Consider the following 101,717-nt stretch of genomic DNA (forward strand, 5'->3'; position numbering starts at 1 on the left):
ATAGGGAATTATACAATGGGTGGGTCTAATCCTGAATGCAGATTGGATAAAACCCCATTCCATCCGGTGTCTATTCCACAAGTTACCACCAGCTAAAGCTAGGATGTTAAAATGCCTATTTACTCTGTTCCATCTGACTGCGCAATCCACTGACTATATATTGTGTAGGGATGAAATAGTATGAATCAATTAATCAAAATAATGTTTTTAATAAAAATATAATTATTTTAATACGTTGGTAACCCGTTATATAAAAGTAATAATGCCCTCAAAGCCGTGTTTATAGGATATATTGGCACGGTATTATCACTTAGATAATGCACGCTCTAGAATGTCCTTCAAGACAATCAGAAACAACTATTCAAAAATGCCATGGTATAACTTGTTATATTATTATAACAACACTTATTAGTAAGCATATAATTGCTTGTTTAGAAACTGAAAACCGATATGGAGTGCAAATTCTCCCTGTACCTATAATTACTGTCAGTGCTCTGTAAAACTCATAAAGGAAAATAACAGTTTCTCTGTGCTTAGAATGTCCCGTCCAACATCCCCTCATGCTGCTGATCCCTGAAGAGGACTGGGTAACATTCCTGTCCTCACCTCCCCATTCGCCTCCCCCTAAGACACACATACACACACACAAAACCCCTCCTGCCGCCTAAGTACGCTCCTCCACAAGCCTTGTTTCACACTTGTTAGTAGGAGAGAAACTATACCTGCTGCAAGGTCAGTGGACACTGGATAGGCACATTGGGCGCCTAAAGTTTGCTCGGAGCAGAACAATGAGTGGAGACCCGCAGCCGTTGCAAACTAAATCACCACTGTTGACCCAAGACAGGCAGGCTGTCCTCAGACCGTGAGAAAAGCGCCTCTTTCCATGCCAGGAATGTGGGTGGCCGGCCTTGTTTCCCAGGAAGCCTATCTGAGGAGTGCGCTGCAGGACATAGCCCCACCACATGCAGTGGCGTGGCTTTGTTTTTGACTGCAGTCTTATTTTTTGGCATGAGCTGCACTTTTCCTCCCCTCTGTCCCCCTATCAAGTTGTCACTGTGATAATCTATGTGCTCGAAGACCAGTACAGCATGTGCATGAGAAGGAAGGGATTTGGTAACAGTGTAAAGCTCCTTATGACATTCTGTGAAATATTCTTCACCTTGACGCAAGGGAAGGCGATGTGGCCAGGGCGACAGCCAGGGAGTATGACCAGGGCCACCCCTTTCTCTCTTGATGTTTGGCTGGGAGGTGCCAATGCACCCTGTCCAGTGTCTACCTCTATCCCACACATGGCACTTGCAGAATGAGACAAAGCCACTTCATAAAATTCCTATCCAACATAGTGTTAAGTTATTGGACGTTTTTGGGAAGTTTAAAAATTACATATCTTTCGATGACTCATTGACTGCCCCTCCCCTTTGACATACACACGGAGTATCTCTGAGTCCTCACCTCCCATATGTATATCACGCAGATCACATTCTATGCAGATAGCAGGGGCCACAGTCTGTGTTTGTGTGTGTGTGTGCGTGCGTGTGTATGTGGCTCCCGGAGGAAGCAGCGGTCTAAGGCACTGCATCTCAGTGCTAGAGGCTTCACTACAGACCCTGGTTCAATCGCGGGCTATATCACAACCGGCCGTGATCGGGAGTCCCTTAGGGCGGCACACCATAGAGCGGCGCAGCATAGGGGAGGGTTTGGCCGGGGTAGGCAGTCATTGTAAAATAAGAATTTGTTCTTAACTGACTTGCCTAGTTAAACAAAGGTTAAAAAAGCAATGTCGATGTGTAAGACTGAGTGAGTGTGTGTGTGAGTCACTACATTACACAGACACACGAGATGCCATATGTTTCCACATAGTCCACTGAAGAACAAATGTGCCGTCCTTTTTCACGAGAAAACGTCTGTTTTTTCACTTATCCCATGTGTGGGTTAATGCAACCCAGTAAGAGACTCGGTCCACATCAATAAAACAACTTAAATGGGACACCTGTTTATGATGTCTTGACAGACACATTCAACCATCCAATTTAACCGTGAGGGCTGACTAAATGACAAAGAACAGCACATACAGAGCACCCAGAAAGTGTAAACAGTAGTTTCGCCCAGGAGGACCTGTCCTGTGTGTTTACAATCTCCTGGTAATGGAGGAGGGTGAACCCAGTGACACAGTGTATGATGATGTATTAAGTGTAACTCCCAGTCCTGTCATAGCTGGCCATCCATGATCCCCAACGGAGTGAGGGCCGTGTTGGAGAGCATGCCATCTGTGATGCATCGTGAGTAAATTGTGACTGACCACTAATAATGAGTAGTTATTTATGACGCATAGGGATTTGTAAATCAATCAGTTGGCAGTTGAAGTCGAACAAGCCCAATGTGTGAATGATGCCCTATAAACACTCCCCTACAAAGACTGGTTGTTTGTTGATTGCTCAGAGTGACCACTAATGAATGAGTCACACAACCCTATCCACTTCCTCCTCACTCCCACATGTCTTAATTAACCATGACAGGTACCAGGAATGTTAAATCCTCACTTCCACTTCCCAGTTCAATTGGGGGAGAGTTGGCATTTCATTAAAGTTGTTGTTAACAATGAATAGTTTTGTTCCATCTCTGTAGTGGGAATGCTCTCACTCCATAATATAATGTGATGGTGGTAAGGCTAATGAGGAATGGGATGGCGATCAATAAGTATAGAAATTCACACAAATACCTACAGAAAGAATAGACTTACAGTAGAGTAAGTTATTTTTGTACTATATCAATAACCTCTAAATCCTACAACGAACACAGGGACGCTAGAAACTGGTCGTTTTTTTTCTTGCTCTCCTGCAGGTCTCGCTCCCCCAGAACTCCTCTCTTCGTGGCAAACACACACAGTGACCACCCACATGACCATACTGACCTCCCACTGGCTCCCAGCTCTAGTATGGCAGTCCACCAGCTGTGTTATCATGGACATGCTGTTTTAAAAGAAAATCCAATCTGTTCTGTCTATTGGATACCTTTTTCTTGTTCATATTATGAGTGTATTATTATTAAGGTTGAGATATTGTTGTGGGTGTGTACTTACCAATTGACAGTATTGTAGCGAACAGCTTAGCAGGGAAGCGAACAACAGGTCGCAGACGTGAAAGGCAAACACCCTATGCATTACACCAATAGAACTAACCCACTTGGTAGGAATTGTAATTGTAATGGCTCATATAGCGAGGACCGCTACACTTACCACTCCGAACGGGAAGGAACGTCCAAATGCTTTGACTACTCAGCCCCCTCACACATGTCCCGGTCATGCTTTCCAATGGCCTCACGGCCGTCATCCCACTTCTTACACCAGTATCGAACAGCGGGGCACGGAAGCAAACTCAGGTCGCTGGCATGAAAGGCAAACTCTCTTTGTAGGGTTGTTCATGGGGGGGGTTCTAAACTGACCTATGGAATTGTTTTAAGATGGTCATACTATGGATTATTTAGCTATTTAATTTAGAATTTTAAGGTAGGCTCGCTCCCTCAGTTGCCTACGAACATCAACAACAGCAAGATCAACAATTAATGTTAGCCAGAGCATGATGAGCTAAAAATCTAACGAGGAAACAGTTGATAACGAGGGAAACCCTCTCAAACTCTTTCAGCTTGTAGTTGTCTTCAGAATTGCACTGATAAACGATAGTAGCTTCTTCTCCCTTCTACATCTTGCCTGCCAATGCATGCCTGTCCAACACACGTTTTAACTTGCCTTCCAGCCCATTTGATTGATGCCAAATCCATTTGATTGACAACTAAGAGATATGCTAACTCTGGTTAACAGACGTACAAGTTGAGCATAGCTAGCTAGCAAAGTGATTCACATTTCTTGTTAGCTAACCAAAGGACGCCTGCATCTTTAGCTGTAGACACAGAAAAACAATATGGGGGAAAAGTCGGCCACTCACCCACTCCTCCAATGACATAACATCACAGGAGGTTGGTGGCCTCTTCGTTCAAATATTTTTTATTGCACACACACAGGAATGGTGTATAGGTATAAAAGGCAGGTATACAATTTTTAACTAAACATAAAAGAGCAGACAGAAATAAAAAGACCCAGAGTTCTGGGTACAAAACAAATATTACAAAACAAGACATACAGAACAAGGACAGGTAGAAAGAAAGAGGGTGGGTGTCACCCCCCCCCTTATTCCCCCCCTTTATCCCTCCCCCCTTTATCCCTTCCCCTTATACCCCTCCCCGCTGCTCGGGTGGCGGTGCCAGCACATGCTGCCCAAAGGTGGATTAAAATATTACAATTGAGAGTGCGTTAAAAAGTACAAATTCACAGCGCCGAATGGTCCAAGTAAGAGAGGAAAGGCTGCCAGATCTGATCAAATGTTGATAATTTATTGTTCAGAATATATCTAATCCTTTCTAAGTGTACAGTGTTTGCAAATTCGCTGAGCCATAATTTGGTAGTGGGCGCTTCCTTCTTTTTCCAAAACAACAAGATTAGTTTTTTTGCCGAAATGAGACTGTAAGAGATGAGTTGTTTTTGGGGGTTGGTTAATCCGTTTAGGGAATCAGACACTCCCAGGATTATCAGAAGCGGGTCTGGGTCAATTGAAGTCTCCAGAACTTCAGAGAGGATCCTAAAAATTCCACACCAGTAACCATACAAGCTAGAGCATAGGGCAAAGCAGTGGAGTAGTGTACCCTGTGCAGCCTGACATTTATCACACATAGGGGATGTATCAGGAAATATTCTATGCAGTTTGGTTTTGGAATAGTGTAATCTGTGTAATACCTTGAATTGTATGAGACGATGTCTGGAGTTAATGGAGCAGGTGTGGATATACTCCAAGCTATCTTCCCAGTCTGCCACCGAAATGTCAGTCCCTAGTTCTTCTTCCCATTTTGCCTTAATGGCATCTGTAGAAGGTGTGCTAACCGATTGAAAAGCATCATATAAACGAGATATCAGTTTGTCTGAGGTGGGGGATGTTTTTATGCATCCGTGGTTGGTGGCATCTTAATTGGGGAGGACGGGCTCGTGGTAATGGCTGGAGCGGAATAGGTGGAATGGTGTCAAATACATAAAGCACATGGTTTCCATGTGTTTGATGCCATCCCATTTGCTCTGTTCCAGCCATTATTGTGAGCCGTCCTCCTCTCAACAGCCTCTATTGCATAACAACCTCCCAGCAGTTGGCTAGCTAGCTAAGGTTCTGTGTTTTTAGCATGCTAAATAAATAGCTACATAAATAGATAGGCTAGCATATTAGTCACGTTATGACTGACTTGTGATCATTGCTCTTACTAATTTGATTGTATTGACATTCCCAGCCTTAGTTAGCTACGTTCGTCCGTTTTTGTCCAAAATATTGAGTCATTGAAACTGAAACAGTGCATACTGAATGGCTAGAGAAAGCAAACAATATACCAGGCCAGCTGTGATTTACAACCTGATAGCAATATTTGTTGGACTACAAATACATTTATTGAACTGCATCCATCTATTCTGCCAACAATGCCTTACTCTACGTCATGAAATGTTTTGTCAAATATAACCTATTTTTAAAACCTCATAAAGTAGATTTTGTAGCATAAACTGGGAATTGTATATTTTTGACGGATATTATGGTTGTCTGTTTGTTTCATATCTGCAAAGTAGTTAAAACACTGTCAGTTCCACTTTAACTCAGAATCAACACTAGACATGTTACAACGAAAAAGTCAATACAGGTAAAACTGGCCAATTTGCTGTAAACCACACAATGCACTGCTGGCTCACTCATGTCCTTCTAATCTCCTACTCTCTGCTCAATAAAATCACAGAAATTCCTAATTTGAAAGTCAGAAATAATGGCAAATAAATCAACTATGTCAGTACTGTACTGTGTATGTAAAATGATTAAGGGAATACCAGATACATGCAGAAATATTCCCATAAAATGGGTAGTTTTAAACATTCTCACATCTTTTTAAATGTATCAGATTACTCAAACTCCTGATATTAAAGTTTAAACACTGAGGTAAACCCTAATGCTGAGGCACTATTTAAAATAAAGAAGAAAAATACAATAAAAAAGCTAACTCAGATTCAGAAGGGTTCTATCTAACCCTTCTTGCCTTCCAACTAATTATTCTTGTCTTCCAAAGAATTCTTCTTGCCTTACGAAGAATGATTCAAGAAACCTTTCTTCCAAAACGGTTCTTAGAACCCTTTGCCTTGCAAAGAACCCTTGTTTTCCAAAAAAAGGTTATTCAGATGAAAACAGTTCTTGGTAGAACCCTATCCCTCCGCAAATAACCCTTTTTTCTAAGAGTGTAGTCACCTTCAAAATAATTTGCACCCTTGATAAAGATGAGCAAAAAAAGAGTGTATAAAATAAATAGTTACAATACTGAGCTATATTGCATGCTCCAAATTAGATTATTTTATACTAATACAATTCCTCAGAGAAAGAGATTTTGCTTAACAACTAATACTTTTTTCTCCCAAAAGTATTGGCACCCCTGTTTTCAATACTATATGCACCCTTCCCTTGCAAGAATAACTGTCACGCCCTGGCCATAGAGAGGCTTTTATCCTCTATTTTGGTTAGGCCAGGGTGTGACTAGGGTGGGCATTCTAGTTTCTTTATTTCTATGTTTTCTATTTCTTTGTAGTTTGGCCAGGTGTGGTTCTCAATCAGAAGCAGCTGTCTATCGTTGTCTCTGATTGAGAATCATACTTAGGTAGCCTTTTTCCCACCCGGATTTGTGGGTAGTTGTTTTCTGTTTAGTTTAGTTACCTTACAGAACTGTTCGTTTGTCTCTTTGTTATTTTTGTTCTAGTGTTCAGTTTTAAATAAATATCATGAACACGTACCACGCTGCCCTTTGGTCCACTCCTTCTTCATCAGACGAGCGTGACAATAACGACATTGTTAGTTTTTCTATAATGTTTAATGAGATTGGAGAGCACATTGGGATGGATCTTAGAGCATTCCTCCATACACAATCTTTCCAGATCCTCCAGTCTGCGCTTTTGGACTGCCCTCTTCAAATCAAACCACAGTTTTTCAATGTTGCTCAAGTCCAGAGATTGAGATGGCCATTTCAAAATGTTGATTTTGTGCTTGGTCTCATTGTCTTGCTGGAAGATGCATTTGTGGCCAAGTTTCATCCTCCTGGCGGAGGCAACCAGGTTTTCGGCTAAAAAGTCTTGGTACTTGGTAGAGTTCATGATGCCGTTGACCTTAACAAGGGCCCTAGGATCAGTGGAAGCAAAACAGCCCCATAACGTTAAATATCCACCACCATATTTTACAGTAGGTGGGTCATTCCACAAGTCCCTTTTGTGTCCCTTTGATATTTTATGTAGAAATTGTGCACCAATATTGGATTTTAAAAGCATGTTATATTAATGGAAGTGCCCTTTAATATAGAACACATGGACAATTCAATACATCTGATTTTTAATATGAATTAAGACTTGCTAAAGTGCCAAAATTCTGCATTTTTACATGTTCCTCTGTGCAGTCTCTATGATTTCTCTGAAGATTTTAACCCACTTAACCCCAACATTTCTCAAAGTTTTGTATAGCCCTAGTTATTTTTGTTGCTTTGACAAAAATATAGAATGTTAATGCACATTGGTTTGGTGGCCATGGGGCCTTTTGTTGTTTTATTTTATCTATAAGAATATTTAGGGGTGCTGCTAGCCTACTAATATTCTTATATTGAGATGCATGGGGCTGCCAAATTATTCCATAACAGTGCCAATAACTTATTACTTGTGAAAAAAAATCTATTACTATGAGCAATTCTAATAATATAATATAATATAAAATAACATAATATTATTATTTTTTGCCTACAATATAGCTCAGTATTTGTATTATTTATTTTTGTCTTTTTTTCTTATCTTTATCAATGGTGCAGTCACCTGCAATAATTGTCAATCATTTTGTAGGTGACTGTAACTATTGTAACCTAACTTTCTCAGTAGTTGAGATTATTAGACATAGACCTAACAAGCACACTTTACCACCCCACCTGTATTTCTTCCACACGTCTGTTGACAGTTTCCTTTCAAATAATATTACCAGTTACCACAAACGTTTCATTCTGTCTGCGTCTGCTTCTTCAGAGCATTTAGCAATCACACTTCCTCTCCCCTAACAAAACTTTCCCCTAGGAAAAAAATAGTCTCGCGATAGGCGCTCGCTTATGCAGCCGCCATATTCTGTGACAGTATTTTGATTTGTATCTGTTGGACGTAAGAAAAGAAAAGAGAAAATAAGGTGGGAGTAAAGGAGGTAAAGAAGAAGAGCTGTCAAAATAATTCCCGTGTCTCTGAAACAGCGGGGGGCTGTAGTAACCCCCCACTCGAGTCAAAACAGAGAAGGCCTGAGTGCCGTAGAAACTTCGTTCACGAAGTCCCCCCCCCCCTCCGCTCTTCTTTCAGCACCACGGCCCTGTGGAGATTCGGTGGCTGTGTCTCGGGTGTTGAAGGTGGCCCGGGGAGCGGCGGCGGAGACGGTAAGCGAATGCCTCAGAATAGGCCCAGAAGTGGTTTGAAGTTGTAGTTTAGTTACTGTAGATGAAAATTCGGTCTAACTTTCCCGACTAACATGCTCGAAATACGTGTGCGACTCCACATCCCTCTGGTAAAAAGAAAACGAAGAAAAAACGTTCTGCTGTCGGCTTTTCAAGTGTGAAAAAGTGTTTGACTGCAACTGGTGTAGGCAATCTCGCGAGCTATTTAGTCTATGTGCGATTTGTTGTGTCCAGCATGAATGTGTTATTACGCATTTGTAATAACATTTAGCTGTGTACATTGCATTTATAGTCCCACCGTACATTTTAAAGCTGACGTGCATGTTTTGTAGCTATTAGGCTACACTAGCTAACGTTACATTTTTCCATTGAGGTTTCTTGAAAAACCTCGTCATCCATGGTGTTCTGAGTGCACAACTAAATTACTACGGAAATATGATTATATCATGTGTTGTAACTTCAAAGAACCTTGAAATAGTTTTACGCTTGTCAAAAAGTTAGTTAGCTTGGTAACTAACATAGCAGCTCGCAAGTCGCGATAGTTTTGCTGGTCATTTACGGTGACGTTCGATGCTTCGAAAAAGTAACACTTTGTGTTACAATTGGTCCCAGCATCTGAACGTGTTACACATAAAACACTGCTTTGCAATTATGATGGACTGTATTTCCTTTTGTTGCATTGATGTGCCTTCACCAAATATTGCCTAGAGACGTATTAACTAGGAGTACCGAATGGCATAGCACAGGCCCAACCTATAATAAGTAGGCTAATCGAAAGTCTCCTGTAGACTAGTCTACATGATATGAATTGTATTGATGCACGAATCTAATTACCTTGATGAGTCAAACGCAATTAAACTAAAAGTAGCCTGTCCTGTACTCTCACCTTCCCTTCTATAGAACGTATATGAAATATGGTTTTATACTTTCTTTCAATTTGGCTATATGTTAATGTGTATGTTTTTCTGTTGGATTTATATTTGTTTGTTTGCTTACTTATGTGATACAGATCATTTTAGTGAATGTTAGTTAGTTTGATCATCTGAGCAGACTTGACCTAGCTATACATCTAAATGGCCCTTCAGGTTGAAAGGTTTGACAGCTCTCATATGTATAGGTGCAGGGGAGCATGTGTAGGGGTGGGTTTGACACATTATTAACCTTGTCCGTACATTTTGATACAATTATAGGGTGATTCCATGCCAGGACAGCTTGCAAATATTTTGGGTATCTCAGGTTGTTCTGGCAATTCTCACATAGAATCTTAATTGGTATAATTTCTATCAGAAACAATTTTAGGCCCTTTTTAGACCTTTACATACCTCATGTAAGACCGTATGTTCTGTGAATCGTACATGATACAGACAACATCTTGGTGTCTTTATACTCCTTATAGTGTTCTCTCAAATTTGGAGTATGTCTAGATTCTGAAATACAATTAATTTATTCAACCCCAAAAATATATATTTTTTACCTTTATTTAACTAGGTAAGTCAGTTAAGAACAATTTCGTATTTACAATGACGGCCTACCGGGGAACAGTGGGAACTGCCTTGTTCAACTAATGTTCCATTATTAAAGTGACCAGTGATTCCATGTCTATGCATATAGGGCAGCAGCCTCTAAGGTGCAGGGTTGAGTAACCAGGTGGTAGCCGGCTAGTGATGGCTATTTAACTGTCTGATAGCCTTGAGATAGAAGCTGTTTTTCAGTCTCTCAGTCCCAGCTTTGATGCACCTGTATTGACATCGCTTCTGGATGGTAGCGGGGTGAACAGGCCATGGCTCGGGTGGTTGGTGTCTTTGATCTTTTGGGCCTTCCTGGGACATTGGGTGCTGTAGGTGTTTTGAAAGGCAGGTAGTTTGCCACCGGTGATGCGTTGAGTAGACCGCACCACCATCTGGAGAGCCCTGTGGTTGCGGGCCGGTGCAGTTGCCGTACCAGACGGTGATACAGCCCAACAGGATGCTCTCAATTGTGCATCTGTAAAAGTTTGTGGGGGTCTTAGGGGCCAAGCCAAATTTCTTCAGCCTCCTATGTGTTTACAGGAAGTTGCAACAGCGCGACTTTAAGTCATTAGGACGCATACACCAAAAGCCACAAAATACACCTGAAAGGATTTTTGCAAATGTGTAAATACCACGGGAGTCCTCTTACATTTGGGAACTATTGATCAAACAACCATGAAAAGGTAGGCTCTGTCTCCCTCAGTTATGCACATCAACAACAACAAGAACAATTAATGCTAGCCAGCACAAGATGAGCTAAAATATACTGAAGGAACAGGTTCTTGCAAACCAAATGACCAAATGACATCTGCATCTCTAGCTGTGTATAGCCACCAAAAAACAATATGAGGGGAAAAAGTCAGTCACTCAACCACTCCTCCAATGACATGACATCCTAGCGACTAGTTAGCTATCTAGCTAACGTTAGGCCCCGTGTTTTTTTCTGGCTGGTCCACTCAAGGACATTCAACAACTTGTCCCGAAGCCACTACTGCGTTTTCTTGGCTGTATCCTTAGGGTCGTTGTCCTGTTGAAAGGTAAACCTTTGCCCCAGTCTGAGGACCTGAGCACTCTGGAGCAAGTTTTCATCAAGGATCTCTCAGTACTTTGCTCCGTTCATCTTTCCCTCGATCCTGACTAGTTTCCCTGCCGCTGAAAAACATCCCCTTAGCATGATGCTGCCACCACCATGCTTCACTGTAGGGATGGTGCCAGGTTTCCTACAGACGTGACTCTTGGCATTCAGGACAAAGCATTCAATCTTGGTTTCATCAGACCAGAGAATATTTGTTTCTCATGATTTGAGAGTCTTTAAGTGCCTTTTTGCATACTCCAAGTAGGCTGTCATGTGCCTTTTACTGAGGAGTGGCTTCCGTTTGGCCACTCTCCCATAAAGACCTGATTGGTGGAGATGGTTGTCCTTCTGGAAGGTTTTCTCATCTCCACAGAGGAACTCTGGAGCTCTGTCAGTGTGACCATCAGGTTCTTGGTCACCTCCCTGACCAAGGCCCTTCTCCCCCAATTGCTCAGTTTGGCCAGGGGGGCCAGCTCTAGGAAGAGTCTTGGTGGTTCCAAACTTCTTCCATTTAAGAATGATGGAGGCCTTAAAGGTTCTGAATACTTATGTAAATAAGGTATTTCTGGTTTTTATTTTTAATACATGTGAAAAAAATTCTAAAACCTGTTTTCGCTTTGTCATTATGGGGTATTGTGTGTAGATTGATGAGGAAAATGTTTTATTTCATCAATTTTAGAATAAGGCTGTAACGTAACAAAATGTGGAAAATTGTCAAGGGGTCTGAATTCTTTCCGAATGCACTGTTGATACGCTAGCCTATTAGCCACATTATGACTTACTTGTGATCATTGCCCTTGCTAGTTTGATTGTGTTGACATTCCCAGCCTTAGTTACGTTCATCCGTTATTGTCCAACATATTGAGTCATTGAAACTGAAACAGTGCATCCCGAATGGAGGCAGCAAACAGTGTACCTGGCCAGCTGTGATTTACAACCTGATAGCAATATTTTTTGGACTACCAAGAAATGTATTGGTGAATAATATTAATCATGCATTGAACTGTATCCATCTATTCTGCCAACAATGCCTTTGTACCTCATTAGAATGTTGAGTCAAATAAAACCTATTTTTAAAACCTCTTATAAAGTTGGTTTTGTAGCATAAACTGGGAATTTGATCTTTGTGACTGATATTATGATTGTCTGTTTCATATCTGAAAAGTAGTTAAAACACTGTCAGTTCCACTTTAAGTGCTCTTTGTTCTTTGTGTCCATAGAGACAGTTCTCTTTTCCTTTACTCAACCCTCCAATCAGAAATTGTGAGAACACTAATTTAGAATGCCTGGCTGAATTAAGCTTTAACAGTGTGCGTGTGTGTTCGCGTGTGTGTGTGTGTGTGTGTGTGCCTGCGAGCAAGTGATACACTTCAAGAACATTGATAAGAGAGGGTTGGTCTGCCTAAACATTGGGATCATTTTGTTTCTGATACAGATTATTTTGTGTTTCCGTGCCTTACAATCAAAGCATACTATGTATGTAACTCAATGCTCAATGTTTCTTTTATTATATTTATTTTTTCTCCCGTTTTTCTCCCCAATTGGTAGTTACAGTCTTGTCCCATCGCTGCAACTCCCGTTTGAACTCGGGAGAGGCGAAGGTCGAGAGCCGCGTGTCCTCCAAAACACGACCCCGCCAAGCCACACTGCTTCCTGACACAATGCTTGCTTAACCCGGAAGCCAGCCGCACCAATGTGTTGGAGGAAACACCATACACCTGGCGACCGTGTCAGCGTGCATGCGCCCGGCGCGAACCAGGATCACTAGTGACGCAGCCACATGTTGCGATGCAGTGCCTTAGACCGCTGCGCCACTCATGAGGCCCAATGCACTGCTTTTTAAATTAAATCTTTCTTTAGGGCCAGATTTGAGAAAATTCAAAAATGTATTTAATCATGATTAACCACAGAAATTCATGCGATTGATCGCAATTAATTATTTTAATCCTTTGACAGCCCTACTTCAAACACACCACATTTCCAGAGTAGTCTCTCTGGTACTTTTAATGAGATGACCCATATTATGCATAGAAATTGACATTACAGGTGAAAAAGAGTGACCCAGCTAGGGGGGAATAAGGAGATGTACATGGGGATGGTTGTGTAATAGACATGAAAGGAATAATGAATATACACATGGAATGGAATGAATAAAGCAAAATGTATGTATGCATATCAAATGGACTACAACAGTGAATAGAAATGGAACAGAACTGCAATAGCACAATAGTTAAGGACTGTATCTAATAACTAGGTATTAGAGTAAGCGTACCTATTATGCACATGTACCAACTAAGCCCACTTCCATCTTTGGATTTAGAAAAATTACATTTTCTGCTGTTTAATGTTCAACTAATTTATCTGGTTGTTATATCCATAACTTATTTCATTCTAACTCAATCAGATGTTTTATTATTAAGTTATTGACAATTATGTGTAAGTTCCAACTAGTGGCCGATTTCAAAGCTGGAAAATTTTTTGGGTGTTGAGGTGACCCTCAGATGAACACATTTTCCAGATATTTTTAGTACCTCAGATAAGTGATCATACTCTATCTAATAGATTAATGTGCTGATTTATGCACATGATAGCATATTTCATGAGAATTCATTACTATTTCTTGCCAATTGAAAATATTTGTTTTTCATGCTAGCAGTTGTTCCTGCATGACACAGTCTTACAGTAGCAACATAACTTGGTGAACTACAATAAGATAATATTTTTTAAATGCATTTTATTTTATATTACTTTTAAATTAAACTTGCATTGTTATACATGGATCCATTTTTGAAAATGTTACATTTATCTCAGGTGGGCATAAAGCGTACAGTAGCACAAAAAGCACTCCCTCTATACAGAATGTAAATGACAATAAAGCAATATTGTTCAATATGATCTATACTAGTTAGCAGAGTGCGCGCTGATAGCGTTTCAATCGGTGACGTCATTCGCTCTGAGACCTTGAAGTAGTTGTTCCCCTTGCTCTGCAAGGGCAGTGGCTTTTGTGGAGCGATGGGTAACGATGCTTCGAGGTTGGCTGTTGTCTATGTGTGCAGAGGTTCCCTGGTTTGAGCCCAGGTTGGGGCGAGGAGAGGGATGGAAGCTAAACTGTTACATAAGTAAAGTAATTAAACCTCACATGAGAGATTAATCTTTCATTTCATAACCTCTTTTCTTACAAACATTAAGGGCAGTATATGTTAGAAATGTCTAAACTTAGATTTTGGTTGGCTTAATAGGTACACTTACCCTACATAGTAATACAGGCGTAACGACTAGCATGATTCCTAACAATAATAACAACAGCAGAGTATAAACATGTTACTTAATACCATACAATTAGGCTATACAATTGGTCAACATAAATAACAACTACACTATAGATACAAAGTATGTGGACACCCCTTCAAATGAGTGGTTTTCGCTTAAATGTTTTTGTATTTTACACTCTTTTTCTCCACAATTTCGATCTAGACTTATCGTTGCAATTCCCCAACAGGCTCGGGAGAGACGACGGTCGAGTCATGCGTCTTCCGAAACAAGACCCTCCAAAGTGTGCTTCTTAACACCCGCCCGCTTAAACCGGAAGCCAGCCGCACCAATGTGTCGGATGAAAAATCGTTCAACTGACGACCAGTGTCAGCTTGCAGGCGCCCGGCCTGCCACAAGGAGTTGCTAGAACGTGATGAGCCAAGTAAAGCCCCTACGGCCAAACCCTCCCCTAACCCGGACGACGCTGGGCCAATTGTGCGCCGCCCTATGAGACTCCTGGTCACGGCCGGTTGTGACACAGCCTGGGATCAAACCCGGGTCTATAGTGAAGCCTCAAGCACTGTGATACAGTGCATTAGACCATTGCGCCACTTGGGAGGCCGGATTTTGCTATTTTAGCCACACCCATTGCTGACAGGTGTATAAAAATCGAGCACACAGCCATAAAATCTCCGTAGATGAACATTGGCAATTGAATGGCCTTACTGAAGAGCTCAGTGACATTCAACGTGGCACCCTCATAGGATGTCACCTTTCCAACAAGTCAGTTTGTCAAATTTCTGCCCGGCTAGAGCTGCTCCGGTCAACTGTAAGTGCAGCTATTGTGAAGTGGAAATGTCTAGGAGCAACAAGGGCTCACCCGCGAAGTGGTAGGCCACACAAGCTCATGGAACGGGACTGCGTAGCGCAGATCGACTGTCCTCGGTTGCAACACTCACTACCGAGTTCCAAACTGCCTTGGAAGCAACGTCAGCACAAGGACTGTTCCTCGGGAGCTTCATGAAATGGGTTTCCATGGCCAAACAGCCGCACACACAAGCCTAAGATCACCATTCACAATGCCAAGCGTCGGCTGGAGTGGTGTAAAGCTCGCCGCTATTTGACTCTGGAGCAGTGGAAACGCATTCTCTGGAGTGATGAATCTCGCTTCCTCATCTGGCAGTCCGATGGACGAATCTGGGTTTGGCAGATGCCAGGAGAATGCTACCTGCCCCAATGCTTAGTGCCAACTGTACAGTTTGGTGGAGGGGGAATAATGGTCTGGGGCTGTTTTTCATGTTTTTGGCTAAGCCCCTTAGTTCCAGTTAAGGGAAATCTTAACGCTACAGCATACAATGACATTCTAGATGATTCTGTGCTTCCAACTTTGTGGCAACAGTTTGGGAAAGGCCCTTTCTTGTTTCAGCATGACAAGGCCCCTGTGCACAATGCAAGGTCCATACAGAAATGGTTTGTTGAGATCGGTGTGGAAGAACTTGACTGGCCTGCACAGAGCCCTGATCTCAACCCCATCAAACACTTTTGCGATGAATTGGAACGCCGACTACGAGCCAGGCCTAATCACCCAACGTCAGTGCCCAACCTCACTAATGCTCTTGTGGCTGAGTAGATGCAAATCCCCCCAGCAATGTTCCAACATCTAGTGGAAAACCTTCCCAGAAGAGTGGAGGCTATTATAACAGCAAAGGGGGGGACCAACTACATATTAATGCCTATGATTTTGGAATGAGATGTTACACATAGAAATTACGCTAGAGATAATAAATAACAGCCAATACTAATAACAACTTCAGCATATAACATAGCAATAGCTACATAGAGATATACAAAGGCAAGCTAAACAACAACAACTTACTTTGTAGTCCGGCTTCCCATGCACGTATGTCCACCCACACTCATGGAACGGAATTAAACCGTTCAGGCCCAGGCAATACTTATACGCTTGAGAGAGCATGCAACGGACCTGACTGGCCAGTGCTGGGCTAGCTAAGAGCATCTGATCAATGACAGGATACGTGATCAGTGGTCAGAGTGGGCAGAGTGTGGGGTGCATGGGGACAGTCTGATTGGCTGAATCCACAAGCTAGGTGATAGTTATCTCTCACGTGAAGGGGAGATGTTAACAAATAACACAAACAATGGAAAATAGTCCTACAGCGCCATCTAAACCACTGTCAAATATATTTTCAATAACCCAAAAATATTGTATTTTCAGCTGTTTGCAGCTGGTGTACAAAACCAAAAGTAAAAGACACAAAAACTAAACTTAAGAATGGGGAAGTATAGAAATAGCGCACATAGAACAGATCTTCCGCTTCTTAGACCGTGTCTAGACTTGACAGTTCTTGCAGATTTTGTATTATGATAATGGAGTTCTGATCATGGAATTCCGAACAAGTCACGCGTCTACATTTACATTTAAATGTGTCCACCATGTCCACATTGAGTCTGTTCCCGCGCTATATTCAAATGCCAGTATGCATTCTAAAAACTGGGGAATAGGCTAAATATGATAATAGCACAACAACAACAACTAATGGCAGTAGCTAACTACTGTAGCTAAGTAGCCAGCTATCCGCTGTAACTAGCCAGCAAGCAAAGCTAAAGGGGGCATAACTCTAGCCAAACAAAAAATGATTGCTCTAAATATTAACTGGCCGGCTAGCACTTATGAGGCCAGCAAACACCACAAACTAGGAGTGTATTTCCTCCAATGTTATAATGAAAAGGTCCCTCTCGGTCCCAGAACACACGTTTTCTGAAGACTTGTGGGAGGAGTGCCGATGACGTCGCCCACTGTACGCGATTTCGATAGCCTGAATGCGTCCAGACTGAGGAGAAATCCGCACACAATGCATCCCTGACCACCTGAATTGGTCAACCAGATTTGAACACAATCAGACCACAAAGCGACTTCTGTGCATCTAGAACCATCTTTTCATTGCGAGCTTCGTATTCTGATATCAGAAGTCGCATGTAAGTGTCAAGTGTAGACACAACCGTAGACTCGCTTTCAATTTGAATGACAGAACTATAACTCAGATTTCTATGTGATTTTGGTCAGGTCGCCCAAAAAGTTACATAATGCAGCTTTAAATCTATTCCAAATAATTTGGTGATATTCCAGATATTCCATGTATTAAACTCAATGTGTGACTGTTCGTTTGTGGTATTCCTGTTACTACAATGTTAAAATATTGAACTTTCAACAACCGTGATTTGTCAATACCCTGATTGTTAAGAGCCAAGTGCAGTCCATTTGAAGGACTACTAGGCTTTCTAGAATCACTTCTCTATTGGTCTTCAATGATTGTGTTGGTGTTGGGGGTAGAGTATCATTCGTTAGCAGCTTGTGCCTGTCTTGACTTGCAGTAAACATTGAACTTCCTGACCAATAAGCTGCCATGGCCAACTGTTTATAGGTGCAGACCCCTAACTGAAACCATGTGTGTCTTTAGCTGGGCAAATATGTTGCTTGCTGGGAAAGGCCTGCTGATTAGCCATTCTTTGGTGAGTGGGGTGAGGGTATTTCTTCAATGACTCTGTGTCACACAGGAGGTTGGTGGCACCTTAATTGTGGCGGACGGGCTCGTGGGAATGGCTGGCGCTCCATGTGTTCGAGCCGTCCTCACAAGCTGCTGAGTGTGAATGAAGGGAGAGTAAACATTTAGGCTATAGAGTGTTGAGTTAGTGAATTAGAATGAAGTGACTTGTTTGATATTGTTTGCAAGCTTGCAGTCAAAGTATTGTCTCCCTGCATAGTTGTGGTTTACAAATGTGCTGTTTGCAAACACACAAATTGGACAAGGTAAATAATCTTGCAGCATGAGGAAATGTGAATTATTGTGTCGATTATAATGAATGGACATTTATGATACATACAAATCAAGTCTGACATTTTCTATGTGGAAATTACAAACGTTAGAATCCCTTTTAAACCTCAAATACACAACACGTTTACATTTCCTGCTATGCAGGACATTTCCTGCAACATCAGGGTGATCAAATTAAGATCCTACATCTGTAGGTAGATGTTATGGAACCAAAGTGTGCTTTTTTATTTCATGCACTAATAGTCAGTTCCGATTATTGCCAAGACATGAATGCTCTCCCCTGAAAAACCTGTTTTGAGGTTAATCATTTGCACAGCAACCTCTTACTAGTCAGTGAGAGACAATGTCTTTCACTAGGTAGGTGGGAAGGATAACTGTATGAGTGTGTTGGCTTGAGTCGTGTTGTCATGAATTTAGACTTTGATACCGATAGCAGGTTTAATATCACAATACTCGATACCATCAAGTTACTCGATACCAAAATGATACTGCAGCAAAAAAAGAAGGCATTTTAGCCAAAGTCGCAGAATGGCACTTGATCCAGACATTTTGAGATTTTGAGCTCATTACATTTTAGATGTTTTTATGCGTGCATTAATGAATCAATATTTATATTTTTGAAATATTTTTTTAAAATTTAAAAAATACAACTTTTGTGAACTAACACTCGCACTTGACCATTGAGATATTGAGCTTGTTTTGGCTGATTTCAGGGTGCTACGTATGAAAAGCAATCTGTTTCCCGTCCATTTGGGACTTATTTTATTGTATTGATCAACAACATTTGCACAGAAGAAGCAATCTCTTATTTTATAGAAGTATGCGCTGTCTCTTTAAGACCCATGACATCATTCACACACAGACAGTTCAAGGCTCGAGCAAAGATGATCTTTGACTGCGGTCCAAACGTGAAGTAGACAGCCCTCGGCCCTAAACCCTCAGCCCATGAATGACGTTTTACATCGTCACATCCAAGTGAACCAAACGAGGGAGAGTGATGATCGGAGAGGCAACGTCCTTGATGGAAATCTTGAAGTTGAGCCTAAAAACAATCAACTTGAACCTGTTGATGTAACATACCTAGCATAGCTAGCACTCCTGTCAGGTAGCTAGCTACAGTTACCCATAGCCGACTAGCTAGTTTTATAGTTTGGTCATTTATTCCTATAAAATTTCAGAATTGCCAAAAATATGTTTATGACGCTAGCTAGCGAGCTATGTTTTATAGGATCCTCATTATGAGTCTGCCATTTTGAGCGTTTTATTTACATTTGCCACAGCTAAATCAATGTCATCTATGTATTTATTTTTATCTAGCCACCTAGCAAGCTAGCGTGGTCATTTTGTCTCAAATGCCCCAAAATACTGGGAGTTGATTAAATTTGACATTTGACTACAGTTTGCATTGAATTATGGGTAATATCAACCCTGCAAGTTATCAAAGTTGTTCACTCGCTCCTTTAAGCTAAATCATGGGCCGAGGGTGCTACTTTTGTTAAGTGGACCGCCACTTAAGATTGCAATCTCACTGCATCCGGTTTCAACAGGGATTCCCCCGAGGGAAAGTGGCTAGCGCGAGGGCCGAGGAGGTAAAAATAAACACGATTGGACCGCAGCCCTTGACTGGGAGAGACATGAGGCGGGGGACACGAAGTGAATTAGTTTTTGGTGACAATCAGTTTTGATATCAGCAATATTTTACATTATGGTTTGCATATTATCATAAACAAGGTACTAGGGTAATCAATTGATGTTAGCTTTAGCTGTAAACTAGCATGGTAAGCTAGCCTACAAAGCTGGAAGCTACTGGTATCTCTTGCATTGTAAAGTGTTCTAGCCTGTAATGGACATTGTTTTGCGAACGGTAATTAACAGTTTCAACATTTCTACATGCTGTGTTGCCTTATTCAAGTGTGTTAAAGGGATACTTAGGATTTTGGCAATGAAGCCCTTTATCTTCTTCCCCGGAGTCAGATGAACTCATCCATACCTTTTTTATGTCTCTGTGCGCAGTTTGAAAGAAGTTGCTAACTAGCTTTAGTGCAATTGTTAACTAGCGTTAGCACAATGACTGTAAGTCTATTGTAACTGCTAGCATGCTGGTAGATACCATTAACTTCCAGATACTACCTCTTAATCGCCTTCATACTGAATGCAGAGACATAAAAATGGTATCCATGAGTTCATCTGACTCTGGGCAAGTAGACTCGATTAAGGGCTTCATTGCCAAAATCCTGAAGTATCCCTTTAACTTCTGTGCAGCATAAGTGGTGATTCAGCCCAGACTCCGAGTGAGTGCAGTGGTTCCTCAGGACAGGCTAGAGCTAGCAATGAGTAAGTGGAGTAGTCACGGAGCAGGCACTCTTGTGCTATAAGGGTACATCGGCTGCGTTGATAGAAAGACTTGGTTCCTCTCACAATCAGTAGACGAGGTGAGACATTATTGACTGAAGTGCCGATAGTAACAAAAATTCTAGTACCGAACAGTTTTTCATGCTCTAGAATCAAAAAAGTACCGATGTTTCAGGATACCATGCAACACTAGGCTTGAGTACAAGTGCTTGTTGTTTGGGTCAACAGTACAGAGGCAATTAAACCTAGGAAGTCATGTTGGCTTACCTTCCTTTCTGTCAGTCACCACATTTTGTTAATTTTAGCACCAGAGCATGTTCATAGTTCGCTCAGTAATAGCTACACCGTAAAGTAGATGAAAGTAGGTGAAATATTACATCACAAATACCCTACCAGGTGGACACTACATTTTTATTGATTGGTTTGATATAGTTTGTTATAGTCATGTGGCCTTATCTCTATGAGAGTAGTAAGTAGACTATAAGGATGCATTACATTTTGCCCAGTGCAGCAGGTCTGCCTCAGGAAGAGAAAGAGCATCTGGATTTTACCCTCCCCCACCTTGGCCTGTGTGTGGCTGCCTGGCTGTCAGGAAGAGACTCAGTTGAACCCCGCCCCCCTTGGTAAAGCAGCTCTCCTATAACTCCTTAGCTTTCAATGCAATCCTTCATTTCACATGGTGGACTTTCCAGTTTAGGGGTTAAATTGCATGCATCGACTGAGTATGACGCTGCAAATGATATGTTGAATCCACCACCATTAGAGCTTTGTTTTAAGAGACACTTTGCATTACTGAATTATTATATGTTGATTAGGTTATTAACACATTGTTGGAATACCACTGTGGTAGATTTCGCACGGTCCACTGTATGTAATCTCTCAGTTCCAAAGATTCCAACCACTTGAGGTGGATTGTGGTTAGAGTTTTTTTTTATACTAACAAAACAAAGTTAAACACAAAATTGTAACCTGACATAAACCAGTAGAACCACCACACTTTTAAAAATGCTTCTTGATAAGAGAAGGACTATAACCAGGTTTCCATCCAACCTTTTTATGCAAGTAAAGTACATGTCGGATAAGAAATGTTATGACAGGCCTAATGGAGCAGCAAATTTGTCGGTAAACTTTCCAAATGTCGACGAAACCAAAAAACGCTGGACAAGGTGGGATCTTTTTGTGTCTGTAAAATGAATTATGCGAAAATTGGCGGTGGAAACGCTTTTATGCGCAAATATTTATATAATAAGTGAACTTGATATATTGTGTGGTCCTCCCACTATGACTCGGGAAAGCATGCAGTTTCTTAGGCTACAGGTGAAATAAGGTATGATGAACTTCACAGGGTGGTGAAAGTGCACTCTTTTTAGCTTGATGCTCTTTTCCAATAAATATCGAGGGTCTTTTTATGTGGTGACATGATGATCGATGATTGGGTGCAGTTTGACAAGTAAAAATAATCTCGCTCTTTTGTCCATAATAATTTCATCATCAGCTATACTCGCGTCAAGCTTTTGGCTAGAGCGTACGTGCCAATATCAGAGTGGGCACATTCGCTATATAACGCAACATTTCTTGTGACAAAACCATCAGTAGAGTTGAAAATGCAATGGAAATCCAATTAACTTTTTGTTCGGTACATGGGAATTGAATGGCAAAATTGTATTTGTATTTCCATCACGCACAGCCTTTTATCCACAGCAAGTCAATTTGATGGAAACACATCTCTGGTGGGAAAATGCACATATTTCATTTTATGCAGATTTGAGAATATTCTCATGAAAATCTGTCGCCAATTTGATGGAAATCTAGCTATTGCTAAAGAGTGAATCCATAACAAATGGGGTTAATTAACTAAGTCATGGAATTGGGGAGTAGGGTCTTTCTATAAACTAGGGTAACAGTGAGGATTTCCTACACTGGACAACTTGTTACAGCTGTTGATGTCATTGATAATAATCAGCTATTTCTTTTCATGTCATTACATTCAGATATAAGGGGGAAACATAGCTATATTCAATCAAATTCACAAGTTGATTTCAAACTTATTTTTTAAAAACTTTTACCCCTTTTTCTTCATAATTTTGTGGTATCCAAATGGGTAGTTGCAGTCTTGTCTCATCGTTGTAACTCCCGTACGGCCTCAGGAGAGGCGAAGGTCGAGAGACGTGCGTCCTCCGAAACACAACCCAACCAAGCCGCACTGCTTCTTGACACAATGCCCACTTAACCCGGAAGCCAGCCACATCAATATGTCAGAGGAAACATCGTACACAAGAACATCCCTGCCGGCCAAACCCTCCCCTAAACCGGCCAGCACTAGGCCAATTGTGCTCCGCCCCATGGGTCTCCCGGTCGTGGCCGGCTGCGACATAGCCTGGACTCGAACCAAGAATCTAGTGTCACAGCTAGCACACAAATCCAAAATGATGTATGCGATTGCAAAATCAAATGCTTCTAACCGAAGAGTCACCTTACGTTGATACTTAAAACCTAAATTGATACTGTCATTAACGTGGTTCTTCAATAGTTATGAATAATAGTTGTTGGGATGCGCATTTGGTGTCCAGCTGATTAGTTACGCCATGCTATTTTCACAAGATCATCTGATCCAAGGAATTTTCAGAATAATGGTCAAGTGATGAACAGCTGTTGTGATGGCGCATGCGATGCAACAACAGCCCAAGTGCTGGAAAAAAGGTGTTCGCAAGGAATGTGCAGAATATTTTGGTGTCTCATTTGTTACGTTCAACATGCTGTGTGTGCATTCAAAGGTATTATTATAGCCTAGCTACCTTTTTAGTATCTGTTGCTTCAGGAACTTGGAGAAGTATATCCTATAGTGAAACAATGTGCACTCTGTCCCCCCCTCTTCCCTTGACCTTGGGTAGTATTTTCCACTACTTAAATCAGTCTGTATTCTCCACCTCAAATCACTACTGTGTGTTTTCCCCTAAAATCAGTGTCATTATTCAATTCAAAGCATTTTCTCTTTTTCGAATTAGCCCACTATGACCTCATTTCAAATCAGCACACCTTCCCTTCAGTTTGTATTCGTTCAGCTGAGCCCCAAAATAGCCCTCAGCAACACCAGCAGTATATCAGCATAGAAAACAGCAGAATAATTAGAGAGCATGCTTTTCCTGCTAATGGAGTGGTTTTCAAGCATCCCTTCCCTTGCTGCAGCTTTGTCCCAAATGGCACCCTATTCCCTACATAGTGCACTACTTTTGACCAGAGCCCTATGGGCCCTATATAGGTTATAGGGTGCAATTTTAAACAGGGATATTTGGAAAGACAGCAGTGCAACTCTCGAGTCACGTTTATTTAGCATTGTTAGAGAAAGGCTATATTGTGCACTTAAATAATGATTGTCCTGTTTCCATTTATGAGCAAGCAGTACAGTAGGTCAATGGACTAGGAACATTAGTCATGTGGGTCTAGGAGAAAAGTGAAGACAGTTGTGCCTGGATCCACATTGGATCCAATATCACTAACGAATTGATGTTGACGTCATCTGTTGTTGCCTGATCGATTTACAGCATGGTCTCGTGAGAACTACTGTGCACAATTGTGTTGGATAGACTTAACTCTATTCTTATGAATTATTCTGAATATAGTGACAACAAATTACATAGTTTAGTGGGCTTCTTCACAACATGATCTGGTAATGAAATAACATGACAAATACATTTTGGTTTCCATGTTACACCTGCAATTTTAAACAATAAAAGGGGTTTGAAGTAGCCTACTTGAACTTGAAATTTGTATTTGTATTTATCATGGATCTCCATTAGCTGCTGCCAAAGCCGCAGCTGCTCCTCCTGGGGTCCAGCAGAATTAAGGCAGTTTATACCATTTTAAAAACATTGCAATACATTCACAGATTTCACAACACACTGTGTGTCCTCAGTTCCCTACTCCAGCACTACCACATATCTACAGTACTAAATCCATGTGTATGTATAGTGCGTATGTTATTGTGTGTGTGTGTGCGTGTGTGTATGCATGTGTCTGTAACAATGTTTGTGTTGCTTCACAGTCCCCGCTGTTCCATAAGGTGTTTTTTAAAATCTGTTTTTACAATCTAATTTTACTGCTCCATGTAGTCATGGCTCTATGTAGTACTGTGTGCCTCCCATAATAGTCTGTTCTGGACTTGGGGACTGTGAAGAGACCTCTTGTGGCATGTCTTGTGGGGTATGCATGGGTGTCCGAGCTGTGTGCCAGTAGTTTAGACAGACAGCTCGATGCATTCAACATGTCAATACCTCTCATAAAAAAAGTAGTGACGAAGTCAGTCTCTCCTCCACTTTCAGCCAGGAGAGATTAACATGCATGTTATTAATATTAGCTCTCTGTGTATATTCAAGGGCCAGCCGTGCTGCCCTGTTCTGAGCCAATTGCAATTTTCCTCTTCCCTATAAGCATGCTGAAATTCTGTTGTCAATTTGTTTACTGTGAAATTGCGTTGTACCATTTTTTCCATACGTTTTCTAAGGTTGGTAACAGGCTGATTGGTCGACTTTACTGTAGCTTCCCTCCAGGCCTGAGGGCACACGATCTCTAGTAGGCATAAATTGAAGATGTGGCAATATCGTCTGCTATTATCCTGAGTAATTTTCCATCCAGATTGTCAGAACCCGGTGGCTTGTCATCGTTGATAGACAACAATACTTTTTTCACATCTTCCACACTGCCTTGATGGAATTCAAAAGTACAATTCTTGTCTTTCATAAATTTGGTCTGATATACTTGAATGTGTAGTGTCAGCGTTTGTTGCTGGCATGTCATCCCTAAGTTTGCTTATCTTGCCAATGAAAAAGTCATTAAAGTAGTTTGCAAAATGAGTGCGTTTTTTGATGAATGAGCCATCTGATTCAATGAATGAAGGAGCCGAGTTGGCTTTTTTCCCAAAAATGTAATTTAAGGTGCCCCAAAGATTTTTACTATCATTCTTTATATAAATGATCTTAGTTTCTTCTTCTTTTTATTTTGTTTAGTCATATGATTTCTTAATTTGCAGTACGTTTGCCAATCAGTTGGGCTGCCAGACTTAATTGCCATACCTTTTGCCTCATCCCTCTCAACCATACATTTTTTTAATTCCTCATCAATCCAAGGGGATGTAACAGTTTTTACAAGTCATTTTCTTAATGGGTGTGTGCTTATTAGTAACTGAAATAAGTAGTTTCTTAAATGCGTCAGGTGCAGCGTCTGGTTGCTCATCATTACACACCACAGACCAGCAAATATTCTTTGCATCATCAACATATGAATCACTACAAAACTTATTGTATGACCTCTTATACACTATATTAGGCCCAGCCTTTGGAACTTTGGTTTTCCTAGATATGGCTATTATATTGTGATCACTACGTCCTATGGATTTGGATACTGCTTTAAAGCAAATATCTGCTGAATTAGTAAAGATGTGATCAATACATGTTGATGATTTAATTCCTGTGCTGTTTGTAACTACCCTGGTAGGTTGACTGACAACCTGATCCAGGTTGCAGGCACTGGTTACAGTTTGAAGTTTTTTCCTGAATGGGCAGCTTGATGATAGCCAGTCAATATTTAAATCACCCAGAAAATATACGTCTCTGTTGATATCACATACATTATCATGCATTTCACACATATTATCCAGATACTGACTGTTAGCACTTGGTTGTCTAAAGCAGCTTCCAACAAGAATGGGCTTTAGGTGAGGCAGATGAACCTGTAGGCATATTACTTCAGCAGTATTTAACATTAGATCATCTCTAAGCTTTACAGGAATGTGGTTCTGAATATAGACCGCAACACTGCCTCCGTTGGCATTTCTGTCTTTTCGGTAGATGTTATAACCATGTATTACTACCACTGTATCATCAAAGGTATTATCTAAGTGAGTTTCAGAGATAGTGAGAATATGAATGTCATCTGTTACAAGCAAGTTATTGACTTCACGGACCTTGTTTCTTAGGCTACATATGTTAATATGGGCTATTTCTAGCACTTTTCTGGGTTGCTTGATTGTTTTTAATGCTTTACTGGGAAGCTTATCAGAGCTAGACTTACTCATGTTATTTATATGGGAGCTGATAGTGCAGGGTGAGCTGCATAAAGTGGTCTTCCTGCTATTGCACACAACCTCAGTGCTAACAGTGTAGCTCTGGTTTATAGGCTCATGATTACTGCTTACAATAGCTGTAGGATAAACAGATGTATTCGGTTCAATTAGGGGTACATAAATTAAATTACTTACATTGTGTTTGCCAATGCCCCTATTATAATGTACATTTGATGCAGCATTATGACGACTCATTGTCAGTCATTGACCAGTCATTGTTTCAACGCAGCCTTGAAATGCTTGGATAGAGTCCAGTAGCCAGGATTATTTGGATGGACTCTGTCATTCCTGTAGAGTATCTTCTGTTTCCAGGTGTCAAAGTTATCAATAAAAGTGACTCCAGCAGAGCTAGTCTTTTAGCCAGATGGGTAATGCCAGCAGTCTGCTGAATCTTTCACACCCGCGGCCCAAATTATTGGCCGTTTTTTGGAGTCTTTTAATGCTAAAATCAGTTCTTTAAAATCCATTTTCAAATGTTCCGAGCTAGCCCTCCTGATGTCGTTTGACCCCACATGGACTACGACAGTGTCAGTTCCCAGCATTTGTGGTAGAACAGTCGGAAGCAGCCTTATTATGTCCTGTACTCATGCTCCTGGGTAGCACAGGGGTTTTGCCTTGGGGAACAAGATGTTTCTCACTATAGAGCTGCCTATGATGACAGCTGGTGATGTTGAATGGGCCAGTCTCTCAGGCAGGAGCTCCGAGGATCTGAACCCAAGGTACAAGGAACCGAGGACGAAGACGCAGGTACCTCCGGATCCGATCTTGATTGGGAAGCCACCAAGGACGAAGGCGCCGGAACCTCTGGATCCAGGGCGGCAAAGCTGTTTCTGGTCTGTGTCAGTTCCCGGGCTTAACTCCATGGAGACACCCATTGCCAGAGGATGCCTTCTTTGACTTCCACGGCGAGTGACGTACCTCCATGGCTGAGCAATGGCCAGTCGGCTGTAGAGAGCCGACACTACGGCGAAACTTCCACCAGACCAGAGCGGCGTCCGGCTACTGGGGTGGAAGAAAAATAAAAAGTAGGTGGGTGTGTGTTCCCCAGTAGTTTATGTAGGTTTGCCACTTGCTTGCTAAGAGTAGCTACTTCGGTCCTATAGTCATCCACAAGCAAGCAGTTGCTACATTGAAAGTCAGAGCGGTCCACATTGTCCCGGAACAAAGCAAAGTAAACACAGCTCTTGCAACGCTGGAAACGTTCAATAGCGTCCTCCATTTGAGACTGCGGAGGCAGCTAGGCTAGCTGGGCTGTCACGTCTCTCCCCCTGTACGGAAACTGGCAGGATCCCGGGACAGATAGCAGCGCTCACAGCAATTTAGCCCAACAGAGCCGCAGGATTCAAAATAAAATAAAAGTATATAAAAACACTGTCAGCTTTTAAACCGAGGTCTTTAGTTCAGGTTTCGGCGTTCAATATCGTTCAACAGCAACAAACATACATTGCATTCTGATGACGTAGTGATTGGATTTGGAGCTCACAAATTCAAGTACTGGAATAGGCCTACCTTGAAAATTAGACATTTCCTCAATTTGGTGCTTGAAAAGTCCTTGTAATCAGTGTTGCCAATTTATTAATTCTCCTGCTTCCTTATAATTATGACACTTTGTATCCGTTTTTGTGAGAGATGCAGCCACTTTAGTTTGTTTGGCGCTTTTCCAATTGAAGGGCGTTGCGCTACTCTGTTGCGATAAAACCATGTGCGGTTATTATAAGGAAGACAACATCTATTGGCTTCAACTTGGCTTTCCATACAAATCCTTCAGTTAAAAAAGGAACCTGGTTTTTGGTCACTTTCTCATTATATAAACAGCGATGGTGAGATTAAAGGGTGAGGTTAATGCTACCGCTATTCATGGCATTATTATGTATCCCTGTGTCGGCCACATGGGCTACATAAAATTTGTCATTAATGCATCCAATCTATTTAGTTAGGCAATGTCCACATCATTCTCACATATTTTACAATGTAATAACTATTTGAATATCAATGCATTGTCAAGGCCTAAATAATGTGTTATTCCTAGTGGTAATGGCCTACTTTTAGATTTTTAAAATAGTTTTTGCATGCTTTTTGAGCGGAGGGCAGGGGCTTCTATATTAGGCCTTATATGTACAATTATATTAATTATACAATGTATAACATTGAGGCCCTTGAAAATTACAATGAAGTGCTTGAAAAAGTCCCTGAAAATCCTTGAATTTGACTTGCCAATGTCTGTATGAACCCTACTTAATAAAGGATGTATAGTCCTCGGCTTTTATTCCTCTAAGGAAATATGTGGAAGTTGCATGTTTCAAACCATTTTGAAATATTTATCCCAATGTCACACATTAGCCCCATTATTTATAGAAAGACCCAGTAACAAAAGAGGTTGTGACTAAACAATCCTCAAAGCGGCAGTGGAAATAGTTCATCACAAGTGTGCCATTTAAAGCATGTAATCTAGTTGAACTCTCTGACTTAGCGAAATCAAAACATTTATAGAGCTTAATTTTGTCTCTCCTTCATTTGCTTGAATTGGAGGAGAAGAAAGACTTCTGTCATTATTAGTAATGGGCCAGCTCTGTTTTTGTGTGACTGGGCACATGGATGATGTCTCCAGGCTGTTCTACCAGAACACACTGAACAGGACCACAGGGCCTCTGTCTCTGGATTGTGTCCCAAATGGCTCTGGTCAAAAGTTGGGCTCTGGTCAAAAGTAGTGTACTATGTAGGGAACGTTTTCAGGAGCACAGTGTTCTGTCTCGCTCTCTTCTCAATTGTTGTCAGTTCTGGGATCTGTTTGATGTGAATATCACATCTTTATCTCTGTGCTCTGGTGCAGGAAACACACTGGTTCATTGCCTGTTGGTTTATTGTCCTCCCTCTGCATTCCCATTCATTATTGAATTGGACCAATTAAATGTGTCATATTAAAGTGATGATTTGACTTTCAAGGACAAGTTATAGCTTGAGTTGAGACTTAAGGTCTATTTCCCAACGATTTAGATGTGTTTATGTGAGTGAACTTGCTCCACCTCTCTGTGGATGTATTTGGTGCATAATGATGTGTGATATGCTGGTTACTTCACAGTTGCCAGCTGTTTTGATGAGAGTGAGTGGGTATTGTCTTTTTGCTCATTCACAGGTAGGAAGTAGGCCTAACCTTGGGTCATGATTTATTGCCTAGATCAGACAACCTCTCAAGCCAAGAAAATAAATAAACATTTCTATGCCATGATCAGGTGGAAACTTCACAATTAACCATTGTTCTGCCCCCAATCATTGTAAATTGGGGGCAGAAAGCTATTGTAAATGCTGTGAGAGATTCGGTTCCACTTTTGTTGGTTCCGTTTTCATGCCTCTGAATGCTCAACATGCTGTGTGTGGAGTCAAAGGTATTATTATAGCCTAGCTACCTTTTTAGTGTCTGTTGCTTCAGGAACTTGGAGAAGTGTCATAAGGTGAATGCACCAATTTGTAAGTCGCTCTGGATAAGAGCGTCTGCTAAATGACTTAAATGTAAATGTAAATGTAAGTATATCCTATAGTGAAACAATGTGCACTCTGTCCCCCCCTCTTCCCTTGACCTTGGGTAGTATTTTCCACTACTTAAATCAGTCTGTATTCTCCACATCAAATCACTACAGTGTCTTTTCCCCTAAAATCAGTGTCATTACTCAAATCAAAGCATCTTCTCTTTTTCAAGTTACCCTACTATGACCTCAACTGAAATCAGTACACCCTCCCTTCAGTTTGTATTCGTTCACCTGAGCCTCTAATTGAACATGTCGTATTTAAACCAGAACTTACAGTGCATTCGGGAAAGTATTCAGACCCCTTCTCTTTTTCCACATTTTGTTACGTTACAGCCTTATTCTAAAATGGATAAAATCTTTTTTACCCCATCAATCTACACACAATACCCCATAATGACAAAGCTAAAACAGGTTTTTAGAATTTTTTGCAAATGTATTCAAAAAAACAAAAACAATGAAATACCTTATTTACATAAGTATTCAGACCCTTTGCTATGAGACTCAAAATTGAGCTCAGGTGCATCATCCTTGAGATGTTTCTGAAACGTGATTAGAGTCCACCTGTGGTAAATTCAATTGATTGGACATGATTTGAAAAGGCACATACCTGTCTATACAATGTCCCACAGTTGACAGTGCATTTCAGAGCAAAAACCAAGCCAATAGCCCTCCTCAGCAACACCAGCAGTATATCAGCATAGAAAACAGAATAATTAGAGAGCATGCTTTTCCTGCTAATGGAGTGGTTTTCAAGCATCCCACCCCTTGCTGCAGTTGTGTCCCAAATGGCACCCTATTCCCTACACAGTGCACTACTTTTGACCAGAGTCCTATGGACCCAATTTAGGGTATAGGGTGCAATTTGGGACTGAGCCGCATGGGGAAATCTGCTATGAAATAGGATAGTAGCACAACCATCAATTGAAGAAATATAGGAGAGCGCCTCAGCCTGTTTTTTTTTAATGTAGAAGGTAAACTAATTAAAAACAGAGCAGCCTTGTGTGTTAAACAAGGATATTTGGAAAGACAGCACTGCAACTCTCGAGTCACGTTTATTTAGCATTGTTAGAGAAATGCTGTATTGTGCACTTAAGGAATGGTTTTCCTGTTTTCCATGTATTAGCAAGCAGTAGGTCAATGGACTTGGAACAGTAGTCCAGTGGGGTCTAGGAGAAAAGGGGGGGAGGGGGCTATGTTGTATGCTGTATCCAGTCATTCTGTTGCCATCTGCTATCTGAGGGTTTGAAGGACATGGTGCACACACAGGAAGACAGAGCAGCAGTGATCATAACATTGCACACCATGGGATTGAGGGGACTGCAGCCAGACACTGCGGAAGCATATGTGTATGTGACTTACAAACACTTCCTCATGTTAGGGACATTTCTGATAACCACCCCACCTCAATATTTATTCACACCGAATAAGACAGACACTCCTCATCTTCAATGCAGAAGGAATGCTAAAGGAATAATAGCATCATAGAAGATGCTAACTGGTAGCTTGCATTTCCTCGTGAATGGAAAGAGATGCGTCTGTCATTCATTTTGGTGCCAGTTTATCATAGTAGCATCAGTCTATCTGTACAGTTAATTTCGTTCCTCCCCCATGCAGCACATGGAGGCTGTGCACTACTCTCCCGAGTCTCCTCCCAGGTGTGTAATATTGGGGCCTGACAGCAGTCTGAGTGGGGTCTCTCATCCTGCACAAGTAGTGGTTGTGAGGTGGTGTCTGGATCTGTTGCCTCCCTCACTGTGTCTACTAGCTACTACTCTGTGACATGCTCTGCTGCACCCTCAGACAACCCTGCTAAAATTAAAGCCCCAAAACGCCAGTCAAGACAACATGGCGGTGGCGGATTCAGAGGAAATGGGGCGTTGAGCTTGTATTTATTAAGAGGAGAGGAAACCAGCAAAGTCTTAAGGGGAAGTGAGCCAGATAGTGTCGACCAAGATAGATAGGCTGGTGCTGGTGGAGTTGTCTATCTATGTGATATGACAGTGAATGGTTTAGAGGAGTGTAGCAACCACCTGATAGCGGACACGGATGATGGCTTCGCTCTGCAGGCAGCTGACTGCACACGTTTCTGGGTGGGAACCGGCCTCTCCCCCATTCTCCATGTACACACACACACACACACCTCCATGGTTTCTAATTATTGTCTGAACTGTCTGCATGCTGCGTAATTCAGTCTTGTTGACTGTGAGCATGAAGGAAATAAATACAATCAGTCAAATCATGTAGGTCTGCACCACTAGCACCCCCCCCCCCCCCCCCCCCCCCGCAAGCAAGCTACTGGTTCTCAGACAACACATCAGCCCTGATTTACTAATATTTTCCTCCGTTAATTGGTGCTGGCGGCCGTCCAAATCCACAGAAGAAGGCAAAACTGTGGAAACAACAAGTGGAAATGGAAAGACAATACATATTTGCTGCATCTCCCCTAGGACTGCAAATTGCCGCTGAAACGAGCTGCTGCAGTAATACATTACTAACTAAATGTTTTACCTACCCACATTACACTATTGAGTTTATAAGAAACAGTGTGTAAGAAACAAGTCTTTTTTGCTTAGTGCTACAATGCAAGAGTGACATTTCTGTTTTCACGTAATGAGTCAAGCAGATTGTGTTGACCTGCCTGTTGCTTGTTTTGAGAGGTCTAGATATCACATGACAGTCAGTTGTCTTATCATTGTTCTGCTTATCCTGTGGGCAGATGTCTGTCCTGTGTCCCTGCAAACTTCCCCTGGCTGCAGACAGACAAGACCATTGCTGTTCCAGTTGTGTTATTCTTTGTTGTTTTTTACTGCCATGCAGAGAGGACGAAGACTGCTCTGTCCTTCATCATTGCTCCCACAGTCTGCTGATGGTCTTTCATCTCTTGTCTCCTCGCTTAGGTTTTGACTCACTAATGATGTGAAAGGGCTTTGATCTGATGTCCCGTAGCCCTATCAGCAGAGGCTCTCACCCTCCAACTCTCTCTCTCTCTCTCTCGCACTCTCTCTCCCTCTCGTAAAACATATTGTCAGGGTGTGGTGGACAGTGAAGTTCACACAGTTGAAATGCTTTTGTTTGTCGTGGTTGAGTATGGCTTTACCAAGGGCAACAAATCTCTCTCTCTGTAATTCTAGCAGCAGTAGTGGTCCATTAAATTACATTTGCCGATGTTTAGCAACACTTGCATCTCAAACGCAACCTCATGAGCCCCGGAGAAGAAAACAAGCCGTACTTCCCATTGAGCTTGGAGACAATCTTTTTTTCCAACACACAGATTGCACAATAGTGCTGCAAACGTACACAAAACCTTCCCCCACGCCCTTGTTTTTTTCCCATAAAGATCAGAATTACTTTCATCAATGCTTAAGAAAAAAGTTTCCATAAGTGCCTACCGAGTTAGTTTAGTTTAGAGAGGAGCATGCTGAGTGCAGGCTTGTAAAGGTGTAAGTATGCCACAGTGCTGCTATTGAGTGAGAGTGTTTTTTTCAGTTTCTCCCAGCTGCCCTGAGCCTCCTTTGTTTGGGTCTTTTTTTGTCCATTTCCTTGTTCCTTGTCGCTGATCCATGGAAACTTCTCTTGACTTTGAAACTAATGACTAGAGAGGAGGGCAGCAGAGCTGGGGGCAGGGAGTACCTAATCCTACTCTAGGTAACTGGGTGCAACCTACCACCCCCTATACACCCCCCTACTACCTACCTAGGTGGCAGGGGGCCTAGTGGTTAGAGCGTTGAGCCAGTAACCGAAAGGTTGCTAGTTAGAATCAAGATGTAGCCAAGTCGTATTTACAATACACGTGAACGCATAGTCAGTTGGAGTGGGTGCATTGAGTTACTGCGCTTGTTTTGGCTGCTTTCTGTTTCTTTTCCATTTGAGACTTATTTTATTGTACTGATCAACAACATTTGCAGAGGAGTAGAGTAGCTTATTTGATTAAAGTGCGCGCTATCTTTCTATCCCGTAATGACGTCATTCACGAGGCAAGAGGGGTCGGCCTGTAGTAGCCCTATTCACAGACACAGTCAGTTCGCTGAGGCAATAGATCATCTTTGGGACAAACGTGAGAGAGACAGCAATTAAGTGAATAAATAAAGTTTTGGTGGCAATCAGCTTTGAAATCAGCATATTTTGCATTATGGTTATATTATCACGAACAAAGTACTAGGGTAGTGAATTGATGCTAGCTTCAGCTGTAAGCTAGCAAGAAAAGTTAGCCTACAAATAGGGTGTTAGGTTGACGTGACAAACAATGGACAGTATGCCAGAATTCTACTGAAAAACACATCAAACAAATCTATTTTCACTAAATGTCAATCATGTGGTCGTCAAAATGCATAATAAATAATTTGAAAACATTAATTAGGCAGTTATCCATGTCTGTACATCCCAATACTGTACGTTATGATGTTTACGCAAAATGAGCCCGTGCTAAGAACATTTAAATCTGTGGGACAGCCCTGCGTGTGTTCAAATTTGCTCTTTGTGATGGGTATTCCTCAGCCTATTAGAGTAAGAACGATGTGACATTGTATTGCCAAGAAGTATGGGAAAGTCCTGAGGGTGTTTCACAGTCATCAGACGTCTTTTGACCGAAACATAAGGTAAAACGTTTTTCCTTCGCTGCTGTCATTCAGATGTTTTCAGGGACATGAAAAAAACATAGCAGGTTACAAAGTAAAGCTTCGTAGCTACGTTTTGATGTATGGGTTGTCATGGATTGGTCCAAATGCATGTGTTGCCACCCCCATTTCCATGACGAGGGCTAGCTTGGGAGTGCCTGACACCATTCGCTGAGGCGGGCGAGAGGTTTTTATTTTTTTATTTAACCTTTATTTAACCAGGTAGGCTAGTTGAGAACAAGTTCTCATTTACAACTGCGACCTGGCCAAGATAAAGCAAAGCAGTGCGACACAAACAACAACACAGAGTTACACATGGAATAAACAAGCGTACAGTCAATAACCCAACAGAAAGAAAAAATAAAGTCTATATACAGTGTGTGCACATGGCGTGAGGAGGATAAGGCAAAAATTAGGCCATAGTAGCGAATTAATTACAATTTAGCAAATTGACACTGAAATGATAGACGTGCAGATGATGATGTGCAAGTAGAAATACTGGTGTGCAAAAGAGCAGGAAATTAAATAAAAACAATATGGGGATGAGGTAGGTAGATTGGATGGGCTATTTACAGATGGGCTATGTAAAGCTGCAGCGATCGGTTAGCTGCTCAGATAGCTGATGTTTAAAGTTAGTGAGGGAAATATAAGTCTCCAGCTTCAACAATTTTTGCAATTCGTTCCAGTCATTGGCAGCAGAGAACTGGAAGGAAAGGCGGCTGGGGATTTGGGGATGACCAGTGAGATATTCCTGCTGGAGCGCGTGATACGGGTGGGTGTTGTTATCGTGACCAGTGAGCTGAGATAAGGCGGAGCTTTACCTAGCAATGACTTATAGATGACCTGGAGCCAGTGTGTCTGGCGACGAATATGTAGCGAGGGCCAGCCAACGAGAGCATACAGGTCGCAGTGGTGGGTGGTATAAGGGGTTTTGGTGACAAAACGGATGGCACTGTGATAGACGGCATCCAGTTTGCTGAGTAGAGTGTTGGAGGCTATTTTGTAAATGACATTGCCGGGGTCGAGGATCGGTAGGATAGTCAGTTTTACGGGGGTATGTTTGGCGGCGTGAGTGAAAGGAGGCTTTGTTGGGAAATAGGAAGCCAATTCTAGATTTAATTTTGGATTGGAGATGCTCAATGTGAATCTAGAAGGAGAGTTTACAGTCTAACCAGACACCTAGGTATTTGTAGTTGTCCACATATTCTAAGACAGAACCGTCCAGAGTAGTGATGCTGTACAGGCGGGCAGGTGCGGGCAGTGATTGGTTGAAGAGCATGCATTTAGTTTTACTAGCATTTAACAGAAGTTGGAGGCCACGAAAGGAGAGTTGTATGGCATTGAAGCTCATCTGGAGATTAGTTAACACAGTGTCCAAAGAAGGGCCAGAGGTATACAGAATGGTGTCGTCTGCATAAAGGTGGATCAGGGAATCCCCCGCAGCAAGAGCGACATCGTTGATATATACAGAGAAAAGAGTCGGCCCGAGAATTGAACCCTGTGGCCCCCCCATTGAGACTCCCAGAGGTCTGGACAACAGGCCCTCCGATTTGACACACTAAACTCTGTCTGAGAAGTAGTTGGTGAACCAGGCGAGGCAGTCATTTGAGAAACTAAGGCTGTTGAGTCTGTCGATAAGAATACGGTGATTGACAGAGTCGAAAGCCTTGACCAGGTCGATGAAGACGGTTGCACAGTACTGTCTTTTATCGATGGCGGTTATGATATCGTTTAGTTCCTTGAGCGTGGCTGAGGTGCACCCGTGACCAGCTCGGAAACCGGATTGCACAGCGGAGAAGGTACGGTGGGATTTGAAATGGTCAGTGATCTGTTTATTAACTTGGCTTTCGAAGACTTTAGAAAAGCAGGACAGGATGGATATAGGTCTGTAACAGTTTGGGTCTAGAGTGTCACCCCCTTTGAAGAGGGGGATGACCGCGACAGCTGTCCAATCTTTAGGGATCTCAGACGATACAAAAGAAAGGTTGAACAGACTGGTAATAGGGGTTGCAACAATGGCAGCGGATAATTTTAGAAAGAGAGGGTCCAGATTGTCTAGCCCAGCTTTTTGTGGGTCCAGGTTCTGCAGCTCTTTCAGAACATCTGCTATCTGGATTTGGGTGAAGGAGAAGCTGGGGAGGCTTGGGCAAGTAGCTAGGGGGGTGCGGAGCTGTTGGCTGGGGTTGGGGTAGCCAGGAGGAAAGCATGGCCAGCCGGAAAGAAATGCTTATTGAAATTCACCATTATCATGGATTTATCGGTGGTGACAGTGTTACCTAGCCTCAGTGCAGTGGGCAGCTTGGTGGAGTTGCTCTTATTCTCCATGGACTTTACAGTGTCCCAAAACTTTTTGGAGTTAGAGCTACAGGATGCAAATTTCTGTTTGAAAAAGCTAGCCTTTGCTTTCCTGACTGACTGCATGTATTGGTTCCTGACTTCCCTGAAAAGTTGCATATTGCGGGGGCTCTTCGATGCTATCCGATGCAGGTGTCATGTAAAAAATGCTCACAGTTAGTGGTTATGATTGACTGTGAGCTTTTTCATGCTAATAAAACATGACGTAAATATCCTCACAGCGTGATCACGGGTCAATTGCTTGCGCTTCTGCTTAAATGTTGCTACCGGCTTGAGGCAGCGCTGCCCGGCATTGGCTGTGTTGTGCCAGCTGCGAATTTTGTGATTGATCGATTGTTTGTTTTATTCAAGTAAAAACTACCAGAATTCAATGGCTACAGCTCTAAAATCGATAAAAACATAGCTAAATACCAGTGAATTGAACATGTGTTCCGTTTATCTTTCTGTACAGCTAGCTAGCATGCAGCTCACTCTGTTTCTTCAGAGCCTACGCAAATTATTTGCTGGAAACGGTGCAGTTTATCCTCCCATCACCAGAGTGACTCATCAACACCAAAAATAACATGACAATAACTCAACTCAGGTGTAGGCCTACCTTAGAAGTAAGCTATCTTATTAGACAAGTAGGCTTCTGTGTTACAGTTCAGACTTAGTGAAAGTGTGTCTGTGTTTGGCTGTGTGTGTGTGTGTATGTGTTGGTGGGAGTTCTGTATGAGTGTGTGTCGATATGTGGTGTGTGTATGCAGGTGGCACAGGGACAGGGTTGGGTGTATTATTTGGCACTCTAGGCCTAATCAGTTGGGCTACCGAATAGGCTTGGGCGATATACCATTAATACGTATACTGGGGTATTTCAAAATACAGACGGTATGATTTTCAATACTGTATTTGGGGGTTGGGGGCACCCCCACCTCGAGGGGGCTGCGGGGGGGTGTGCTACGCCACTGCTTATAATTATAAGAAATCTAAGATGTGTCAAATAAATGATATGCAGCTTGGGGCTCCAGCTATGCATTTGGTTTGCTAACATGCTAGCTAAGTGGCTAGATGTTAAAGTCAAACTTCTTGGTAGGAGCAGAGATCCCTGCTGGATCAAGAGCCCTGTTGCCTAATTTACTTATTGATTTCCTTCTATGAACTGTAACTCAGTAAAATCTTTGAAATTATTATATATATTTTTGTTAAATATATATTTTGTCTCCAATGTTTATTGAAAACATAAATACATTTGCACTTTGAGCAGCTGTTGTCTCTCAAATATATAATTACATTTGTTGATACAGTGTCTTCGTAAAGTATTCAGACCCCTTGACTTTTTCCACATTTTGTTAGGTTACAGCCTTATTCTAAAATTGATTATATTGTTTTTTCCCCTCATTAATCTACACACAATACTCCATAATTGTAACGATACTCTAAATCCTCCTCCTCCTCAGACGAGGAGAGGAGAGAGGGATCTGAAGACCAATGTGCAGCGAGGTATGATGACATGATTTATTTAAGACACGACAAAACAACAAACACGACGTAGACAGAAAACGAACTATACTTGAATCAACTACAAAACAAATAAACGATGAAAACAGACCTGGACACGAACTTACATATATCGTGAAGAACGCACGAACAGGTACACGACTACAAACAAACGCTACAGTCCCGTGTGGCACGAACATACATACAGACACAGGAGACAACCACCCACAAACAAACAGTGTGAAAACACCTACCTTAATATGGCTCTCAATCAGAGGAAATGAAAACCACCTGCCTCTAATTGAGAGCCATATCAGGTCACCCTTAAACCAACATAGAAACAGAAAACATAGACTGCCCACCCAAACTCACGTCCTGACCAGCTAACACATACACAAACTAACAGAAAACAGGTCAGGAACGTGACATAACCCCCCCCCTCAAGGTGCGTACTCCGAACGCACCACCAAAAGTCTAGGGGAGGGTCTGGGTGGGCATCTGACCACGGTGGTGGCTCCGGCTCCGGACGCTGTCCCAATCCCACCATAATAAATCCCCGCTTCTGTGTCTTCCTCAAGGTGGCGACCCTCGCCACCGACCTTGGACTGGGAACCCTAGACATGGGTCCCGCTGGATTTAGGGGCCGCCCCGGACTGAGGGACGGCAGCTCCGGACTGAGGGACAACACCGGACTGGCTGGCGGATCCTGGCTGGCTGGCTCTGGCGGATCCTGGCTGGATGACGGCTCTGGCTGGTCATGGCTGGACGGCTCTGAAGGCTGGTCCTGGCTGGACGGCTCTGAAGGCTGGTCCTGGCTGGACGGCTCTGAAGGCTGGTCCTGGCTGGACGGCTCTGACAGATCCTGTCTGGTTGGCGGCTCTGGCAGATCCTGTCTGGTTGGCGGCTCTGGCAGATCCTGTCTGGTTGGCGGCTCTGGCAGATCCTGTCTGGTTGGCGGCTCTGGCAGATCCTGTCTGACGGACGGCTCTAGCGGCTCCTGTCTGGCTGGCGGCTCTAGCGGCTCCTGTCTGGCGGACGGCTCAGTAGGCTCATGGCAGACGGGCGGCTTTGCAGGCTCATGGCAGACGGGCGGCTTTGCAGGCTCATGGCAGACGGATGGCTCAGATGGCGCTGGGGAGACGGATGGCTCAGATGGCGCTGGGGAGACGGATGGCTCAGATGGCGCTGGGGAGACGGATGGCTCAGATGGCGCTTGGCAGACGGGCAGTTCAGTCACCGCTGGGCAGACGGGCACACCTGTAGGGAGGAGACGGAGAGACAGCCTGGTGCGTGGGGCTGCCACAGGACCCACCAGGCTGGAGAGACCTACAGGAGGCTTGATGTTAAAAGGCACCTGAAGGACCGGGCTGTGGGGGAGCACTGGAGCTCTGGTGCGCAGCCTTGGCACCACTCCCCCAGGCTGGCATACTACTCCAGCCCGTACCCTCCAGAGTGCAGGCACAGGTTGAACCGGGCTGTTGGTGAGCACTGGAGATCTAGTGCCTACTACGCGCACTTCTCCCTTAGGCTCCACTCCCACATTTGCCCGGTACGAGCGGAGCGTAGGCATAGGACGCACTGCACCCTCCCAGCGCCCCAGAGACACAGCACGCAGAGCCGGCGCAGGATACCCTGGACCGAAACTGCGTACCGGAGACCAGACGCGCTGAGCAGGCACAATACGCCCCGGCTGGATGCCCACACTCACTTGACACTTTCGGGGGGCTGCCCTATAGCGCACCAGGCTATGGGCACGCACTGGCGACACCGTGCGCTTAACCGCATAACACGGTGCCTGACCAGTGACGCGTTGCTTATAATAAGCACGAGGAGTGCGCTCAGGTCTGCTACCTGGCTTAGCCACACTCCTCTCTAGCCTCCCCCAAAAAAATTCTGGGGTTGCCTCTCGTACCTGTCCCGCTGCCGAGCTGCCTCCTCATATCGCCGCCGCTCAGCACTCGCTTCCTCCAGCTCAGCTTTGGGGCGGCGATACTCCCCAGCCTGTGTCCAGGGTCCTTCTCCATTCAAGATCTCCTCCCATGTCCATGAATCCTGGGATTTCTGCGGTTGCTTTCGCTGCCCTTTTCCCCGCTGCTTGGTTCTGGTAATTTGGTGGGTGGTTCTGTAACGATACTCTAAATCCTCCTCCTCCTCAGACGAGGAGAGGAGAGAGGGATCTGAAGACCAATGTGCAGCGAGGTATGATGACATGATTTATTTAAGACACGACAAAACAACAAACACGACGTAGACAGAAAACGAACTATACTTGAATCAACTACAAAACAAATAAACGATGAAAACAGACCTGGACACGAACTTACATATATCGTGAAGAACGCACGAACAGGTACACGACTACAAACAAACGCTACAGTCCCGTGTGGCACGAACATACATACAGACACAGGAGACAACCACCCACAAACAAACAGTGTGAAAACACCTACCTTAATATGGCTCTCAATCAGAGGAAATGAAAACCACCTGCCTCTAATTGAGAGCCATATCAGGTCACCCTTAAACCAACATAGAAACAGAAAACATAGACTGCCCACCCAAACTCACGTCCTGACCAGCTAACACATACACAAACTAACAGAAAACAGGTCAGGAACGTGACAATAATGACAAAGCAAAACAGGTTTTTAGAAATGTTTTCTAATTTATCAAATATAAAAACCTGAAATATTACATTTACATAAGTATTCAGACCCTTTCCTCAGTACTTTGTTGAAGGACCTTTGGCAGCGATTACAGCCTTGCGTGTGCGTGCCTTGCATCTTCTTGGGTATGACGCTACAAGCTTGGTACACCTTTATTTGTGGAGGTTCTCCCATTCTTCTCTGCAGATCCTATCAAGCTCTGTCAGGTTGGATGGGGAGTGTCGCTGCACAGCAACGCTCCCCATCCGGGCTCTGGCTGCGCCACTCAAGGACATGTGGACATCAAGAAACTTGAAGCTCTCGACCCATTCCGCTACAGGCCCGTCGATGTTAATGGGGGTGTGCTCGGCCCTCCTTTTCCTGTAGTCCATGATCATCTCCTTTGTCTTGCTCACATTGAGGGAGAGGTTGTTGTCCTGGCACCACACTGCCAGGTCTCTGACCTGCTCCCGATAGGCTGTCTCATCATTGTCAGTGATCAGGCCTACCACCGTTGTGTCGTCGGCAAACTTAATAATGGTGTTTGAGTCGTGCGTGGCCACGCAGTCGTAGGTGAACAGGGACTACAGGAGGGGACTGAGCACGCACCCCTGAGGGGCCCCCTGTGTTGAAGATTAGCGTGGCAGATGTGTTGTTGCCTACCCTTACCACCTGGGGGCGGCCCGTCGGGAAGTCCAGGATCCAGTTGCAGAGGGAGGTGTTTAGTCCCAGGGCCTTTAGCTTAGTGATGAGCTTTGAGGTCACTATGGTGCTGTAGTCAACGAACAGTATTCTCACGTAGGTGTTCCTTTTGTCTAGGTCAGAAATGGCAGTGTGGGGATTTTAATTATCTATTGACACTTTGCCTGTTTGATGGTTCATTGGAAGGCATAGCGGGATATGTTATTTCTTATTCCGTCTGGTTGCACATATGACATGCTAGTAGAAATGAGGTAAAACGGATTTAAGTTTTCCTGCATTAAAGTCCCCGGACACTAGGAGCACCACTTCTGGGTGAGCATTCTTTCGTTTGCTAATGGCCTTATACAGCTCGTTGAGTGCAGTCTAAGTGCATGTATCAGTTTGTGGTGGTAAATAGACAGCTACGAAAAATATAGATGAAATCTCTCTTGGTAAATGGTGTGGTCTACAGATTATCATGAGGTTCTCTACCTCAGGCGAGCAAAACCTCAAGACTTCCTTAATATTAGCGCCAGCTGTTATTGACAAATAGACACAGACCACCACCCCTTTTCGTGATGATGTCAGCTATCCCTTCTATTCAAGTGTGTTTAACTTCTGTGCAGCATCAGTGGTGAGCTAACATGATGCAGCCCAGACTCCCAGTGCAGGCTAAGTGGAGCAGGAAAAGTGTGTTTAATGCTTTAAGGGTGACATCGGCTGTGCTGATAGACAGACAGACTTGATCCGTGAGACACATTTGACAGAAGTACCGAAAGTAACAAAAATTCTAGTACCGAACTGTTTTTGATTATCTAGTATCGAAAAAGTACCAAAGTTTCGGTATACCGTGTGACACTAGTATGAAATAGGACAAATATAAGCACCCACCATATTATTATTATTTCTCCCTGCTCTCTGGCCTCTATGGCCCACCGCTTAATACCCCGTCCCTGCTCTAGGTTGAAGATGTCATAACAGCGTGGCTGTGGCTCTGCTGGGTTATTCCTCAGAGGAATGCACTGCCATGGGCCCTAGGTCCTGGTGCTGTGTTTGGTTTGGCTGCTGTCTGCGCTGCGGATCAGGCCTGGCTGCCGCTGGCACCCTCTCAGGCACACCTGTCAGTGCCAGTCTGTCCCTCCCGTCCTCTGTGGGCACCAGAAGAGCCACTCAGTAGAGCCTCCAGTCCACACCCCTCCACATGCAACACAGCCAGGCCTGCCCAGCACAAGTCTGTGGTGGGAAAGGAGGCCGAGAAATTCACATTTCATGATTGAAAAAACCTCCACGCAGCATCTCCGGGGTCACTGAGGTCCTTTGGGTCAGACTTAATGGACACACTGTAGACCTGGGGGAGCGGAGCCACTTATGGCATAAGTTCATACTGTCAACAGGGGTGACTGACTGTTGTGTTAATTAGTCATAGATAAGCAATCCTGTCAGTCTTGACTGGCCTGTTTTAAATGTAGCATAATAGTCATGACATTTATACTGTAGCTAGCAACCAGGTTACATCCCAACTCATTTACAGTGATGGGGTGAAAAAGTAGCACAGTGAGACAAGTATGACTAAAATGTGTAGAGAGGGATGGAATAGAACGTCTTTCCACCAATGCCATCTCACTGCGGACGAGCCATGTGACTTGGCTGCCATTTGTCTTTTGGTTGGCCTCAAGGTGGGGGAATAATACTCCTAGCAGCTGCGGAAAGCATTTCCGGCGGAGGGTTTTCTCCTTAGCGGAACACATGGAGGTCTGTCCTGCCTGCTGCAAAACACTGAAGTGCTGCCGTGGTAATATGAACTGACGAGATCCACCGGCTTGACAGAGGGCTTCTCTCTCAGTGTGCGAGGGCCTATTTACACCCCAGTGTGGTGGAGTAAGTTGATATAATGGGCCAAAGCCACAGAGAGAGATGGTACGAATAACCTGCTGTGCTTCTCTAAAGAGCGTGATGACACGCCGTAAGTGTATTTCCTAAGGCAGTAAAGAGGGAAGGTTTGCCCGTGCATACCTTGCATATCAGTGGTGAACGTACTGCATCAACCAGCTTCATTGTTCAATTACAGTAACACCGCATGGGACAAGATGACCACTGTATCGCAGCTTTCAACCCAGTGGGACGTTGAGGTCTTTTGCAATTGTTCAAACCTAACCTAACAATAACAAACCTATGCTCTGCAATACAAAAAGGTTGCTTGTGTTTAGTAGGAAATATAGTTTGTGATCTTGTCAGAGTGATTGGTTGCTTTCTGTGCATGCCTGCATTGTTGTGCCATTCAAAGAGGTGTGTGACTTTCTTTTGAAGGTGTGGCTGTGGTATGGTAACAGGGACGTTATGTCTGGTATTTATGGCTTGTGATTAGAGGTCCACCTATTATGATTTTTCAACGCTGATATGGATACCGATTATTGGAGGACCAAAAAAGGCCGATACCGATTAATCGACTGATTTTTAAAATGTATTTGTAATAATGACAATTACAACAATACTGAATGAACACTTATTTTAACTTAATATAATACATCAATAAAATCAATTTATCCTCAAATAAATAATGAAACATGTTCAATTTGGTTTAAATAATGCAAAAACAAAGTGTTGGAGAAGAAAGTAAAAGTGCAATATGTGCCATGTAAGAAAGCTAATGTTTAAGTTCCTTGCTCAGAACATGAGAACATATGAAAGCTGGTGGTTCCTTTTAACATGAGTCTTCAATATTCCCAGGTAAGAAGTTTTAGGTTGTAGTTATTATAAGACTATTTCTCTCTATACAATTTGTATTTCATATACCTTTGACTATTGGATGTTCTTATAGGCACTTTAGTATTGCCAGTGTAACAGTATAGCTTCCGTCCCTCTCCTCGCTCCTACCTGGGCTCAAAACAGGAACACATCGACAACAGCCACCCTCGAAGCCACGTTACCCATGCAGAACAAGGGGAACAACTACTCCAAGTCTCAGAGCGAGTGACGTTTGAAACGCAAATAGCGCGCACCCCGCTAACTAGCTAGCCATTTCACATCGGTTACACCAGCCTAATCTCGGGAGTTGATAGGCTTGAAGTCATAAACAACACAATGCTAGAAGCATTGCGAAGAGCTGTTGGCAAACGCACGAAAGTGCTGTTTGAATGAATGCTTACGAGCCTGCTGATGCCTACCATCGCTCAGTCAGACTGCTCTATCAAATCATAGACTTAATTATAACATAATAACACACAGAAATACGTGCCTTTGGTCATTAAAAAGGTAGAATCCGGAAACTATCATTTAGAAAACAAAACGTTTATTCTGATGGCATCCCTAAGTCTAAATATTGCTGTTAGATTGTACAACCTTCAATGTTAAGTCATAATTATGTACAATACTGGCAAATGAATTACGGCCTTTGTTAGGAATAAATGGACTTCACACAGTTCGCAATGAGCCAGGCGGCCCAAACTGCTGTATATACCCTGACTGCTTGCACGGAACGCAAGAGAAGTGACAATTTCCCTAGTTATAAGAAATCCATGTTAGCAGGCAATATTAACTAAATATCCAGGTTTAAAAATATATACTTGTGTATTGATTTTAAAGAAAGGCATTGATGTTTATGGTTAGGTACATTGGTGCACTTGTTAAATCATCACCCGTTTGTTGAAGTAGGCTGTGATTCAATGAGAAATGAACAGGCGTCGCATCGATTATATGCAACGCAGGACACGCTAGATAAACTAGTAATATCATCAACCATGTTTAGTTAACTAGTGATTATGTTATGATTGATTGTTTTTTATAAGATAATTTTAATGCTAGCTAGCAACTTACCTTGGCTTCTTGCTGCCCTCGCGTAACAGGTAGTCAGCCTGCCACACAGGCTCCTCGTGGAGTGCAATGTAAAGCAGGTGGTTAGAGCGTTGGACTAGTAACCGGAAGGTTGCAAAAACGAATCCCAGAGCTGACAAGGTAAAAATCTGTCGTTCTGCCCCTGAACAAGGCAGTTAACCCACCGTTCCTAGGCCGTCATTGAAAATAAGAATGTGTTCTTAACTGACTTGCCTAGTTAAATAATGTTGGAGGGAAAAAAACGATTACCAATTGTTATGAAAACTTGAAATCGGCCCTAATTAATCGGCCATTCCGATTAATCGGTCGACCTCTAGTCCGAACGGTTTAATATGACCCCTCTATGGAAAGGCGAACACGACGGTGTTCTCAGTTTCCCCCTACGACCTCCACAAGTGTCACGGGACTTGTCTGAATGTAACCCAGTACCGGGTCAAAACATTAATGGAAGTGAATAGGGCATTTCAACGTCAAAGGTATACAGGTAATTCAAAGAAAAAAAATATTATACTTTTTTTCCAGAGCTTTCTTATACTGAATCTCTCAGATATTGGACAGACACTTCCTTTTGACAAAATGTTTGACTATCTGTTTTTCCATGTATGAATCTGTTATTCAATACGTTTCTATGGGCAAATAGTAGTAAGGCCAAATTCAATGTTTCATCAAATAATGTTTTTATATATATATTTTTTGTACCTACAGGGTTCTAAAATTCTAATTCAAATAGCTAAATAATCCTTGGTATGACCATTTAAAACAATGACATATGTTAGCTTAGTAGTAGTCTCGCGTTGCCATACCTCCAAAATAACGTCGCTGTCAAGCATCCCTTGGAGGTCTGGAGAATTTTGTATTGCAAAAATGGTTTGAATGGTCCGCAAGATTTTGATTGGATGTTACATTTCAAGAACCCTCCCCCCACATGCCCGTTGGTGCTACATGTTATCTTTGTCACTGTTTTCAGACCGGGAAGGATACATTTTACAGAGAGTTGTTCATTTGCAACATTGCAGAAAATGGTAAGTAAGCCTGCAGGAAAAACGTAATTCTGCATTGCCAGAAGTGTGCTCTATACACAACATCGACATGCAGTACATCAACATATTTTGATGGTGTTTTAAATCGGCGATTTCCCTGCGATCCTCACCATAAACTGTAGAAAGATTACGTCACGCACTGCTGCACCTATGACACTAATCTAGGACTATTAGGACTATTAGAGGTCCGTCCTAGTGAGGCATTTGGCTGGTTTGACGTGTGGCGAAGCATCACTGATTTACACCAGGTCTCCACCAGGGTTTTCGTTATGAATATGTGGCGCCGGACATTTGACATGCAGAATTTTCATTTACTGGACATTTGAAGAAATTCACAGGACCCATATGCATTGGGTGGGTAATCGTATTAGGGTGTCCACCCATGGTGCTCAAAATGACAGAAATCACATAAGATTATGGTAATTCATATTAACAGAACATGGAAGTTGAGGATGCAACGATGTGCGGTCCTTCTTACCTAATTCTGATGCGCACTTTGAAGATGTTAGAACAACTGTCCACATTTACAGTCAGTCAACAAGATGAGTAACGAACAGCAAAATCTCTAGCCTATGTCTACAAACAGTAGGCCTAGGCTACATAAAAAAATATTAAAAAGCACTGAATCTGATGCAAAAGATGCGAAAATGCAGCTTAAAATGTTGATAAACTATTATTTCTTCTCATTATAAGTGCAGCGATGCGCACAAGGCAGCAGGCTACGCGCATAATGAAATTAGCGGGAAAACTCTGTTGTCAAAAGCACACCGTTTCATGTGACAGAAATGAAAATATTTGTTAGAAATTTTGAAAGAGGGGAGATCAAATATGCAACAACTAGCATGTGTTGGTAATATTATGACTCGTATTGTGCCTTTGGCTACTGGACAATGAAAGAAAGTTTGCCTCCGCGGATATGGTCTGATTTTGGGTAGGCTATTGTGAAGCAAAGTAAGACATGCCTCATAATATGTCGTAGAACTTTCAGGTTAAGTATGTTTTGAAAATGCGTACGGCCTCCATTGCAAAGTGGTGTGAGACAGGCTGATGAAGCCTGCCTTCCGTTGCCTATGCATTTGGTGCTTGTGCAGATTTTCCGCTCAAAGGCTCCGTATCTGTATGTGTACGCATGTGTTAAAAGAGATACATAATAAATATTCTGTACACACTCGTCTCAGTGCTAGAAGCGTCACTACAGACCCTGGTTCGATTCCAGGCTGTATCACAACCGGCCATGATTGGGAGTCCCATAGGGCGGCACACAATTGGCACAACGTCGTCCGGGTTAGGGTTTGGCCGGGGTAGGCCGTCATTTTAAATAAGTATTTGTTCTTAACTGACTTGCCTATTTAAATAAAGGTTCAATAAAAAATACTGATATTCAAAAAAATGTATCGTCCAAATGCCGGCTATTACCAGCTAACGTAAACCCTGATCTTCACCCCTATAAAGCTATGTTTTTTGCCATGAACTTCCCCGGGTTTACCCCTATTAGGGAAGCCTGGTTCTCGACGAGGCTAGCTTAGTAGAAACCAAGACGCGTGGCCTTTGACTCTAGGTCAGCGCTTCCCAAACTCGGTCCAGCTGATCAAAGCCGGATGATTATTTGAATCAGCTGTGTAGTGCTAGGGCAAAACCCAAAACGTGCACCCCTTGTGGTCCCGAGGTCTGAGTTTGGGAAACCCTGCCCTAGGTGGATACAATACACAGTTGTTTAGTAAAAAGACAGGTGCTGCTGAGGCAGAGGACATGCACAGTACATATAGTAATACAGAGAGGCGCCGTTTCGCTCGCTCAGATGCTTTCTCCGGTGAGATAGTTTCAGCCACTGGAGAATTGAAGGAAGGTTGGCTGGTGCACAGCGCATTGTTCAGATGCTGGAATTGTTTTGGATGAACGTGCGAAGGTAACCTACTTTTTGAAGTAATTTGTTTGACAATCAGATGAAAACTTCATGACTGGTTTTGTTCATGGCACATTAAAAGGTCCTACATTTTTTTTTATTAAAATAATTATACAGGTGAATTAGGTCTTTACTATAAAACCCATTAAAAAGATTTGCCTCTGCCTGGGGCCTCCAACTCCCTAAATCTGCCCCTCTTAGTAACAGGGGGTCGTCTCCATGGCCCCCAGCCAGCAAATAATCTGTAATTGTGAATCATGTAGCGGAGGAATCTGTTGCTAGGCAGAGGGCCAGTGAAGCTGAGCAGCCTTTGAAACTCCTGTCAGAAAATCTATCTGAACCAACGGTTTCTGAACTTTTTTTTATCCCCCTCCTTCTCTCCTTCTCCCTCCCACCCCTGTCCTGCTAAACCTCACAGCTATCATAGATCGGTTTTCACATACTTGTGTGCTTTCTTCAATTCACCACTGTCTTTCTTTGTAACATGACAGGCAGCCAGCCGCATTGTGTTCACACATTCCTGTCACCTTTTTGTGGGTATTCTCTCCAAAGACAAAGTTCATTTATGCTAAAGATTTATACAATGGGTTTGAGTGTTACACCAAAGGCTACTGTATAATATACTGTACCACTTACCACTTAATAACCTATTTGTTTCGTTACATTGCAGTCCTGTGTACTTAGAGGCATAGTAGCACTGACTGTCTGCTAGCCTACCACATAACTCTTCTTCATTGTATTTCAAAGCCATAAGTTTACTACACTGCACTTACTACACTGGCTGTTGTGGATGCCCCCAACCGCTTTGTAAGCTCTCCTTGGGGGTATGGGCCAGTATGTTAGAGCACCTCTGTATGGATTTCTCAGACCAGGCATGTCTCCAGAGGAGATTGGAGGATTGGGGGGAAAGACCTCTGTCTCCAGCTGCATCACTGGGCTCTGTCTAGAAGCCACCGGAAAACACTCCTATCCGTCTGGCGTCCTTCCTGAAGCTCAGCAAGACTCCAACTAGGCCCATCTCCTAGCTCAGAGCTCATTGTCTCAGACAGTCTGTGTTGTTCAACTCCTATTGTTCTGCCCTTGATGCACTAAAATGTTTGGAGTGGGACCAAATAGGATTTTCTCATGATAGAACCGCCATTGGTCTGAGACACTGTCCAAATATAGTCGGATCTGCATCGACTTGCCGTGGTGGGTATCATAAATAACAATACATGGAGCAGAAAGGGATTCGCTAAAAGAAGCTATTCAGCGTTTTTTCCCCCAGAAGGTTAAAATCCTCTTGCTGAGGTTACTATACTGTGACATAAAGCAACCAGGCATCAAACTGGTTGATGTGTAGGACTATGCAGTGTAGATTAGGATGTGTATTTCAACTTTGAGGCTTTGTTTTTGCACTTCACAAAACATTTGCTTTGGATTGGTTCAGTGAATTGAATTCCACACCAAGTTCTGCAGAAATACTGTACCGTTTTTAAGACGTATCAATATCACATTTTTGAGGGGCAATGTCATCAATTGATTGCCAACTATTTCTTAAGATCTTGCTCCAACCATCTTTGTAAGTATAGGCTACTATCCTAATAAGGTTTGAAAGAAAGTATAAGGACTTATGTTCAGTAAGTAGCTGCTAGCTCTCTATGCCCAAATGCTTTATAGTTTTTACTCTTAAAACCTAATCTTTCTCTAGTCTTAGTTTGTAAATTTAGGCTATACATTTTACCTGCTAAATGAGAGACTGTGTTGAGTCTTGTCAGCTGACAATTAATGTTGTTGCTAGGCTATATTTTCACATAATCAGTTTTACTCCAAAGATTATTCACACCCTCTTTTCTTAATTCAAATGTCCTTAACTTTTTGGCAGAAACAAAACAAAGAGATTAGTGGTTTAGGATTAAGATTTTTGTGTTTCTGAAGTTTCTATTTCAAGCTTAGCTTGTGGTCTTGACATATAATGCCTTTAAGAGGAGGGGGGGGGTCTTCAGAAATAAGGAGCATTCAGGCCACACAGCTGCAGAGGTGGAGGATGGTTGCACAATCTCTTACCAGAGCTCTGTACTCTGGTGCACACTACACTTCCCCATGCTTTTAAGGCTTGATGAAAGGGCATCACTCAGACTACATGGGACAGTAAATATTGCTGAATGCTGAAATCTAACGGTATGCAAATCTCCGTAATGGTCGGGCTGTGATGGTACCCGTATTGCAAAAAAAAATCCACAGCAAAAATGAAAACACAAAGCAGGCCAAACTCTTTGGTCCTTAAAAATACCTGCTGTATGTAACATATTGTGTAACATATTGTGTTTTATAGCTTACAAAATACATGTGACTGGATGACAACATAATGATGTTTGTTTCCAACATTAGGGCTGTTTTCCTAAAGAAGTTAAATCCACTTTGTGTTTAGTTTTTTTGCCACAATACTGGTATCATCCCGGCCCTATTAAGGATATCTGTACAATAGTTTCTGTTTGAAGGCAATTAATAGGGGTTTAAGCAGGGACGTTGAGTTGTAACCTTATTGTATTTGTTGGTGTTGATAATTATTATTCCGGTTAAGAAATGTTCACAAAAAATATTGTGAGATGGTAAGGCCTAGGAGGGTGCATCTTGGCATGAAGGTAAAGGGCCAAGCGCCATACCCTCTAATGCAATGTCTTGCCAATTGGCCACTTGGTAGCGTGACAACAACGATTTCAAATGCAAACTTTGAAAGCTCATGCCCTCACCCTGTGTAACGTAGTGTTGTGAAATTCGCTACATAGGTCCGTCTCCTCACAAGGAACAAATTTGCCTCAAGGACCCACAAGGTCTGCCGTGATGGATTTTACGCCATTTTGAATTTGGGGGAAAACACTAAAAACGCTACTACTCCTCTAGCACTGAATGACAGATTTACACCAAACTTGATATATGGCATCTATGGACCAAATGCCTCACAGCTTTCCAGACAGCCTATAGGGAGGAGGTCAGAGACCTGGCAGTGTGATGCCAGGAGAACAACTTGTCCCTCAATGTGATCAAGACGAAGGAGATGATCGTGACTACGGGGGGGGGGGGGGGGCTGTAGTGGAGCAGCTCGAGAGCTTCAAGTTCCATGGCGTCCACATCACCAACAAACTATCATGGTCCAAACACACCAAGACAGTCGTGAAGAGGGCCCGACAACGCTTATTCCCCGTCAGGAGACTGAAAAGATGGGTCCTCAGATCCTCAAAAGTTCTACAGCTGCACCATCAAGAGCATCCTGACTGGTTGCATCATCGCCTGGTATGGCAACTGCTCGGCATCCGAACGCAAGGCGCTACAGAGGATACTGCGTACGGCCCAGTACATCACTGGGGCCAAGCTTCCTGCCATCCAGGACCTCTATACCAGGCAGTGTCAGTGGAAGGCCCTAAAAATGGCCAAAGACTCCAGCCACACTAGTCATAGACTGTTGAACATCTAATCAAATGGCTTCCCGGACTATTTGCGTTGCCCCCCCCATTTTCTTACACTGCTGCTACTTTCTGTTTATTATCTATGCATAGTTACTTTACCCCTACCTACAGTACATGTACAGTTGAAGTCGGAAGTTTACATACACTTAGGTTGGAGTCATTGAAACTTGTTTTTCAACCAATCTACAAATTTCTTGATAACAAACTATTGTTTTGGCAAGTCGGTTAGGACATCTACTTTGTGCATGACACAAGTAATTTTTCAACAATTGTTTACAGACAGATTATTTCACTTATAATTCACTATATCACAATTCCACTGGTTCAGAAGCTTACATACACTAAGTTGACTGTGCCTTTAAACAGCTTGGAAAATTCCAGAAAATTATGTCATGGCTTTAGAAGCTTCTGATTGGCTAATTTACATCATTTGAGTCAATTGGAGGTGTACTTGTGGATGTATTTCAAGGCCTACCTTCAAGCTCAGTGCCTCTTTGCTTGACATCATGGGAAAATCAAAAGAAATCAGCCAAGACCTCAGAAAATAAATTGTAGACCTCCACAAGTCTGGTTCATCATTGGGAGCAATTTCCAAACGCCTGAAGGTACCACGTTCATCTGTACAAACAATAGTACGCAAGTATAAACACCATGGGACCACACAGCCGTCACACCGCTCAGGAAGGAGAAGCGTTCTTTCTCCTAGAGATGAATGTACTTTGGTGTGAAAAGTGCAAATCAATCCCAGAACAACAGCAAAAGACCTTGTGAAGATGCTGGAGGAAACAGGTACAAAAGTATCTATATCCACAGTGCAACAAGACCTATATCGACATAACCTGAAAGGCCGCTCAGCGAGGAAGAAGCCACTGCTCCAAAACCGCCATAAAAAAGCCAGACTACGGTTTGCAACTGCACAAAGATTGTACTTTTTGGAGAAATGTCCTCTGGTCTGATGAAACAAAAATAGAACTGTTTGGCCATAATGACCATCATTATGTTTGGAGGAAAAAGGGGGACGCTTGCAAGCCGAAGAATACCATCCCAACCGTGAAGCACGAGGTTTGCAACATCATGTTGTGGGGGTGCTTTGCTGCAGGAGGGACTGGTGCCCTTCACAAAATAGATGGCATCATGAGGGTGGAAAATTGTGTGGATATATTGAAGCAACATCTCAAGACATCAGTCAGGAAGTTAAAGCTTGGTCGCAAATGGGTCTTCCAAATGGACAATGACCCCAAGCATACTTCCAAAATTGTGGCGAAATGGCTTAAGGACACCAAAGTCAAGGTATTGGAGTGGCCATCACAAAGCCCTGACCTCAATCCTATAGAAAATATGTGGGCAGAACTGAAAAAGCGTGTGCAAGCAAGGAGGCCTACAAACCTGACTCAGTTACACCAGCTCTGTCAGGAGGAATGGGCCAAAATTCACCCAACTTATTGTGGGAAGCTTGTGGAAGGCTACCCAAAACGTTTGACCCAAGTTAAACAATTTAAAGGCAATGCTACCAAATACTAATTGAGTGTATGTAAACCTCTGACCCACTGGGAATGTGATGAAAGAAATAAAAGCTGAAATAAATAATTCTCTCTTCTATTATTCTGACATTTCACATTCTTAAAATAAAGTGGTGATCCTAACTGACCTAAAACAGGGAATTTTTACTAGGATTAAATGTCAGGAATTGTGAAAAACTGAGTTTAAATGTATTTGGCTGAGTTGTTTGTAAACTTCAGACTTCAACTGTACATATTATCTCAATTACCGCAACTAAACTGTACCCCCACACATTGTCTCTGTACCGGTTATTGTAATTTTATTGTGTTACTTTTTTAAACTTTAGTTTATTTAGTAAATATTTTCTTAACTCTTATTTTTCTCAAAACTGGGTTGTTGGTTAAGGGCTTGTAAGTAAGCGTTTAACAGTAGGTCTACCTGTTGTATTCATTGCATGTGACAAATAACATTTGATTTGATTAGTATGTCAAACAACATAATGACCAATAAACATTCATGTCAGAGACATAAATGCGTGTAAAACAGACAGATATTTGTACTGTAACAAAACATGGTACACATGTCAAGACTCAACATATGCAAGCACGTTCAGATCGACGACACGGTGGCGCTATAACAGGCATGTGCTTAAATCGCTGGATCTGTTTGTGATGAAATTTGGTACACATGGTCAGGGATATAAATCTAGCTAACTAAGAAAATATTTGTTTGGCTGCCTGGTGGCACTGTTGGACAGGAAAAAAACATGAATGAAAGCACATTGGATCATAGCGGCCATGTTTTTTGAGCTAGAGTCCTGGATATGAATACAGTCTACAGTATATTGGACACATCTTTTTATGGATATGGGGAATCCTCTGGTGCGTAGGCCTAGTCCTAACTGTTGTCTGATTGACATGGTCCTCTCAGAAATACACAAGCGATATCTGTCGGGTCTTAAATTAACTTCCAGTGTTGATTCAATTGGGGAGACGTTTGAACTGTGTTGCTGTTTGACAGCAGCTGGTGGGACTTTGGAAGGATAATGACATGGGTGGTAGAATTACAAATGTCAGTCTTTTTACTTGCTTTTGTGTCTCCTGAATTCCTCCCATCTCTCAGTTCCAGATTAGGCCTGCTTCTAGGTCTTTATCCATTCCACGCCTTCGGGAAAAAAATATTTGAAGAATAAAGCATTCTTGTTTTTACTGAAGTTATTATATAACAATAACAATTGTTTCTACTTTCAAACAGAGCATTTTAGTGAATGTTTTTGTCCCTAAAATAGATCCTAGATAGCCCTTTATTGGACGCTTTCTTTATGAGATTATGACTTTCTCTACTAAGAAGGGATGGAAATATACAAAGCAGCCTGAAGCATTGTCTCATAAATGTTTATTGCGGAAGCAAAAATATAAATTGAATGTCCCCTGTAAAATTATGTATATAAATTCAATTTGGCAAGGCTGGTTGTTTGGTGGCACGCTGAATACTGTCGTTTTTACTGGTGATCAGTGCCTGAAAGCTTCATTGTATCTGCCAGTCACATTCTGTTGAAGGTCCCCAAAGCACACACATCCCTGGGCCGCTCGTCTTTTCAGTTCGCTGCAGCTAGCGACTGGAACGAGCTGCAACAGACACTCAAACTGGACAGTTTTATCTCAATCTCTTCATTCAAAGACTCAGTCATGGACACTCTTACTGACAGTTGTGGCTGCTTTGTGTGATCTATTGTTGTCTCTACCTTTGTGCCCTTTGTGCTGTTGTCTGTGCCTAATAATATTTGTACCATGTTTTGTGCTGCTACCATGTTGTTGACTCCATGTTGTTGTTATGTTTTGTTGCTACCATGCTGTGTTGTCATGTGTTGCTGCCTTGCTATGTTGTTATCTTAGGTCTCTCTTTATGCAGTGTTGTGTTGTGCTCTTTTTGTGATGTGTGTTTTGTCCTATATTTATATTGTATTTTTTATTTATTTTTAATCCCAGCCCCCGTCCCTGCAGGAGGTCTTTTGCCTTTTTGTAGGCCGTCATTGCAAACAAGAATTTGTTCTTAACTGACTTGCCTAGTTAAATATAGGTTAAATAAAAAATAAAAAAATGCCTGTCAACATTTTTTCTTTATTCCTGTGATGGCACTGACAGGAGGATGAATGTTGTATTTTCTGAAGGGCAAGTAGCCTAGATTTAGTCTAGGTATTTTTTCCATGTCTTGGGATTTCTATGGCTGTTGGCTGAAAAAACATCCATGAAAATTGCTTACACCAGTCAGCGTATTAGTGATCGTGCCTTGCCCTGATTGGTGGGCATGTAAATCCAGTATGCGCAGTGTTCTCTTTAATTCAGAAGTAATGCAGAACATTTTCACCTCTCGGGTTCCTTGCCACAGCCACGGTGCTCATGCAGAGTCGAAACCACCCGATGATGCAGAGCAATGCCTTATTTACAACCTCCGTGGCAAAGATAATTGGAAATTACGCCGGTTGTGTTAAATGTTAATTTCATTTTTCTGTCAGTAAATCCATAAATGTAGACCAGATGTGTCCTGCATTCTTAGATTTACTTGAGTTTATTTATTTACTCTGAAATACATTTACATATTTTACTAGGTAGATATAATAGCTATCTAGGGGTGCTCTTTCTCTAATTATCGATAGTTGGTTTTTCATCTGTTTGCATATCAAATACAATTTTATTTGTCACATGAGCCGAATACAACAGGTGTATACTTACCCGTGAAACGCTTACATACGAGCCCTTACCCAATAATGGAGAGTTAAAAAGTAAATAAAATAAGCAAATAAAAATAGTAACATAATAAATAACAGAAACGAGGCTATATACCACTAAGTCAGTGTGCAGGGGTACGAGGTAGTTGAGGTAATATCTACAATGACTAGGCAATCAGGATAGATAATTAACAGAGTATCAGCAGCGTATGTGGAGAGTGTGAAGGTGTGTGTGTGTGCCGTCAATATTCATGTGTGTGTGTATGTTGGAGTGTAAATGTAAAGTATGTCTGAGTGTGTGGGTAGAATCCAGTGAAAGTGCTAGTATGTTGACTTGAGATTCATCACTTGTAGGCCAAGAGAAGTGTCTGATGAAAACTAAAAGACTGGGTTTGGCTGAATGAGTTGAATCCTCTACTGTTGTAATAGTGTTTGATAGATGCTTGCTTCATTTTACTGAGCCCATTTTACTGAGTTTTCTTCCTATTGGTTTTATTTAGGCCTATGCCGCAAGAAATACCCAGCATGTTCATCAGTGGTTTATTGACCACAAGGCCTGCAAGAGAGTAGCAATACAAGCCTAAAGTCATGAAGTAATCAGAGCCGTCTAGGTTATACTCATCTAGGTTGTCTCCATTTGACCTGAACCAAACTGTTTCTCCCAGCCTGGCTTGGTTGAGCAGTGAGATTAGCGCCACAGGCCATGCCGGGGGAACTATTGTTATTGCATAAACTGTGCCTGTAGACCGACATAATCACGCCCAGCTGTAGGTTGAACCCCTGACCTGCACATCTACAATCAGCTCATGTCAGGGCCCCAGACTAACAATTTCCCCTGGTGGCACTGGTGCCACTAAGATTTTCAGTTGGTGGCACCAGAACATGATTTGGTCGCACCAAATTTTTTGATCATCTTATAAAGTCATTCACAGTGCTTTATTAAAAAGGGTAATAAACTACTGAGATGGTATTCAAGAAGTAAGTAATTTCATGTTGTGATGAAAAATATTTGTATGTGCAACCTAATCCAGTGATTGTCATGCATTTTGGGTTGACAATTAGGCTATTGTATTTGCAGTACCCGTCAAAAGTTTGGACACCTACTAATTCCAGGATTTTTCTTTATCTTTACTATTTTCTACATTGTAGAATAATAGTGAAGACATCAAAACTATGAAATAACACATATGGAATCATGTAGTAACCAAAAAAGTGTTAAACAAATCAAAATATATTTTATATTTGAGATTCTTCAAAGTAGCCACCCTTTGCCTTGATGACAGCTTTGCACAATCTTGGCATTCTCTCAACCAGCTTCAACTGGAATTCTTGAAGGAGTTCCCACATATGCTGAGCACTTGGCTGCTTTTCCTTCACTCTGCGGTCCAACTCATCCCAAACCATCTCAATTGGGTTGAGGTTGGGTGATTGTGGAGGCCAGGTCATTACTGCATGCACAAAACAAATATTTGACAGCAAGGCTTTTGATCCAGGAGGGGATTCTCTGCTGTTACAATCAAAGCATGATTTTGGAAGATGCTAACTAAATGGTCGCAGTCTGGAGCCCTGCCTAATGGGCTGAGCAAAGAAAGGACACAAATATCTAGTTAAGACCGGTTTCTAGTTTTCCAACAACGTCTTGTCATAATATGTCTAAACATTATTATGCTCTGATATAGTATTGTTGGGTTTATTGTCCATAGGGATCAAGATTGTAGCTTATACAATGTTAAATGCAGGCAGTCACTAAGTCTGAGGTGCTCAAGGAGCTCCTTAAACTTGACCCCAAAAAAACATCTGGTTCAGATGGTTTAGATCCTTTCTTCTTTAAGGTTGCTGACCCTATCACCGCAAAGCCTATCTCTGACCTTTTTAACCTGTCTCCTCTCTGGGGAGGTTCCCATTGCTTGGAAGGCAGCCACGGTGTGTCCTTTATTTAAAGGGGAGATCAAGCTGATCCTAACTGTTATAAGCCCATTTCTATTTTGCCCTGTTTATCAAAGTGTTGGAAAAACTTGTCAATAATCAACTGACGGGCTTTCTTGATGTCTATAGTATTCTCTCTGGTATGCAGTCTGGTTTCCGCTCAGGTTATGGATGTGTCACTGCAACCTTAGAGGTCCTACATGATGTCACTATTGCTCTTGATTCTAAGCAATGTTCTGCTGCTATTTTTATTGACTTGGCCAAAGCTTTTGATACGGTAGATCTTTCCATTCTTGTGTGCCGGCTAAGGAGTATTGGTGTCTCCGAGGGGCCTTTGGCCTGATTTGCTAATTACCTCTCTCAAAGAGTGCAGTGTATAAAGTCAGAACATCTGCTGTCTCAGCCACTGCCATCTCAGCCACTGCCTGTCACCAAGGGAGTAGAGTACCCCAAAGCTCGATCCTAGGCCCCACGCTCTTCTCAATTTACAACAACAACATAGCTTAGGCAGTAGAAAGCTCTCTCATCCATTTATATGCAGATGTTACAGTCTTATACTCAGCTGGTCCCTCCCCGGATTTTGTGTTAAACGATCTACAACAAAGTTTTCATAGTGTCCAACAAGGTTTCTCTGCCCTTAAAGATATACTTCTCCTTAATGCAACCGCTGTGTCAGATTTCAAAAACGTTTTCATAGTGTCCAACAAGGTTTCTCTGCCTTTAAAGATATACTTCTCCTTAATGCAACCGCTGTGTCAGATTTCAAAAAAGCTTTATAGCAAAAGCACACCATGGAATAATCTGAGTACAGCGCTCAGAGACCAAAACAAGCCATACAGATACCCGCCATGTTGTGGAGTCAACAGAAGTCAGAAATAGCATTATAAATATTCACTTTCCTTAGATGATCTTCATCGGAATGCACTCCCAGGAATCCCAGTTCCACAATAAATGTTTGTTTTGTTCGATAAAGTTCATCATTTATGTCCAAATACCTCCTTTTTGTTTGCGCGTTTAGTTCACAAATCCAAATTCATAAGGTGCGAGCACTAGGTCCAGACGAAAAGTCAAAAAAGTTCTATTAACATTCGTAGAAACATGTCAAACAATGTATAGAATCAATCTTTAGGATGTTTTTATCATAAATCTTCAATAATGTTTCAACCGGACAATTCCTTTGTCTTTAGAAATTAAAAGGAACAGGGCTCACTCTCACGGCCGCGAGCCTGACTTAGCTCATGGCATTCTGCCAGACCCCTTAGTCAAACAGCTCTTATTCTCTCCCTCTTCACAGTAGAAGCCTGAAACAAGGTTCTAAAGACTGTTGACATCTAGTGGAAGCCGTAGGAAGTGCAATCGGACCAAATTTACACTGTATCTTGGATAGGCAAAGACTTGAAAACCTACAAACCTCAGATTTCCCACTTCCTGGTTGGATTTTTTCTCAGGTTTTTGCCTGCCAAATGAGTTCTGTTATACTCACATCATTCAAACAGTTTTAGAAACTTCAGAGTGTTTTCTATCCAAATCTACTAATAATATGCATATCTTAGCTTCTGGGCCTGAGTAACAGGCAGTTTACTCCGGGCACGCTTTTCATCCGAACGTGAAAATAGCGCCCCCAGCCATTCTTTACCATTCAGCCATCAGATTTGCCACCAATGCTCCTTATAGGACACATCACTGCACTCTATACTCCTCTGTAAACTGGTCATCTCTGTATACCCGTCGCAAGACCCACTGATTTATGTTTATTTCTAAAACCCTCTTAGGCCTCACTTCCCCCTATCTGAGATACCTACTGCAGCCCTCATCGTCCACATGCAACACCCGTTCTGCCAGTCACATTCTGTTAAAGGTCCCCAAAGCACACACATCCCTGGGTCGCTCCTCTTTTCAGTTCGCTGCAGCTAGTGACTGGAACGAGCTGCAAAAAACACTCAAACTGGACAGTTTTATCATTCAAAGACTCAATCATGGACACTCTTACTGATAGTCAAATCAAATTTTATTTGTCACCTGCGCCGAATACAACAGGTGTAGTGTGCAGAAGGTCCCTGGTTCGCGCCCGGTCGGGGCGAGGGGAGGACGTAAAGTTATACTGTTACATTGATGCTGTTGACCCGGATCACTGGTTGCTGCGGAAAAGGAGGAGGTTGAAAGGGGGGTGAGTGTAACGGATGTGAAATGTCTAGCTAGTTAGCGGGTGCGCGCTAGTAGCATTTCAATCAGTTACGTCACTTGCTCTGAGACTGAAGTAGTGTTGCCCCTTGCTCTGCAAGGGCCGCGGAAATGGCTAGCTAGTTAGCGGGTGCGCGCTAGTAGCATTTCAATCCGTTACGTCACTTGCTCTGAGACTTAAGTAGTGTTGCCCCTTGCTTTGCAAGGGCCGCGGCCTTTGTGGAGCGATGGGTAGCGATGCTTCGTGGGCAACCGTTGTTGATGTGTGCAGAAGGTCCCTGGTTCGCGCCCGTGTCGGGGCGAGGGGACGACGTAAAGTTATAACTGTTACATTGATGCTGTTGACCCGGATCACTGGTTGCTGCGGAAAAGGAGGAGGTTGAAAGGGGGGTGAGTGTAACGGATGTGAAATGGCTAGCTAGTTAGCGGGTGCGCGCTAGTAGCATTTCAATCCGTTACGTCACTTGCTCTGAGACTTAAGTAGTGTTGCCCCTTGCTTTGCAAGGGCCGCGGCTTTTGTGGAGCGATGGGTAACGACCGTGCTTCGTGGGCGACCGTTGTTGATGTGTGCAGAAGGTCCCTGGTTCGCGCCCGGTCGGGGCGAGGGGACGACGTAAAGTTATACTGTTACAGTAGCAGTGAAATGCTTACTTACGAGCCCCTAACCAACAATGCAGTTTTAAAAAATACGGATAAGAATAAGAAATAAAAGTATCAAGTAATTAAAGAGCTGCAGTAAAATAACAATAGCAAGACTATATACAGGGGGGTACCGGTACAGAGTCAATGTGTGGGGGAACCGGTTAGACGAGGTAATATGTACATGTAGGTAGAGTTATTAAAGTGACTATGCATAGATGATAACAGCAGAGAGTAGCAGCGGTGTAAAAGAGGGGGAGAGGGGGTGGGGGGGGCAATGCAAATAGTCTGGGTTGTGGCTGCTTCGAGTGATGTATTATCGTCTCTACCTTCTTGCCTTTGTGCTGTTGTCTGTGCCCAATAATGTTTTTTACCATGTTTTGTGCTGCTACCATGTTGTGCTGCAGCCATGTTGTGTTGCTACTATGTTGTTGTCATGTGGTGTTGTTACCATGCTGTGTTGTCATGTGTTGCTGCCATGTTATGTGGTTGTCTTAGGTCTCTCCTTATGTGGTGTTGTGGTGTCTCTCGTCGTGATGTGTGTTTTGTCCTATATTTTTATTTTTAATACCAGCCCCCTTCCCCGCAGGATACCTTTTGCCTTTTGGGAGGCTGTCATTGTAAATAAGAATTTGTTCTTAACTGACTTGCCTAGTTAAATAAAGGCTAAATAAAAAAATAAAACATAAATAAAGATTACCCTGCCCACAAACCAGTTACCCCTTGTATCCAGATAACTGCAGGTAAACCCAGTTGTCATACTCATTGATGGAATGCAACAGCATTTCCACTTCCAAGTGGCTAGGTGAACTCAGCATTTTGTTGCACACAGACATGTTGTGTTAAAGAGGTGGGGGAGGAGCAGAGTAAGGGGAGGGAGGAGGTGGAGGAAGTGAACCAGTGATTGAGCCTGTTGTGTAAGAGACACACACACACACACTGAAAAGCAAGCTGCAGCAAGCGCCTGGAAGAGAGCTTCACCCACTTACCGCTTTTAAATCCCCCCTTCCCCTACTGCTAATTCCTTATACGGTCAGGAAAGACACAACCTGCCAGGCAGATTTTCCGTGTTATTTACATTGTTTATAGAGGAAAACAAACAGTGAAAATTGACAACTCCTTTGAATGCTCACTAAGACCAGAAGTGTAATGGAGGTTCAGGTTCATCTGTGTTTGTGAGACCTCACAGTTTCCCACGTTGCCCAGAGAGGGAGGGGTTGGTCGACCTGGGGAGCTGGTGCCCTTGCCTGCTTCCAATCAACCACCAGCTGCAGGCTGTGGTGCTGAATAATTTCTTTATTCAGTACCGTCTACCCCTGTTTGTGGGCAACTAAAAGATCAGTCTGTCTTCCAACGGAAGTGCCAAGCGGAGCTGATCCAACAGTTCTATGTGCAGCGTGAGGCCCCAGCTTCATGGCACGGTTGAGTATGGTATGTTTCTGTTTTGAAGACCTTGCTTGGAACAAAAGGTCTTCAGTTACTCGCGTGTATGTGAAATGGGAACATGTAGCCTACATGTAGGTCTAGTCTACATGTTGTTAATCAATTTGTTGGGTTATACAGTAGATTGGTTTTTATCCGTAATGACAGAGAGATTTAAAACGATATGCATTTGTGCACTGTGCATGTGTGCTAAAAAACGCTTACAGTTAAAGTGACAATATACATAGATGAAAAAACCCGCAGAATCATACTGTTGTGTAGATATATATTAGTTTTGCAAGAGATTCTAGATACAAATTCTATATGAGACAGTCTGGTTTTAGTTTTCATGTTAAAAATGTAGTCGTGTGATCGTACTTTCTATTAGGGCTGAGACACACCGGTAAGATTGCCAAACATTTTCTTGAGAAGAGTACTTAGCACCTCTGAACAGAGGGTTGGCAGTCAATCAGTTTGTGTTCACATAGCACAGACCTTGAAGCCGACAGCCTTGTTAAAATGCTCCAAACCAGAAGGTGGCAGTAGCGCTGCATTCTTAAGCTTAGTTTCCTTGTATGTGTTGCTTTGTAGGTAGCCAATGTTAGCTAACTAGCTTGCTGCGCTATTGTTGCTATCGTTGTAGAAAGCCCTTGTTGATTCTAGCCAGATAGCCATAGCTAGATAACTTATTAGCAAGATGACAAAGAAACAATTTAATTCCCTCTACATAATCCCATACTGCCAATGCCAGCCCATAGCCACATTTGTTGCTAGCTAAACGGTTAGCATGTAATTCGCTAGCTAGCACAACATAGCTATCTAGCCAAAGACACTGCAGTAACTCTTGGCAGTTAACACAGGCAGCTACTTCATGGAAACTAATCCATTGTGATTTAATTATAATGTCAATACTACAAGTAACTGCTAAAATAAAGGAAACACCGACAAAGTGTCTTAGGGCGTTGGGCCACCATGAGCCAGAACAGTTTCAATGCTCCTTCGGAGGGATGCAGCACCATTCTTCCACGAGAAATTCCATAATTTGGTGTTTTGTTGATGGTGGTGGAAAAGGCTGTCTCAGGTGCCACTCCAGAATCTCCCATAAGTGTTTGAGATCTGGTGACTGAAACGATCATGGCATATGGTTTACCTATGTTTTCATTCTCATCAAACCATTCAGTGACCACTCGTGCCCTGTGGATGGGGGCATTGTCATCCAATGGGGGCATAAGCCATGATCGTAGCCAAAATAATGGCATGCCCAGCATTTTTATACATGACCCTAAGCATGATGTTATTTGCTTAATTAGCTCAGGAACCACACATGTGGAAGCACCTGCTTTCAATATGCTTTGTATCCCTCATTTATTCAAGTGTTTCCATTATTTTGGCAGTTACCTGGAGCTACAGTGGCCAGTTAGCTAGCTTGGATGAATTATTTAGTGTTGTGGGCATTGTGCACTTAGCTAGCTACCACCCCATTGCCTACATTGCATATGAAGTGTGACTGGCTCATTTAGCAAGCTGCAAGGGGGTGGATGTCACTGGGAAAAGTAGCCTCTTTTTCTTCTTGTTGGCCGTCCTTTACGCTCCCCACTTGTGCTCTCTGATTGACTCAAAGTATCATTTTTTTGTCCCGACAGGGAAACCGTTTCTACGTGTAGAAACGCGAGCAAATGTCATCAGTCAGACGCTATCTGCAGGTGGTCCCAAAAACACACCACGCAGTCAGCAAGCCGAAACGAACGCCAGATAATCGGCACATCAACATTCAGTGCAGTGTGTTCTCTCTTAAAGTCTAGATGTTCATTCTGTTTAACAATATGACATTAATGTAGTGGTAAACCACTTTTATTTTCGAGAGGGGAGGCTCTGCGACGTCTTTGCTATATAAATACTTCTCTGTTAAGACCAGGCACCCCAATGAAGTTTCCATTCAGGCTTAAGCTTTCAAAATTCTTTCGTGAAGGTGAAAGTTCCTCACAGTGTTGTTGAATCAAAACAATATCTATGTTAAAGAATGGGTCAAGTTCCATGCTTCCAGAAGACGAAGTGTGTGCGTGTGTGTGTGCGTGTGTGTGAGCATGTGTGCGTGGGTGGGTGAATATGAACATGTGTGTGTTAGAGAGAGGGCGAGTTAGTCCCCTCGGTGTACCTGGCTTCAGCTTGTTGCCATCGTGGATGTAATCTGAGGTACACCAAGTTTTAAAGGGTAGGTAGCATAAACGTAACCACATGTAACTTATGGATTGGCATTAGTATACGCATCAAGTCCCAATGCAAAGTTACACCTCATGTCATGTCTGAAGTCATGCCGGAAAATATTTTTGTGGGGGTGTGACGTAATATGGAGGACCCGGCAAGCCAGCCTATTCTCTATAATGTTAACTCCTACAGAAATAACTTTAAATGTATAACCTCAAATATATAACCTGTATAACCTCGTTTCCACTCATGACTACTGGTTTCAATTACATTTTCAGCCAATTTACAAGCAAATACTTTATGAATTTACTGTTACAAATCAGCCTGCAAGGTTTCTAGCCAACTAGCCCGCTAACGGTAGCCCTACCAACATGCTAACATTACGTTAGCACTGCATGAGTAAAAGCTGATGAATAAAAGCTCATCTTTAAGATGAGCTGTTTCCATCCTGGCTGTAATCTGAGGTACACCAGCTGTTGAAGGTGGTCTGAACCACAGTACAACTAAATGGGACTCATTTGTAAATATTTTAAAGATTAACTAATATTTCTCAGATGATCTGCTGCTTAAATGGACTTATATACACTGAGTGTACAAAACATTAGGTACTAGAATTGTTGTTATGTTCAGTACTTCTGTCAAATGTATCTTGTGATTGAGAGGATCCAGTTTGTATTGACTCAGCCTCTACAAAGCTAAGAAAGGGCCTGCTCCATTACTCATTCATTGGTAGAGCTGTCTGGGCTGCTGTTAGCTCCCCACTCATGCTGCAAAGATGTTAACAGACTTGAATAATGCGACACAGCATGCAGAAATGTTGAAACAATGTCCATAAAGGCTAGAACGCTTCTACAATGCAAGACGACACCGGTAGCTTCCAGTATTAATTCTAGGCTAACTTTCCTTGCTAGCTTACGGCTGAATTCACTACCCTAGTACTTTGTTTGTGATAATATGCTAACCATAACACAAAATATACTGATTTCGAAGCTGATTGTCACCAAAAAACGTGATTAATTAATTTAGTCTCCCTCGCCACTAAAGCTCATTCACTTCCTCGTCTCCCTCGCCTTCCGTATGGTTTCCACTGGATTCCATAGCCACGAAGTCCACAGCCTGAGAGACAGCGCATACTTTTATAAAATAAAAGATTGCTTCGTCTATGCAAATGTTGTAGATCAGTACAATAAAATGATATGTTCTCCTAGCAGTTTCCAATCAAATAAGTCCTAAATGGAAAACATTGTTTGTCATCTGTAGCCCCATGAAATCAGATAAAACAAACTCAATGCATGCACATATTCCTAGTGAGTAATATGCATTCACCTGTATTGGGAATAGACCTAAGCTACATCTTGATTTACCAAGTTTATCAATAGAAATGTACGATTCAAATAAATTATTACCATTTATGTAGTTTTGTAGTTAGATTGGTAAAAAAAAAAGTCAAATTTATTGTATCATTGTATAATTTATTAATGAATGCATACATGGCTGTCTCCAAAAAATGGACTTACAAATGTTCTAATGTAATGATATTGAACTCAAAAGATGCTCCAACAGGTGAACAGAGCAGTAGCGAGAGTTTATCTGTCTGGATCAAGTGCCATTCTGTGACTTCGGGTAATACGTTTTTTATTTTTGTGGTATTGTTTTGATATCGAGTATCACGATGGTATAGAGTATCGTTACACTAAACTTGGTATCGGTATCGAAGTCAAAATTCTGGTTCCGTGACGACACTAATTGTGGGTAGTTTAGAAGATATCCGTAAATAAGTTAATAAATATGTTTGTAGTTATAGGTAACCAGATCATGACAACAACTAAGTTACTAAGTCTTTGACCACACTGTGTTGTTACCTTGGTGAGTAAATCTCATGATTCCTACCTACCCTTTAAGACCAGCTGTTTCCATCCTGGCTCTAATCTGAGGTACACCAGCTGTTGACGGTGGTCTGAACCACAGTGCATCAAATTTCGACTTATTTGTAAATATTTTAAACATGAACTAATATTTCTCAGATGAGCTGGTGCTTAAATGGACTTATATACACTGAGTGTACAAGACATTATGAATACCTTCCTAATATTGAGTTGCATCCCCTTTTCCCCTCAGAACAGCCTCAAATAGTTGTGGCATGGACTCTACAAGGTGTCAAGCATTCCACAGGGATGCTGGCCCATGTTGAGTCCAATGCTTCCCACAGTTGTCTCAAGTTGGCTGGATGTCCTTTCGGTGGTGGACCATTCTTGATACACACAGGAAACTGTTGAGCGTGAAAAACCCAGAAGCTTTGCAGTTCTTGACACACACTCAAACCAGTGTGCCTGGCACCTACTATACCCAGTTTAAAGGGACTTAAATATTTTGTCGTGCACCTTCTCTGAATGGCACACATACACAATCCATGTCTCAATTGTCTCAAGGCTTGAAAATCCTTCTTTAACCTGTCTCCTCCCCTTCATCTACAGTACACTGAAGTGGATTTAACAGGGGACATCAATAAGGGATCATAGCTTTCACCTGGATTCACCTGGTCAGTCTATGTCATGGAAAGAGTTCCTGATGTTTTGTACACTCAGTGTATTTTGAATAGGATTTCTTGTACTCCAATGTTAAAAATTTCCTTGAATAGTTAGAAATGTTGGGTTGTTGAATGAGGCCTTGAAGCTCTCAGGTGTAGCACTGATTTTGAGGATTTGACAACACTCTTTTGTTCACAATTGTGCTTGGCCCCAAATATTGAAGTGAATGATTCGGTCGTCGTACCTTGACCCACAGCAGATGTGTGTGTGTGTGTGTGTGTGTGTGTGTGTGTGTGTGTGTGTGTGTGTGTGTGTGTGTGTGTACCACGTGGCCACACTGGAGTACTGGGGCGCCTGCCAGCAGGCCTCAGAGCGTCCACTGCCAATTAGTCCCTTTATTTGTTTAAATTTCGCTGGACTGCGAGGTAGTTAGACATCCAATCCGTGTTGCTGCCTGACGCTGCAGAGGACTGCTCTGATTGAAGACTGGGATTTATAGGGTTTTTCACCGTGGTAATGGCCTTGGCGTATCGATGGCATAAACCAGAAGATGTACCAGCTGGTTTAACCCAGGGGACTGGCCGTGTTGAAAGGTGTGTTAGGCACGGGGCACTGATGGAGGGAAAGGCTGGCTGGCTGTGTAGTGGGCCTCTATTTTCTATCAATCAGAGTAAAATGTGCTGGCCATATATCATGATATCTGATCCCCACAAATAGGGTTACCTTGGACCTACAACCCTCCAGGTTCTCATTTATAGAAGCTGTGAACTCTACCTACTGCAGCTACACACCAGATCAGGAAAGTAACACACCGCAGGTTGTAACGAAGTTGCATTCATCATCTCCATATGAACATAAAATGACATAGATGAAGTAGGCTATAACTTGTTTGTTTAGAATACATTTTAGTTGACTTGGCTTTTTAATGTCAGGAATGCAGCAACAGCACTGTGTCCAGTTACAATCTCTCCACTTAAGTGCATTGATCGTTAATACCCATTACATTCTTTCTCTAATTGAAGCGGACATTTTTATGGTGCACCCACTCCTACTGAGTGAATGAGTCCATTGACAAGAGCGTGGCAGGGGCTGTTACCTCCAGAAATTAGCCTGGAGCTGTGGGTCAGTGCTCTGGCACTGGGAATAACAGCTCCGCAATGGGAGCTTTGTTTATTTATCTCCCTGGTTCCACAGTTCTCCTCTCAGGACCTATGACCCCCCCCCCTTGCACCCTCCCTCCGCCGGCCCAGGAGTGGCTGTGAGGCTGAGCCAAACCAGGGCCTTTTCTTTTTGAGCTGTAATTATGTGCAATAAGGAAGTGTGGACCTTTTTTTGTTTTTTGAAGGCTGGAAAAAAACTCTAACCACAATGTTGACCTGTAGCTGGGTCAGTTGCCAAGTAGTGAATTTCCTTTCCCACAGACAGACTAGTCCTGCAGCCCAGCCTACGAGAGGAGCCTGAATGGTGGATCATAAGAGTTCACCACTATGCCCTTTGGGCTGACCTATGCTCCTGTTTCTAAATCACACTAGGCAGATTTGTGTTAGTAGTGTTGAGGAGCCCAGCTTTGGCTCGGTGATTGAAACAACGAAGCCTTGTTTTCCATAGACCTTATTAGCTGGAGGCGGTTACATTTTCTCTAAACATATAATCTGTGATATGGCAAACTTATTTTCCTCTAGTTTTTATTTACAGAGAGCCTCTCCTTGCTGCTTACTCTTTTGCTCATCTTTTGATGCACTGAAATGAATTCTTCAGTCTGGTTGGTATGATTGCAAAACTTTCCATTTCCTTGTATTGCAAAGGACAAAAGAAGGCATTGACTGACAGTTTGAGTGCCTGGGCTGAAAGAAAATGATGTACCCAGCCTTTGTTATTCTGTGTCTCACTCTCTGAAACATGATTTACACGTTTCTCTCATGTAAGGACACATTGCAATAGTGTGTCACGATCGGGCTAGTTGTTTCATTGTATCATCCAATTCAATATCCTGCCAGTTTTCAGATGTTATCCCAGCCGGTCTCGTTTGAGTCAGTCTCAGGCTGTTCCAGAGCCCTGTTGCTGCTGGCTCCCTCTTCTGACAGTAGCCCTGTAGCTCCTCCCACTGTTATCATCAGCTCTGGTGAGATGTTTTGTCATCCAGATTGACATCTCCTCAGTTATGACATTACACATGCTCCCAGCTCAGATAAGACACCACTGCTACTTGCTATGTCATTTCCTTGGCACAACAGGAGTAATGTGCCTCAAAGCTGCAACGTCTCACTCCTCTTTATCAGACGGTCATACTTTGTGTTTAATATTTTTAAAGTCGCTTCTGGATTTCATTTGGCCCGACGTCCAATCTGATGGATTGGATTACCATCAAGGGACCTATAACTTTGAGAGAATTCAGGATGCTCGTCCTCCACCCACACTGGATTAATCTCTGCAGGTTTTTTCAGGGCCTAGAGCGCAATGTTTTGAATTGGCAAATTCTGAGCCTCCCACTAGAGGAAGTTTTGAATGAGTGCGGTTAGAAATAGCTCCAGATTGTGGGCATGTGCGAAAGATATTCACCAAGCTACACCGTGCTATTCTCACGAAAACCCACTATTCTCCTCGGCTCTGTATATCTAGGCTAAATATTCACCAGGGTCAAAAGACCCTCACTTCTGTGCTCTTGAGAAGGTCAGCATCATCCACACCATGTGGCCCTGTTGCTCAGTGTGAATGACGCTGGTCTGTCAGAGGTAAAGCGGTGTTTTTTGCTTGCCTCCAAGCTCCTCTGTAGCATTGACTTAACTGACGATCATGTGCAGATTGTTACAGTACTGGGAGCTACTGTTTGGTCCTGCTCTGTCCTTAATAAGACCATGTTGACGTTAAGATCGGTTGGAAAGGCTTTTGCTTCCTCAATAGTCCGAGGTGGTTTCCTGCTCTTTTATTAAGAGGCTTTTGGGGAGGGGAAGGGCTGTGAAATGAATGCCTTTCCTATTTTAAAAAGGATTTCTGAAATATTGTTTTGAAAGCTCCCCCACTGTGATGAAACAGGCGACCTCAAAATTTTTGACTGGTGTTTTTTCACCAGTATGAAGTTTGAATAGGCTGCTGTGTGCTCCCTCCTTCCCTGTCACTGCGTCACGCATAGGCCTACCTTGTCATTAACATCCTTTCAAAACACAGACTGGTACCGGTACAGTACACACTGTCTCTTTACTCTGTGTAGACCAAGAGAGGGTGTGTATGAGAATAGTAGGGAAACCGAGAAACTGCTATGTGTGTGTGTGTTAAGTTACAACTGTGGGTACTAACCTAAGCGTCTGTTTTCCAGAAGATGCTCAAGTTGTGGCTGAGGTGCTGCCACCACTGAGGCGTCCTCAGTGTGCTGAACGGAGCGAGCAGAGCAGTCCTGACCTGGCAGTACACGAATGGCCCAGGGAAGCCACCAGATTGACATTCGGGTTTTGCACGACCTGCGCCAGAAGTTCCCTGAAGTTCCAGAGGGTGTTGTGTCCCAGTGTGTTCTGCAGGTGAGTCTGGGGTATCCTCCTTTCCAATCCATAGGTTTTACCCAACAAAATATATTTAGCTGATATATCACAAATTACTGATTTTTAAGCTTCCCTTTTCCTCAGAACGACAACAATTTGGACGCCTGTTGTGAGTACCTGTCTCAGGTGAGCCCGGGGTACTTGTACAGCGAAGAAGGCAACCTCAGCAACACCGACGACCCCAGCTTCATCAGGCTCCGCAATCACATGACCCAGCTGAACCTGGGCCTGCAGTCTCAGTTTCAAAATGTGCATGCGGCCCCGGGACGGGACGGCCTGAGGATGAACGGCAGCAGGACTCTGTCCCACAGCCTGAGTGACGGGCCCCTCCAGACAGGACAGACCCCCAACAGTGACTTCTTCCAGCAGGAGCCCCAGTCAGCCCCCGTGCAGGCACCCTCCAGCCTCAATGTGTTTGCCGTGATGGAGCCCACGCGCAAGCCCCAGCCGCCCCAGCACCTGGGACTCTACCAGCTGGGGGGCAAAGGGCAGTCCATGGGCCATCATGGCCAGCAGATGCCCCGCTTCAACCCCATCACCGTCACCCTGGCCCCCAACATCCAGACGGGACGCAACACCCCCACCTCTTTGCACATACACGGTGGGCCCCATACACAGTCCGGACTGAGCAGTCCACAGGGTAACTCTATCTACATCAGACCTTATGTGACCCAGCCCGGCGGTACGACCCGGCAAAGCCATCAGCAGCAGGCGGGCAGGGCCCAATACAGCCCCACCTCCCAGCCCCAGCAGCAGATCTATCAGATCTCCCATCCCACCTCACTGCCTGGCTCCCGGACAGGCCCTTCCTCCCAGCAGCACCAGCACGGCTCCTCACATACCTCACAGCACCAGTCACAGGGCCACCAGACCTCCCATGTCTACATGCCCATCAGCTCCCCTACCAACCCACAGGCCCCCTCCTCTATCCTCCAGGCCCTCTCTGGAGGTCAGGCCTCCTCCTCTGGTGCCTCGTCCTCGGTCATGCCCTCTGGCATTTCCTCCTTTAGCCAGTACAACATCCAGAACATCTCCACCGGACCGCGCAAGAACCAGATAGAGATCAAACTTGAATCTCCTCAGAGGAGCAACTCCACCACGACCACGCTGCGCACTAGCAGCAGCCCCCGCTCCAACTCCTCCACCTCCTCCTCCTGCCCGTCATCCTCCTCCTCTGTCGGGGCAGCCCCTGGCCCCACCACTACCCCCCTGTCCATCGGAGGCCCGGGCCTAAGCCGCAGCCAGCCCACTGTTTACATCTCTGCCAGCCCGCCCACCGCTGCTACTACCACCCCCTCTGACGAGGCCGTCATGGTCCCAACCGGCTCTCGCTCCCAGCCCAAGTTTTACATTACTGCTAATAACGATGACGGTGGAGGCAGAAATCCTCCAACCGTCTACATCTCTGCTCAACCTCCTCCGCACGGGTCGCAGGGGGCCCGGAATATGGGGGGCCAGGTGAGCATGGGCCCCGCCTACATCCACCACCACCCACCCAAGTCCCGCGCGTCTATGGGAGGGGCAGGCACGGCCACCTCGCCCAGGGTGGTGGTCACCCAGCCCAACACCAAGTACACTTTCAAAATCACAGTGTCCCCCAACAAGCCCCCAGCAGTGTCCCCTGGCGTTGTTTCCCCTACCTTTGAGGCCACTAACCTCCTCAGCCTCCCGTCGGACCACCATTTTGTGGAGCCGGAGCCCCATCATCTCTCAGACCCGCTGTCTGCACACAGGGAGAGGCCCAGCGAGCCACGCAGACTCAGCATGGGTTCAGACGACGCTGCGTACACACAAGGTAAGACAGGATCAGGGTTACTAAAATCTCAGCCGTTAGCTGCTTTGCTTTGTCGACAGTCACGATCTGTCACTAGGAAGTATAGACACTCACCCACAAACACACATCCGGATACAGTTAGTTGTGCAATTGGTTAAGTTGAGCTATGGTATCCCTCAGTCACATGTGCAACAAAAGTCAAGTGCCCAAAGAGACATAACATCCACTTTTGAGAATAACTTTCCCTCACGACAGTAAGGAATAGAATGCATTTTTGTCCACCAGTAGTAAATGCCTTTTCCACTGCATTCTGCCAAGAAAGTAATTTGACTATTGCGTATCATTTATGCTTGCTTTTAACTTTGATTTCCGTAATATTGACACTAATGCATTTTTTAAGCCAAATTGTGTAGACGTTTGTCTCATTAAAAACCTCTTGGCCTTAAAACACTGCTTCATCTCAGCCTGATTTGAGGAAGCAGATGAATTGTTGAAGGTGACTCGCATAGGGAGGGGTGTGATTGGAGCATGAGTCGGCTGCAATAATGCTGGGTTTGCGCTCAGAGCCCTTGGACTGCGGCAGTGTGAGTCAAATGTGTTGGAGCGCAGCTTTTCCTTTTTTGGACTTTTGACTGGATTACGTGCGAGTCAGTGCCTGTGGCCTTTGCTAGACGCTTACTCGCTGCTGCGACTACTGTGGGGCTTCTCCTCTCTCTCCCCGGCCCTGAGGCTGTGCCTTCTGCTCCTTATCTATCACTGCAGCGGGGGGGGGGGGGGGGGGGGGGGGGGCTGCCTGGAAAAACACAAAGCCTACTTCTGAATGGTGGGGGATATTGTGTTTGTTGTTTACTTTGGTATTTCTGTGTAGGGAATGAATGAATTATAGCAGGGACGGCTAATTCCCGCATAGCATATAGCATGTTATGAATGCGTTATATGTAACACTTCTTAGGAAGCGTTTTGAGCAAGTTTTTCCCCGGGATCATTGTTCACTCCCCCAAAAGCCCTTTCTAAAATAGGCCATGAAATGAAGAACGTTTAAGCTACTGTATGATTCGTACTCAGCCCCACTGCACGTAGCGTTATTTCCAAAAGGGAAATGTATCTAGCTTTTGCGGTTCTTCAAACACACCATAAGCCTGTACTGTAAGCATGTACTTCAGCAGTCAGAGATAAGCCATCAGTCTGTCCCCATGTCACAGTGTTAATGTGTACTATGTATCTTGCAGCCCTGTTGGTTCACCAGAAGGCCCGTATGGACCGGCTGTGGCATGAGCTGGAGTTAAAAAAGAGGACGCTGGAGAAGCTAAAAGAGGAGGTCAACGAGATGGAGAACGACCTGACTAGGAGACGGCTAGAACGATCCAACTCCCAGTCCCAAATCCCCTCGGTAAGTCCCCACAGACACTGCTTTCCCACTACACACACTACTCTCCCACAGAGAGATACTACAATGACTAGAACATCAATGTTCCTTTCCTTGTGCAGCAGCTGTATTCAACTGTCTTAGTAGAGGTCTTTGGCAATTTGACTCGACAATACGCTCCTGAGTCGCATGGTGTATTTAATGTATTTTCTAAGGAAACAATTATTCTTTGGGGCAATTCAACAACAAAAAACACCCTCCCTTTGAATTTTTTCACCCAATGTCAGGTTTACGTTAAGCGTGCAGCTGTGGGTTTATTGAACTATATCAGACCGCAAATCAAATGGTGCTCGGAGTTTTCTGTTGAATCAGCTTTTTTTTGTGTGTCAACTATCACTGTGTGTTAGTCAGGCCAGCGAAAAGAGGACGTGGAAGGTTAAGGTTAAAAGCCTGGAGTTGGCCTCCCGGGTGGCGCAGTGGTCTAGGGCACTGCATCGCAGTGCTAGCTGCGCAACCAGAGTCTCTGGGTTCGCGCCCAGGCTCTGTCGCAGCCGGCCGCGACCAGGAGGTCCGTGGGGCGACGCACAATTGGCATAGCGTCGTCCGGGTTAGTGAGGGTTTGGCCGGTAGGGATATCCTTGTCTCATCGCGCTCCAGCGACTCCTGTGGCGGGCCGGGCGCAGTGCGCGCTAACCAAGGGGGCCAGGTACACGGTGTTTCCTCCGACACATTGGTGCGGCTGGCTTCCGGGTTGGAGGCACGCTGTGTTAAAGAAGCAGTGCGGCTTGGTTGGGTTGTGCTTCGGAGGACGCATGGCTTTCGACCTTCGTTTCTCCCGAGTCCGTACGGGAGTTGTAGCGATGAGACAAGATAGTAATTACTAGCGATTGGATACCACGAAAATTGGGGAGAAAATGGGATAAAAAATAAATATAAATAAATAAATAAAAAAGCCTGGAGTTGAACTCAGTAGCTCTTGTGTTTTCTGTGTATTCACTAGGCCAGGGAGACCTGGAGATAACTCTCTTCCTGACACTGTTAGCCCACTTGGCTCCGTGCACCTCCGATGACTTATGACAGGCCTGTGTTGTGAGTCAGTACCGAACAGCATGTGCCGAGGCTCTCAGTCTCTCTACTCATCCACGGTGGCTCATCAGCATACCGTGCTGCTGCCTGCCTGTAAATGGCGGTTTAGATGACCCTGTTTCCTTCTCTCTTATCAGATTGAGGAAATGCAGCAGTTACGATGCAAAAACAGGATACTGCAGATTGACATCGACCTTTTAACCAAAGAAATCGATCTTCAAACAAGAGGTAGGCGGCTCGGTTGGTTTCATGGGGTGTGCTTTGTCAGCGTGCTTGCCGGTGTTGGGATGAACGTGACACCAGCTCTCTGTGTGTGGTGTGCATGCATGTGCTGTACGTCCAGTGTGTTCATGGTGTTTTAACGTGCTGTCTTTGTTGCTTTAAGATCGGCTCCTTCGTGTAGCCCGGTCCTCATATTTCATTGTTTAGTCATATTTCTGTATGTTATAATGGGTAGCTCTGTAGAGAGAGAGAGAGAGAGTCAGAGAGGGGAAACTAATGTGGACTACAACAGAGCGAAGCAGAGAGGGGAAGCATGACTTGTGTTCAGTACAGCTGTACAGTAGTAGGTCTGTCTGCCTCTGCCAGGCCTGGTCTGGTCACATCCCCTCGGCACACGCAGTCAAGGTGCTGCCATTGTAATGTTAACTACCAGTTGTTTCCTGAATTGTATCCTGTTGCTGGTTGGTAACAAGGGATTTATAGCCCACCTGGCCGCTCTCCATGGTTGACAGGATTAATACACCAGCTAGCACAGTCACACAGGTGAATGGAGAATTAAAGGTGGCTCAGAATTGAATATGGCTTCTATTCAATAGATGGATTTGTGAAGAGTAAAGAGCCATGGCTTTGTTTTCTGAGTTCTTTATTTGTCTTTGTGTGTTAGACTGCAGTCTCTTGCTTTATTGGTACGTGACTCCTACACAGTTGCTGCTGTATGTGTGACTGTTGCATGTACAGTTGAAGTCAGAAGTTTAAATACACTTAGGTTGGAGTCATTAAAACACGTTTTTCAACCACTCCACACATTTCTTGTTAACAAACTATAGTTTTGGCAAGTCGGTTAGGACATCTACTTTGTGCATGACACACGTTATTCTTCTAACAATTGTTTACAGACAGATTATTTCACTTATAATTCACTGTATCACAATTCCAGTGGGTCAGAAGTTTACATACACTAAGTTGACTGTGCCTTTAAACAGCTTGGAAAATTCCAGAAAGGAGGTCATGGCTTTAGAAGCGTTTGATAGGCTAATTGACATCATTTGAGTTATTGGAGGTGTACCTGTGGATGTATTTCAAGGCCTACCTTCAAACTCAGTGCCTCTTTGCTTGACATCATGGGAAAATCAAAAGAAATCAGCCAAGACCTCAGAAAAAATATTGTAGACCTCCACAAGTCTGGTTCGTCCTTGGGAGCAATTTCCAAATGCCTGAAGGTACCACATTCATCTGTACAAACAATAGTACGCAAGTATAAACACCATGGGACAACGCAGCCGTCATACCACTCAGGAAGGAGACTTGTTTTGTCTACTAGAGCTGAATGTACTTTGGTACGAAAAATGCAAATCAATCCCAGAACAACAGCAAAGGACCTTGTGAAGATGCTGGAGGAAACTGGTACAAAAGTATCTATATCCACAGTTAAACGAGTCCTATATCGACATAACCTGAAAGGCCGCTCAGCAAGGAAGAAGCCACTGCTCCAAAACTGTCATTAAAAAGTCAGACTACGGTTTGCAACTGCACATGGGGACAAAGATCGTACTTTTTGGAGAAATAACCTCTGGTCTGATGAAACAAAAATAGAACTGTTTGGCCATAATGACAATCGTTATGTTTGGAGGAAAAAGGGTGAGGCTAGCAAACCGAAGAACACCATCCCAACCGTGAAGCACAGGGGTGGCAGCATCATGTTGTGGGGGTGCTTTGCTGCAGGAGGGTCTGGTGCACCTCACAAAATAGATGGCATCATGATAAAGGAAAATTATGTGGATATATTGAAGCAACATCTCAAGACATCAGTCAGGAAGTTAAAGCTTTGTTGCAAATGGGCCTTCCAAATGGACAATGACCCCAAGCATACTCCCAAAGTTGTGGCAAAATGGCTTAAGAACAACAAAGTCAAGGTATTGGAGTGGCCATCACAAAGCCCTGACCTCAATCCAATAGAACATGTGTAGGCAGAACTGAAAAAGCGTGTGCGAGCAAGGAGGCCTACAAACCTGACTCAGTTACACCAGCTCTATCAGGAGGAATGGGCCACAATTCACCCAACTTATTGTGGGAAGCTTGTGGAAGGCTACCTGAAACATTTGACCCAGGTTAAACAATTTAAAGGCAATGCTACCAAATACTAATTGAGTGTATGTAAACTTCTGTGATGAAATAAATAAATGCTGAAATAAATCATTCTCTCTACTATTATTCAGACATTCTTAAAATTAAGTGGTGATCCCAACTGACCGAAAACAGGGACTTTTTACTAGGATTAAATGTCAGGAATTGGGATGTATTTGGCTAAGATGTATGTAAACTTCCGACTTCAACCTGTATGTTCGTGTGCTATGTGTACTGATGCTTTCAGTTTAGCTTATGATGTCTCTGTCCTGTTTGTCGCAGGACCCCACTTTAATCCCAGTGCAATTCATAACTTCTATGACAACATTGGATTCCTAGGTCCTGTCCCACCCAAACCCAAAGGTACTTTACGTGTTGGTAAGTTTAGGAAAGGTTGCATGGTCGCCTCTGGACAACCTGACCCTCTTCCTCTTCCACTTTCCCTCTCTCCTTTCTTGGTGTTTTACTTAGTCATCAATGAATATATATTGATAATGGGGCTTGAGATCTGTACTGGTGATGTTTTCTATCAGGGGTTATTTCTGTCTATCTGGGTAAAGTCTGCATTGTTTAGATCATTCTCATCACATATGTAACCTTTCATCCTAAGTGTTTTCATTCAAGTATCTGTAAAACCTGGCGTCATTGGTGTTTTCATTCATACTTGCGGTGTTGTTTTCACCTCTGCATATGTCATCTTTGTTTTCATGCCATTCCTCTCCTCCGTCTCTTGCTTCATTCCTTCCCTCCATCCTGTGCTTGGGACCTGTCAGAGCCAGAGGGTCAGGGGACAGACAGAAGAATATTTAATGTCACCTCCACGCTAACCATGGAGCCCTCTTCTGCCCCTCCTCCTCCCGCTGCTCTCCCTCTGGGTTGGTACCTGTAGCTCTGTCCGTCTGTCCGTCTGTCCCTCTGTCTGTCCCAGTGGTCCAACCTCTCCCCTTTCCTCCTTCATACTGGGTCAGTCCTGTCCATCCAACCTGCACACCATAACAACCTTACAACAGATGACCTTTACATAACGTTTTGCCATTTCATATTTAGAAAGCATCATTGACCACTAGAAAATAACTTGAGTCATCCCTTCAGCACATTTGTTGATGAAAGGTTTTCCTGTTATTTGAAAATTTGACAGGATTCTCTTAGCACTCGGATACTTTCTTAGCATTAAAAGGGCAATATGCAGTTGCTACATCCATTTTTGGACTTATAAACTAATGATATATACCCATTGATTATTGAAGAATATAACTTAGAAAGGCCTCAGGAGCTTAGTTCAACTGTTGTACCCCATCAGAACCCAAAGAATAAGCTTGTTTTACTCCAATGTGAACAAAGTACATGTAAACAAACACTATAGTCTCAACATGGTTAAATCTATAATTTTAATACCATCAATGGTCAGTACTTGCATCCATAGCTCTGTCTATGAATTTGAGAGTGGTTGTATTTCTCCAGGCCCATCCCTCTGCTTTTTACTGAAAAGGGCGGGGGACGCTTTGTTATTGTTTCAACTGCGGTTTGCCCCTTTAATCATTTTCTTGTGCAAGACACATCCTGGAGGGTTAAAGAACCACAGTGATTCAGCAACTACCAACTGCCAATTCAAACCATCAGTGGTGCAGTGACAAAATACAATTTTTATTGCTGAAAAACAAACCAGCACATTGATTGACACATTGATTCACTCTTGACATTCTGAGCCCACATTGATTGATGTTCATTGCCTGCAGCTGTCTGTGTGTTTATCTCTGTAGTCTGTTGGGTGACTAACACCTCTTTCTCTCTCTCTTTCTCTCCCTCCCTCTATCCAGAGTCAGACCAGGAGGAAGACGAGGGGACGCAGTGGAGCTGCACGGCCTGCACCTTCCTCAACCACCCGGCCCTCAACCGCTGTGAACAGTGCGAGTTCCCACGGCACTTCTGAGCCACAAAGACGCCGACGATACCCAACACCCCGCTCCACTTTTCAATGAGAATCAAAGAAACTAGATTTGAAAAGTTTTTCTTTTGCTAGTGGTAAGAAAATGAATGGACAGGGTTTGTAGTTTTTTCCATTTTGGGCCTGCCCCCCCCCCCCCCCCCCCCCTCCTCCGAGGTTTGTAGAATGCTGAAGGCTTGACTGGATAGTGTTTACAGGTTGTGTTACTTTACTTAGCCAGCAGAGTTGGATGATACCTCACCTTGGAGTCTCTGCATGCGTGGGTCACCCCCCCTGCTCAACGCTCGACGGGCGACTTTACCCCTGGGGATGCCTCGCTGCTTCCTTATACAGTATTATCGGTGTCCTGCAGTGTGAGGGCACACACACACACGCACGAAAACCAACATGGGTGCCAACGTGCCTTTGCTGATTTGTGATGGCCTAATCAGGAATGGGAACTTTGGTCAGCTTTCACCTCACACCTGAAGGGAAAACTAACAGACTACTTGTGGACTATTTGTTTGGTTGCTGTTTTTATAGGATGGCTGGGGGAAACTCACAGTGTTATTACTGCCACCAAAACGTGCCTCTCGTTCTCCCCTGTAGTGTCCCTTATCAATCTCTTCAATCTACAGTAAAAAGAACGAAAAATAAATTGCATGCTTTTTGTGTACAGTACATAGAGGGAGGAAATACCCTTGAGCTTTTTACTGTACATAATTTTTGAATGTGCCTTAAAATGCTTTCTTCCTCACTCTATGAAACACATGTATTTCCTGTAAGTATAGCTTTATAGACTTTATTAACTTTGTTTTGTTTCCATTCTTTCAAACCAATAAGCACAGTGTCCCTTTTAAGCTCTTTACTTGATTTCTGTGAGAATTTAAGTATCGTGTAAAAAAGGGGAGCAGTTGTATGAGAACTCTGCAGTCCTGAAGCTTCGTTCACTCAGTCTGTTGTTCATCGCTTGTGTAAATGCAGAATTTCCTGTGTACGATCTGCAGATGCAGCAAAATCGAAAGATGGACGAGTTTTCTAGCATGCCAGAGCTCTTGGACTGGTGAAAAAAGCTCATAAGCAGAATGACATCTTATCTGACAACTGGAATGTAGGTTTAATATTTGGGGACTTTTACACCTCAGCGTCACGAGACCCATGAATTTTTAGTTCATCCTAAAACTTGCATCAAAATAGAAGCTTTCAAATCGGATGGAAGAAAAGACTTTGGTAATTGTATTAAGGTGTTGTCTATGTACAGCTTTGTGGAAGGCAACTGTTTCCTGAGGGCTTTCAGAATCAGAGTATTTTGCTATGCAGTTTAAATAGGGTTTTCTAGTGTTCCAAAGATCAGAATGAATATGTTTTAAAGTATTCCTGTTTCAAATCAGCAGATATTTATATAGGTATGTGCCTTACCATATCTCCTCCTGGCCAGAAGTTTAGAATATATCCTCCAAAAAAAGACGACAAGGACAGTGCCATCTTTACATTTCTAGTAAAGTGTGACAAAATGGTGACTGTCCTCTTTGTATCTTGTTTTTATTGGGTTTAATTTGTCCTGTGAAGCTTTTGTTTGATGAGGATGGTTTAAAAGTTTACCATTGTAATGATTTTACCTTAATTGTGGAATAGTTTATTATTCTTTGTGAAGGTTTTTTACATGTTGCCTTACATTAATGCCTTAGATTGGCATTTGTATTGATTATCTATGCAGTCACAAATCAAGTTTTTTTTTTTTTTTTTTACCAAAGCTTAGTATATTGTTAAAACGATTAGGTAGAAGCTAAATTCTTTGTTGTCTCTGTTAAGCACTTATGTCATATTTTTTCCCTCTAAAACCCCCAAAGAAACCCAGTTTTCAGCTTTATCTGCAAAGCTCGGTGTGAAGAGTCAGTTCATACTTGTTTTATTAATAAAATAAAATAAAATAATTTGGATATCTAAAGTGTGTTTGATTTTAGCTGGGAAAACTGTCTTTGTAACAGATAAGTTATTTGTAAAAAGAAAAAAAGAAGAAAAAAAAATCTATTCTGGATTTCTTACTGGATATTCTACTTGTTGATTCCATTCCATTGGTTGTTGGCTTGTGGTGACGTGATGACAATTGTCTTTGGATCATTTCTCCTCACTCCAATAGATGGCAGTAGAGACCTAAAATAGTTGGTATGGTAAAGTGCAGGGAGCATGGCAGTGTGTAAATGAGATGGATAATCAGACAATTGCCAATGACTTATGTTTAATATGGATAAGAAACATGACAAGGATCGCATTATTCTGCATTACATACAGGTCAACATCCATTTTGTATTATAGCTTCCCTCAGTTTGAGGCTACATGATAAAACAACACATGCTGCTTTGAATATATTTAAGTCAATGCTAGATTCAAAATGAACTAGCATCATTCAGGAGACAGTAGTGCATTGCACTTGACATACACATTCAGCACATTCAAACACATTCAGCTCAGATTGCTACATTTAAAGCTTTCCTCCTCTTGTCTGCTGAGGACTACTGTGTTTAATGCTTACAGAGAAATCATCACAGGTCTTGCGTGTTAGAAAGGAATGTGGCTGATTCGGAACCTCTGAATCAGAGGCACCAGCTCTGACATATTGAGGGTGTGTGGGTACAAACTCATCACATAGTCTACCATGCTGTGGGGGAAGAGGGTGCTGAGCTGGTTCTTCACACTCCTCCTCTGCTCACTCTCTGGAGCTTTACCTCCATTGGACCTGGTCATCCCCACTCTCTCGCCAGAGAGGCCCTGTCCCGGGCTGTGTTCTGGGAGGCTGTGCCTCTGCCTTTGTGGGGGAGGACTCTGGAGGTACTGCTGCTCTGTGAAATGGATATGGTTACTGTGAACAGCATAGGAGCACTCTCCTAGCCGTGGCTGGAGATGTTGGTGTCTGTACATGCACGGGCTGCACTCAAAGCTTTGTGAGTCGTCACAGCCACACTGTGGCAGTTTTTGGGGGGCATCCCAGGCTGAGGAGGGTCCACCCAGGCTGAGCCTCTGTTGGTTGCTGGTGTGGCTGTGACTGCTGGAAGTGCTGGAAGGGTAGAAGTCCCCACTGCGCTGGCTGCAGTTGGCCACCCCACTGCTGTAGGTGTAGGACACCACTGGCCCCTTGGTGTTGTTGGTCTGGTCCTGGCCATAGAGTCTGGACAGGGAGGCTTCCAGGGAGCTGAAGGCCTCGTCAGTGTCTGGGCTAGGGCAGAGGCGGAGGCTGGACCTGTGGTGTAGAGCTGGGCTGCCTGTTTTTCTCTGGCTGGTGAACTGATCGCTCGGCGAAGCCCTGTGGGAATGGGAATGCTCTTCTTTTATAAGGGGAGGCGGTGTGGATAGATGTCTGTATAGATGAGTAGTAGTTAGATCCAGCTCATAAGGGGAGTAAGTGTGGGCCTCCTGGCTGACTTCCTGGATCAGAGCAGGGCTGGGGCCTGAGGGAAGAAATGACCGCTCCCTGTCTGTTTGAGCAGTAGGTTTGCTCTTGGCTCTCAGCTCATCTGCCACAGACAGCTGTGATTGGTTGGAGCGCTCTGGGTGGTAGAACTTGCACTTCACTCCGTAAGTACACTTCTTTCCTGGAAAGAAACAAATAAGGAATATTTATGGGCTTTCAAAACACGGCTTGCAGATGTACCATGTATCTCTTTAAAGAGACTGTCAACAAGGATGTGTGTCCGTCTGAGTGTACTGTAAAGCCCTCTCCCCCCCTTCTTCAGTACTGTAAACACACTTAGCAAGGCAAACAAAAATAAGGTCTGGTCTCCAGCCTGTTTTTGATCCACTAGGTACATGGTGTAGTGCTATGAGGGAGCTTTGTACTCCCCTGACAGGAATAATCCCAGGCCTACCGTTTAATCTGAAGCTCTATTATTATGGGTGTCCTTTTGTTTGTGAGTGGTACTGTGCCTTGGAGTGGAGCTGCTCTCTTATGGCCAACAGACAACTGACAGGCAACCAAATAAAATCCCAAGACCCAACTGCTAATCACAAATTGGAAATCAAATCCTGCTCAGCTGGCTCATATTGGATGAGTTACAGTCAAACCCCCCCAGATAAATGAGAAAGGAAACTGAAAATAAAAGTGTGTATTGTAATAATATCTACCAACCATACGGGCAATGCTGCTGCTTGTTTTCTGGGGACTGCTTTTTCATCAGAAAGTTGTCAATCGTTGGGCCATTCCTTCCTAGAGGATCATCTGGAGGCATGAACCTCGAATATAAAGTCATAGAAAGACAAAGTAAGCATGACGCTCAAAACTCTTGGAAGTCATGCCTTTGTTACAGATATATCATATGTTTACAAGCTGGAGTGATTTTGTAGGTGGTGGAACCATCTCTCGTACTGTATCCCTGTCCCCAACCCCAATTTAAAATGGTTTATATCCTCCTTATAGGCCCTGCATCAGGTACCCTCATAGATGTTAAGGGCTTGTAAGTAAGCATTTCACAGCAAGGTCTACACCTGTTGTATTCGGCGCATGTGACAAATACAGTTTGATTTGATTTGATTTGACCTTTGCTGAGTGATTCAGTGTTGGGACTTACTTGTCATTGGCGAAGCTGTACATCAACAGCCTTTCCTCTATGAATGTCTTCCACTCTGGCTTCTCTATCTGCAGGTCTCTGTAGTTGTCATTGGACACAACGATGCCATCGGACTCGTAGGCCAGTTTGACGATGTAGCGGTCGTCGTAACACACCACTCTCTTCCCGTTGACGCAGCGTGACGGGGTGTACACCAGGATCGCCCTCTTCTCCAGCTCATGGAGGATGTGCTGATCTGCAGGGCCACGTGACGAGAGGTTAGGGTTTCACGGAGTTGATGGATCATATGTCAACCATTAACAAGACATGGTCTTTGTCCCAAATGGCACATTTTTCCCTATATAGTGCACTACTTTTGACCTGAGCCTTTTGACCAAAGCCCTATGGGCACTACATAGGGAAAAGGGTGCCATTTGGTCTGAAGACATGGTGTGAACAACAATTCTCAGTTATAAAAGACCATAAAGAAGATTGAAACCTGGACCATTAATGTCCCTTACGAAAAAAGATTGCAGTCAGAGTGCAATATAACAGCAATATGCTGCAAATACTGCGTCCATACTGCAGTCCTTTTGCAGTGTAACTGCAGCTACATTGCAGTATAACTGCAGTTCAACTGCTGTTATTCTGCAAAATACCACAGCACTTGTACTGCAGTTTCAAAACTAAGCTGTTTTGTAAGGGATTGTAGATTACTGTGTGTTGGTGACCTTTAGCTCCACAGTGCCATCTATCCCTGGTCAGACAGTATAACAGGTGTGTGTCCTACCTGTCATGGGGGCCTCGGGACTGGGCTGCTCCTTCCTCCACAGGGGCACGAACACAGTGATGTCACGAAGACCCCTCTCCAGAAACCACCTGACTGCCAGCAGCAGCCCCCGGCATGAAAACACTTGCTTGTTGCCATGGCTACAAAGACAGGGGCAGAGTATGAAAATTAGCTTCCTTTTTTCACTTCTAAACAGCTGTCACGTCTCTTTTCCCTTCTCAGAAAGCCTGTCAGCCATGTGACCCAACTACTCCAATTCATGTGAACTCTTTTGCAGAACCACAGCAAAGAGACAGTTGTGTGTCCTTCAATCCCAGAAACCAGTCTTAAGGGAAAACTATCTCCCCGAATGACTATAAACTGGAATAACAGGAAGTCTCAGAATCTCTGTGTGCCTCTTCAACAACACTACTCTTCTCTTCTTAGAAAAGCTTGGATAAGATATAATGTTACACTTATTTAACCTCGTATGACAGATGTGAGCTGCAGCATCCCGTATAGTAGTGGCGTGATGTCTCCAGCAGAACTTTAGATAGGTCTAAGACTTGTTGTGTGGAGGTCTCAAAGGGCCTGAATGACAGCAGCTCACTGAGAGAGGATGATTTGCCTACAGGCAGCAGTAAATAGAGCAATCAACAACCATCAGGAATTGGTAGGCAGCTTTGCACCAAACATAAGACCTCATTGCCTTTTTAAAACCACTGGGGCACCGAACCCATCAACAACACTAGCACAACAATGATGTTATAGAAAATACACAATGATTAGTAGAAAGATGTCCTTTGCTTAGAAAGTTGAGACAGTGTTTTGGGTAGAATTAATTTTTCTCTCCAGTCAGACAGAGACCTTTAGGGACAAGGAAACTCAGGACTTAAGTAATCAAAGGTGGCTTTGTAAGCAAACTGCACAGTCACTGAGATTTCTGACAACGGGGTGAGTATGAGAGGAGTGACTGTGCCTTAGAAGTAGAACCCTTCAAAGTTCAGCAACAGTCCCCACAAAAAGCAGATCTAATTCAAGACGAGTGATCTGTGTCAGAAAGAAGTTCTCCGATTTATGAGAAGTGAACATGTTGTTTTGTTCCTCTCGGTTTCTACTATAGTTTCATCTCCTCCCACCATCACCTGTTGATTATCTCAGAGTATTTTTAGCTTGTTTTTCCTCTCACTATTGTTATAGCATATCTGTTGCTATTGATCGATAGCCAATTGCCATTGCATCTGAATACGAGTTATTTATGTTGAAGGCAAAGGTCATCCTTTAATACACCTGTGGTCACCTGCCAGCCACCGCAGATTCTTCTGAAATTCACCTCAAAGCATCGCCCACTCTCGCTTCCCTCTCTATTAACGAGGAAGCGTGAGATGAGTTGGTCTGTGACGTGAAACTGGAGTGGATATAGTAGTCAGTTACTGGCACGCAACGGTAACACCGTTATTTATACCTCCATGGGTAACGTCTGCCAAGAATAGGACAAGTCAGGTAGCCGCATTAAGTAAAAATGAAAGGAACATTGATGTACTACTTCACATGCTCTCTATGGGGGCAATATACCGTGACAATACAGGTACTGTCTGTGACCAGATAAATCCCTATGTGCTGTTATGTTTTTCCCCCATTAGTACTTACATTACCTTCATTTGTGCCAGCATTTCATCCAGTACTCTGTCTTTATCCATCTAATGCTACAATCCCTATAGTCCTAAATGGAGGATCAGTACACTCACCTCATGGCCACATTGCTTCCATCAATGACCACTGGTCTGAATCCCCCAGTGGGATCCCTGTCTGTAGCTGAGCTGGGCCGCAGGGGCTGGCTGGGCTGGGGAGAGCTGCAGCCTCGGGGGATCAGCTGTGGGCTGGAGTAGGCTGAGCGGCTGGCTGGTATGGATGGGGTGGGGGTGATGGTAGTGGGGGTCTGGCAGGTCTTGATCAGCTCCTCCAGTATGTCGTTGGTCTGGGCGTCATGGCGCAGGCTCTCCAACACGCGCACAATATCACTGTGGGAGTAGCCCAGCTTGAGGAAGCGCTCCACTTTTCCATGCTGCTTGTCCATGCTGCTGGTCCTTAGCTCAGTTAGGCTTCCTCCCTCAGTTCTGTCAGTGTCTCTAAGTAGTCTAGGTGTCCTCCTTCCAGTCTCCTGGCAGGGCTCTGTCTGTTGGGGAATCCTCCTCGCCTCCCTTTTCTATCATTTCATCATGGTTTCCACAGCAACAGTGTCAGTTTTGGAAGATCTGACAGGTGCAGAAGAGACGAGGGTTGAGGTGAGGCATTCTCTGGTTCTGTAAACACAGGAAGTATCATGGTGGAGTCAGAGGGACTTTTAGACACTTTGAATGTGGTTAGACTGGCAGCGATAGAATTGGCTGCTTGCGCTGCCACAGCCTCATGATCACACACGCACGTCATAACAGGTCGAGAAAGCCCCTGTAGTCTCAGGCCAACTTAAATAAAGCCCTGCTCTAATGCTTTCATTTGGTGTCTGATACCAGTGGTGTCCGTTGTCATAACAAATATATCCCACTGGAATCGTTGAGGATGTTTGTCGTAAAACAGAAATGTTTTGTGATATTTGTTTTGCAAAAACTTAACACCAACCCAGTCAGACATCTTCTAAAAATAATCTGGAAAACCCTAACAATTATTTTACAAAGTGACTGCACTAATGACTGGGAGGGTGAAAAGTGACATACATACCATACAGGTTCACTCCACCCTTTACCTTCTATTCTGGTTCCGGGATGTGCTTAACTCTAAGAACAGCAAGAAGTTGTCAACCATATTAAGATAATGTGTATTTTACACAGATCGTAGACAGTGAACAGTGAACAAGCACTCAGTGAAACTCCTTATCTCTATTTTAGCATGTGAAGTTACACTTGTATGCACGCATACAATTGTTAGGCCTTATGTTTAAATACCATCCACCCCCATCATTTGTTCCTTCATAGCACCCTTTCATTCTGATTGCATTTGACTTTGAAAGGCAGTGGTGTAATCACTTTGATAAAATAGTTGTTTATTGCCTCTTGGATAAAGAGGAAGTCAGCGTCACGCTAAGACGAACAGTGCCATGTTTTAATATATATTCGAACAAAGAAGCATACCATGCCAGTTAGTCATCTACATGCACAAACCTTGAGATAACAAGTTGAAGATCACTTTACATTCAGGTGCCCTACACCCCCATGTTCACTTGCATGTGAGAAAGTGAGAACAGTGTTGATGATCTTATACCTCTTCACAGCTTGAATAATCTACATCTAACCACATCCCCTCACACCATTTAATCTCAAACCAGAATATTCATTCTGCACCAGACTAGACACATGCCAACTTTATTTGTATTTATTTATTTCACCTTTATTTAACCAGGTAGGCCAGTTGAGAACAAGTTCTCATTTACAACTGCGACCTGTCCAAGATAAAGCAAAGCAGTGCGACAAAAACAACAACACAGAGTTACACATAAACAAACGTACAGTCAATAACACGAAATAAATAAATAAATAAAATAAAAATTTAAAGACAAATCTATGTACAGTGTGCATAAATGTAGAAGAGTAGGGAGGTAAGGCAATAAATAGGCCCTAGAGGCGAAAATAATTACAATTTTGCATTAATACTGGAGTGATAGATGTGCAGATGATGATGTGCAAGTAGAGATACTGGGGCGCAAAAGAGCAAGAGGGTAAGTAATACTATGGGGATGAGGTAGTTGGGTGTGCTATTTACAGATGGGATGTGTACAGGAACAGTGATCGGTAAGCTGCTCAGACAGCTGATGCTTAAAATTAGAGAAGGAGATATAATTCTCCAGCTTCAGTGATTTTTGCAATTCGTTCCAGTCATTGGCAGCAGAGAACTGGAAGGAAAGGCGGCCAAATTCGGTTTTGGCTTTGGGGATGCCCAGTGAAATATGCCTGCTGGAGCGCGTGCTACGGGTGGGTGTTGGTATGGGTGACCAGTGAGCTGAGATAGGGCGGGGCTTTACCTAGCAAAGACTTATAGATGACCTGGAGCCAGTGCGTTTGACAATGAATATGTAGCTACAGCCAGCCAACGCGAGAATATAGGTCGCAGTGGTGGGTAGTATATGGGGGTCAAAAGTTTTAGAACGCCTACTCAATCAAGGGTTTTTCTTTATTTTTACTATTTTTTACATTGTAGAATAATAGTCAAGACATCAAAACAATGAAATAACACCTATGGAATCATGTAGTCACCAAAAAAGTGTTAAACAAATGAAAATATATTTTATATTTGAGATTCTTCAAATAGCCACCCTTTGCCTTGATGACAGCTTCACACACTCTTGGCATTCTCTCAAGCAGCTTCATGAGGTAGTCATCTGGAATGCATTTCAATTAACAGGTGTGCCTTGTTAAAAGTTCATTTGTGGAATTTCTTTCCTTCTTAATGTGTTTGAGCCAATCAGTTGTGTTGTGACACGGTAGGGGGGAATACAGAAGATAGCCCTATTTGGTAAAAGACCAAGCCCATATTGCATGGTCACTTTAACTCTACCTAAATGTACATATTACCTCAATGACTGTGACTAACCGATGCCCCACCGCACATTGACTCTGTACCGGTACCCCCTGTATATAGCCTCGCTATTGTTATTTTGCTGCTGCTGTTTAATTATTTTTTACTTTTAATTTAAAAAATGTACTTATCTATTTTTTACTTAACACTTATTTTTCTTAAAACTGCATGGTTGGTTAAGGGCTTGTAAGTAAGCATTTCACTGTAAGGTTGTATTCGGCGCATGTGACAAATAAATAACATTTGATTTGATGCATCATGGCGAGAACAGCTCAAATAAGCAAAGAGAAATGACAGTCCATCATTACTTTAAGACATGAAGGTCAGTCAATACAAAAAATTTCAAGAACTTTGAAAGTTTCTTCAAGTGCAGTGCAAACCATCAAGCGCTATGATGACACTGGCTCTCATGAGGACCACCACGGGAAAGGAAGACTCAGAGTTACCTCTGCTGCAGAGGATAAGTTCATTAGAGTTACCAGCCTCCGAAATTGCAGTCCAAATAAATGCTTCACAAAGTTCAAGTAACAGACACATCTCAACATCAACTGTTCAGAGGACAGTGCGTAAATCAGGCCTTCATGGTCGAATTGCTGAAGAAAAAAAAACACTACTAAAGGACACCAATAAGAAGAAGAGACTTGCTTAGGCCAAGAAACACGAGCAATGGGCATTAGACTGGAGGAAATCTGTCCATTGGTCTGATGAGTCCAAATTTGAGATTTTTGGTTCCATCTACAGTGTCTTTGTGAGGAACAAGTAGGTGAACGGATGATCTCTGCATGTGTGGTTCCCACCGTGAAGCATTGAGGAGGAGGTGTGATGGTGTTGGGGTGCTTTGCTGGTGATACTGTCTGTGATTTATTTAGAATTCAAGGCACACTTAACCAGCATGGCTACCACAGCATTCTGCAGCTAAACGCCATCCCAACTGTTTTGCGCTTAGTGGGACTATCATTTGTTTTTCAACAGGACAATGACCCAACACACCTCCAGGCTGTGTAAGGGCTATTTGACCAATAAGGAGAGTGATGGAGTGCTACATCAGATGACCTGGCCTCCACAATCCCCCAACCTCAACCAAATTGAGATGGTTTGGGATGAGTCGGACCGCAGAGTGAAAGGAAAGCAGCCAACAAGTGCTCAGCATAAGTTGGAACTCCTTCAAGATTGTTGGAAAAGCATTCCAGGTGAAGCTGGTTGAGAGAATGCCAAGCGTGTGCAAAGCTGTCATCAAGGCAAAGGGTTGCTTTTTGAAGAATCTCAAATATAAAATATATTTTGATTTGTTTAACACTTTTTTGGTTTCTACATGATTCCATATGTGTTATTTCAGAGTTTTATTCTACAATGTAGGTGTTTATAATACTCTTACATAATTTCCACGTGGGTGAAGATATTTATAACAGACAATTTCCGACATAACATAGGTACAGCAGATCCCCTTAATGTATGGGACACTTTTAAATGTGCCTTTAAAGGCCATGCAATTCTACGCTCATCTCTAAAACAAAAGCAATTTAGGTCAAAGAGTCCATATTAACAAAAGAAATAGAAGGACTAACAGTACAGATAGATAGCAATACAACTGTACCATAGAGACAGAATAAGTTAGAGGAACAACAAAAAGATATGGAGAGACTTATTCAAGAAAGATCAAATGTAAAATGAACTCAGCATAAAAAGAAACGTCCCTTTTTCAGGACCCTGTTTTTCAAAGATAATTTGTAAAAATCCAAATAACTTCACAGATCTTCATTGTAAAGGGTTTACACACTATTTCCCATGCTTGTTTAATGAGCCATAAACAATTAATGAACATGCACCTGTGGAACGGTCATTAAGACACTAACAGCTTACAGACAGTAGGCAATTAAGGTCAGAGTTATGAAAACTTAGGACACTAAAGAGGCCTTTCTACTGACTGAAAAACACCAAAAGAAAGATGCCCAGGGTCCATGCTCATCTGCGTGAATGTGCCTTAGGCATGCTGCAAGGAGGAATGAGGACTGCAGATGTGGCCAGGGCAATAAATTGCAATGTCCGTATTGTAAGAGGCCTAAGACAGCACTGCAGGGAGACAGGACGGACAGCTGATCGTCCTCGCAGTGGCAGACCACGTGTAACAACACCTGCACAGGATCAGGATGGCAACAACAACTGCCCGAGTTACTCCAGGAAGGCACAATCCCTCCATCAGTGCTCAGACTGTCCGCAATAGGCTGAGAGAGGCATGACTGAGGGCTTGTAGGCCTGTTGTAAGGCAGGTCCTCACCAGACATCACTGGCAACAACGTCGCCTATGGGCACAAAGCCACCGTCGCTGGACCAGACAGGACTGGCAAAAAGTGCTCTTCACTGACGAGTCGTCGTTTTGTCTCACCAGGGGTGATGGTCGGATTCACATTTATCATCGAAGGAATGATCGTTACACCGAAGCCTGCACACTGGAGTGGGATCGATTTGGAGGTGGTTGGTCCGTCATGGTCTGGGGCGGTGTGTCACAGCATCATTGGACTGAGCTTGTTGTCATTGCAGGCAATTTCAATGCTATGCGTTACAGGGAAGACATCCTTGTCCCTCATGTGGTACCCTTCCTGCAGGCTCATACTGACATGACCCTCTAGCATGACAATAACACCAGCCATACTGCTCATTCTGTGCGTGATTTCCTGTAAGACAGGAATGTCAGTGTTCTGCCATGGCCAGCGAAGAGCCCGAATCGCAATCACATTGAGCATGTCTGGGATCTGTTGGATCGGAGGGTGAGGGCTAGGGCCAATCGTCCCAGAAATGTCCGAGAACTTGCAGGTGCCTTGGTGGAAGAGTGGGGTAACATCTCACAGCGAGAACTGGCAAATCTGGTGCAGTCCATGAGGAGGAGATGCACTGCAGTACTTAATGCAGCTGGTGGCCACACCAGATACTGACTGTTACTTTTGATTTTGACCCCCCCCCCTTTGTTCAGGGACACATTATTCAATTTCTGTTAATCACATGTCTGTGGAACTTGTTCAGTTTATGTCTCAGTTGTTGAATCTTGTTATGTTCATACAAATATTTACACATGTTAAGTTTGCTGAAAATAAACGCAGTTGACAGTGAGAGGACGTTTCTATTTTTGCTGAGTTTATTATAAAAAAATAAAGCAAACTGGATGGAATATGGAGAAAAATGCCCCATATTATTTTTTATCTTCAACATAGAAATGCTACCAATTTTTTTTTTTACTGAAACTAATGACGGAATCACCCATGATTCACTAAAGAATATTTTGAAAGAGGAAGCAAGTACTTTGGCATATGTTTTCGTTTCAGTCTCCTCCATCTCCACTAACCAAAGTTAATTGTATGGATTTTTTTCTATGAATAATGTAAAATTAATAGCTGTAGACTCATGGCCAAATTACAGAGGAGGAACTTCTTGATGCAAGTAAAGCCTTTAAGTCCGGGAAAACTCTAGGGCTGGATGGCATACCAGTTGAGGTATACCTAACCTTTGTTGATGTATTCAGAGGACCATTATTAACATGTGTTAACATACTCAACAATAAGGTCTGATTTAATTATTTCTGAAACAGGAACCAAGTGGTAAATATAAAGATCCAGTTCATTTAAAAAATTGGAGGCCCCTTACACTTTAGTGTTTCTCGCAAAATGCATAGCGCAAAGAATTAAAAAGGTCTTGTCGGATATTATTCATCCTAATCAGACAGTTTTTTTGCCAAAAGGCACCTAAAGGACTCTCAGACTATGAGAAACAAGAGTCTCTGGTCAGATGAAACCAAGATTAAACACTTTGGCCTGAATGCCAAGTGTCACGTCTGGAGGAAACCTTGCACCATCCCTACGGTGAAGCATGGTGGTGGCAGCACCATGCTGTGTGGATGTTTTTCAGCTGCAGGGACTGGGAGACGAGTCAGGATCGAGGGAAAGATGAAGTGGAGCAGTACAGAGAGATCCTTGATGAAAACCTGCTCCAGAGCACTCATGATCTCAGACTGGGGTTAAGGTTCACCTTCCAACAGGACAATGACCCTAAGCACACAGCCAAGACAATGCAGGAGTGGCTTGTGTAGTGAGTAAAGGGTCTGAATACTTACAGTGGGGCAAAAAAGTATTTAGTCAGCCACCAATTGTGCAAGTTCTCCCACTTAAAAAGTCACCTACAAACAAGCAAGATTTCTGGCTCTCACAGACCTGTAACTTCTTCTTTAAGAGGCTCCTCTGTCCTCCACTCGTTGCCTGTATTAATGGCACCTGTTTGAACTTGTTATCAGTATAAAAGACACCTGTCCACAACCTCAAACAGTCACACTCCAAACTCCACTATGGCCAAGACCAAAGAGCTGTCAAAGGACACCAGAAACAAAATTGTAGACCTGCACCAGGCTGTGAAGACTGCATCTGCAATAGGTAAGCAGCTTGGTTTGAAGAAATCAACTGTGGGAGCAATTATTAGGAAATGGAAGACATACAAGACCACTGATAATCTCCCTCGATCTGGGGCTCCATGCAAGATCTCACCCCGTGGGGTCAAAATGATCACAAGAACGGTGAGCAAAAATCCCAGAACCACACGGGGGGACCTAGTGAATGACCTGCAGAGAGCTGGGACCAAAGTAACAAAGCCTACCATCAGTAACACACTACGCTGCCAGGGACTCAAATCCTGCAGTGCCAGACGTGTCCCCCTGCTTAAGCCAGTACATGTCCAGGCCCGTCTGAAGTTTGCTAGAGAGCATTTGCATGATCCAGAAGAAGATTGGGAGAATGTCATATGGTCAGATGAAACCAAAAATATAACTCATCGTGTTTGGAGGACAAAGAACGCTGAGTTGCATCCAAAGAACACCATACCTACTGTGAAGCATGGGGGTGGAAACATCATGCTTTGGGGCTGTTTTTCTGCAAAGGGACCAGGACGACTGATCATTGTAAAGGACAGAATGAATGGGGCCATGTATCGTGAGATTTTGAGTGAAAACCTCCTTCCATCAGCAAGGGTATTGAAGATGAAACGTGGCTGGGTCTTTCAGCATGACAATGATCCCAAACACACCGCCCGGGCAATGAAGGAGTGGCTTCGTAAGAAGCATTTCAAGGTCCTGGAGTGGCCTAGCCAGTCTCCAGATCTCAACCCCATAGAAAATCTTTGGAGGGAGTTGAAAGTCCGTGTTGCCCAGCAACAGCCCCAAAACATCACTGCTCTAGAGGAGATCTGTCACGATCTATCACAAGGATGACGCTGGAGAGACGAAGCAGGTACGGGGAGTAACATTTAATAAATAACGGACATGGAACGAGACATAAACAGCTTAGCAAACAGAAAAACAATCAATGCAGAAGCGGGGAACAGAGCTGGGGAACTGACACATATAGGGGAGGAAATGAACAGGTGATAAGAGAGTCCAGGTGAGTCCAATAACGCTGATGCGCGTGACGAGGAAAGGCAGGTGTACGTGATGGATGGCAGGAGTGAGTGATGCAAGGCATTCTGGCGCCCTCAAGCGCCAGGGGGAGGGGAAGAGCGGGAGCAGACGTGACAAGATCTGCATGGAGGAATGGGCCAAAATACCAGCAACAGTGTGTGAAAACCTTGTGAAGACTTACAGAAAACGTTTGACCTCTGTCATTGCCAACAAAGGGTATATAACAAAGTATTGAGATAAACTTTTGTTATTGACCAAATACTTATTTTGCACCATAATTTGCAAATAAATTCATTAAAAATCCTACAATGTGATTTTCTGGATTTTTTTTCTCATTTTGTCTGTCATAGTTGAAGTGTACCTATGATGAAAATACAGGCCTCTCTCATCTTTTTAAGTGGGAGAACTTGCACAATTGGTGGCTGACTAAATACTTTTTTGCCCCACTGTATGTAAATGTGATATTTCTGTTTTGCAAAAATTTTAAAACATGCTTTTGCTTTGTCATTATGGGGTATTGTGTGTAGATTGATGAGGGGGGAAACAATTTAATACATTTTTTAATAAGGCTGTAACTCAACGTGGAAAAGTCAAGGGGTCTGAATCCTTTCAAAATGCAATGTATATCTAGGTTATATTTTACTTTCTAACACTAGTATATGTCGTTTCTATTTTTAAGGACTTCAAATGTATCAATGGATGTTTTAGGTAGGCAATACATAGGCTACTGTAAAATGTATTAGAGTTTTTCTTGGTATAGAAACACCATAATATAAATTGATTGAATTAAGCTAAAATATCAGAAATATATCATAAACAAATGGCCAGTGTCAGCTTCTTTTCATAGATAAAAGGGAATAAATAATCTCGAACTGTAGTGGTCAAATAATTTGCGCACAGAAGCAAGCACCAACAAGCTTCAAATATGCATTAAGTGTGGGAAATGCGCCCTACAAATTAAATATTATTGTTATTATTATTAATATAAAGACAGAAAAATACACACTAAAAAGCTTTGTTACATAAAGGGATATTAGTGAGATTCCCGAATATAACCATAATACAAAAAAGAGAAAGGAGAATGGAATATGTTTGAAAAGTCTACATCTAGATTTGATTGGAGAAAGAAAATAAGTGGGCCCTCAGGTCATGACTCAATACTGCCATCTGCAGGAAGATAACAAGATTCCAACATACAATAATACTCCATTACACTTAACTAGGTACCTGCACAGAGTCCAGTAGGACAGTGTCACAAGGCTACATAGTCACAGGCCCACACTTCACCACTGTTTAAGGGAATACACAGCTGTCCTTGATTGTGAGCTAGATTAAATGTTGAATGAAATGTGTGCGACACAAGAGGTAAACAACGGTTTTCATCAACAGAATGAATGTAAGGAGGTAAGGTGATATCATAAGGGCATAGCCACAGGAAGTAGTTTGGGGGTGGAGGTGCTGCGTTTGTACGCTAATACAGGACTAGTTAAGGCCCAGTGCACTACATTTGTGAAATGTTTTTATTTGAGTGTTCACCAGCATTTGTAACTTGAGTCTGATAATTATCTGTACAAAACAGCTGATCTGATAATACTTGTGGAATGTAAAAATACTTGCTTGATATACACTACAATGTCCTTGTTTTTTAAAGAAAAGCACATTTTTTGTCCATTAAAATAACATCAAATTGACCAGAAATACAGTGTAGATATTGTTAATGTTGTAAATGACTATTGTAGCTGGAAACGGCTGATTTTTAATGGAATCTCTACATAGGCGTACAGAGGCCCATTATCAGCAACCGTCACTCTTGTGTTCCAATGGCGTTAGCTAATCCAAGTGTATCATTTTAAAAGGCTATGAACATTTGAACATCTTGGCCATGTTCTGTTTTAATCTCCACCCGGCACAGCCATAAGAGGACTGGCCACCCCTCATAGCCTGGTTCCTCTCTAGGTTTCTTCCTGGGTTTTGGCCTTTTAGGGAGTTTTTCCTAGCCACCGTGCTTCTACACCTGCATTGCTTGCTGTTTGGGGTTTTAGGCTGGGTTTCTGTACAGCACTTTGAGATATCAGCTGATGTAAGAAGGGCTATATGAATAAATTTGATTTGATGTGGACACCTGCTCGTCAAACATCTCATTCCAAAATCATAAGCATTAATATGGAGTTGGTCCCCCATTTGCTGCTATAATAGCCTTCACTCTTCTGGGAAGGCTTTCCACTAGATGTTGGAACATTGCTGTGGGGACTTTTGAGGTCAGGGCTCTGTGCAGGCCTGTCAAGTTCTTCCACACCAATCTCGACAAACCATTTCTGTATGGACCTTGCTTTGTGTGCGGGGGCATTGTCATGCTGAAACAGGAAAGGGCCTTCCTCAAACTGTTGCCACAAAGTTGGAAGCACAGAATCGTCTAGAATGTCATTGTATGCTGTAGTGTTAAGATTTCCTTTCACTGGAACTAAGGGGCCCAAAGCATGAAAAACAGCCTCAGACCAATATTCCTCCTCCACCGAATTTTACAGTTGGCACTATTCATTGGGGCAGGTAGCGTTCTCCTGGTATCCGCCAAACCCAGATTAGTCCGTCGGACTGCCAGATGGTGAAGCGTCATTCATCACTCCAGAGAACACGTTTCCACTGCTCCAGAGTCCAATGGCGCCGAGCTTTACACCACTACAGCCGACGCTTGGCATTGTGTGTGACTGCTCGACCATGGGAACCCATTTCATTAAGCTCCTGACGAACAGTTCTTGTGCTGACGTTGCTTTCAAGGCAGTTTGGAACTCGGTAGTGAGTGTTGCAACCGTGGACAGATGATGTATACATGCTACTCGCTTCAGCACTCGGCGGTCCCGTTCTGTTAGTTTGTGTGGCCTACAACTTCGCGGCTGAGCTGTTGTTGCTCCTAGATGTTTACACTTCACAATAACAGCACTTACAGTTGACCCGGGCAGCTCTAGCAGGGCAGAAATTTGACAAACTGACTTGTTGGAAAGGTGGATCCTGTGACAGTGCCACATTGAAAGTCACTGAGCTCTTCAGTATGGCCTTTCTAATGCAAACGTTTGTCTATGGAGTTTGCAATGCTGTGTGCTCGATTTTATACACCTATCAGCAGCAGTTTGGCTGAAACAGCCTAATCCACTAATTGAAAGGGGTGTCCCACGTACTTTTGTATATATTGTGTATGTCTTTATGCACCAGTCTGTAGTATGTGTCCACAGCTGGGTCAATAGGCCCACCCAGGTGGAATGAATGTAGATGGATCCCTAAACACACTTTTCGTGGGGACAGAGGAGTTGTAATCTCTAAAGAACAGTTTCACATGCAATGTGCATATTAATTAGTTGTTGAAATGCGTTTCAGTTGTGTGTCCTGATATTCAGGCTAATTTGCTCCTATTTCTATTATTTTGTATATACAGTTGAAGTAGGACGTTTACATACACTTAGGTTGCAGTCATTAAAACTCGTTTTTCAACCGCTCCACAAATTTCTTGTAAACAAACTATAGTTTTGGCAAGTCAGTTAGGACATCTACTTTGTGCATGACACAAGTCATTTTTCCAACAAATGTTACAGATTATTTCATTTATAATTCACTATATCACAATTCCAGTGGGTCAGAAGTTTACATACACTAAGTTGACTGTGCCTTTAAACAGCTTGGAAAATTCCAGAAAATGATGTCATGGCTTTAGAAGCTTCTGATAGGCTAATTTATATAATTTGAGTCAATTGGAGGTGTACCTGTGGATGTATTTCAAGGCCTACCTTCAAACTCAGTGCCTCTTTGCTTGACATCTTGAGAAAATCAAAATAAATCAGCCAAGACCTCAGAAAAAAATTGTAAACCTCCACAAGTCTGAGTCATCCTTGGGAGCAATTTCCAAATGCCTGAAGGTACCACGTTCATCTGTACAATCAATAGTACGCAAGTATAAACACCATGGGACCACGCAGGAAGGAAGGACGTGTTCTATCTCCTTGAGATGAACGTACTTTGGTGTGAAAAGTGCAGATCAATCCGAGAACAACAGCAAAGGACCTTGTGAAGATGCTGGAGGAAACAAGTACAAAGGTATCTATATCCACAGTAAAACGAGTCCTATATCGACATAACCTGAAAGGCCGCTCAGCAAGGAAGAAGCCACTGCTCCAAAACCGCCATAATAAAAAAAAATTAAAAGCCAGACTACGGTTTGCAACTGCACGTGGGGACAAAGATCGTACTTTTTGGAGAAATGTCCTCTGGTCTGATGAAACCAAAATAGAACTGTTTGGCCATAATGACCATCATTATGTTTGGAGAAAAAAGAGGGAGGTTTGCTAGCCGAAGAACAACATCCCAACTGTGAAGCAAGGGGGGTGGCAGCATCATGTTGTGGGGGTGCTTTGCTGCAGGAGTGTCTGGTGTTCTTCACAAAATAGATGGCATCATGAGAAAGGAAAATTATGTGGATATATTGAAGCAACATCTCAAGACATCAGTCAGGAAGTTAAAGGTTGGTCGCAAATGGGTCTTCCAAATGGACAATGACCCCAAGCATACTTCCAAAATTGTGGCAAAATGGCTTAAGGACACCAAAGTCAAGGTATTGGAGTGGCCATCACAAAGCCCTGACCTCAATCCTATAGAAAATTTGTGGGCAGAACTGAAAAAGCGTGTGTGAGCAGGAGGCCTACAAACCTGACTCAGTTACATCAGCTCTGTCAGGGGGAGTTGGCCAAAATTCACCCAACTTATTGTGGGAAGCTTGTGGAAGGCTACCTGAAACGTTTGACCCAAGTTAAACATTTTAAAGGCAATGCTACCAAATACTAATTGAGTGTATGTAAACTTCTGACCCACTTGGAATGTGATGAAAGAAATAGAAGCTGAAATAAATCATTCTCTCCACTATTATTCTGACATTTCACATTCTTAAAATAAATTGGTGATCCTAACTGACCGAAGACAGGGCATTTTTACTAGGATTAAATGTCAGGAATTGTGAAACTGAGTTTAAATGTATTTGGCTAAGGTGTATGTAAACTTACGACTTCAACTGTATTTTGTGGTAAATAGTTCTCTAGTTTATTGCACCATTTTCTTTCTCCAATCAAATAAAAAAATAGCACAATAGATATTATAAGAAATATCAACATTTTTGAGAAGTAGCATCCACACAAGGGAGAAGCTTCTTCTCAATGTATTTTTTAAACTGTAGACTTTTCAAATATTTTCCCTTCTCCTTTCTGTTGTTTATATTATGGCTATATTCCCACGAATATTCCTTTATGTAATTAAGCTTTTACATGTATATTTTTCTGTCTATATAATAAAAGTAATATTTAATTTGTAGAGTGCATTTGCCACGCTCAATGCACATGTGATGCTTGTTGGTGCTTGCTTCCGTGTGCAAATCATTTGACCACTGCAGTTTGAGATTATTTATTTCCTTTTATTTATGAAAATAATGAGCTATTGGCCTTTATTATTTCGGATTTATTTCTGATAGAGTGCCTTCAGAAAGTATTCACACCCCTTGACTTAATTTTTTTTTTGTGTTACAGCCACAATTAAAAATTGATTAATTTGAGATTTTGTGTCACTGGTTTACACACAATACCCCATAAGGCCAAAGTGGAATTATGTTTTTCAAACATTTTACAAATGAATCAAAAATTAAAAGCTGAAATGTCTTGAGTCAATAAGTATTCAACCCCTTTGTTATGGCAAGCCTACATACGGTCAGGCATAAAATTAATTGCATGGACTCACTCTGTGTGCAATAATAGTGTTTAACATGATTTTTGAATGACTACCTCTTCTCTGTACCCCACACATATAATTATCTATGAGGTCCCTCAGTCGAACAGTGAATTCCAAACACAGATTCAACCACAAAGACCAGAGGTTTTCCTATTCAGGTGTATGTAATATAATGTATATCAGGAAGACACATAATCCAAATGAACTATCACAGAAACAAAAACTAACAAAAAAATTACTTCGGCTCTAAGAAGTTACAAACATTTACCTACTGTAAACCCTTGCAGCTCAACAAGATTTGGATATTAGATGCTAACTTTGCTCTCTCTCTACTTACTGTTGTGGTGGTTAGAAGAAGCATCAGCCTGCTTGTCTGGTAGAGAGCCTGTTGCTGTGTGAATGAGAGAGACACCTCGGTCACGGTGAGAGACAGAACCTGTGTGTACTGTTTTTATTCATATGAGGAAGTCTCCTGAGACTTTACTTAGACCATTGCCAGCAAGGAAGCAAAAGACAAATGCAGTCATTTCACTTCCTCATTGTAGCCCCATGCAGAGTTTTGGCTATAAAGCTTGTTGTATGTGAGCCCAGAGGGTTTTCCCCCTTTCTCTGTTCTTCCTGGTGTGGCGTTACAACACAGTGGGTCTCCTTGAGACTTAATAGGGGAGAGTGGGGTAAGTTGAGCCATTTTTTACATTCCGCTTCACTACATGCTTAGAAAAAAAGGTGCTAAATAGAACCATATAGGGTTCTTCGGTTTGTCCCCATAGGGGAACCCTTTTTGGTGCTAGGTAGAACCCTTTGCAAAGGGTTCGACCTATGACCCTCTATGTAGGGTTCTCCTAAAAAATATTTAATTATCTAAAGGTTTTTGCAAGAAGAACCATTTCACTTTTGGAGGGTTCTTCCTAGAACCGTCTATGAACGGTTCCACCAGCCTTATTAGCATTTAAAATTACATTCTTTATGACAGTAATTACATATACTGCATAGTAAGGCCTTTCTTCAGTTGTGTTAGGAAAGTCCTGGTTTACAGGCCACATCAGGCCTGCAAGTCACATTATGCTGGCTTGCAAAGTGATGTGTAATTCCAGATTGAATCCAGACAAAGTTGGGTTAAGTGACATTTTTTCACTCGCAATCAGAATGATTGCTGGGGTAGGGAAGATTGAATCCAGAGAGTACCACAATCATCTAAACTGGAACAACCATCCCGGTAATGAGTGTAATATGTCGTATAATGGAGGAAAGTCATGCTTTTTCAATTCATTCAGGGGGAGGGTTAAGTATTGT

The 101,717-nt window shown here is 43.0% G+C and overlaps 2 protein-coding genes across 9 annotated transcripts; one reads left to right on the forward strand and one right to left on the reverse strand.

Annotated features, from left to right (window-relative positions):
• Nucleotides 1–8,178: 8,178 nt before the first annotated feature.
• Nucleotides 8,179–81,305, forward strand: LOC129825016 (TGF-beta-activated kinase 1 and MAP3K7-binding protein 2-like). Of its 8 annotated transcripts, none has more exons than XM_055884654.1 (8): nt 8,179–8,508; nt 70,642–70,840; nt 70,946–72,656; nt 73,865–74,025; nt 75,225–75,315; nt 77,716–77,811; nt 78,207–78,308; nt 79,251–81,305. In XM_055884654.1, the coding sequence occupies exons 2-8, from the start codon at nt 70,739–70,741 to the stop codon at nt 79,361–79,363; spliced, it is 2,376 nt and encodes a 791-aa protein (XP_055740629.1). In that variant the 5' UTR covers nt 8,179–8,508; nt 70,642–70,738; the 3' UTR covers nt 79,364–81,305. The 8 variants fall into 8 exon arrangements, with proteins under 8 accessions (XP_055740629.1, XP_055740631.1, XP_055740630.1 ...); XM_055884656.1 differs by having other exon boundaries at nt 77,773–77,811; XM_055884655.1 differs by having other exon boundaries at nt 70,645–70,840.
• Nucleotides 81,306–81,586: 281 nt separating this feature from the next.
• Nucleotides 81,587–100,927, reverse strand: LOC129825018 (probable ribonuclease ZC3H12D). The gene is made up of 6 exons (XM_055884662.1): nt 100,762–100,927; nt 86,416–86,970; nt 84,689–84,828; nt 83,920–84,154; nt 83,481–83,584; nt 81,587–82,947 (listed from the first exon to the last, which is right to left on the reverse strand). The coding sequence occupies exons 2-6, from the start codon at nt 86,742–86,744 to the stop codon at nt 81,917–81,919; spliced, it is 1,839 nt and encodes a 612-aa protein (XP_055740637.1). The 5' UTR covers nt 86,745–86,970; nt 100,762–100,927; the 3' UTR covers nt 81,587–81,916.
• Nucleotides 100,928–101,717: the final 790 nt, after the last annotated feature.

Source organism: Salvelinus fontinalis, chromosome 27 (genome assembly GCF_029448725.1).
Source record: "Salvelinus fontinalis isolate EN_2023a chromosome 27, ASM2944872v1, whole genome shotgun sequence".
Taxonomy (NCBI): domain Eukaryota; kingdom Metazoa; phylum Chordata; class Actinopteri; order Salmoniformes; family Salmonidae; genus Salvelinus; species Salvelinus fontinalis.

Bases quoted from the DNA above. Each gene is read 5' to 3' on its own strand.
- LOC129825016 (XM_055884654.1), top strand. From the start codon at position 70,739: ATGGCCCAGGGAAGCCACCAGATTGACATTCGGGTTTTGCACGACCTG. The intron at 70,841-70,945 runs GTGAGTCTGGGG...CCTTTTCCTCAG, and splicing joins TGTCCCAGTGTGTTCTGCAG to AACGACAACAATTTGGACGC. The intron at 74,026-75,224 runs GTAAGTCCCCAC...CTCTCTTATCAG, and splicing joins CCCAGTCCCAAATCCCCTCG to ATTGAGGAAATGCAGCAGTT.
- LOC129825018 (XM_055884662.1), bottom strand. From the start codon at position 86,744: ATGGACAAGCAGCATGGAAAAGTGGAGCGCTTCCTCAAGCTGGGCTAC. The intron at 84,829-86,415 runs GTGAGTGTACTG...CTGTCTTTGTAG, and splicing joins GGAAGCAATGTGGCCATGAG to CCATGGCAACAAGCAAGTGT. The intron at 84,155-84,688 runs GTAGGACACACA...GTGGCCCTGCAG, and splicing joins TCCCGAGGCCCCCATGACAG to ATCAGCACATCCTCCATGAG.